Below are 138,139 nucleotides of genomic sequence, written 5' to 3'. Positions count from 1 at the left end.
TCTTCGTGTAAGCCTAAATCCACCAGTCACATGGACATTTTACTGTCCATCAACCTAATCTACAAAATCCCAGCAGAAAAATCCAAAATAATTGAACAACAAAATTAAAATAAATATACTAGCAATTGGGATTAATTATGCTGCTGCATAATTAACAACAGACAAAATAGCATCGACAAGAAAACAAACTGCTAGAACAGATTCTGCACAAGAAACATGACCCAAGTACATTTCTTAAAGGCACAGTACCATCACACTTTGCCATCTGAAAGAATAGGGCACAAAGTTGTGGCGAGGAAGTAAGAAGTGCATGCATACACCATGGGCAGTTTATAAATCGAAGAAAGTGTGGGATGCAATAGAAATATTTCAATTTTGAGGGAATCAAGCATCTTCAACGGATTCAGCTTTGCTGCTGGTCAAAGCCTCAGCAATATTCTGATACTGTCCAGCATTGTCGCTACCACAAGGGTTAGAACATGCGGGTGTGTCCCCCTCCCACCCCTGACCCCCAACCCCCACAACACACACTTCTCTGCTGATCTAACCACTTTACTGTTAACTTTCTGCAGTCTATAGCTTTCTGCCTCACCGTCAACCTCACAACCAATTTTTGTACCTTTGCCATTTTTTTTAATATGGCCTCTACATTTAAGTATAAATCGTTGCTATATCCCACATAAAGCAATGGCCAGCATTAATTGCTCATCCCTGAGGGCAAGTAAGAGTCAACCACATTGCTGTGGATCTGAAATCACGTGTAGGCCAGGCAAGTATTGGTGATAAATTTCCTTCCTTAAAGGACATTAGTGAACCAGATAAGTTTTTCCACTAATCAACAATCATTTCATGGTCATCATCAGACTTTTAACTCCAGATTTTTATTGAATTCAGATTTCACTATCAACTACAGGGGGATTTGAACCCAGGATTATTCTGAATTGCCAGTCCAGTGAATGCCTCCCCTAATTTATCTATTTTCAAACATGCTGAACCACTTAATATTTTCTTTCTATATTTATCCCATCCAATATTTCATGCTCCTCTTTCTTAACCATAATGTCAGCATCATTTCCCTCTTTGTGAAGGCAGACTCAAAGTATCCGTTAAGAACGACACCCACATAAGAACATAAGAAATAGGAGCAGGAGTAGGCCATCTAGCCCTTCGAGCCTGCCCCGCCATTCAATAAGATCATGGCTGATCTGTCGCTGCTCAGTTCCACTTTCCCGCTTTCTCCCCATAACCCTTAATCCCCTCTCTTATCAAAAACCCATCAACTCGCGTCTTAAAACTATTTAGCGAGGCAGCCTCCACCACTTCAACGGGCAGAGAATTCCAGAGATTCACCACCCTTTGAGTGAAGAAGTTCCTCCTCAACTCCGTTCTAAACCGCCCCCCTTTTATCTTGAGGCTGTGCCCCCTAGTCCTACTGTCTTTTTTGAGCGGGAAGAGTCTCTTCACCTCTATCCTATCCATCCCATTCATCATCTTATACGTCTCAATGAGATCTCCCCTCATTCTTCTAAACTCTAACGAGTACAAGCCCAGTTTATTCAGCCTCTCCTCATAGCTCAACCCCCTCAACTCCGGTATCAGCCTAGTAAACCTCCTCTGCACTCCCTCCAAGGCCAAAATATCTTTGCGCAGGTGCGGCGCCCAAAACTGCACACAGTACTCCAGCTGCGGCCTCACCAATGCCCTACACAGCTGCAGCAAGACCTCCCTACTTTTATATTCAATCCCCCTCGCTATGAAGGCCAGCATCCCATTCACCTTCCTGACCACCTGCTGCACCTGCAAGCTGGGTTTTCGCGACTCATGCACAAGGACCCCGAGGTCCCTCTGCACCGTCGCCTGCTGCAGTTTTTCGCCCCGTAAGTAATAGTCCTTCCTACCATTCTTCCTACCAAAGTGGACCACCTCACACTTGCCAACATTAAATTCCATTTGCCATTTCCTGGCCCATTCGCCCAGCCTATCTAGATCCTTCTGCAGACTCTCCACACCCTCCGCACAATTTGCCGTTCCCCCAATCTTGGTGTCATCAGCAAATTTCGACACCCTACACTCGGCTCCCTCCTCCAGATCATCTATATAAATGGTAAAAAGCTGAGGCCCCAGCACCGACCCCTGGGGCACTCCACTAGTCACCATCCGCCAATCCGAATAGCACCCGTTGACCCCCACTCTCTGCCTCCTATTTGACAACCAATCCTCTATCCACGCTAACACCCTACCCCCAACTCCATGTCCCTCGACCTTCTGCAATAACCTCTTGAGGTACTTTGTCAAACGCCTTCTGAAAATCTAGAAAGACCACATCCACTGGCTCTCCTCTATCCACCGCCCTAGACACATCCTCATAGAACTCCAGTAAATTTGTCAGACACGACTTCCCTCTAATGAAACCGTGCTGCGTCTGCTCTATCAAGCAATTCCCTTCAAGATGCCTCGCAATTTCCTCCTTAATGACAGATTCTAACATTTTACCTACCACAAACGTTAAACTAACCGGCCTATAATTCCCCGCCTTTTGCCTGGCACCCTTCTTAAACAACGGCGTAACATTAGCCGTTTTCCAATCATTCGGCACTTCCCCGGAATCCAGCGACGTCTTCCCCTTCTAAACACAGTTACCACTTAGTTTCAAAAAAAAGTCCCTAATTTTTCCTTTGTGATATTCTTGCATTTTATGTATTTATTAAGCATTTGTGCGTTTTCCTTGATTCTACTTGCCACTACATTTTCTTGCTCCTTTTTTACTTTACTGATTTCTTTTAATTTCATCTCTGCACTTTTTATTGTCCACCAGATTTCCTGCATTATTGAGCTCTTGGTAACTGACATAAGACTCCCTTTGTTTGCCTTATTTTACCCTGTTTGACACATGGGAAGGCCTAGATTTCAGATTCCCATGCTTTTCCTTAGTGGGAACATAAAATTTGTTCTGAACAGTCTCTGTCTTTTCCTGGAATGTTTCCTGCTCTGCTCTGACACTGATTTACCTTCAAGTCGCTGTTTCTAGTCCACTTTTGCCAAGTCACATCTCAGCTTAGTACAATTGGTCTTTCACCAATTGAGAACCTCTAATGTTGGGTCTTTGTCTTTTTAACAACAACTACCAAATACTCTCCTTCTACCTACCCAGCTTCATTCCCTAAACCAGAACTGCCGTTCGGTTGTTGGGCTTGCTGTATACTGTACTGGCTAAATGTTCCCCTGAATATATTTGAAGGATTCTGCACTGAAGCCATGACTGCCGTACTGCTTTTATGTTTCTGAGCAATTTGCCTATAAGTTTGCTTCTTTATCTCCCTCTGGCTATTTTGGGGTCTGTAGTACTTTGTTGTATGGCAGAGGTTTGAGGATTGTCTAGTTTTCCAAAACTCTACTACTTGAGTCTCATAATCTTTTTAAGCAAAACTTTTATTTACAGCAAGTATTTACATGTTTGGAGCTCCACAGTTCAGAATGAGCTTCTGCTGTCTTCAAGATCTGTCTTACTATTCAGTCATGTGATTTGACATCATTATTACATTAGCAACACTCATGCCTGTGATGTTAACCCTTTACACTCCATGTAGTATGTTCCTAGCAGGGCGAGTGTCCATTTTCTGTTCCTCAGTTCAACCCAAATAACATAATTTGATGATCCTTTGAACATATCATTCCTCCTCACGGTGGGCTTCTATGCTTATTTGTCTGCTCTCCACCTCATTAGTTATGCATGTGCACGTTCCACCTTAACTGTCCTGATAAGGCTGACAGAAAGTCAGGCATCCTGCCATCATATCCAGCTGTCATATTTAAATGGTACCCAGACAGTCCTTTACTGACTTGAAGAAGGAAAAGATTAATGGGAGAAGGTAAGTGATTGATCTCTTGAGCATCTCCTGGATCCTGTTTCCCCAGGAAGGGCCACAGCGGGTCATCTCAACTGACTACTGTGGCCTGGGAGGAGGTAGCCAGGGTGGTCAGCACCCATGGCATGTAGAGGAGAACTAGCCTACAATGAGAGAAAAGGGTCAACGATTTAATCCACACCACTATGGTAAGTGAACTTTCAACCCACTTTCCAACCCACCATCACAATGGTGTTTGTCTCAGAGGATCTGGGTTTCACTGGCAAGGCCTATATTTCTCTTGCCCATTTTTAAATGGCCTTGACAAGGTGGTGGGCTACTATACTATAGAGCTATTGCAGTTCTTGTGCTATTTGCAAGAGAATCACAGAGTTTTCATCCAGCCACGGTGAAGGCACAGTGGGCAATTGCAGGTGTTGCTGCAGTCATGCACCTGCTGTCCTTATTCTTCTAGCTAGTGTAGTTTGCCGGGTTGGCGGATACTGTTCAAGGAACATTGGTGATTTGCTGCAGTGCATCTTGCACCTGGTACGCATCGCTGCCACTGTGCACAGGTAGTGAAACATAGAAACTAAAAGCAGGAGTAGACCATTAGCCCTTCAAGTCTTTTTGATCATGGCTGATCATCAAATTCAATATCGTGATCCCCTCTTCTCCCCCATTTCCCTTGATCCCTTAGCCTCAAGAGCTATATCTAATTTCTTCTTGAAATTTGACAGTGTTTTGGGCTCAACTACACTTGGTGGTAGTGAATTCCACACATTCACCACCTTCTTGGTGAAGAAATTTCTTCTCACCTCAGTTCTAAAAGGTTTACCCCTAATCATCAACCTATGACCCCCAGTTCTGGACTCCCCCACTATTGGGAACATTCTTTATGGATTTTCCCTGACCCTGTTAGAATTTTGTAAGTTTCTAAGAGAACCTCCCTCACTCTTCTAAACTTCAGTGAATCTAATCCCAACCAACTTAGTCTCTCTTCATATAACACACCTGCTATCCCAGGAATCAGCCTGGTAAACCTTTGTTGTACTCCCTCTATATCTAGGACATCTTTTCTCAGATAAGGACACCAAAACTGCACACCATATTCCAGATGTGGCTTCACCAACGCCCCATACAATTGCAACAAAACATTCCTATTCTCAAATGCTCATGCTACGAAGGCCAACATACCATTTTCCTTCTTTACTACTTGATGTACCTGTGCACTTACTTTCAGCGATTGACGCACGAGGATTCTACAGTTTCATTGAGTATCCACCTCTCTCAATTTATACCCATTCAAGTAACAATCTGTCTTCCTATTATTGCTACCAAAGTGGATAACTTCACATTTATCCACATTATACTGCATCTGCTATGCACATGCCCATACGTTCAGCCTGTCCAAATCATCTCTGCATCCTCCCCATAGCTCACCCTCCCACCCAACTTTGTATCATCTCCAAATTCAGTTTTCTCTTCCAAATCATTAATATATAATGTGAACAGTTGGGGTCCTAGCACAGATCCCTGCGGAACCGTACTAATCACTGCCTGCCAATCAGAGAAAGACCCATTAATGCCAACTCTTTGCTTCCTATCTGCTAACCAGCTTTCTATCCATCTCAGGACATTACCTGCAATCCCGTGTGCTACAACTTCACACAGTGGTCTGTATGTGAGACCTTGTCAAAAGCCTTCTGAAAATCTAAATAAACCACATCCAGTGGCTCTCCTCCATCAACTCTACTAGTTACATCCTCAAAAAATTCCAGTAGATCGATTATAAGCATAAATCCGTATTGACTTTGTCTGATTATACCACTGCCTTCCAAATGCTGAGTTATGAATAATAGACTCTAGCAACTACCCCAGTACCAATGTTAGGCTCACTTGTCTATAACTACCTGTTTTCTGTCTAGCTCCCTTCTTGAATATGGGCTTACATTAGCTATCCTCCAATCTGTAGGGACTATCCCAGAGTCTGAAGAATTTTGAAAAATAACCACCAATGGATCTTCTATTTCCAGGACCACTTCCTTAAGTCCTCTTGGATGAAGATTATCAGGACCTGGAGATTTATCCACCTTTAATCCTATCAATTTCTCCAAAACCATTCTTGAGCCAATCAGGAATAAAGAACTTCTGGAGTTCACCTATTTGTCCTTTAAATGCCTGCCATTGCCTGTCCACTGTCTTTCCTTTCAGTAATGTTTCTCAGTCCGTCATAGCCAATTCATGCACTGTATCATCATAGTTACCTCTAATGAGATTCAGGGCCCTGGTCTCAGAATCAACTACATCATTACCTACCTTGACAGAAAATTCTATCATATTATGGTCACTCATCCCCAGGTGTTCTCTCACAACTAGATTGCCAACTAATCATTTCTCATTGCACGACACCCAGTCCCAGATTGCCTGCTTCCTTCTTGATTCCTCAAAGTATTGCTCCAGAAAACCATCCCATATACATTCCAGAAATTCCTTCTCTATTGTACTGTGACTAATTTGACTCTTCCAATCTAAATGCAGATGAAAGTCACCCATAATCAGAGATGTTACTTTAATGCATGTATCTTCGATTTCCTGTCTAATGCCTTTCCCAGCATAACCACTACAGTTTGCTGGTCTATATACCAATGTATTTGGTTCCTTATTGCTTCTTAACTCGACTCATACAGATTCCACATCATCTATGTCAATATCTTTCCTCAATATTGTATCAATATCTTCTTTAATCAACATTGCAACTCCACCACTTTCTCCTTTCCAACTAACCTTCCCAAACATAGAATTGCCCTCAATGTTTCGTTCCCATCTTTGCTCACCTTGAAGCTACGTCTCTATAAAGCCAACTATATCATGCTCCTTTACATCTATCTGTGCAACTAATTTATCCATTTTGTTTTGAATGCTCTGAGCATTCAGGTACAAAACTTCAAGGTGGACACTTTTAACATTTCTTTTCCCTTTCCTACTAGTTTTTACTTGGTCCTTATCTGACTTTGACCCTTGATTTCTCTGTCTATCACTTTCCTTATTCTCCAACCTGTCTTTTTCTCTTGTTCTTAATTCCCCCTGTTCTGAATCCTTGCACAGGGACTGAATGAAAAGGGTGTTGGATTGGCTGTCAATCAAGCAACTTGTTTTGTCCTGGATGGAGTCAAGGTTCCTGAATGTTTTTGGTTTGATTTATTATCATCACATGTATTAGTAAGGGGGAGCAGATTTAGGACTGAGTTGAGGGGGAACTTCTTCGCGCAAAGGGTTGTGAATCTGTGGAATTCCCTGCCCAGTGAAGCAGTTGAGGCCACCTCATTGAATGTCTTTAAGGTAAGGATAGATAAATTTTTGAAAAGTAAAGGAATTAAGGGCTATGCTAAGTGGGTGGATAAGTGAAGCTGAAACCACAAAAAGATCAGCTATGACCTTATTGAATGGGGGAGCAGGCTCGATGGGCCAGATGGCCTACTCCTCCTCCTATTTCTTATGTTCTTATGTAGTATACAGTGAAAAATATCACTTCTTGTGCTATACAGACAAAGCATAGAGAAGGAAAGGAGAGGGTGCAGAATGTGGTGTTACAATTATAACTAGGTGTGTTACAAAGTTTAAAAGAATTAGAATAGCGTTTTAAAAGCATAGAACAAGAATTAGAGAGTATACTGGGCACAGTCTGCAAGTAGTCACCATATTCCAGCACCATCTTGGGGACAGAGTTGCACTCATCCAGGCAAGTGGAGACTACTCTATCACAATTCTCATTTGTACCAAGCACATGGTGGTTGGGTTTTAGGGAGTCCCAAGGTCAGTTAGCAGCCACAGAATTAGTAGCCTGTAACCTGTTCTTAAATAGAACTAGACCATGGTTATCAGAGGAAGATCTTGGAAAAGATTACTGCACAGCTTCCAGTAACCCCATAAAAATAATGGGAAAGTTTGGGATCATTGGCTCACTTGAGGAAGAATCCAAGAACTAGAAGTCTTATGTGGAATATTTTTATTATTATACACTGGCAAGTAAGATTTCAATGGATATTGTAGCACCTGCCTTTCTTAGTCATTGGCAATAAAACTTTCAATTTACTCCTCAGTCTGTTCAGCCCGAGAAACCCAGTAGCAAAACGTACCAAGAATTAACTAAGATGCTGGAGGACCATTATACACTCAAACCCTTAGTTATAGCACAGAAGTTTAGGTTCCATGAATGAAGCCATCGCGTATGAGAGAAAATAGCTCAGTCTGTGGCAACCCTAAAGAGCCTTGCAGAACATTGTGAATTGGTGACTTTCTGGATGATACAATTAGAGACCGTTTGGTTTGTGAGTGATAAGGCTATATAGTGAAGATTGCTGAATGAAAGGAATTTAAGTCTTAAAACAGCCATAGAGATAGCCATCTAGATGAAGCCTGCTGCTAAGGAGGTTTTGCAACTCAGAAGACTCAAGAATCCATAACATGGGCACTGCGCAGAAAAAGTCTATCCAGCAATAGGTGTGTGGTCACGGTATAAAAATGGGATATTCACAGTTTAAGTACTGGTGCAGAGATAGCCACTGCAAAATTGCGGAAATATTCGTCACGTAACACAAGCTTGCTGGGAAAAATAAAAATTAGCTTTTCCGGGAAAGACTATCAAATAAAAAAAATCAGAATATACCTGAAAGGAAAAACACAATGAATTCCACTAAAAGAATTTAAAATGTGGAACAGAAAAATAATCTGGATAATTAAGACATAGCACATGAAACTAATGAGGAATTGAAGTTAAAAGTACTTTCAATTTAAGGAGCATCGTTTCAGTTCTACATAGAAGATACATAGGTGCGTAGAATCCCTACTGTATAGAAGGAAGTCATTTGGCCCATTGAGTCTGTACCAATCACAATCCCACCCAGGTCCTATTCCCATAACCCTAATTTACCTTGCTACTCCCCTTACATTAGGGTCAGTTTAATATGGCCAATTGACCTTACCCACACATTTTTAGACTGTGGGAGGAAACCAGAGACCTGGAAGAAACCCACACAGACAAGGGGAGAAAGTGCAAACTCCACTGAGGCAGTTACCTGAGGCCCAAATTGAACCTAGGTCCCTGATGCTGTGAGGCAGCAGTGCTAACCATTGTGTGAAGTATCCAGTCCTGGGTAGTTCCAAAGTTAAATAGACAGTCTATAAGATGGAGGTTGATGCAGAAGCTGCTGTTTCCCTAATTCATGAGACCACTTATAGGAAGAGATTGAATCACCTACCATTAAAGCTGGCAGAAGTCATCTTGAGGATCTGTAGTGATGAAATTGTGCCTCTAAGTCAATACATCACAGTCAAGGTAGAGTTAAGTGGGCAAACGGCAGAGCTGCCACTCCATATTGTACGGGAGGTTTCCCAGCCCTTTCCAGCCATTCCTGGCTAGAGAAGATGCTTAATTGGAGTTTTGAGACGGACCTACAGATCATTTTAGAAAAACATACAGTGTATTAGAGGACAAATTGGGGTCCATGAAAGGAATTCAGTGACACTCATGATCAGAAGCAGCAATTGAGTATGACATCTAGACTAAGTGTCCAGGCTGGTAGTAGTAAAAAGAAAAGCAGCTGGGATTCTGACTCTTAACCATGAGCCGTTGAGTCTTGCTGTAAAATGATGTGTGTAAGTGTTAGATGAGAAGATGATCATTCTTGGTTGTAATGCATGCCTATTGTCAATTAGACTGTTATTGATCAGGAAAAACTAGGCATAGGTTAACCATGTTATTCACAACTCAATAACATTTTCAAAAATATTATGTTGATACATAAGGATATACTCTGCAGCACAAAAAATGCTTTCAGAATCATGTGTCAGCACAGGTTAGTAAAAAAGAAGGGAAACTTGGAAAAATATTTTTTTTAAGTTGAGGTTTGTTGTGAGAGGTGACTACTTATGCATCTAAATCTATCACTATAAATATTGGTATTGAGCAGCGACTTGTAAATGCATAATTGATGCTAGTTGGGAACAGAACTATTCTAAGCAATCATGATCAATAATGTAATATTGGATAATCAGCTTATTTTATGTTGATGCTTGTTTATTAAGGTGTAATTATAAATTTGTCCAGTTAACTGAAAAATGCCATTAATATTGATCCAGTTTAATTACCATAGTAAATTGCTTCTGTATTATCTGCTTATTTTGTTCTGTTCCTAAGAAATTGTTTTTTGTTTCTTTTTTTTTAAGAAAACGTTTTCTTCCAATTTTAATCCCTGAAGCTGTTGAATTTCCGAAGATGTCATTCACGATGTGTCAGCCACCCTACAATACTGACTCCAACTGGACATTCTTTATATATCAGCAAGTTATTTGACCTTGGATGGGGCAGTCAGCCAATCTGAAATTGATCCTCTCCTTGCCTGACAGCCGCATATTTACATTTTGCAGTAGGCATTAATGGATTACAAGAAGGACTGGGAACCCTGTTTGACTTCCACCTCCTAGCCAAGGATGCTAATGAAATTCCTCGCATGGCTCTGGCTGAGATTAGTGAATTCAACACAAATTGAAGATCCATATAGGACTTTCTGATCCAGATGGGTCCATGCTAAATTCTTGAATTTACCTAATCCATTTCTTTAAACTCTATCATGGGACCTGGTCATCACTAGCTTGGTCAGTATTTATATAGCCCATCCCAAATTTCTCTTGAGAAAGTAAATTAAGGTAAATTTTGCAGGAATTATTTTATGTTCATAACAAAACAACATGACTGTGACAAAAGCAAACATTTTGTCAGCACCAAGTAAGGACTATTTTGTTTTAATATAAATCTGTGCAGGCAATTTGGTTTAAAAATTGAATTACATCAAAATGTGTATTTATTGTCTTTCAGAATGAACAGTAGTGGGCATCCCAGTAGAATAGTTAGGGAATAATTGCTGGGCCTGTAACAGACATAAAAGCTCTGGCTTTGATTCCTCAAAGATGTTGGTTGGTTATTAAATCTGCCCTCTACCTTAAGCACAAAAGGGAGCCCAAAATGTAACTGTAAATTCTATACATGGAAAATCTAACTATTGAATAATGTTTCATGATTGCCTCTAGAAAAAAAAATTGCATGCAGTCTGATCATTTACATCATGCCAAAGACATCCCAAAGCACATTGAAATACTTTTGAAATATTGTCACAACTTTATGATCAACAAATGCAGAGACAGTTTCACAGAATCATTGAACCATAGAATCCTGCAGTATAGAAGGAGGCCATTCAGTCCATCAATTCCACACCAACAATAATCCCACCCAGGCCCTATCCCTGTTACCCTACATATTTCCCCTGCCGATCCCCCGACGCTATGAGGCAATTTAGCATGGTCAATCAACCTAACCCGCACATCTTCCGACTGTGGGAGGAAACCAGAGCACCCGGAGCAAACCCACACAGATACGGGGAGAATGTGCAAACTCCACACAGATAGTCACCCAAGGCTGGAATTGAACCCAGGTCCCTGGCGCTGTGAGGCAATAGTGCTAACCACTGTGCCACCATGCCACCCTGCTTCGTGATTTGTAATTCCCACTGTATATCCAGACAAATGACCAGAAAAAATCCATTGTCGTGTTATTGGCTAAGCATAAACATTGGCCAATAGTATTCCGCTACACTTTTGAAAACTATATAATGAGATCTTTTACAACTGTCTCAAGTAATCATACAGTGACCTAGTCTAATATCACATTTGAAATGCAGTACCTCAGACAATACAATACTTCCTTCTTACTGTGTTGAACTATCAGTTAGATTATATACTTAAGTCTCTGGACCAGAGTTTAAGCCAACATTCTCCCACCTGAGAAACAATTACACAATCATGGAGTCAAGGGTTGATATTATCATTACAAAAGCAAAATATTACAGATGTTGAAATCTGAAATAAAAACAAAAAATGCTGGAAATACTCAGCAGGTCTGGCAGCATCTATGGAGAGAGAAACAGAGTTAATGTGCCAGATTTTTGTGGAGTCAGGACGATTATGTGGACCTTTAAAAATGGCTGCTATGACATGAACACAAATGTCCACCCCCCATTTCTGACAAATCCAGTTTTTGCTAATAGAAAAGACAGGAGATCCTGATTCACATAGAAAGGAATCCCAAACTTAGGAGGGCCATTTGATCTTAGTGATGAGTTCAAACTGACCACAATTTGACAGTGAATTGATGGCATAGACATAAATGCTCTTGAAAGATGTGTAAGGGGTGTATAACTGTTATGATCTGAAATTTTTAAATTTTCCAATCTTTAAGCATGAAAAATAAAGGCTTAAGTCAATGAGAGTTAAGGAAAAAACCTCTGCTGGAATGATTTGATTGACAGGCCATCTGGTATAGGTTAGGAAAACATTACCAGTTTCAATAGCGGACTTTGTTGGTATTTTCCCAAGGGCTGTAATGTTATTATGACTGATAGGCTAAGTTTCAAAAGCTACAATTATCTCAGCAGGGATTCAGAATTCACAGTTTGATTGACAGTTTAAAGAGGCTATCAAAGGATTAGCTTTTTTGATGTGATGCCTGAAAAGAAGTTTGTTTGTCTTTATTAGAGATAAGTCACTTGAGAAAATTCAAATCTTTGAATGCGTTCAATGATTATTTTGTATCTAAGATTGAGAGCTATATTAGATTGCTAGAAGTTTATTTCTTTTTCATAGCTCCTGTACGCCATGGTGGATGGTGGAAGTGGCATAATTGGAGCCATGAGGCAGTGTTGTATGAGGTGGCATTGAGTTAGCATGGAGGTTATGATGGACCATTGGGCTGGATGAGGGATATAAGCATTGGGTTAGCATTTAGGGTATGAGGAGGCATAGTTGGTGGGTAGGGGCATGAGTTGGCATTGAATTGTCATGAAGGGTATGAGAACTATGGGAGAGGCAGGTGAGGGAATGAGTGACATGAGAGAAGTGGGCTAGAGGATCTAACTTGGAAAAAGTCACAGAAAACTGAGGCTGGCCTTTTAACCAGACTGCCGTACACTCATCTGTCCCTGTGTTTGCCGACATTTTAATTCCTAGATCAGTGAACCTGACTCCATCCATGCCTGCCCTCCCAGAGTGAAAATTGTACAATTCTGGGTACTTTTGACTAAGATAGGTCTGAAAAATCAGAAAAAATTCCTACTCAAGGTACTCACTTTGGTACCAAAAATTCACCACGCTCCCCCCCCACCCCTGGTCTCCATTCGCATGTCTTTTCCAATCCTCCTGTGTATTTTTCCAAGCACCTGATACCCTGCACCTGAGAAGTTTTAATAGTCCTGTTTTAAAAATATACACTGACTGTAAGAAGCTACTAATACTTTGTGTTTGATAGAAAAATGATTTCTTCTTGTTGATTCTTTTCAACTCAGAGGCCGGATGACCTGGTTATACATTATACACATCACACGTCTGAACCACCTACTTCCTGGTCTCGTTGTGACTATTCTCTTATTCCTCTTACGTTTTCTTAATGTTCAATCACCTGACTCTTCCTATCTATCCTTCTTACCTACCCTAATGTCTCCACCTTCTGAAGTGCATTCCAAAATTCATTCCTTCTTGCCACTGCTGTTTGCCTTCTTATTACCCATGACCAACCACTCAACATTTTTCTTTCTTCAACGCCACTTTTTTCTGCACTTTCTGGAGAAGAGGTCATGGATGAAAAGAAGACAAAGAAATTGGATAAAAAAAGGATACAAATCCAATAGATGGAAGTCTCTTCAACCTCATAAATATAACATCTCAAAACAGATGCAAAGTTCCACAGCCATCTAGCAGCACAACAATAGGACTGAATGATAATTGCACAATCTGGGAACTAACCATCAGACTAAAATGGATTGGCACGTGCCGTGTGTTTTGAGTTTTCCGTGCACACTTTCCTGATATGTTTTTGTGCTTCCTGTGCATTGTGCAGATTCTTGTATGACTTCCTGTAATTCACTGTTGAAGCACTAGTTTTGTGAGTCTAGCCAAAATGGGGTTGGGCTAATCTATGGTATAGGATCATTCATTATAGCAATTTAGAAGATGGACTCCACTAAATTTTGTAAGGACAGTCCCAGCATTAAATTAACTAAGCTATTGGTCTTGGGAGCTTGGCCTGAAGCACACTTGGCAAGAAAGTATAGAGCATAAAAAATGGCAAGACAGCTGCTCCTAAGTGCTGCAGCTCAGAAGTTGTCACTGTGGCAACTGTTCACAACGGTACTGTGGAGATGTAGGAAAGATTGCTCTATTTAATCTAGTTGGCCTATTGCAGGAGACGTACCAAAGGGGTCAAAGGTCAACCTGCAATATAAAAAAGTATGCAAAGTGCATGGCTAGTGTTTACCAATCAGGTTGTAACAGTTATCTTAGACCTTTTCACCCAACTGTGTATGAAAGGAAATTCAATAACATCAGGAGGAAAGTAATGCTAAGCTTCTCCTCTTGCACATTTTTGTTGTAGCATCCATCAGGTATGGCACAAATCTAAGTTAGGACTTTCTGGTGCATGTGGTTCACTTCTACACAACGTCCATCACCACAAACAGCAGCTTGCATTTATATGGTGCTCTTAATGTAGAAAGATATCCCAAGGCACTGCCAGAGATGTACCAGATAAAAATGGATGGTGAGTTTAGAAAAGAGCTATTTGGAGAGGGTGTGTATGGGGTATCAGGGAGGGATAGTACCTCTGGTGGGGGAACATGTTGCATCCTTTCAGGGCGTTTTGTCCACCCTTTGTCCCCGCCTGGCACTCAGCTCTCACCTGTGGCTCCCCGTAGCTGTTTGCATGCGACAGCAGCCATACACCGGGCAACGGCTTTAACAAGCCGGCTAAACCAGGTGAGGGTAGCTGATGGGTCTCAACCTTTGGTGAGATAGGGAGATGTTCATCGCAGCATGTGAAGACAGACTCTGGCGGATTGAGCGAATGAGGCCAATGGAAGTTCCAACGGTTAAGAAGGCGGACTCTGCAAGCATCATGGAATGCAAAGAGCAGGACAAGACACAGAAGACATCCTGTCATCCACTGTGCCTAGTCTCATCTCCAGTCGTCTTGGCTCTTGTCTTGCCACTGGATCTAGTTGGGAATTGGGAAGAGAGAGTGAGGCTGATGCTGCACAACTCTCCCTCACTTTAACCCAAATCAAGCGCTAGTTTCGACACCATCATCATCATCATCTGTGTCCTGTTCAACCCTTGAAGTCCTGTGGTGATGGGTGAGCGACGAAGGTGTGGATACACTGGAAGCTGTGGTCATGGACGTGCACACAGGCAGAGCGGGTCTAATGGTCATTTTCCGCTGATCGAAGCAGCAGTGAACCTCGGCATCTACCTGGGCAACTGAGCAAGAATGCACTGCTTACCTTCGTAGAATGAGGAAGGGGCTAAAAAAGGTGCCCTAAACATTGCCTGCTTCACTACACCCTGGCCAGTTTACCGTGGCCGGCAGGGATCCCATCTTGCGGTTGAACAAACGAAATAACACACAAGGTGACACCGCTCACCATTGGCACTTGGAAAGCGCCACGCTTTTGGACAACCCTACAGCAGACAGACCAGAGAGAAGAACAGTCTTAGTTGCCAGAGAGCTTGCAAGATACAACATTGACATTGCAGCCCTGAACGAAACTCGTCTTGCCAACGTAGGTCCGTTGACTGAAACTGGAGGTGGATACTCTTTTCTCCGGAGCGGTCGCGGCAGCGATTAGCGCTGTGATGCTGGAGTTGGATTTGCCGTCAGGAGTCACCTTGCTCGGAAACTTGATAGTCTACCCAAGGGCATGAATGACTGGCTTATGACATTACAGCTTCTGCTACAGAACAGAAGTCAATCCATCCTGATCAACGTCTATGCCCCCACAATGAACAACCTGGACGAGATGAAAGACACGTTCTACGAAGAACTTGACACCCCACGATCAGCAGTGAGCAGTACCAGCAAGCTGATCTTGCTTGGCAATTTCAATGCAAGAGTAGGATGTGACTCTGCAATTTGGCAGGGAGTCATTGGGAGGCATGGAGTGGGCAAGTGTAACAGTAACGGCCCACTTTTAATGAAGACCTGTGCAGCACACGACCCCCTCATCTCCAACACGACCTTCCATCTGTCTACCCATAACAAGACCTCTTGGATGCACCACCGCTCTAAGCATTGGCATTTTATCGACTATGTCATTGTCAGGAGAAAAGATAGGCAGGATGTCAGAGTGACCAAGGCTATGTGTGGTGCTGACTGCTGGACAGATCACAGGCTCATTGTCTCCAAAATGAGACTCCGCATCAGACCCAAGAGGTGACCACAAGGCAGCAAGGTTATGAAAAGAATCAATGCGGCCAAGCTAAAGAGCCCCAGCATAGCTTCAGCACTGGCTGAAGACTTAGAAATCAAGCTTGCTGATCTACACCTCGCAGGCAGCACTGAGGACAACTGGGAACGCTTCGGGGATGCTGTCCATTCATCTGCACTAAAGATTCTCGGGCCCTCTACCCACAAGCAGCATGACTGGTTTGATGAAATGATGAGGAGATACAGGCTTTACTTGTTTAAAAGCACCATCTTCACCAGGCCTATCAGAACGACCCATCATCAGCTGCCAAGAAAAATGCTTTTACCAGTGCTCGCAGGACAATCCAGAACAAACTGTAAAATGCAGGATGCCTGGCTGTGCGCCAAGGCAGATGAAATACAGGGATATGCTGACAAAAACAACTTGGAACGGTTCTATGAAGCCCTCAACACTCTCTATGGACCTCAATCTCTCGGCAGATCCCCCCTCCTGAGTACAGATGGTACAACTCTCATTACAGAGGGGGCTCAGATCCTGCAGAGATGGGCTGAACACTTTGAAGCCATACTCAACCGACTGTCATCTATTAATGATGAGGTAATAGACAGGATTCCCAGTTTGATATCAACAGCGCCATGGATGGCCCACTGATAGTAGCCGGAGCTGTCAGCCAGCTATCCAGTGGCGGAGCCCCATGGGCAGATGCCATACCACAGAGATCTACAAAGCTGCTGGTCCTGCACTTATCGAGAAGCTCACTGAGTTGTTCCAGTCCTGTTGGAAGCAAGGATCCATTCCTCAGGAACTTAAAGATGCTTCCATCGTACACCTCTTCAAGAGGAAGGGCAATCAGCAAGTATGTGATAACCACGGAGGAATCTCGCTGTTTTCCATCACAGGAAAAACCCTCGCAAGAGTCCTGCTAAATCGTCTGGTCACCCATCTGGAGTTGGGCCTGCTTCCAGAGTCACAGTATGGCTTGTGCAAAGGTCATGGGACTATTGACATGACCTTGGCTGCACACCAACTTCAGGAGAAGTGTCAGGCACAGAATCGCGATCTCTACACAACCTTTGCTAACCTCGCGAAAGCCTTCGACGTTGTAAGCCGACAAGACCAGTGGAGGATCATGTCAAAGAGCTTTAAGCACAGGTTAAAACATGTTTTAACCTATGGATGATTTCCTTTTAACCTGTGCTTAAAGCTCCTTCCACTCACATTGTCTGTACCTTTAAGACTTGATTAGCTGTAAAGACTCACTTTCCAATCATGCATGTAAATTGAGTTTGTGTCTTTGTGTCCTGATTGTGATCAGAACTCCCACCCACCTGATGAAGGAACAGCATATTCCGAAAGCTTGTGGTGTTTGCTACAAATAAACCTGTTGGACTTTAATCTGGTGTTGTGAGGCTTCTTACTGGCTCAGAGCCAGAGATGCAAGTCAGTATGGACAAATTTTCCACAGATTGTGACAACTTTGGACTCATTACCAACATTAAAAAGATTGAAGTCAGGCACCAACCTGCTCCTCATGCACCGTACACAGAGCCCATAATCACAATCAAAGAGCAGAAACTACAGGCGGTGGACCAGTTCACTTATCTTGGCAGCACTCTCTCCCATGCAGTGATTATTGATACAGAAGTTAACTGCAGAATAGCAACGGCAAGTTCTGCTTTCGGTAGACTGTGCTCCACTGTGTGGGAATATCAAGGAATCAGCCCAGCAACAAAACTGAAGGTCTACAGTGCCATGGTACTCACTATCCTCCTGTATGCCTGTGAAAAGTGGACTGTATATCGAAGGCATGCAAGAGTGCATACTCAAGCAGCTCCTTTTTGGGGAACTCCCTGCTGGAACACACTTGCATGGAGGGCAGAAGAAACATTTCAAAGGCACACTCAAGGCCTCCCTGAAGCCACTTGACATTATCACGACCACCCGGGAAACGCTGGCACAAAACTGCCCTATCTGGCGCTGCATCATCCACAAAGGCTGTCAAGCTTATGAAGCAAGCTGTATTGCTGAAGCACAATTTAAGTGTGAGCTGCGCAAGTCCACAGCCACCAGTGCAACAACTATAGTGCCTACACAAGTCTGTTCAATGTGTGCCAGGACATTCCATGCCCAAATTGGCCTGATCAGTCATCTACAGACCCGCGGCAACCAGCCTCAAAACGACTAATGGTGTTGAGGTCCTCATTGATAACAATGGATGAACAACATTTGGAGGGGTGATCAAAAGTTTGGTCCAAGTAGGTTAGTTTTAAGGAAGACCTTAAAGGAAGAGGAGGATTTGGAGAGGTGGAGGGATTTAGGCACGTGGTGCTGAAATAGCCGATGGAACAGCCAGCAATATAAGATATATCTAAAAGATGTTATAGGGGATTGACAGGATATGCCTGGAGTGGATATTTTCCTTTGTTGGATATTCTAGAATGAGAGACCATAGTTTTATGCTAAGAGGTAGCAGATTTGAAAAGAAATCAGGAGCATTTACTAAACTCAAAGGTTCATAAATCTGTGGAATTATCTACCCTAGACTGCAATGGATACAGGAACAAACAAAGTTAAGAAAAAGATTGATTCTTAATTAGTAGCAGAATAAAGGGTTATGGGGAGTGGGTGGGAAGGTGGAGGTGGAGCCGTGATGGAAGCTGCCATGATTATACCAAATGGTGGAATTTCCTACTCCTAGTTCTTATATTCTTACTTTCAATGCAGGTGATCTAGGGAGAGGCCTGAGTTGGAGTGACAAAAAGATTGGGGTGCAAGTGGGGGAGGCTGCTGGACTTGAGAATGTTACTAGATACAAAGGGACAAAGCTATAAATGGATTTAAACATAAGGATAAGAATTTCAAATTGGGATGCAGGATGGCAGGACTTGCTATGGGTTGTACAACTGTACTTTAGATAAACTGAAGTTTATGGAGCATGGAGGATGGAAGTCAGACAAGAATGCATTGGAATAATCAAATCTGAAGGTAACAAAGGCATAGATCAGGGATTCAGCAGCAGATATGCTTAGATAGAGTGGAGCCAAGTTACATGACAGAGCTTGAAGGACATTGGGTGGGATTCTCTGGCCGTGCTTGCCCCAAACCAAAGAATCCCACCTGGGATTGGCCCCCCCACCCGCCATGATTCTTGAGGTGGGCAACTCAGGAGAATTTCTCCCCATTACCTTTGTAATGAAATAGTTAAGAAGTTGATTCAGCATGTGTTCCAATTGCATACTCTGGTTTGGTGGGATTTTCCAGGAAATTCCCACCTGAAGTCAATGGACGTTTTGCTGGTCTGGAGTAAATGAATCAATCCAACCTTCAATGATTCCCACAGTGGGCGGGACCAGGGAATGTAGGCCATTGTAACCAGACCAGCTCAACTCAAGGCAGAGGGTGGAATTATGTTGAGTAGTGGAAACAATGGCTTTGGTATTCCCAATGTTTAACTGGGAAAAATTATGGCTTATACAGGACAGAATGTCAGACAGGTAGTCTGAGGCAGGTAAATGTCATCAGGATACAGGTAATATATTTATCAAGTGATCTGTAAGGGAAGTAGATGCCTGAGTGAAATAACTAATTGATGAACTTTAAACTGTACTGCTAGCTCACTTCATATCATTGATAATGATCTTTGGGGACTGAAGAAAGACTTACATTTATATTTACTTTCATGTAGTCCCCAAGTGCTTTGCAGGCAATGAAATACTTATGAAGTGTAGTCACTGGCAGGAACTACTGTACAACCAGTGTACAGTATACAATGGCATAGCAAGTTCTCACAAACAGCAATGTGATAATGACCAGATAATCTGTTTCAGTAATATTGGTTGGGGGACTTGTACTGGCCAGGACTCCAAGAAAACTCCCTGCTCTTCTTCAAAAAATGCAGTGGGATTTTTTTTTAGGACTGCCAGATGTGGTGTCAGTTTAACATCTCATCCTAAAGACTGAATCTTCTACAGTGCAGCACTCCTTCAGTACTATTTTAAAAACCAGTGAAGGGATGCAGGCATTCCTGACAAGACTGGCATTTATTGCTCATCCCTCACTGCCCTGTACTGTATCAGAACGTCAGCCCGGATCCTGTGCTCATTATCAGGATGAAACCTAAAACTCGCTAAAACCTTCCAAGTTGGAGGTGAGTGAGTTAAGTCTCAGCCATGACTAACATTTAAGTATGTATTATCATATCTTATAGCTGACATGATAACTGATTCTTATTGATGAGATGAAAAAGTGTTTCAATCAGCAACAATTCGTACTATTAATCAATGCACTTCATGCAGATTGAATTCATTTTGCTGAGCACAGAAGCTAAATTTAAAAGTTTGTCTCCTTATTATCATTAGTAATGTTTTTATTGGCATTGATGTCTTTAGAGATTAGTGTCATGCAAACAGTGATGAAGATTTGGTGCTCAAGAGAGAAGTTTGGGTGCACAATACATACAAACGTCAATTCCTATTCAAGTGCAGTCAAGCTCCATTTAATTCTTCTTTGCACGAGATTCTGCTGGATAGAATCAAAGGAAGTTTCCAGCAGAGAAAGAAGCCACTTGACCCATCATGTCGGCGCCACCCAAAAAATGAGTCACCCTGCTTCAGCTAGTATTTGGTCCAAAGCCCTGCAGATTATGGCATTTGAAGTGCATATCCGGACACCTTTTTAATGAGTTGAGGGTTTCTGCCTCTTTCAGACAGTGGGGAGATTTTATCAGAAATCAGCAAAGGCCAATGACAAGCGGAGAAAATGACGCTGAGTACACCGATGGCAATGGTGGCTTTTCCAGATATATAACACAACACGTAGTGCCAAACATTTTCATGCATGATTTCTGTGCTGTATCACTGGTTGGAGGGCCTCTTATTTGCTTGCCCTGCCCTGCCACCACCTAAATCATCAGGGTACCACATGTAGCATGGTCAATGCTAATGCTCTGCAGAAGAGGACAGCCATCAGGGCAAGAAGAGAAGAGGATGAATGATCTCCTCCATTCTACCAGGGTAAGTCTTCTCATTACTCTCAACTCACACACTTACTGACCCATCACACATCCACAGGGATCTCACTCACCGCTAGGCTCAAGGGATGGCACCACTCACTCTCACACATACATTTTCATCTTTCCTGCACATCCTGTCCTCATCACGTCGCTCCTCCCACACACCATCCACATATGCCAGACATCCTTATCATCAGTTCTGGCATGCTTCCTTACACTCTGTTTTCATACAGAACAAGCTGGCACACAACAAGAGGGAAAGATGCCAGATGGAGGGATGTTAGAGCTGAAGGTCCTCATGGACTTCGAAGACAGAGACATTCATCTGGCTGAGGAGGACAATGACCGTTCCTGTGCTGATGGTGAGGTTGATAGCAAAAAACCAATTGAAGATTCAGCACTGCATCATCCATCAGACAACAATGCTGTGAGTCATGTCTCCTATTCCTAAATGCCCCTGTCATGGACGAATGACCTCTCCGTTCTTTTGCAGGTACATGTGGAAAGCAGCCATGGGAATCCACCAGCCAGCTCTAAAACCAGCACAGAGGAGGGATTCATGGACCCTTCATACTGAAGACCTGATACGCCTAAGTCAAAACTGGTGTATCCTGACTCAGACCCTGGTATCCCTGACTCTACCCCCAGTTACACAGAACTGCTCCATAAGTACTATTCTCACCGCTGAGCTCCTCTTGGAGAAGTGCTTACCAGGTGCATTGGCTTTGAAACCAGTTGTGATCCATGGCGTTCTGGCGTCACGCTACCCAGAATGGATTTTCTGACAGAGGTATGATTATGGTGTATGGGCCCAATAATGACATACAGATGTATTATAATAATATCTCCAACATTGAATGGCGAGGGAAAAAAAGGCCCCTATTGATGGGGAGAGGGGGTGGGGTGGGGACAATTAAAGGAAGTTTTCACACTGCAGAAGACTCAACTGTGGACTTCTCACAATATTTTCCACTCTCAACCAACCTGACACGAACAGGAGTGAAAAACCCAGGCCGGTGAGTTCCAGACCCCCACAACCCACAGGGTGAAAAACACTTTTCCTCACCTCCCCTCTAATCCTCCCACCGATCAGTTTAAACCCATGCCCCCAGTCACTGACACCTCTGCTAAAGTAAATAAGCTCTCCACATCCAAACTATTCAGCACCCCCTTGCAACTTGGTACAAAATTGGCAATCCCTCAGCCTTTTCTGTTCCAAGGACAACTCTAGCCTATCCAAGCTATTGCTGCATCATCATCAAAAGTTTCCTCAATATCATCGCTCCTGCAATTACATCATTTTTATACTGAGGCGACCAGAACTGCACACAGTAGTCAAATAAGTTGAGACCTAACTAATGTTTTAAGTAGTTCCAACATACGATCCTTGCTCTTATATTCTATGTCTTGGATAATAAAGGAAAAAAGTCCATTTGTCATGTTAACCACATGATTGACCAGTCCAGATACCTTCAGGAATCTATGGACATTCACTCCAAGACCTCTCACTTCCTCTATTCCTCTCAGTAAGTTTCAAGTTTATTTATTAGTGTCAAAACTAGGCTCACATTAATACCGCAATGAAGTTACAGTGAAAATCCCTTGGTTGCCAATATTTCTTGCCTTATTTCATCTCCCCAAATGCATCACCTCACACGTCTCTGTATTGAATTCTACTTGCCGCTTTTTTTTGCCCACCTGACCAGTCTGTTGATTTCTTCCTGAAGTCTACAGCAATCCTCTTCACTATCAGCCATGTTATTGTATGGGGTGCAATATTCTTGATCATTGCCCCTACAATTACACACAAATCATTAATATTTACCGCAAAATACACTCTGATTTCTCTTGATCCTATAAATATTTTAGTGTCACAAGTAGGCTTGCAAAAAGGCAGGGACCTAGTACTGGGACCTGTGGGATCCCACTGGAAACAGCCTTTTAGTCACAAACATCCATCAGCAATTACACTTTCTTTCCTGCCACTGAGACAAGCTTGCCCTGGACCTTCTCACTGCAAGTGTCTATCTATTCTTGTGCTCTCTCCTCCTAGATGAATCAGCCAGTTCCTCAGCACTCCACTTTTGTCTCTTACTTCACATTTCACAGTATTTTGCAGACCCCCAGGAATATCTCAATAATCTCCCAGTTTTGGAATCACTGTACTAAATAATTGAGAAGGAAAAGCTAACATTTTAGATGCAAGCAGGAGTAAATTGGAAGTTACCGTGGCTGTGCTTTAATCTCAGCACAATTCACTACCTCAGATACCATCTCTGCTCTGGACTAGGTCTGAAGGAGTCATATTAAACTCAAAACATTGGCTGGAATTTTACTGGCCCACCCACCACAGGAATCAGAGCAGGTGAGGGATGGAGCATGGGAAGGTCCCTTGACCTTGGGCAGGCCATAAACTCCCACCCATGACCTCCACTTCTCTCTCCTTGGATGCTGAAAAATCAAGTGAGTGTTTCCAGCACTTTCTGCTTTTAATTCTTGACTTAGAATCATAGAAATCCTACAGTGCAGAAAGAGGCCATTGGGCCCATCCAGGCCTGACCCCCACATCCCTACATATTTACCCACTGATCCCTCTAACTTACGCATCTCAGGACACTAAGGAGCAATTTTAGCATGACCAATCAACCTAACCCGCACATCTTTGGACTGTGGGAGGAGACCAGAGCACCCGGAGGAAACCCATGCAGACACGAGGAGAATGTGCAAACTCCACACAGACAGTGACCCGAGCCGGGAATTGAACCCAATTCCACTCTGGACTCAAGTCCATCAAGTAGTTATTTCAACCTGGCCTCAACTTCAACCTGAGTTCTAACGCCAGCCACAGTCCTTCCCCTGCCATCCTGTTCTTACACTTCCCAACACAATGTTACATGTAGGCATGTTTACTGAATATAGCATGAATGCAGCACTACATTTCTACTGCTTCACTGGTTCCCATTCTCTCATGTGGTATTGTGGTTATTATATTCTTTATGCGCTCCTTACCCCATTCCCAGTTCTTCCCTGTAACTGATTACTACCTTGTGCATTATCACATTTTACTGGCCCACCCTGACAGGCTTTCCCTCTCACATTCACTACCACTTCTGTCTTTCAGCCTTAAAACAACCTCCTCAGCTTCTGGTCAAATAACAAGGTCCCAGTTCCAACTCAGCATTGGCCCATCCCCAACTTCCACCATCTCCAATTCTTGCCAGCACAGCTGCACCCTTGATAATCTCACTTTATCTCAATTCCAGTCTATACTTAGCCTCATTTGGAATGCAAAGTTCACCCATTCTGTCTTCACTAGTTCTCTACAATATCTGGGAACTGGCAAATTGTTTCACAACACCACCTGAATCCTCAAATGAAAGACTAAAATAATAAAACACAATGGAAGAAAACTTGCAAAAAGTAAAAAACATAAGTCAACAGAAAGGAGCAACCAAAAGAGGAAATGAACCATCAGCATAAGAGCATAAGAAATGAGAACCAGAGTAGGACATATGCCTAGTCTGGCATTCAGTAAGATCATGGTTGACCCTCCCTTGGTTTCCTTTCAACTTTCCTGCCTGCACCCTATGACTCTTGATTCCCTTAAAGTTCAAAAATCTGTCCATGTCAGCCTTGAACATACTCAATGATCCAGCCTCCACAGCTCCCTGACGCGCAGAATGCTGAAGTTTTAAGGCCATCTCAGAGAAGAAATTCCTTCTCATCTCCTACATAAATGCAGGACGCTTTACTCTTAAACTATGCCCCTATTTTTTGATTTCCCCACAAGAGGAAAAAATTCTTTCATCTGCCCTTTCCAGTCTTCTCAGAATCTTATGTTTCAATAAGGTCACTTTTCATTTTTCTAAACTCCAGTAGGTATAGGTCAGGTCTTTTTAATGTTTCCTTGTAAAACAACCCTGGCAACCCAGAAATCAATCTGCGAACTTTCTCTAAATTGCCTCTAACGCAAGTATATCTTTCTTTAAATAGGGAAACTAAAACCTTAAGCAGTTCACTAGATGTGGTCTCACTAAAGTCTTGTACAGCTGTAGTTAGATTTCCCAACTTGTATACTCCATCCTCCCCACAATAAAGGCCCACATTCCCATTTGCCTTCCTAATTGCTTATTGTATCTGCATGCTACAATTTTGTGTTTTGTGTGGGGATACTCAGACCCAACTGTACTGCCACATTCTGTGATCTAGCTCCATTTCAAATTCTATTCTCCCTACCAGGGTGGATAGCTTCATATTTTCCCACATTATACTCCATCTGCCTCATTTTTGCCCATTCATTTAGTCACTACCTGTTATATATTGAATGATTTGTCTGGCTTGCTGTACTTTGCAAGCCAGTGCATTATGGGATTGCAGGATCTGTGATTTCTTTCAGTTTGTCTGCGACAGCAATAAAGGACAATATCAATCATCTCTTGTGTGTACTTGTGTGCTGGTTAAATGTGACTGGTAACTGGACCAAAAACACAACAAATTGGCAGTGGGAACAATGGACCTTTGCGTAATGTCAATTAAAAAGTGAAACTAAAGTGAGGAATCTTTAATTTTCATCTGAACTGTATATTGGATTTGTGCTGCTTGGAAGCGTGGCAATTAAATACAGGGGCCTGTGATATTTTGAACAAAAAGAAACAGGTTTTAAAACTAAAAGGAAACAGTATAGTAAAAAAAATTCAGCTGTTTGGAACGTTTAGGAAAAAAGAAGCAATCAGAAGCACTGTTGCTTTCAGTTAAGGGAAGACCCAGGACATTCAAAAAATAACAAAAGAGGCATTAGTAAGAAGACATTATGAGTGGAAATAAAAATAGCTTCTAATCAGATGACAGGCCCACCTGGATTCATAAAGCATGGAATGTATAGAGAGCGAAAGTCCCTGCCAAGTGAAAAGGGAATACAGAAGAAAGAACAGGGATCGTTATTGTCCTTAATCAGCAACAAAGAAGGTTTTTAAATGTTTTAAAACACACAGCAACTACATTGCCGGTGAGCCCACCAAAACTTGGAACGAGTAAGAACTTGCAGCTGAGAATCTGACAGCTGCAATGACAGCCCGAAGGAAACACATCTTTGAATGTAAGAACTAGGAGCAGGAGTAGGCGATTTGGCTGCTTGAGCCTGCTCCACAATTCAATAAGATTATGGCTGATCTTTTCGTGGACTCACCCGCCAACTCATCATAACGCTTAATTCCTTTACTATTCAAACATCTATCCTCGCCTTAAAAACATTTAAGCCTCAATTGCTTCACTGGACAGGGAATTCCATGGATTCACAACTCTTTGCATGAAGAAGTTCCTTCTCAACTCAGTCCTAAATCTGCTCCCCCTTATTTTGAGGCCAAGTATCCTAGTTCTAGTTTCCCCTGCTGGTGGAAACAATCTTCCTACTTTTATCTTATGTATTCTGTTCATAATCTTTTATGTTTCTATAAGATCTCCTGTCATTCTTCAGACTTCCAATGAGTATAGTCCCAGTCTACTCAGTCTCTCCTCAGAAGCCAATCCTCTCAACTCCGGAATCAACCTTGTGAATCTTCTCTGCACCCCCTCCAATGCATATCCTTTCTCAAGGAGACCAAAACTGTACATAGTACAGGTACTCCAGGTGTGGCCTCACCAGCATCTTCTCCAGCTGCAACATAACTCTCTGTTTTTAAACTCCATCCCTCTCGCAATGCAGGACAAAATTCCATTTGCCTTCTTAATTACCTGCTGCATCTGCAAACCAATTTTTTGTGATTCATGCATAAAGACATCCAGGTTCATCTGCACAGCAGCATGCTGCAATTTTTTGCCATTTAAATGATAGTCCATTTTGCTGTTATTCCTACCAAAATGGATTACCTGATATTTACCAACATTGTACTCCATCTGCCAGACTGTTTGACCAATTTCAAAGTGGCAACACATTTAACATGGCAGCAAAGCAACTGACAAAGAAGAGAAAACAAAAGGCTGAAAATGGCCACATTTACCGGACCTATGGGACATTCTGATGAGTCTATTGAACATTGGATTGAACGTTTTGAGATTTTGTTCTTGCAAATGGAATTGAAAATGATACAAAGGTGGTGATTTTTTTAAAGTGTGATGAACCTAGAAGCTTGGTGCAGCCTGATAAACCTGGCACTAAATTGTATAAGAACATTGTAAAAGTCCTGGAGATGCATTTTTCTCCTGAGCAGATGTCATAGAAGTAAGATTTAGATTTCACAAATCATCCAAGAAGAGGGAGAAACAATTGTTCAGTATGTTGTAGTACTTAAATTGCTCAATGAATATTGTGAATTCAATGAAGTACTGAACAATATCCTCCATGATAAATAGGTCTGTGACTTTTGTAATGAAGCAATCCAGAAATGTTTCCTGAGACTAACTTTATCTTGTAGAAGGCCATAGAGATTGCAGTCAACGTGGACCTGGCTGCAAAAGAAGCAGAGCAGCAGAATCCATCAACTCAGCTGCTTAATAAGCTGAGCGTACATACAAGATAGTAAGCAGCTGAAAATATTACCATTGTGGAATTCCAGATCACTATCCATATGAGTGTTCTGTACAGACCTTGAATGCCATGGAGTGTCATGACACAGTGAGATAGTTCACATGAAAGAGATCACCAAGAGATCCTTTTGATGGCCTGGCCTGGACCAAGACATTGAAACAATGCAAGATCTTATTCTTCATGTTGCAATGTAAGAAATATAACTCAATTGGCATCCCTCTATCCATGAGATTGGCCTTTTGCAGCATATCCACATTAATTTTGCTGGTTCATTTGAAGGAACAATGTTCATGGTGGCTGTGGATACTCATTCCAAGTAGCCAGAAATGTCAGTGATGTCCTACATTGCTGCTGTGAGTACAAGTCAAAGGCTAAGGGAAAAGTTCAGTCATTACGGGTTACCAGAGCAACTTGTGACTGACAATGAACCTCTGTTTGTCTTGCAGGAACTTGAGAACTCAGGATGTAACAGAATTTGTCAATTACCTCCACATTCTACCATCTATCCACCAATGGATTAGCAGAGAGATTCATTCAAACCATATAACACCCTTTAAGGTCCTTGCAAGGACATTCCTCTATTTGAAAGCATCTAGACAGATTTCCGTGGAGACACATTGACCAATTGTTGTCAAATAAGCACCATCTAAGGATAGTCCTGTTATGGAAGATCCTGATTTCACCACTTCAAGTCAGCCGACTCCAGTTTCACATCCTCAGTCTCACTTGACTTAAGTTGAAGTAATTTCACCTTCTACGGCATTAGATACAACTTCAGATTTGGCTACCAGTCCTAAATTGTCATCAGTCTACAATGAGCATTACTCTTTAGTAGCACCAGACACCCCTGTAACCCACGCTGGGAAAGAAGACCTCCTGACCATCTAAGTTATTAATGCAAACAGCACAATTTTTCTGAAGCAATCTACTCTCTTTCCCGAATTCAGGTACCAGAATCAAAAACATAACACTTAAGTGCCTTTGTTGACCCTTCCCCGTTGTGCATATCCACTTGTCATTATGCAGTCAGCAAATCTGGTATAGTACATTTGGCCCCTTCATCCAAGTCATTCCTATAGATTGTTAATAACTGAAGTCTTAGCAATGATTCTGTGGCACTTCACTCATTATAATTTAACAAACTAAAAATATTCCACTTAGCTCTCTGTTTTCTGTTAATCCTCTACCCACGTTGATATGCTAAGCCCAGCAATGTGGGTTCTTATGCAGTAAACTTTAGGTGGCAGCATTACAATCCCCATAGTGACCGATAACTTTTAGAAAAGAAATTTGAATTTCTAGTTAATAGTAGAAAGAATGGCACATCAAGGTTTTGTATTTTATCACTTAATATTGTAATAAATGACTAAAAACACCATTAAGTAAATATGATTTTTGGGCAACTTATACTTTAAACCACAGAAAGAAATGATCTTCTTTCACTCACATCATTTGCTCCACAGAATTACAGTCATTATAGCAAACAGCAGACGGTTGTTTTCAGCTTCCAGTGGGTTCATGTTTTCCTTGTTTCACAGAGTAGTAACTTCGAGGGACTGCCTTTAAGCTTTTCCTCTAGTTTTTGAAAGGTTGCCTAAATCCACCACTAGTGGGGTAGAGAGCCTGTGCCAATTATTCCTCCCATCTGGTCATGCCAGGATGAATCTCCCAGAATCCTTAGATGGTTGCAAGATGCACCCTTTAACTAGAAATTGTTTCCTTCCCACATTCGACTATGGTAGTTTGCAAAGTTATGTGGCCTCTGCTGACCACATGAAGATTGCTATTTGTGATGTTTATTGATTTGTATGGAAGCCTGTAATCTTATCGCCAAAATAACTTTTGCTACACTTTTCATCATGGCAGTGTGAATAAGGATGTGAGAACATAAGACTTAGGAGCAGAAGTAGGCAATTTGGCCCCTCAAGCCTGCTCCAAAATTCAATAAGATTATAGTTGATCTGCTTGTGGCCTTAACTCCACTTTCCTGCCTGTCCCATAATCCTTGACTCCCTTGTCAATCAAATATCTGACTAACTCAGCCTTGAATATATTCAATAGCCCCACCTCCATGCCTGTTGGAGAAGAAGACCCCACGTAACTATGACTCTTTGATGTCTTAAATGGAATATCCCTACTTTGAAACTGCGCGCTTTAACTCTCAACTCCCCCACATGGAAAGTCATAGAGTCATAGAGGTTCACAGCATGGAAGCAGGCCCTTTGGCCCAACTTGTCCATGCCACCCTTTTTTGAACCCCTAAGCTAGTACCAATTGGGAGTGTTTGGCTCATATCCCTCTATACCCATTTTGCCCATGTAACTGTCTAAATGCTTTTTAAATGATAAAATTGAACCTGTCTGTACTACCACCTCTGGAGCTTGTTCCAGACACTCACTACCGTCTGTGTGAAAAAATTTCCCCTCTGGACCCTTTTGTATCTCTTCCCTCTCACTTTAAACCTATGTCCTCTAGTTTTAGACTCGTCTACCTTTGGGAAAAGATACTGACTATCTAGTTGATCTATGCCCATCATTATTTTATAGACTTCTATAATATCAACCCAAAGCCTTCTATGCTCCAGGGAAAAAAGTCCCAGTCTATCCAGACTCTCCTCATAACTCAATCGATCAAGTCCTGGTGGTATCCTAGTAACTCTTTTCTGCACTCTTGCTAGTTTAATAATATCCTTTCTATAATGGGGTGACCAGAACTGTGCACAATATTCCAAGTTTGGCCTTACCAATATCTTGTACAACTTCAACAAGATATCCCAAATCCTGTATTCAATGTTCTGACCAATGGAACCAAGCATTCCGAATACCTTCTTCACCACGCTGCCCACCTGTAACTCTACTTTCAAGGAGCTATGAAACTGTACCCCTAGATCTCTTTGTTCCATAGCTCTTCCCAATGCCCTATCATTAACTGAGTAAGTCCTGCCTTAGTTTGATCGACCAAAATGCATTGCCTTGCACTTATCTAAATTAAGTTCCATCTGCCATTTGTCAGCTTACTGGCCCAATTGATCAAGATCCCATTGCAACCCTAGATAACCTTCTTCACTGTACACTATGCCACCAATCCTGTTGTCATTTGCAAACTTACTAACCATGCCTACTCAATTCTTATCCAAATCATTAATATAAATGGCAAATAACAATGGAGCCAGCACCAATCCCTAAGGCACACTGCTAGTCACATGCCTCCAGTTTGAAACGCAACCCTCTACAACCACCCTCTGGCTTCTGTCAAGAAGCCAATTTTGCATCCATTTGGTTACCTCACTCTGGATCCCATGAGATTTTACCTTATATAACAATCTACCATGCGGTACCTTGTCAAAGGTCTTGCTAAAATCCATGTAGACAACATCAACTGCACTGCCCTCATCTATCTTTTTGGTTACCCCTTCAAAAAAACTAAATCAAATTTATAAGACATGATTTTCCACTCACAAAACCATGCTGACTATCCCGAATCAATCCTTGCATCTCTAAATGCCTGTAGGTCCTGTCTCTCAAAGTACCTTCTAACAACTTACCCATTATACATGTGAGGTTCCCCAGCCTGTAAAACATCCTCTTAGCATCTACCCTGTAAAGCGTCCTCATAATCATATATGTTTCCCAAGATCATCTGTCATTCTTTAAAAATTCCGATGAGTATAGGTTCCAAACTCTCAACTATTCCTCATAAGACATTCTCATCCCAGGAATTAGTCTTGCATTCAGGTAGAAATACTGATTAGATATTCTCGAACCCAAGTCTCTTTCATCTTAGAAGTAAATTGACAGTTTACAGCACAATAGAAAGCATTTTTGCTTGTTGTATCATAGCTTGGTATGGCTCCTGCTCTGCCCAAAACCACAAGGAACTACAAAAGGTTGTGAATGTAGCCCAATCCATCACGCAAACCAGCTTCCCATCCATTGACTCTGTCTACACTTCCCACTGCCTTGGCAAAGCAGCCAGCAAAATTAAGGATCCCAAGTACTTTGGACATTCTGTCTTCCACCTTCTTCTGTTGGGAAAAAGATACAAAAGTCTGAGGTCACGTACCAACTGACTCAAGAACAGCTTCTTCCCTGCTGCTGTCAGAATTTTAAATGGATTTACCTTACATTAAGTTGATCTTTCTCTTCACCCTAGTTATGACTGTAATGCTACATTCTGCACTCTCTCGTTTCCTTCTCTATGAATGGTATGCTTTGTCTGTATAGCATGCAAGAAACAATACTTTTCATTGTATGTTAATACATGTGATGATAATACATCAAATCAAAAATTATTTGCATCCTAATACTGCCAACATTTTTCTGAGGCTTCAGGAGATTCAATCTCCACTGTTAATACATAGGCTGCTGCCGTAGTCTCCAACCCTGAAAACATAGCACCTTCTTCCCAGTATAACAATCTCAGCCTTCCTTTGATCTCTCACCCAGATTTAATGTCAGGCAGACTTCAGAAAAAGTTATGTAACTCTCTTCAGTTTACCCTAAATTTGAAAAAACAGTCCCAAAGCATAATCCGATAACCTAATAATTGTAACGGGTACCTTATTAAATATTCCTTTGAAATCCAAACTATATCTACTGGTTCCCCTTTATCGATCTTGCCCCTTACAAGCTCAAAGATCTCTAAATAATTTGTTAAACATGATTTCCTTTTCATATAACCCTGGTGACTCTGCTTGACTGTAATTTGATCTTTTAAATATTCTCCTGCTACTTCCTCCATTCTAGATATTTTCCCAAGTGCAGATATTAGGTGGACTGGTCTTTGGTTTTCTGTTTTCCGACTCCCTCCTTTGTTGAGCATGAATGGTTTTCCCATCTGCTACTGAAGGGCCACGTGTAGATTACAAATGTGCAATATTTATGGAATGGTGGTGAATTTAGTCGACTATTTACACAACTTTTCCATTACTCTTTACCCAAAGTTAATGGTTAAGTGGGAGAGTCCAAAGAGAAACTATTAATCCAAGTTCATTCCCTGCTACAGTGAGGTGACCATCTTCAGCTCCTCCATCAAGATGTTGAATCATGTTGGCACAGCACCTCACATCTGTGATCAACAAACTCAAGCAGGCACTCTCAGCCCCAATTCATCGATATTCAAGCACCTGTATTCTTGTCAGCAGATACCTCCAAGCATCGACTCAGCACAATCTAAGAACGTAGAAACAGGAGCAGGAGTAGGCCATCTCGCCGTTCGATCCTGCCCCGCCATTCAATAAGATCGTGGCTGATCTGAAGTGGATCAGCTCCACTTTCCCACTTTCTCCCCGTAACCCTTAATTCCCCTGTCTATCAGAAACCTATCTACCCGTGACTTAAATATATTCAGTGAGGTAGCCTCCACCACTTCAACGGGCAGAGAATTCCAGAGATTCACCACCCTTTGAGTGAAGAAGTTCCTCCTCAACTCCAATCTAAACTGCCCCCCCTCTTATCTTGAGGCTGTGCCCTCTAGTCCTGCTATCCTTTCTAAGCGGGAAGAATCTCTCTACCTCTACCCTATCTATCCCCTTCATTGTCTTATATGTCTCTATATCTATAGCCAGAATTACCACCCTTTGTATCAAGGGCTCTCACTGGCACCGAAACTTATTATGCCCAGATGGAGAAGGAACTCCTTGATCTAATCTTTGCTTGTCAGAAGTTTAATGATTTTATCCACAGCCATACTGCCAATGTAGTAGCTGATCACCAGTCACTCATAAATATTGTTAAAAAGCCTCTTCATATTGCACCACACTGCAGCACATGATGCTCAAAACACAATGCTACAATTACATAAGAACATAAGAACATAGGAGCAGGAGTAGGCCATCCAGCCCTTCGAGCCTGCCCCGCCATTCAGTAAGATCATGGCTGATCTGTCGCTGCTCAGTTCCACTTTCCCGCCCTCTCCCCATAACCCTTAATCCCCTCTCCTATCAAATACCCATCAACCCGCGTCTTAAAAATATTTAGCGAGGCAGCCTCCACCACTTCAACGGGCAGAGAATTCCAGAGATTCACCACCCTTTGAGTGAAGAAGTTCCTCCTCAACTCCGTTCTAAACCGCCCCCCTTTTATCTTGAGGCTGTGCCCCCTAGTCCTATTGTCTTTTTTGAGCGGGAAGAGTCTTTCCACCTCTATCCTATCCATCCCATTCATCATCTTATACGTCTCAATGAGATCTCCTCTCATTCTTCTAAACTCTAACGAGTACAAGCCCAGTTTATTCAGCCTCTCCTCATAGCTCAACCCCCTCAACTCCGGTATCAGCCTAGTAAACCTCCTCTGCACTCCCTCCAAGGCCAAAATATCTTTGCGCAGGTGCGGCGCCCAGAAATGCACACAGTACTCCAGTTGCGGCCTCACCAATGCCCTATACAGCTGCAGCAAGACCTCCCTACTTTTATATTCAATCCCCTTCGCTATGAAGGCCAGCATCCCATTCGCCTTCCTGACCACCTGCTGCACCTGCAAGCTGGGTTTTTGCGACTCATGCACAAGGACCCCGAGGTCCCTCTGCACCGTCGCCTGCTGCAGTTTTTCGCCTCGTAAGTAATAGTCCTTCCTACCATTCTTCCTACCAAAGTGGACCACCTCACACTTGCCAACATTAAATTCCATTTGCCATTTCCTGGCCCATTCGCCCAGCCTATCTAGATCCTTCTGCAGACTCTCCACACCCTCCGCACAATTTGCCGTTCCCCCAATCTTGGTGTCATCAGCAAATTTCGACACTCTACACTCGGTTCCCTCCTCCAGATCATCTATATAAATGGTAAAAAGCTGAGGCCCCAGCACCGACCCCTGGGGCACTCCACTAGTCACTGTCCGCCAATCCGAATAGCACCCGTTGACCCCCACTCTCTGTCTCCTATTTGACAACCAATCCTCTATCCACGCTAACACCCTACCCCCAACTCCATGTCCCTCGACCTTCTGCAATAACCTCTTGTGAGGCACTTTGTCAAACGCTTTCTGAAAATCTAGAAAGACCACATCCACCGGCTCTCCTCTATCCACCGCCCTAGACACATCCTCATAGAACTCCAGTAAATTTGTCAGACACGACTTCCCTTTAATGAAACCGTGCTGCGTCTGCTCTATCAAGCAATTCCCTTCAAGATGCCTCGCAATTTCCTCCTTAATGACAGATTCTAACATTTTACCTACCACAGACGTTAAACTAACCGGCCTATAATTCCCCGCCTTTTGCCTGGCACCCTTCTTAAACAACGGCGTAACATTAGCCGTTTTCCAATCATCCGGCACTTCCCCGGAATCCAGCGACATTTGGAAAATAACCACCAAGGCATCCACTATCACCTCCGCCATTTCTTTCAGAACCCTCGGATGCATTCCATCCGGTCCTGGGGACTTGTCCACAATCAGCCCCTCCAGTCTGTCGAGCACCGCCTTTCTAGTAACAGTAATGTCATTAAGACCCTCCAGTCCTACCACCTTTCTATCGCTAACACCCGGCAAATTATTCACGTCCTCCTCCGTGAAGACAGAAACAAAAAAGTTATTCAATACCTTAGCCATATCCCCATCCCCTACCACTAGGTCCCCTTTCTCATCCTCTAAAGGACCAACATTCACCCTAGCCAGCCTCTTCCTTTTTATGTATTTATAAAAACTCTTGCTATCCTTTTTTATATTAAGCGCTAGCCCAGCTTCATAGTTTCTCCTACCCTTCCTTATCAACTTCTTTGTCAATCTTTGTTGACATTTAAACCTCTCCCAATCCTCTTCTCGCCCACTACTCTTAGCTACTCTAAATTCCTCCGCTTTTAGTTTAACACTTTCCTTCACCTCCTTTGTTATCCACGGCTTATTACCTCTCCTCCTACTATCCTTTTTGACCATCGGAATAAATTTCCGTTGAGCACCAAGAAAGATCTCCTTAAAGATCCTCCACTGCTCCTTAACAGACCCTCCCTCCAACGCGCTCTCCCAGTCCACATTCGCCAATTCTTCTCTCATCCTACCGTATTTCCCTCTATTCAAACAAAGGACGCGTGTCCGGGAACCCACTTTCTCCTCCTCCATCTGCACCAGAAACTCCACCATACAATGATCACTCTCCCCAAGAGGATCCTTCACCACAAGGTCCCTAATTCTACCCGCTTCATTACATAGCACCAGATCCAAGATAGCTCGCTCCCTCGTCGGCTCCAACACACACTGTTCGAGGAAACTATCCCGGTAGCATTCCAAGAACTCTTCCTCGAGCCCCCCACGTCCAACATGGGTCGACCAATCAATATGCAGATTGAAATCCCCTATAACTACGGCCGTCCCATTCCTGCACGCCGCACTTATTTGCGCGTTAACAGCCCGCCCCATCTCCAGATCATTATTCGGGGGCCTATAGACGACACCCACCAGCGTCTTTTTATTACAGTGTCATTTACAAGAGAGTTAAGGAGCTATGCCTTGCTGATGCCCTTTACCAACGCAACACTGACCAAGCATGCTGACACTATAGTTAAGAAAGCTCACCAATGCCTTTACTTTCTCAGAAAACTAAGGAAATTTGGTTTGTCCACTACAACTCTCACCAACTTCTACAAATGCACCATAGAAAGCATTCTTTCAGGTTACATCACAGCTTGGTACGGCTCCTGCTCTATCCAAGACTGCAAGGAACTACAAAAGGGTCGTGAACGCTCAGTCCATCACTCAAACCAGGCTCCCATCCATTGACAGTGCCAACACTTCCCACTATTTTGAAAAAGCATACAGCATGATTAAGGGTCCCACGTACCTTGAACAAACTCTCTTCCACCTTCTTCTGTCAGAAAAAGATAAAAAAGTCTGAGGACACATACCAACCAACTCAAGAACAGCTGCAATCAAACTTTTGGATGGACCTACCCCACATTATGCTGATTTTTCTCTACACCCTAGCTATGGCTGTAATACTATATTCTGCACTGTCTCCTTTCTTTCTCTATGAATGGCATGCTTTGTCTGTATAGTGTACAAAAAAAACAATACTTTTCACTGTATACCAATACATGTGACAATAATAAATCAAATAAAATCAAAATCAAATCAGATCATCAAGAGAACATTGACATCATGCCAGGTCAAGCACTGTCAGCCTGTAGAACTGACAAACTCAAAGCTGCCTACAGGTGGATCTCACATGTAGGCAGCTCCATGATGTTATTATGAAAGGCAGTGTTGTCAAAGGATCTTCCTCAGGAGCTCTGCACTGGAGTTAACCATGCAAGACATCTGATACTTCATTGCCAGAAACTCATCATTCTCATCACTCTGCAGAGGTGCTGAGGGGAATATTATCCATACTATCATGAAAGAAAATAGTAGCCACATTACTAAGTGTCCAGTGAAAGGGTTAAAAGAGACAAACCAAGTAGAAAAAAGCTGCACATAGCTTAACTGCAAGGACAAGCTTGTGTATTCCTGAATTTTGTACTCTGACTGGCCTTAATGAGCTTTCAGAGCCCTATAGCTATAGAATAAACCATCCTGAACCCACTCTGTGACTTTGTTTGGCTACTTCAAGGAAATAAAAGTATTAACTACACTAACAGGTGGAACATCGACAAAGCCCCGCAACAGGTGCCGTACCCAACAACTCCATCAAGGGCATCCTGGGATGGAAGCAATAAAGTGTAGGGCAAATGAATCCTTATATTGGCCTTCCTTTCATGTAGGCATAAAGAGAGAAGTGACCCGATGTGTACCATGCTGCACGCACATGAAGTCCCAGATCTCCCATGGTCACTCATGGTGGTAGACATATTCAAATGCAACAGAAAACAGCATTTGGTACTGGTTGACTCATACTCTGGTTGGTATGAAATCAACCACCTAGGCTGCAGTGGTTAGGAAAGTGAGAAGAACTTTCAACAATCTCCTGCAATTACAGTTAGGATGGATGGGGGGGTGGGGAACAAAAATGGTTTCCTTCTTTTTCATTTTATGTTATTAAACCAAAATAATGTTCAGCATTACCAACACAGCTGTTATTTGGTAGAGAATTTATGTAGATCATTAGTGATTAAGTAGATTGATCCTGCTAAATTGCACCTTAGTGTCCAAACATGTGTAGGTTAAATGGATTAATGTGAAATGTATGGGGTTACAGTGCTAGGACAGGGGAAAGGGCCTGTCAGAAAGTTGGTGCAGACTCAATGGGCCAAATGGCCTTTTCTGCAGTGTAGAGATTCTGAGATTCTATTAACTATAAGCCCGATCTGAAAAGCAGCACAGTTATTGGTAAGCTGAAGAAACACTTCATCAACCGTGGCATCCCCCATGACGGAAAATGCTTGGCAGTTTATATCAATGAGTTCAAGGACTTCGCACAAAAATGGGACTTTGCGCACATCACAAGTAGCCCCTTTAGTACAATTGACATTTCCTGAATCCTTGGTGTCCAGGATATTTATAATGCATACTGTATGCCATTTTCTGATTATGATATTTATTGAATCCTTGATGTGCAGTACATTTATAACATATTGTATGACATTTGCTGATTCCTTCTGTGCTGTATATTTATGTGGACTATATAATATTTGCAATTCTTGCTGCGCAGTGCATTTATAATGTGTACTATATTAGATTTGCTGATTCTTATTGTGCAGCATACTTATGTGTAGTGTGAAATTTGCTGATTCCTTGTTGTGCAGTATATTTACATGTACTATATATTTGTTGAATCCTTGTTGTGTAGCATATTTATAATGTGTAGTTGATGACATTTACTGATTCATTGTTGAGCAGTACATTTTTAATGTATAGTGTATGATATCTGTAGTCTTGCAATTGCACAATATATTTATATTGTGGATATATATTTGCTGGTCCTTTGTTGTGCAGTGTACTTACAAACACTTGGTGAGTACAGGATTGGACTCAGTGATGTACAGAATTGTTTATTTATAGTCTTTATATTTATAGTCTTACAATTTTGCAGTATATTTATAATACGTATTGTATGACATTTGCTGATTCCTTGTTGAACAGTATATTTATATTGTGTACTACATTATATTTGCTAAATCCTTATTGTGCAGTAAATTAATGTATACTACAGAGTATTTACTGAATCCTTGATGTGCAGTATATTTATAATGTGCATTACATAGTATTTGCTAAATCCTTATTGTGCAGTATATGTGTCACATTCAGCACTTGCTGAATCCTTAATGTGCAATACATTTATAATTTGTACCATATGACATTTGCAAAATCCTTAATACTATATGTATAATGCGTACCATATGACATTCGCAAATCCTTGTTGCGCATTATATTTATTATATGAAAGATATGATATCCACAGTCTTGCAATAGTGCAGAGTATCTGTTCCTTTTCCAACTTTTCACGTGACGCGCGGCCGCCGGCGTCCCTGTGCCACGCATGCGCAGCCCCCCTCCCGGATGTTCGGCGGCGCCATCTTGGGGAAGGAGCGGGCAACCGGAAGCGGCGCTGCTGGAGTGTCCCCTGTGAAAATGAATAATATTCATACCGTGCCTCCGAATGGAAATTGCGCAGTGATGGTATGTACAAGTCTACACTCACCAGGCGAGGTTTGCGGTCGTCACGAGTGTCTTTTGCCTGGTTTCGTTTGACTCGGGTGTTTGCTGTTGTTTCTGCTCAGTTTTGTTGCATGATTGACAAGTGAAGCAAAAGACAAAACTACACCGGATATTGACTCAAAGCCAGGGCCTTATAGGCCACCATAACCTAGCACTATCTCACATGCCAATTGGCCTTTTAAAAAAAATGTGGACTCGTGATACAGAACTTCCATCACTTTTCAACTACGGTAAAGTAAATGCTGAACCAGACGTTGGTTAGACTACACTTCTGGTACGATGCAGACACTTCGTAATGGTGTACTGTTTAAAAACATAACCCTGCTTGAGAAAGTTCCCAACGCTAGGCAGCTCGTTTTGCCGCAACAGCCGTTTATTTGTGAGATAGTAGTGTCACGTCGTTGGGCTGGCCCATTCTCCAGAGTCAAAGAAAATCCCGTACCTTGTCTTTTTAATTTTGAACGAACAATTAAATATCTTTAAATAGCACATTAAGCCCCAAAGTGCCAACAACTCTACCCCAATATGGTTCCTTTGTAAACCTCTTTTTCTCCAGGAACAATTAACAATCTTCCACAAATCGTAGCCTCTGTGATTTCTAATGATTCATTTAAGGAAATAATACTGCTCCCAGTTTCAGGCCAGGAGGCGAACGTGATAACTATAGTGGAATGTTTGCTGTCATTGGCAGAACACATCACTGGTGCCGAACCAGAAGGTGCTGATTCATTTAAAAGAAAATCTGTTAAAATTTTAGATTAATGTAACCATTCACTGCTCTCATTGTAGACCTACTGTGAAAATTACCTGGTAAAAGACTACAGAGGGAATCCGTACCAAGTGCTGATTTAACTTTTTTTGTTGCTGAATACAAATAGCATCACTGATAATTTTGGATTCCTGCAAGTGGCTGTGTCAAACTGCCCAGAAAGTAAAGGCACCAAAAAATGTTTAACACTAATCTTCTATATCAGTAGCCTTGGAGCCATTTTAGAATACTGTAATCAATGAGATAACACATCTCTTGTTAAAATGACAGTATGCTGAAATTAATTGTAAGGGACCAGGGTAAGGAGAGTGATGCAATTGCAGTTCAAATTTTGATATTTTCTTGACCGTTGTATCCCAGATGCCTCTTTGATGTACCTCATTAAACGAGAAAGCACAGCTGAGAATTCTCCTAAAGCCTGGTTATTTTCCATCAGTCTGACTTTGTTAACATTTTATTCCCATATCAATTCCTTTTACATTTGCTTTTGAAGCGGTATTATCTTCGGAAAATGTAATGTCTTGGAATCAAGAGCGTAACATGCTCTGAAAATCAATTAATCCTATTAATTTTTAAAGTGAACATTTTTTGAGGTATTATTCAACTGCAGCTTGCATTTATATGTACCTTTAACTGAGTAATTGTCATAGTTACTGAGGGAATATTGAGTTAATCTGTGGATCAACTGATTTCACCAAAATAATTGCCTTCCTGTGCATCATATCAAGCTCAATTTGTAGCTTTTTCATAGAAGGCTTATTCAAATATATATCACCTGACTCTCTATGAGTACTTTTAAAATAACTTACTCCAACTATTTCACATGGAATTATAAATCTTTGAGTGACCTCAAGGTGCTGTTATTACCAAACCTAAAGCAAATAGTACTTTAATGACCCTCAACCTGCATTAATCATCACAAATCAATGAAGCAAGATAACATGATAATCATACCATTGAAGTACAGGAACTATTAAATAGTACACAATTAAAAGGAATTTACAAAAAATACATTCATCACAAGATTAACACTCCTTGTGACTGATATAACCATGTTCAGATTCATCATCGTAGAGTCATAGAGTTTTATGGTACAAAAAGTGGCTCTTCGACCTAGTGTGTCTCACCAGCTATCAAACACCTATCTATTCTAATCCCATTTTCCAACACCCGGTCTGTAGCTTTGTATGCTATCGCATTTCAAGTGCTTATCCAAATGCTCCTCAAATGCTGTGAGGGTTCCCGCTTCTATCATTCTTTCCAATGGTGAGTTCCAGATTCCCACTATCCCGAAAAACTTTTTCCTGAAATCCCCTCTAAGTTTCCTGACCCTTTCTTTAAATCTATGCACACTAGTTACTGACCTCCCTGCTAAGGGGAAAAGTTCCTTCCTATCCACCCTATCTATGCCCCACATAATTTTGTACACCTTGATCAGGTCCTCCTTGGTCTTTTCTGTTCTAACAAAAACAATTCCAGTCTAACCATCCTTCCTTTACATACCTGTAGAAACGTTTACAGTCAGTTTTTATGTTCCCCGCTAGCTTACTCTATTTTCCTCTTCTTAATCAATCCCTTGCTCGACCTTTGAATTTTAAACTGCTCCCAATTCTCAGGTCTATTGCTTTTTCTTTCCAATTTGTATGCTTCTTCTTTGAATCAAATACTATCTCTAATTATCTTTGTAATCCATGAGTTGGCCACAATTCCCTTACCACTCTTGCACCAAACAACTTCTGGAGTTCACCTATTTGTTCCTTAAATGCCTGCCATTGCCTGTCCACTGTCCTTCCTTTCAATAATGTTTCCTAGTCCATTAAAGACAATTTATGTCTCATACCATCATAGTTACCTTTATTGAGATTCTGGACCCTGGCCTCAGAATCAACTACATCATGATCCACTATCATATTATGGTCACTAATCCCCAAGGGTTCCCTCGCAGCTAGATTGCCAACTAATCCTTTATCATTGCTCAATACCCAGTCTAGGATGACCTGTTCCTTTGTTGGTTCCTCAACCTATTAGTCCTGAAAACCATCCCATATACACTCCAGAAATTCCTCCTCTATTGTACTGTGATTAATTTGTCTCTCCCAATCTATATGCAGATTAAAGTCGCCCATAATTACAGATGTTCCTTTAACACATGCATCTCTAATGCTTTTTCCCAACATTATCTCTACACTCTTGGCTTTATCTTTATTCTTTTCCTCATTTCATTTCAAACACCCACATGTTCATTCTGAGCAATTCACTACATCGTGATAATTAGAGTCACATTTCAAGCACCTATTCGTGTTTCCTTGGGCATTCCTAGGATTCATTAAGCTATTATTACTGTTCCAGTTTCATTTTCTGCTATTATAACCAGATTTGCTGTACATAATTTCATAACATCATTTTGACTGCTTTCAGCCCTTCAGTTGTTTTAGCCAATCTAATAGAAACTTTCCCAAATTGCGGGAGTTTTGGAAAATTAATACCAATGCATTAACTATTTCACCAGCCATTTCAACATTAATTATTTCGCTAGCCATTTCATACTCCTGTTCTTATTTCCTCTGTTCCTATGATTAATTATACAGCAAGACATGACCCTAAATATAAGTTTTGTGTCCTTTTTGTTAGGATTTTTGTCTATACCAATTAAATGTCACTAACCTTTGATTTCACTAACATAAATGTCAGAATAAAACTAGTATATCTTTAAGTTGGAGTTTTAAATGTTAGAGAATAGTTAATATGTTAAAAATAAAGTAAATGTTAGGATAAAATAATTGGAATAAGGAAAGAAATATATGAACAAAATTTTCAAAATATTTTGTCTGCATCTAAAATTGTATTTTTAAAGCATCCTCTTAATTGTCTATAGTTAATATTAAAGTAATGGAGGCATATTTGGATGGCATTATTTCTAATTCTGGCCTCTTGAGCATCCTAATTTAAATTGCTCCAACATTGGGTGACCATGTCTTCAGTTGCCCAGGGCCTAAGCTCTGGAATTATCTCTTTGTTCCACACTGCCTCATTTCTCTCCTTTAAGACTTTCCTACTTACTTCTTTGACCAAACTTTTGGTCATCAGATCCAATATCTCCATGTGTGCCACAGTATCATATTTTGTTTTATAATGCTCCTGTGAAGTGCCTTGAGATATTTTATTGTATTTAAGATGCTATATAAATATGAGCTGTTGTAAAAATTTTTGTCATTGCCATGTTTTTGAACTGAAACTATTTAAGCAAAATGGCTTATTTTTGGGATTGTTCTTTTTGTGAGTGGGTGGGTGTGGGGAGCTAGTGAGTAGAGGGTTTACTTATGCTGTTAGCTCAGTTTCACATTGGACGGTGCATTTACTCAGAGCAATGTTTGTTTCTTGAATTGGTAGATTAGAAGGTTACAAAACCAATACTTTACTGTTTCATCTCTCAGTGAGTTCTCGGCCTTGCGTTTGAAGTCTGCTCCGTTTTGGAACAAAGCAAAGTGTATTACATCAACCCAAGGGAAGCTGGAATGGCAACATCTGCTAAAAGCTGAAAATGGAAGATAGCGAACCTGATGAAGTGGATAAACTGAAGGCAAAGTTTATGTCAGCATGGCATAATATGAAGTACAGTAGGTGCTGCTCGTACACTTTGACTGAAGAGAGTAAGGGTACACATCGGGTTAATGAAAACCTGTTAAATTTCAAAGCAATGTCGGTGTTAAAATCTAATGATTCGTACAAGCCATATGCATGGAACAGCACTACATTTGATTCCTGATCTGAGTTTGCTGTTCTCAGCTAGCGCAGCTGTCAGGTAGTATGGTCATCCTCAGCAGTATTACCACTTTCCCACATCCCGCCCCTGACTTGGAAAAGAATCATTGGCCAGAATTCCTCTTCTTGATCTTACTTCAGTGACTGCTAACGGAAGTCACATGTGAATGTCATACGACGGTGACTATGATGGTCCCTATGATTGAATAAGCTATCGGCACTCTTTACTCTGGCCTCTCAGGTAAAGAGTCATTTGCAACACGGAAGAGGGCCTTCAAGTCCATGGCTGTTCCACATAGAGCAATCTGTTCCACGCCATTGCTAAGTCCCTGTAATTTGTTTCCTTGAAGCATCCATCTTATTTTCTTTCAAAATTGTTGATTGTTTCTGCATTCATTACTGGACAGCAAGTTCCAGGTCATTACCACTTGCTGCATGAAAACATTCTTTCTCACATTTCCCCTGCATCTGTTTCCAAAAGTCTTAAATCTGTGGTCTCCAGTGCTTATACAATCAGCTAATTGGTAGAGCTTTTGCATGCCTACCTTATCAAACCTTGTCATAATCTTGTACAGATCTATCAGACCTTCCCCCCAAACCTATGTCCCGAGGAGAACATCCCTAGCCTTTTCAACCTTCCTGTCTTGTTTTAAAAAAAACCCGCCCCCACCACCCAACCCTAGAACCATACTGGTAAATTTCTTCTGCACTGTTTCAGAAACCTTCACATTTTTCCCTAAATATGGTGACCAGAGCTGGATGCTATACTGTAGTTGAGGCCGAAGCAGAACTTAATATAGGTTCAATATAACTCCCCTGCTTTTGTACTCAATGGCTTTATTTATGAAGCTCAAGATCCCTTATGCTTTGCTCGCCACTTTCTCAGTAAGTTCTGCCACCTTCAAAGATCATTGCGCATGGAGCCCCAGGTCCATCTGTTCCTGCATACTCTTTATAATTGTGTCATTAAGTCTATGTTGCTTCTCCCAACCCTTCTGTCAATATGTATCATCTCACGCCATTCATCACGACTGGCTGCTTTCTGTCCTTAAGCCATTTTTTAATCCAATTACACACTGGCCTGCCTATTCAATAAGCTTCAGTTTTTTAAACGAGTTTCTCATATGGTTCCTTGTCTTAAAATTTGTATAGGCAACACTCACCACATTCCTTTTATCAACTATTACTTCATCAAAAGAATTCAATTAGCCTGGAATGATTTGTCTTTTACAAATGATATGTTGGCAGTGGAAATGGAATGGAACTGGATCCCAGCACAGACCTAATAGGCCAAAGGGCCTCTTTCTGTGCTGTAAAGCTCTGTGATAAACCAGCACTTTCAGGAGTGGAGCTAAACAAGTGTGAGGCGACAAAATAAATAAAGGCTGCAATAGTTGAGACCATCTGTGTGACTGAAGAATTTTGCTTCTGGGCTGAAGCCTGTAGACTTAAGCCCCTCTTCAGGACTTAAGAGTATCTGTCTACCTGGACTTCTCAGTTCTATACTGAGGGAGTGAAATATTATTGAATGTGCTCTCTTTCAGATGGAACATTAAATTAAAGTTAAGATGGGTATAGAGGGATATGGGCCAAATGTGGGCAATTGGGACTAGTTCAGGAGTTTAAAAAAAGGGCAGCATGGACAAGTTGGGCCGAAGGGCCTGTTTCCATGCTGTTAACCTTTATGACTTTATGAAACCATGGCAGCTCATTTGAATGGATCTAAGAAGTTCCCATGGAATTGTTCAAAAAAGAGAAAAATAGTTCTCTCAGGGTTCCAACTAACATTCTTCAGCCAATATATACCAAAAAATAAATCAATTAATCATTTGTTTCATTGCTGTTTGTGAAATTGCCTGCCATATTGCATTCAAGACATACAATGGACATGAAAAGACAGAGGGATAAACTTGGCAACGACAGGCTGGTCAGTCTAAAGTCCATGGTCGGGAAACTTTTAAACACATTAATTTAGAACAAGATTGGGGCTTGGAAAAATATGGGTTAATATATAAAATAGGTAAATATGTACTATCCTTTGATGTAGTAATGGAGAGAGTTTAATGAAGTTAGTGCACTCAATGTTGTGTTGTGCAGGCCTTTAAAAGGTGCTTGATGAAGTAATCAATTTGTTAGCAAATTGAAGTCCATGGGATTAAAGAAGTTGTTCTGTTGATACAAAATTGACTGAGAGATAGAAAGCAGAGAGTAGTGGTAAACAGTTGTTGTTCAGTTTGGAATGGTGTCTGCCAGGGACCAATGTGGGGCCAGTGCTCCTATTAATGAGCTGGACTTGAATATGCAGGGGATAATTGTAAAGTTTGCAAATAACACAAAACTCAGAAATATAGTAAACTGGGAGGAGGGTAGGAGGACGTTGAGAGACTAGTTAGAAAGGAAGAATATCCGGGGTGAAAGCTAATGCAGAGAAGTGTGAAGTGATTTTATTTTGGTAGGAAGAATGAGGAGATGTGATATAAATTGTACAATTTTAAGGTGGTGTAGGTGCAGAGTTACATCTGGGGATATATGTTTGCTAGGGGTACAGTACATTATGGTTATGTTATGAACTAGAATTCCAGAGACCTAGTCTAATGATCATAAGAACATAAGAAATAGGAGCAGGAGTAGGCCATCTAGCCCTTCGAGCCTGCCCCGCCATTCAATAAGATCATGGCTGATCTGTCGTGGCTCAGTTCCACATTCCCGCCCTCTTCCCATAACCTTTAATCCCCTCGCTTATCAAAAACCCATCAACCCGCGTCTTAAAAATATTTAGCGAGGCAGCCTCCATCACTTCAATGGGCAGGGAATTCCAGAGATTCACCACCCTTTGAGTGAAGAAGTTCCTCCTCAACTCCGTTCTAAACCGCACCCCCCCTTTATCTTGAGGCTGTGCCCCCTAGTCCTACTGTCCTTTCTGAGTGGGAAGAGTCTCTCCACCTCTATCCTATCCATCCCATTCATCATTTTATATGTCTCAATGAGATCTCCCCTCATTCTTCTAAACTCTAACAAGTACAAGCCTAGTTTATTCAGCCTCTCCTCATAGCTCAACCCCCTCAACTCCGGTATCAGCCTAGTAAACCTCCTCTGCACTCCCTCCAAGGCCAAAATATCCTTGCGTAAGTGCAGCGACCAAAACTGCGCACAGTACTCCAGCTGCGGCCTCACCAATGCCCTATACAGCTGCAGCAAGACCTCCCTACTTTTATATTCAATCCCCCTCGCTATGAAGGCCAGCATCCCACTAGCCTTCCTGACCACCTGCTGCACCTGCAGGCTGGGTTTTTGCGACTCATGCACAAGGACCCCGAGGTCCCTCTGCACCGTCACCTGCTGCAGTTTTTCGCCCCGTAAGTAATAGTCCTTCCTACCATTAGAGATCCAGAGACATGAATTCAGTTCCCACCATGGCAGCTGAGGAATTTGAATTCACTTGATAAAATAAATTCTAGAATAAAAAGCTAGTGTTAGCAATGGTGATCATAAAATTACTAGTTTGCAATTTAAAAATAAATATGGCTCACTAATATTCTTAAGGGAAGGAAATCTGCCAATCCTTTTTACTTTCAAAAATGTGCCTGCCCTCTGAACTGGCATAACAAAGCCACTCAGAAGAATCATTAGGGATGGGCAACAATTGCTGATTTTGTCAGCACTGCCCACAACAGTTTCCAGTGGATGAAAGGTTGGTAACCAGAGGATGTAGATTTAAGGATTAAAAGATTAAAGAAGCAGAGGTGACTATGAAGAAAAAATTGCTGTTGCACAGTTGGTTATTATGATCTGGAATGCACTGTCTGAAAGGTGGTGGAAACAGATTCTATCGTACATTTCAAAAGGAAATTGGATAAATATTTGAAGGGGAAACATTTGCAAGGCAATGGGGAAAGAGCAGAGCAGGAAGACTAATTGGATAGCTCTTTCAAATGTCTATCAAAGGCACAATGACCCCCTCTGTACTGTATCATTCTTTGATATAAATGCAAGTATACTTTTTTACACTGCTGCTCTGGAACAAAGTGAAGTTGGTTTTCTCTAAATTTCAGATTATTGTGTATTTTGGAATCAAATAAAATGCTCGAGCTGCTAAATTTGTTCTGTAACCTTTCTTGACAAAAGATCTTATTCATCACGATAGAGGTTTATAAAATGTGTGGTATTTCAAATTTGGGTGTGAAATATGCTTAAAAAAACATGATTTTAAATGTTAGCATAGATCTTTTTTAAATGTCAGCTCATGTAAACTATATTTCAATCTTTAAAATCATGAAGTACACTTTGTCATTTTCTAACTGGCATTCCCAATAAAATAAAATGTCAGTAAACATCTGCAGATATTTGACTTGAGGTAAGTTTCATAGCCAAGTGTGATCTTGTTCTTACCAGACTTCCAGATATGCATGCTTTCCAGCAGGAATCTTGGGTAGCAACCAGTGGTGGGAGCTTTATTTAAATTTCCTTTCTCTGACCCAGGCTCTGAAACCAAATGTAGTGCTCCTACCGTTACTCTGACTGCATCAATTAACTTTACACAAACCAGGGATAGAAACTGGCCGATGTGATCCAATCTTTGTTAAATAATGAAATTATTAACTGACCCTTCAGAGACAATGGGCAAAAATTCACTTGACAATTGCGTGTTTCAATATGTAATTCAGCTCAATGTCCAGTTCACTTTTAAGTATTTTTGAGAATGTTTGTGGTGCCAACATGATAAATGACGTCTTCGTCTTCTTCCATTTCGACAGCAAAGCCAATTCTTGTGTTGCTTCCACCCCCCACCACCCCCAACACCAACCATACCCCACCCCATTTGAATGCTTTAATGAAATTTAATTTCTTTAGATGCCAACTGTACAGCCTTTTGCCAATGGCAATTTTTTTAAAAGAAAGTTAAAACAATGGACTTCTGTATTCTGCTTGTTAGTGAAGTTTTTTTGGGTCACTCTGGAAATAATTGGAAATGTCCCATGTAGTGCTTTGTTGTGTTGCTAGCTAATAATACTCCTCTGTCTTTTCTCCCTTCAGGCTGGGTTGTGAGAACCAAAACAAATTTTAGCAGAAACTCGCCTGTCTTTTTGCTGGGAAAATGCTATCATTTCAAGACAGAGGGTAAGTACAAATACTTGCTTTTGATTTTCTTAAATGCTTTACTGTTTTCAGTTTATTATTTGGGGTGGGGGAGGTTGTGTGGGTTTTCACATTGTTATTTCACTTCTGTGATTAAATTTGAATATGTTGAGTTGAAATAAAATGGACAATGCGATACACAGCATGTTGATCAGCCTCCAAAAGGAAAGATTGTATGACAGCCATAGATCTCTCTGAGAACCAGACTCCACCTGAAACATTGGCCTGCCTTTTCTCTTTTCGATGTTAACCAATGTTGGGATCAATGTCAGATTGCTCCAATGGATATTAAGGTTGAATGTGAAATGAATTTGGGAGCAGCAATCAATTTCTAAAAATATGCTTACTTGTAGAACAAAATAGGCCAAGCACCATTTAATTCTAAAGTGTAAGTCTCTCTAAGAGAGGCTGCAGAAATGAGAAAGAAAGTGACACAATAGTACAGTTGATGTCAAGGAGCACAGTTAAGATGGTGTTATAGAAGCACTACTTTGCACCTTATGTGATTGTTTCCTTAACAGGAAATACTTAATTATTTAATTTCTATTAATCAAATGGATCGGATAGTTCACTTTGGATCATGTTACAGAGATGAAGTTGTCATGATGCTTAACTCTGAAAATGGTAAGATTCAGATTGTTGCTCGCTTTAGTGAAGGTAATTCCATTTTGTACAAAGTTGCTGTAAGACATTGAACTACAACTACAATCTTTTGTGTTAAGGAGAGCTTAATAATTCACTTCTGTTAATTATAGCTGGGACAGCAGAAGGGAATACCTTCCAATCAACTTTGTAGTCACTTTTTAAATAGAGAAATTTGTTGGTTTCTTCCAACTTCTAGCAGAGCCTAGGAAGAGACCCACATTAAATAAAGTTGCACCTTTATAGTAGACTAATAATGAGTAATATATGGTACAACATTTCTGTTGTACAACAGTTCCAAATTTAACTCAGGAAAAACAACACAGGAGACATGATATTGAAACATATGACAACATCTTAGTATTAAAATTCCAAGATGCTTCCCAAAAACATTATCAAACAAAATCTGACACAACAACATGAGATATTGCAGCCGATGACGAAAAGCTTAACCACTGAGGTACTTTAAGGAGCATCTGAAAGGAGAAAAGAGGCTGAAATTTTAGCAAGGCAGTGTCACAACAGGGCACCTTGGTAGCCGAAGGGCGCAGCTGCCGAAGGTGGAGCTATCAGGGATTCTCAAGAAGTCCAGAATGGAGGAGTGCAAAGATTGTGGAGGGCTTTAAGACTGGAGGAGATTACAGAGATATGGAAGGAGAAGGCCAGGAAAATTCCCACCCTTGAAAACAAGATGGGAATTTTAAAATTGAGGCATTGCTTCACTGGGAGCCATTGTAGATCAATGAGCACAGAAGTGATGAATGAATGAGACTTGGTGCAAGTTAAGACAGGCAGCAAAGTTTGCATGACTTCATGTTTATGGAGGATAGAATATGGTAAGCTGACCAGGAGTGCGTTGGAATAATCAAGTCTAGAGTAATAAATACATGGATGAGGCTTTCTGCAGCACCTGAGCTGAGGGAGAGGAATGAGGTTGAGTAAGTTATGGAAGTGGAAATGGGTGGCCTTAGTAATGGTGCAGATATGAGGTTGGAAACCCATCTGTGTCAAGTGTGACACCATGGCTACAAATAGGCTGGTTCAGTCTCATTGCCAGGGAGAGCGATGGAGTTGATGACGTGAGAGTAAGTTTTGTGGTGGGACCGAAGACAATGATGTGTATTTATATAATTAATCACACGTCCCAAACCTCTTATTAGAATTTATCCTATGTCCTAAACCTCCTGAAGCACTTGACTGTATAATGATACTTTGAATTACAATTGCCCTGTCGACAAAGTAAGATTCTAAAATGAACAACCAAGTGAATGATCAGTTAATCTGTTTTTAAGTATAAATATTGACTTGAAACTGGGATAACTCTTACATCATTAAGTTCTTTAAAAACCACTAAAGCAGAATCAGGTTCTTACCTGAAATTCAAAGTGTTAAAGTTTCTGAAACTTTAAATAAAGAAACTTTAAAACTTTGAATCATAGCATCTCCAACAATACAGCATTTCTTCAGAACTGCATTGTTGACAAAAATTGTATTTAGTTGCTGGATGAGGATTTGATTTCACAACCTCTTGATTCAGAAGTTAGTGTATTACCAATTGAGCCATGCTTAAATGAAATGATTTATATCAAAAGAGAAAGTAGAGGTAATGATCCAGTGTTGAAAGCAAAATACTGCTGGAAATCAAAACAAAAACAGAAAATGTTGGAAAATCTCAGTAGATGTGGAGAGGGAGTAGAACCAATGTTTAGATACTGTCAGACCTGCTGAGATTTTCCAGCATTTTCTGTTTTTGTTAATGATCCAGTGGTTCAGATCAAAACTTCCAAATGCTGTTCAGGGAAACCAAGAACTGTTATTGATTTATTTTGCTTTTACACTTGAAACTACCTAGGAGTAGACACTTTGTGTAATATAATCAAATTTAACCTTGTTCTCTATAATCTCACAATGCTTAAAATGCTTTGAAAAGTTGTAACTCACTTATACAAGTTTTGTCCATTTGAGTTGTACAGTGTTGCTCAGAGAATAATCACTCATTCCAAGTACTGTTTGATAATGTATTACTTCTTCAGAAGATCATTATTATAGCTGAGTTGGATGAAGCTATTTGAAGAGTATTTTGGTGTCATTTGTTCATAATGGCTTTTTTTTAATAGTGCAATGTCTTATTCTTATCACTTGATGTCACTGCAACCAACATTTTGCGTAAGTTACATTATTGTGGTACCTGATACTCACCACTGAGTGGCATTGCAGGAAATTAAGTTGGATGCAGCAGTGCTTTACAGCAATACCCAACGCTGGTCCTCAATATCACATTATAGAATCAGAGAATTCCTACAATGCAGAAGGAGGCCATTTGGCCCATTCAACTGGCACTGACAACAATCCAGGCCTTATCCCCACATCCAGGACCTATTCCTGTATCCTGACACATTTATCCTGCTAGTCCCCCTGACACTAGGGGGCAATTGAGCATAGCCAATCCACCTATCCCGCACATCTTTGGACTGTGGGAGGATACTGGAGCACCCGGAGGAAACTCACGCAGACACCGGGAGAATGTACAAACTCCACACAGTCACCTGAGGCCAGAATTGAACTTGGGTCCCTGGCGCTGTGAAGTAGCAGCGCCAACCGCTGTGCTACCGTGGTGCTATGACATTTAATATCCAGAATGAGAATGCGGCATTACGTGCATCAGGAATTTTCAAAAGGAAATAATATTTGTGAATGCGGAGAATTTTAAATTGTGTGTTTTGAGGAAAAAATAATGATTTGCTAAACTCTGGGAGAGGGGAATACATGAAAGATAAGGATTCAGAAGATTTCAGAATAAATTGGATGGGTGCTTGAGAGAAATGAACCTGCAAGGCAATAATGTTACTGTAGAGCAGTGGGACTGATTGAATTGCTCTGGCATTGACTTAATGGGTCTGATGGCCCCTTTCTGTGTCATCCTAACAATATCAATGACTGTGAATTTCAGCCATTGAAGTAAGGCACAAAAGATGGTGACTAAGAAAATTTGAGGGAATTGTATTTTCGTTCATGGGATGCAAGATCAGCATTTATTGCCCAATTCTTCTCGTAAACCACCTTCTTGAACCATTGCAAAGTATGTGGTGCTGGTGTACCATCAGTGCTATTAGGAATGGAGTTCCGTGGCTCTTTGATTTGATTTATTATTATTACATATGTTAGTATACAGTGAAAAGTATTGTTTCTTGCGTGCTACACAAAGCATACCATTCATAGAGAAGGAAACAAAAGCGTGCAGAATGTAGCGCTACAGTCATAGCTAGGATGTAGAGAAAGATCAATTTTAATGCAAGGTAAGTCCATTCAGAAATCTGACAGCAGCAGGGAAGGAGCTGCTCTTGAGTCATTTGGTACATGACCTCAGACTTTTGTAACATTCTCCCGACGGAAGAAGGTGGAAAAGAGAATGTCCGGGGTGCATGGGGTCCTTTATTATGCTGGCTGGTTTGCCGAGGCAGCAGTAAGTGTAGACAGAGTCAATGGATGGGAGGCTGGTTTGTGTGTGATGGACTGGGCTACACTCATGACCACTTATAGTTTCTTGCTGTCTCGGGCAGAGGAGGAGCCATACCAAGCTGTGATACAACCAGAAAGAATGCTTTTTATGTTGCATCTGTAAAAGTTGATGAGAGTCATAGCTGACATGCCAAATTTCCTTAATCTTGTGAGAAATTAGAGGCATTGATGGGCTTTCTTAACTACAGTGTCGGCATGGGGGGATGAGGACAGGTTGTTGCTGACCTAGACACCTAAAAACTTGAAGCTTTCAACCATTTCTTTGATCCAATGATGATGAAGTAATGGCAATATATTTCTGGATGTGTATGACTTGGAATATGCAGATGCTGATACTCTCAGGTGCCAGCTGTCTTGTTCTTCTACACCACACTTGGCAGAATGTTTTTTGTCGGGGCCATGTTTCAATGCTTTTTCTCACTTAAGGGACTAATGAGCAAATTTTGGAAAGATAAGGTTTGGCGCAATATTAGACATGAATTAAAAGAAAAAAATGCTGAGGTATGAAAAGAAACAATATGTTGAGCAAAAAAAAAGCCAAAATAATAAATTGATAATTCTTAAAAAAGAGTAATAAATGAAGATGGCTGTTAGAGTGTGTACATACAGTTCACTCCAGTCTTAGGGCACTCATCCACTGTGATTAAGGGTAAGAGTGTGCGTATTGGGTGAATGGGAACCGTGAGACTGGGAGTGAACCACACACACTCACTCACCCGCACTACCCCTCCTTCCCCCGTCTCCACACATTCACACTCTCCCCTCTCTCTCACATTTTAAGTACCATGTGTCTTAAACATGCTCCACACCCCTTCACGCCCCCGGCACCCCCTGCCCGCCCCTGACATGCCCCCCGCCCCTTCACGCCCCCGACAGCCCCCCGTCCCTTCACGCCCTTGACACCCCCCCCCCCCGCCCCTTCACGCCCCTGACAACCCCGCCCCTGCCACCCTCCCACCCCTTCACACACACACTCCGGTAGGTCCCACTCTCATTTCAGATCTCTAGGACCCTGATCTCACTCAGGGCCTTCCCTGGGGCCGTTCTTGCCTCAGGTCCTCCTGGGTCCTGCAGTTGCATTGAGCCCTCTCAAGCCTTGCTCTAGTGTCGGACCTTCCCCAGCCCTGCATACAGTGAACCTATCAGCAGCACCTGCAGTGATAAAACAGCCTGTGATTGGACACACAACAGCATTTTTCAAATCTGAGTCTATTCAGTAGACTATTTCTTTAGACAGGGTGGCACGGTAGTGCAGTGGTTAGCACTGCTGCTTCACAGCTCCAGGGACCTGGGTTCGATTCCCGGCTTGGGTCACTGTCTGTTGGAGTTCACCCATTCTCCTCGTGTCTGCATGGGTTTCTTCCGGGTGCTCCAGTTTCCTCCCACAGTCCAAAGATGTGTGGGTTAGGTTGATTGGCCATGCTAAAAGGACTGGGGTATGAGGAAAGATTGAAGAAATTGGGGCTCTTTTCCCTTGAAAGACACCGACTGAGGGGGGATCTAATAGAGGTATATAAGATTATGAAGCGTATAGATAGAGTAAATAAAGGTAAGCTATTTCCTATAATAGAGACACATGGGACAAGGGGCCATGGACTTAAGGTGAGGGGGGAGAGGTACAACACAGACATTAGAGGGAGGTTTTTCACACAGAGGGTAGTGGGGGTATGGAATGCTCTGCCAAGTAAGGTGGTGGAGGCAAACACACTAAAGTCCTTTAAGAGTAACTTAGACAGGCACATGACTGAGTTGGAGATGGGTGGATATAGGAGATCCTTTTAAATAAGGGTCATTAGCATTGGGGCGTCCCTGGTAATGTAAATGGGTATAGTATGATAATGTTTTTTCTCTTTTCATTCACAGGTTTTAGTTGGTCCACCTGTGTCCAACGAGGGGCATACACGCGATGGGTCATACTGGGGCTGTTCTTGGTTGTTCGAGATTGGCCTAGTGCTTCATGTCGTTAGTATGTGCCTAAACTGGACAAGATACTGGGCAAGACAACAGCTCAGTGACTATCGCTGATTGCTGTGCAGACACATGGATTTGGGCTGGTGTCTGTGGGAGTTTGCGCATTCTCCCCGTGCTTGCGTGGGTTTTCTCCGGGTGCTCCGGTTTCCTCTCACACCCCAAAGATGTGCTGTTAGGCTGATTGGCAGGAATAAACAAATTGTCCCTAAATCAGTTTCCCTCAATCTGGATGGCCATAAAACATTAGACAGGGGTCGTGGGTAGAGAGGTGGACTGGTGGTGTTGAGATGGCAGTGCGGGCTCGTTGGGCCGAAGGGCCTGTTTCCTGGGCTGATTTTTGTTGTTCTTCTTCTTCTTCTAAAATTGCCCCTTAGTGTCCTGAGACGTGTAGGTTAGAGGGATTAGTGGGTAAGATATGTAGGGATATTGGGGGGATTGTGGTCGGTGCACACTCAATGGGCCGAATGGCCTCTTTCTGCATTGTAGGGTTTTTATGACTATTTTATGTTCAACAATGCTCAGCAGGCCAACCCCAGAAGGGTTGCGGAGCACATTATGGCCTGTAGGTTATCAGTTAGACAAGCCTGTTTTACTTCATAGAGTTGCAGATTTGAAAGATGCAGTCAATGGAATTTTAGCAAGTTACTGTTTAGATGCTACTGTTTAGACCTACAGTGTAGATACTGCTGCTACTATGAATCAGTGGTGGTTAGGGTGAAAGTTTAAGGTGATGGATAGGGTGTCAAATCAAGCAGGCTGCTTTGTCCTGGATGGTGTCGAGTTTCATGAGTATTGTTGGAGCTACATTCATTTAGGCAAGTGGTGAGTATTCCATTACACTCTGCCTTGTACTTGATATAGATAGATTAGGTGATTGGATGAAAATGGAGTTCAATATGAGGAAGTGTGAGGTCATACACTTTGGTAGGACGAATCAACATAAGAACATAAGAAATAGGAGCAGGAGTAGGCCATCTAGCCCTTCGAGCCTGCCCCGCCATTCACTAAGATCACGGCTGATCTGACGTGGCTCAGTTCCACTTTCCCGTCTTCTCCCCATAACCCTTAATCCCCTTGCCTATCAAAAACCTATCTACCTGCGTCTTAAATATATTTAGTGAGGCAGCCTCCACCACTTCAACGGGCAGAGAATTCCAGAGTGAAGAAGTTCCTCCTCAACTCTGTTGAATCAAAAGGTAGATTATCACCTAAACTGAGAGAGACTGCAGAGGGATCTAGGTGTTCTTGTTCATGTATCACAAAAATCTAACAAGCTGTCCAACAAGTAATTACGATAACAAATGACATTTTGGTCTTTTGCAAAGGAGTTGGAGTTAAAAAATAGAGAGATTTTGTTGCAATTATATAGGGTGTTGGTAAGGCCTCACCTGAAATACTTTGTACGGTTTTGGTCCCCTTACCTGTGAAGAAGATTCATCAGGCTAATTGATGAGAAACACTAAATAGTTTGGGTCTGTATTCCTTGGAGTTTAGAAGAATGGGGAGTGACGTTATTCAAACATATATCTTGAGGGTGCTTGATAGGATAGATGGTGAGATATTTTCACTAGTGGGAGAGTCTTACACAAAGGGACATAGCTACAAGATAAAGGGCAGGTCAGGTAGGGGTGGCACGGCAGCACAGTGTTTAGCACTGCTGCCTCACAGCACCCCTGGGACCTGGGTTCAATTCCGGCCTTTGGTCACTGTCTGGGTAGAGTTTGCAAGTTCTCCCCTTGTCTGTGTGGGTTTCCTCCAGATGCTGTGGCTTCCTCCCACAGTCCAAAAATGTGCTGGTTAGGTTGATTGACCATGCTAAATTGAACCTAGTTTTGGGGGAATTGGCAGGGTAAATAGGTGCGGTTAAGGGAATAGGGCCTGGGTGGGATTGTGGTCAGTGCAGACTCAATGGGCCAAGTGGCCTCCTTCTGCACTGTAGGGATTCTATAATTCTATTTAAAACTGAGGTGCATAGAAATTTCTTCTTGGAGAGGGTGGTGACTCTCTAGAATTCTCTATTCCAAAGGGTGCCGGAGGCTGGATCGTTAGAAGTATTTAAAGTGGAAATGTATAAATATTTGATGGATTAAGGAATAGAGGACTATAGGGAAATGGTATAGAAAAGGTGTTGAGGCTGGCATAAATTAGCCATGATTGTATTGAATGACAGGCAGGTTTGAAGGGCCTCTTGCTCTTGCTTCTACTCCTTGTGTTCTTGTAGCCACAGTATTTATTTGCTATTTAGATCTTGTTGCATCGGGAGAGAGTTGGGTGAAAGAAAAATTATCAGGGAGAAGGAGGTTCCGAGGGACACTGGTGGGTTGAACTGTGTCTGTTTCAATGCGAGGAGTGTGACAGGAAAAACGGATGAGCTTAGGGCCTTGATGTTTGTGAGGAAGTTAGATGTGGTGGCAGTAACGGAGACGTGGTTACATGAAGGGCAGGAGTGGCAGCTGAATGTTCCTGGGTATAAGTGTTTTAGGTGTGACAGAGGAGGGTTAAAGAGAGGTGGAGGGGTGGCACTGTTAGTAAAGGAGAACATCACAGTAGTTCAGAGGGAGGACAATATGGAGGAGTTAGGGCTTGAGTCGCTGTGGGTGGAGTTGAGGAATAAGAAGGGAGAGATTACGATGCTAGGGGTATACTATAGGTCACCCAACAGCCCGAGGTCAGTGGAGGAAGGCATTTGCAGGGGCATTTTGGATAGGTGCAGAAAGAATAGGGTGGTGGTAGTGGGTGACTTTAATCTTCCTGGAGTGGATTGGAGGGGGCCTAGAGCTGGGGGTACGGAGGGAGAGGAGTTTGTAAAATGTGATTTGGAAGGGTCCCTAGAGCAGTATGTAACTAGCCCGACTAGGGAAGGGGCTATACTGGATTTAGTGTTGGGTAATGAGCCGGGGCAGGTGGTTGAGGTTGAGGTAGGCGAACATGTGGCTAACAGTGACCACAAGTCCGTCTACTTTAGGATAAAAATGGAAAGGGATGAGTGCTGGCCAAATGGGAGGGTGCTGAACTGGGGGAAGGCACGCTATAGCCAGGTTAGGAGGGAACTGAAGGACACATTGGGAGGGACTGTTAGCTGGCAAGTCCATGGTTGGCAAGTGGGAGGCTTTTAAGGGCAAACTGAAAATGTTGCAGGAAAGGCATGTGCCGGTTAAGCGGAAGGATGGGAAAGGTAGGATTAGAGAGCCGTGGATTACAGGGAGTATTGAAGGCTTGGTTAGGAAGAAGAGGGAGGCGTATGTTAGGTCGAAACAACTGGGTACGGAGAGTGCACTGGAGGAATATAGAGAGAGTAGGAGGGAGCTAAAAAGGGGAGTTAGAAGGGCAAAGAGAGGGCACGAAATGGCTTTGGCTGATAGGATTAAGGAAAATCCAAAGGCATTTTATTCCTATATTAGGAGCAAGAGAGTAGTTAGAGGGAAAATTGGTCCTCTTAGGGACAAAGGTGGGGAGTTATGTATTGAGTCGGAGGGAATGGGGGAGATCCTGAATGAATACTTTGCGTCGGTATTCACGAAGGAGAGAGGTTCGGTGTCATGCAGTGTCTTGGAGGGAGCTGTAGATCAGTGGCAGGAAATATCTGTTACGAGGGAGGAAGTGCTAAGGCTTTTAGGTAGCGTGAGGACGGATAAAGCTCCAGGGCCTGATGGTATTTATCCCAGGCTGCTTAGGGAGGTGAAAGATGAAATTGCTGGGCCTCTGGCGCAAATCTTTGTCTCTCCTTTGGACACAGGTGAGGTCCCAGAAGACTGGAGGGTAGCTAATGTGGTACCGCTGTTTAAAAAAGGTAGTAGGGATAACCCTGGAAATTGTAGACCGGTGTGTTTGACATCGGTGGTAGGGAAATTAATGGAAAAATACTTAGGGGTAGGATGTATGAGCATTTGGAGCGTTGCGATCTGATTAGGGATACGCAACATGGCTTTGTTAGGGGGAAGTCTTGCCTTACGAATCTGGTAGAATTCTTTGAGGAGGTGACAAAAACGGTTGACGATGGGAGAGCCGTTGATGTCATTTATATGGATTTCAGTAAGGCGTTTGACAAAGTCCCTCATGGTAGGCTGGTAGAAAAGGTTAAGGCACATGGGATACAAGGACAGGTAGCTAGGTGGATTGAGAACTGGCTGGGCAATAGGAGACAGAGGGTAGTTGTTGAGGGGACCTTTTCGGGCTGGAGGCCAGTGACCAGTGGTGTGCCGCAGGGCTCAGTACTGGGACCTCTCCTCTTTGTAGCATACATAAACGACTTGGAAGAGAGCGTACGTGGTGTGATCAGCAAGTTTGCGGATGACACCAAGATGGCAGGATTGGCGGATACTGAGGTGGAATGTCAGGTGATACAGCAGGATATAGATAAGTTGGTACATTGGGTAGATAGGTGGCAGATGGAATTTAATCCTGACAAATGCGAGGTGATGCATTTTGGAAGGAATAATGCAGAGAGGAGCTACGTGATAAAAGGTAGACCGATTAGGAGTGTAGAAATACAGAGGGACCTGGGAGTGCAGGTTCACAAGTCTATGAAGGTTGCAACAGAAGTGGAGAAGGTTGTGAGGAAAGCTTATGGAATGCTAGCCTTTATAGGAAGGGGTATAGAGTATAGGAGCTGCTGTCTAATGCTTCAGTTGTACAGAACGTTGGTTAGACCGCATTTGGAGTACTGCGTCCAGTTCTGGTCACCTTACTACCGGAAGGACGTGGAGACTCTGGAAGAGGGTGCAGAGGAGGTTTACCAGGATGTTGCCTGGCATGGAAGGACTGAGTTAGGAGGAAAGGTTGGAGAAACTGGGACTTTTCTCCTTGGAAAGACGGAGATTAAGGGGAGACATGATAGAGGCATATAAGATACTGAAGGGAATAGATAGAGTCAATAGTGATAGGCTGCTCCCTAGATTGGGTACAATTACGAGAGGTCATGATCTAAGGGTGAGGGGGGAGAAGTATAATTTGGATGTGAGAGGAAGGTTCTTCACGCAGAGGGGTATGGAACGCGCTACCGAGTAGGGTGGTGGAGGCAGGCACGTTGGACTTGTTTAAGGTTTACTTAGATAGACACATGAGCGAAACAAGGATGGAGGGTTATAGTAGGGGGTATTAAATAGGGTCAGAGCCTCGGGAGACACCGGAAATGCAGACTTATATGTTAACTTTTTTGTCTTTTTATTCCGCAGGTGGCGGTCCACCTTGTTGTCAAACGAGGGGCATGCACACAGTGGGTCGTGCGTGGGCTGCTCTTGGAGGTTCCGGGAGTGGCCTAGTACTTCGTGTCAGTGTGTGTGCTTGATCCTGGACCAGTAGATGGGCGCCGCAACAGCTCAGTGACTAGCACTGCTAGCTGTGCAGATACATGGATTTGGGCCTGTGTCTGTGGGAGTTTGCGCATTCTCCCTGTGGTTGCGTGGGTTTCCTCCGGGCGCTCCGGTTTCCTCCCACACCCCAAAGATGTGCTCTTAGGCTGATTGGTATACCAAATTGACACTATTCTCCCCTGAATCTGGCTAGGTTAGGGTTTCCACTCGCATACACGCAGGGCAGGGTAGGTGTAGAAGGATGCGGCGGCGCGGGCTCGTTGGGCCGAAGGGCCTGTTTCGTGTGCTGGGTTGTTCTTTGTTCTTTGTTTTGTTTGGCACACACCTCTTCGTTATTTGAGGTGCTGCGAATGGAACTGAACACGACAGCCATCTGTAAAAATCCACAATTCTGACCCTATGATGAATGGAAGGAGATTAGTAAAGCAACTAGAGATGTTTGGGTCTTGAGCACAACCCTGAAGCACTCTTGTTTCAATCTCCTAGAGCTGAGATTTTTGTTCTCCAACAGCTACAACCAACCTTTATTGAGCTAAGTGTGATTCTTGCAACTGGAGGATTTTCTGCCTGATCCTCAATAATTTCAGTTTTGCCAGTGCTACTTGGTACGACACCGGGTTAAATGCTGTTTTAATATCAAGGGTAGCACTCTCACATCACCTCTTCCATTTAGCCCTTTTTCCCAAATTTGGACTAAGACATTTTTAAAAATTCTTTCACAGGATGTGGGTGTCACTAGCTGGTCAGCATTTATTGCCTGTCACTAAATGCCCTTGAGAAGGTGGTAGTGAGCTGCCTTTCTGAACCGCTGGAGTCCATGTAAGTGCACTTACACCCACAGTGCTGTGAGGGAGGGAGTTCCAGGATTTCGACTCAGCAACAACAAAGGAACGACAATATATTTACAAGTTAGAATAATGTGTGGCTCGGAGAGGAACTTGTAGGTCGTGGTGTACCCATTAATTTCCTGCCATTGTCCTGCCAGATGGTGGAGGTCCTGGGTTTGGAAGATATTGTTGAAGGAAATAAAGATGGCCATTAGACATCTGAAATTGTGTAGTCTTGGCAAAACTAACTGAAATTAGAGAGCACGTTATTGTTATCTAAGTGTCATTTGATACCACTGTCCTTCCATAATTTTACTTATGATTGAGAGTAGACTGATTGGGGGCTGCAATTGGCCGGATTGGATTTGTTCTATTTTCTGTAGACACGATATACCTGGTAAATTTTTCACATTGTCATGTAAATTCCACTTTGTAGTTGTACTGGGAAGGTGTGACTAGTTTTGGAGAATAAATCTCCAATATAGCTGGAATGTTTTTAGGGTCTGTAGCTTTTGCTCTATCTAAAGTGCTTTGTTGTTTATTGATATCATGTGGCGTGAGTTGAATTGAATTGGCTGAAGACACACATCTATAATAATGGGGAACTCAGGAAGAAGCAGAGATGGGTCTACCACTTGGCACCAAAAGAGAAATGCTGGAAAATCTCAGCAGGCCTGATAGCGTCTGTTAGGAGAGAAAAGAGCTGAAGTTTCGAGTCCAGAAGACCCTTTGTCAAAGCCCACTTTGGGCACTGGCTGAAGTTGTTGGTAAATACGTGAGCTATGTTCTGTGCACTCACATGCAGAAGAGAATAGCATGGAGAGGCAGTATGAATGCACATTGAGAGAAACAACATGGAGAGTCAGTATTAATCTAAATATTTGTAGTTTATTGGGTGATGCATAAGGCCACAGGGCAAATAGAGTGTCAGCTTCATAAAGTGCGATACCAGGCTTTGTAAATAGGAACATTGAATTCAAAAACAAGGAAGTGATGCTAAATCTTTACAAATCTCTTGTTAGATGTTTATTTGTTGACATATTGCATATATTTTTAGGCAACACACTTTAGGAAGAAAGTCAAGGCTTGGGAAAGGCTTTGGGATGAAACCAGGGATAAAGGTCTTCAGTTATGTGGACAGATTGGAGAAGCTAGGATTATTCTGCTTTGAGTCGAGAGACTGAGAGGATACCTTTTTAAATTATTCAAAATTGAGGAATTTTAAAAGAGCAAGTAGGGAGAATCCATTCACTTTGGAACATTTTACTTTGGTAAGTGGATTGGCTAGAGGTCATTGATTAAAAATAATTGTCAAAACAAATAGAGGGTTGTTAAAATCTGGAACACAATGCTTGAAAGGGTGATGGAATCAGATTCCACAGAATATCCAATTCAAGAGGTGGTACTCTCTGAAAAGATATATTTCCTAGTAGTTAATCTGATTTTATTTTCAGTTGCGTCCTAGTGATGCCCTGTTTATCTAGTTCAAGTGACTTATCCGTTTGAATGGAACCTAATCCAATATTTATTTTAGAAACAACAATCATACTTTTCTGCGTAGAAAGCCCTAGTTCTCCAGACCTGTCTCGATAAATGCCCTTGAACTAGAAATCAAGTGCCCTTTTTCTGAACTTTTGTAAGGCTTCTCTAAAATCTATCATGTAAAGAAACCCAATCTGAACACTGTTTGTGAGTGGCCTTTTACAAGCTAGTAATTGCACTCCTAGTTTCATTTTAATGACAATCTCAATTTTTTAATGAATTAGAACACCCACACCACCTCATGTTCAGCAGTGTTGAGTCTGCAACGTTGCTTGGTGTCTGTGTCTCAAATTGTCTCTGCCTATTTGCAGCATATTATAAACCAGAAAGCCAGGATATAACTGGAACCAATCTTGCACACTTTTATAAGCATTGTTTCTATTTATAGGGGTAGAAGTAAATGCATTAATGCCCACCACCTGTATACGGTTAAACTGTCAATATATCATTAACATAGCGTGTTGTGTTCGTCTCTATTGAAAAAATGTTACAAATACTGTCCCCATGTGACTAAATCTGCTGATATGTTTTTTTCTCATCTTGGGTATTCACTCCATATATCTTTGTCACTCACTTTCAAGAACAGCCAGGAATTGTGAGCAGGATGTCACAAGATCAGGAGACTCATAGTTCATTATCACTGAATTAGTGTTCAGTACAATTTTTAAATTTGCTCTAATTATGTTTTGTAATATATTGCTCATCAATAATAATTCAAATATTAAGGAATTAATTTTTGACTTAATAACAAAGAGAAGCTTGCATTAAATGCAGTTTCTTGGGATACCTCCAATTAAGATAAGGACATTTTGGAGTTGTGTACAAGGAGTCAGATTAATGTCTCCACATAGAATTTGACATGATGGCTGGAATTTTACCACCCCGCCTGCCATGGGAATTGGAGTGGACGAGGGGTGGACCATGGGAAGGTTCATTGACCTCGGGCAGGATTTTACAGTTTCAGAATGAGCTAGACTGTAAAATCCCACTCTGTGTTTTTCCTATTTGCACCCAAATGATTTGTGTTTCCAAATTATGTCCTGCGCTGTTAATTATTTCTTATTTGATAGTGACGGCCCCTGTATTAATGCAGAATTAATCTCTCCCTTCTCCTCATCCCATGGAGATATCGAGTGCCGCTTGTTGAAAATAATCTTTGAGAAGATATGTTCTGCTGAAGTCCCATCTGCCAGAAACAGATGAACTGGTCATTTATCAAATTGCTGTTTGTGGCAGTTTGCTGAGCACAAATTAGTTACCACATTTCCCTAAACTATAGCATTAACTAGTCTTCAAAAGTAATTCTTTGGCCTTGAAGCACTTTGACGACTTGTTCTCTCATATGGTACTGAATAGATGCAAGGTGCATTCTTTCTGTTGTTAATATATTATAGTAGATCAGTCAACTACAGGGGAAGGAAAGTTTAGAGGATTTTTTTGTCTTAAAGTATGTTTTCAATATTTGTGTTTTTAAAAAAGCAAATTTTTTAAAGTTACATTTCTGCCTAAGTAAGGGAGAGAAAAACTGTTTGCTTGCGAGTTGTTTCATTGGTGCTAGAGATAGACAGCAGTCATCTATTTCATAAAGCCAGTCTGTTAATTGCAACAATAGATATATCCAGGGATGACTACCCCTCCTGCCTGACAATAGGAGGGCACTAATCTTCAAATGTACAAGAGCATCCAGTGAATCGGGTTTATCATTGAATTGCATTGGTGCTGCTAGACTTGTAGATAAATTTGAATTTGTGGTATCTTGCTGAAAAGTGTAACTTCTGCAGGATGCTGCATGCTAATGGAATTGCTGCAGCAACTTGGATATTGTACTACGAAGATGTGGCCACTTGCGAACCTGTATCTCAGATTGAATCAAATCCTTTAGCATAGGTGATATGAGAGAGAAACCAGAGAGGAAATTTGATCGAAAGACAAGGAAATAGTTTGCCATGGCATTCCCAGATAATGTTGGTTTTGTTATATACAATACGCAACATCTACAGTGAAACTTTTTTTTGTTTTACCAACCAAGTACTTTTCAGTCAATAGTAATTCAAATATAAGAAAATGTAATTTGGCACATCAGTCTCATTCTTTTCACATACCAGGTACACTACACCCTGTCATAGCCTGTATCCAATCTATTTAGTCTATTGAAGGAAGTTTCTGCATAAATAGTCCCTGATCCCCAAAGATAATCAAGCAAGTCTCAAATGTTCATCCATCCTCATTCTCCACCATTCAACTCTTGCTTGCATCCCTCTACAGACAGAATAAAACACCTTGTCTGTGTCTGTCAGTTTATTATAACTAAGCGCTTCAGGGACTTTTATTTAATGTTTTGCTGTTTGAACTTTCCAGGAACGGCTGAGAGTGCATCAGGCTGCACAGATACAGCTGCAAGCACTGAAGCAGTTTTGTCTAATGTGAATCAATTCCGTAAGGACTTCATCACTAGAATCTGGCTGACGTACCGCCGTGAGTTCCCACAGTTAAAAGGATGCACACTTACAACAGACTGTGGCTGGGGCTGCACACTGAGATCTGGTCAAATGTTGTTGGCCCAAAGTCTTCTGCTCCATTTTCTTGGGCGAGGTGAGCTTTCTACTGATGGAAACCTATTGTAGATTTTACAATGCTAGCTCAGTGGCTGAATTCAACAAACCCTACATGTCAGAATGAACCCTGGCTTGATCACTGTTCTGTGCTGTGTTAGCTGCCCTGTATAGGAGTGATAATGGCATTCTAACATTTGGCCAAATGAAAATAACTATGTGGTATCCCAAATTTGAAATGCATGTGCTTAGTACATGCATTTGAGTGCAGTGCAAGCCACTATGAGTACACAAAACCTATAATGTTTCCTATATTTCTGCACTGCCCCCATATATTCCTTGGCTGAGAGGCCAGGTAGATGATCTGATCCAGTACCTCTCCCAGTGCTCATCCCACTCTTGTATTTAAAAAGAATCATTGTGCAGATGTGAGAACTGAGGAACCCAGGCAGAATTCCCTCTATTATACTAGGAACACTGAAACAAATTGAGATGCCCCATAATGCAGTGTTGGATAAAATTGACTACTCAGGGCATGATGATCAGGCGGCACCTGTGTTCTGATCCACTGCTACATCAATAAAGCGTTTATCTTCTTCGCCAGTAGAAGAATATCTGTGAATACTTGTTTTATTTCAAAGTTTAATTGATGGGTCATATTCCCTTGCAGATTGGTTCTGGCCGGATGCACTCCAATTGGTTACCTTAGACTCTGAGCTGTTCAAAGCCAAGCCATCAACAATGTCTGAGAGTGATGCAGGTTTTGCCTTCCTGCCACCTTTAGAAAAACCGCTACAGAATATGGGTGAACAGCTGGGCTCCTCAAGTAGTAAGAAACAAACTCCAAAGTTAGATCCTGCCAATACAGCAAGCGAAGATGAAAAGTTGCATCGGAAGATAATATCCTGGTTAGCAGATACCCCAACAGCCATATTTGGAATGCACAAACTGATAGAGCTGGGAGAAAACTCTGGCAAGCGAGCAGGGGATTGGTATGGGCCAGCTGTAGTTGCCCACATTTTAAGGTGAGCAGACATTACAGGTTTTATTTTGATAAACTTAGTGCAGGACACTACCGAAGCTTAAAAATGTAGACAAAGCAAGATAAACCAACTAGAAGAACGACGAGAGGAATTTAAGAGATTTTGGTTGCCAGGCATTCAAGTAACAGTTTTTAATGTTCCTTGGTTATTGTATCGTGAGATTTTAAGGAGGAAGGAGGGAGCCTATAACAGCTTTGAATAAATGAGAAAAAATGTTTCAATTAACTATTGTATCAATAAAACAGAGGGAGAGATAAGGAATGTTGGAGACTAAAGAGGGATCAAAATTTGACCAACTTTTCCTTTATATTCAGTATTTTGAATAAATGTTCTCTCTTGCTTTGTCCTCCAAGTCATATCACTGCAGCCAAAAGAGCCTTAGCCTCCGAAAGTGGCTGAATGTGGAACAGGGTTCAAATGTACGTTTATTTCCATGCTGTGGTACTATACCCAGTTTAGTATTGCTTTTTTATTTCTTTGAACTTCTCTGTAATGTAGCAACTTGAGAACCTTGCAGTAATAATCGTAGATGTTTTGTTTCAATTTGTTATGGGATGGGGGTGATGCTAGCAAGGCTGCCCATATTGCTTGAGCTTGTAGCCTTGAGAAGGTGATGGTAGACCTTCTCCTTGGTCCTTGTACTATTGTGTGGATTTATGGAATATTGCTTTAGTGACTATGAAGGAACAGCACTTATATATGTTCAGAACAAGATAATGAGCAATTGGGAGTGGAGCTTGAAGGTAATCATATTTCCATAGCATTGCGTTTTGTACTTTTTGGTAGAGGTCAAAGGGAGGAATCTGCTGTCACAGTGCCCTTGGTGAGTTGCTTCAGTCAATCCTTTGAATAGTACATGCTGCAGCCACAGTGCAACAGTGTTGGAGGGAATGGATATTGAGTCCATCTTCAGGAGTACTGATCAGGTGGATTGCTCTGACAGGGTAACATTGAGTTGCTTGAGTGTTGCAATTTCACCCTCCAGGAGAGTGGTGAGTGTTCCATCATGCTCCTGGGTTGAGACTTGTAGATGCCGCACAGGCTTTGAGGGTTCACTCATTGCACATTACCAATCCTCTGCCCCGTTCTTGTAAGCACGTTATTGTTATGACTGTGTCAGTTAAGCTTCTGGTCACTCCTGTGATGTTAATGATGGAGGTGCTTCGAGATGGTGATGCCATTGAGGCTCAGGAGAAATGTTTGGACTTTCTCTTGTTTGAGATAGTAACAGAAATGTGCCACTTATCATCTGCAGCCTGGATGTTGTCCCGGTCCTGCTGTCAGCTGGCATGGGCGGTTCTATTATCAAAGGAGTTGTGAATGGAGCTGAGCACTGGAATTGTGAGTGAAAAACCACATTTTTGGCATTACAATGGTGGGAACGCCATTGATGAAGCAATTGCTTTGATGAATGTCCTCTGACAACTACAAATAGTCCACTTTTGTGTCATGTATGACACAAAATGCTGGAGAGTTTTTCATTCAACCTGTTGACTTCATTTTCACTAGGCTTTGGTTGAATGCAACTTTGGTCTTAATGGCAGCTGTTCCACTTCTCTGGCATTCAGCTGTTACAAAGATGTCTGGATGAAACCTTTGAGGTCTGAAATGAGGTTAAGCCTGAATCCAAAGTGAGCATCAGCCAGTATTGGTGATGAGGTTTTGCTTAATGACATCGGCTCCTTCTATTACATTGATTAGGAGGAGTCTTATAATTGGATAGGTTAGAATTATCATGGGTTTTTAGCAGGTAAGGCATGTCTGGGCAACTTTCTAGATTGTTGTATTGTAACATCTTGGTTGGGGTGAGGGGATGGTTAGTTCTGATGTGCAGGTCTCCAGCATCACAAGCAAGCTGTTGTCAGAGCCTTACAGCCTTTGCCATGAAAATGGCTCATCGTAATTGTGATTAATTGACAAGATAAGTGACCAATAGACTGCTTGATAGTGAAATTCTTTTGCATTTCAGGCTCCCTATTTTAGGATCTTTTCCTTCCCCTTGCACATTGTGTATTCTCTCTCCAACAGACACATATCTTTTTCCCCATTTGACAACAGTCCTTTTCAGTCATATTACCTCCCCATCTGCCCAACCTTAAAAAGGTTCGTTCCAAATTTTGCTTCCATCCTGTCCCTGAAATAATTTCTCACAGGCTCCTTACAAGCCATCAGATTGAGACTGGTTTCAAACCTAAACAGCGGCTCAAGGTATGACAATTTATCTTTCTTTATCTTTTCCCTTTCTCCTTATATCTCTGAACTGAGGAATTCTGTTTCTGTTTCTATTTCTTGAACACTTGCATTAGTATTGTAAAGATTGGGGGAAAAAAAAACTGGTCCACCAGTTTTAAGTTCAAAGCAGAACTGAGAGTTGGTAAATTGCTGAGCATTAGGACAGCTCACACAGTACCTCCCTCCCTAATTCCCAAAAAAACTCCTTTAATGTGATCTAAATGCACCCTTCAAGTATGATCTAAACACATTACAATTTTACAAAATGTAAACTTATTGCTGTGCGCAGCTTGAGCACAATAGGTGCTTTGAATAGGTCTGGATTTCCTAAGGTTCTGGCCCCACTTACAGAATTGGAGGAAAATGCATCTCTATTGGACAAGATTGATGATTTTTAAGAGAAGTAATGGCATTTGTTGATTTTCGTTCTGAACATCGACAACTAGACAGCACAGAAAATAAATTTACTACACTTCTATTCCGATGTCCATCATGATGTTAACAGTTGAAAAAGTTTTTCTATGGGAACTGCTTGATAATTATCCAGTGGGGAGACTGAGTGGTGACATAAATTGTCATACCTTGAGCCACTGTTTATGTTTGAAACCAGTCTCAATCTGATGGCTTGTAAGGAGCCTGTGAGAAATTATTTTGGAGTGATCTTATTACAGATGCCAATTTAGTATTAGTATTGGTAAGCTAATTCAGAAAATCCATAAAATGAGGAAAATAAAAATATAGTGATCTAGCAGGGTGGGGAGGGATGCTTGTTTGATATGTTGGTTGAGGCACATTTTGGGGCAGAGCAAAACTTTTTAACTATACATCTAATGAAACTATAATTCTAAAGTACTTGATGTTGAAATAGGGTTCCTGAAATGGGCATTTCATTTTCTGGTGCTAATGCTTTGTGTGCAAAATAATGTACTTTAAGTAAAAAAAGTTGCTTAAAGTAATGCTGTATTGCTGCACAATATTGATGCATTGTACTTTGACCTCAAATCTTTTCCTTACAGTAAAAATTCAGCTGTTTTGAGTTTTATAAAATAAAATCAGTCCAATTCAATTAGCACTGATTCCAAGGTGACTGTCTAAACCTATTTAAATCCATTGCTTAGGAGAGCAGTGGAAGATGCAGTGGAGCCCGAGCTGCAAGGAATAACAGTTTACGTTGCTCAGGACTGTACGGGTGAGTGACACGGTATGGTAATGAGAAAAACTGACTGGGCACCTTGCCCAGTTCTGCCAGTCATCTGAAATTGATGATGCCAGGCAGTGCTTAACATTATTGAACATAACTCATGTCTGATGTGTTAAGCCAGTGCTTCTGTGTTCTACATGAGGGTAATTTTAATCCTTTTTTAATGTTTTCACTTCAAAATGAAGATCAAGGTGGTCATGGCTGTACATTTACTCTAGTATAAACAATGTCATTATTTTAGTAAACTACAACACCCATTTTCATTTAGTATACAAACCAAAAAGGCTTCAACTTTATAGCAGGCCAATCAACATTTTGAAATAGGAAAAAAAAAGACACGATAACAATTAGTTGGAATCTTACAACAGGAGAGTTTCTTTATGATTGATTGAAACAAAGAGGGAAGCATAAAATGTCTAGGCTAAGATGTGGTGATGCATTTTAATTATTTGTAAATGAATAAATTCATATACAGTATTCACACCTCAGGAACCTGGCACAAAGGGCTGTTTGCTTAAAAATGTTAACTCAAATGGGCATGCAAAAGACATGAGAAAAACAACAGCCTTGGTTTTGATCTAATCCACCTGATAAATACATTTGGCTCAGATCCCCAATTTACACCCAACTTGAATATGTTGACTCCAGTGAAGTATGAAGTCAGTTGGGGTGTGAATTGGGCATCCAACCTAAACCTCCTTGTTAGTTAGGATAAAATCAGTGCTTGAAAAGTTAATACATTCTATTTCTGTTCCAAATTTCTATTTATGATCTTTTCTCTCTATTTTAACTGGCTGTTTAATTCTAATTGGCCTTTTCATATTTTTTAAAATGTATTTTTGTTCATTGAAGTGTGTCTACTACTTCTTGGTCCTCTAGAATAATTGCAAGTTGGACGAAAATATGTTACTATTTAATATTTTCTAATTATACAATGCAAATTCTGTAATATATTTGAATAGTGGTGGTAGTGACTTATTTTATGTTATAAATTATCTGAAGCATTACTGATGTTGTTAATGCACAAACCTATCCAGAAGAGAGAGAAGTCAACCCCAGTTAGCTATCCTACATGAAAAAGAATTGGTGAAGTCTCAATCTAAGCTCTTAGTTTTTACTTGGTACTGGTTGACACAAAACTTGACAAACACTCTCAGAAGCTACAAGATGATTGATGTGGTAAAAGTTAAAATATCTCTCAAATTTTGAAGAAAGGTTGAAATGCATTGGGGTAGACCATCCGACACTTTCTTTTAAACTTAATTGTCTAGAATTGGTGGCAGAGTGGTAACACTGCTACCTCACAGCACCAACTTTGGGTGACTGGAGTTTGCACATTCTCCCTGGGTCTGTGTGGGTTCCTTTCAGGTGCTCCAGTTTCCTCCCACTGTCCAAAAATGTGAAAAAGTTAGGTAGATCGGCTATGCTAAAATGATATCAGATTTTTATGATGTAATGATGGTGTCCAAAGATGTTTAGGTTGGGGGATTAGTGGGGTAAATGCAGTGGGGTTGCAGGGATAGGGTGGGGAGATAGCCCTGGGTGAGATGATCTGTTAGAGAGTTAGTGCAGAACTGTTGGTTGAATGGCCTCCTTCTGCACTGTAGGGATTCTATATGCTATTTATATTTACATTATTTTCAAAAAGATAATAGAATAATTTTTACATCATAAAAATCTGATATCATTTTAATTGTGAAGAACAAAACTGTGTCCAAAATCAGTAACTAAGTAAGTTATTTTTACTTATGAAAAACTGAAATAAAAGGCCAAGAACCATTGTAAGGACATCATTGTAAGGTTGAAAAGGGTGAAAGAAGCTATGAAATAGGTGTAGACGCTAAGCTTGGGTTTCTAAAGCCAGAAGTACTTCAGATTAAAAGTGTTGATACAATTTCAATGTTCTGGAAGATTCTAAATTGGAATAGTAGATGATACCATAAATTTTGGATTCATTACACTAGATGCAGGGGAAAGGAAGATGATGTAGGAAAGTACATTTGGAGTTTTGGAAGAGCAAAACTATTATTAAACTGTTACTATCTTTTTCAGTTTATATTGCTGATGTAATAGAAAAACATTTGCAAGCTGTTGGATCTGGAATACCAAAGTCATCAGACAGGAGAGCTGTTGTTATCTTAATACCAGTGAGACTTGGAGGGGAGAAGGTCAACCCTGAGTACAAAGAGATTGTAAAGGTAATGCTGATGGAACCTCTTACTTTAGGATCTGTCATTCTATGACGTTTTATAAATCCTCTTCTCATCCTAATTTCAAATTCTTCCATTTTCCAAAAGGGATTAAGTTATATCTCCAATGATGAGGATTTCCTGGGGCATGTTCATTTAAAATCTTTTCTGTGCTGCTTAATGTTGGTCTGAGATGGAGCAGCATTGGGACACTGCAATAAGCCTTGGTATCTCTGGCCAAGGATGGATAGAAAAGTTAACCAACTTCCTGTGGTTGACTATTCTCCAGTGGCTTCTGCTGAGTAGTGTATGTGTATACATCTATTGAAAATAGAATTCATCTTGGTTGTTGCACCATCCATCCACGGCTACCTAGCTTATGACACAGTGTTGAAGCTCTCATAAATAACTCCCATTTGAGTAAGATACTGGCGAATGGTTGGCACTGAAGCGGGAACGCATCAGCCTTATCAAGTAGTGGGGAATGGATAGGGTGAAAGGCAAATAAACTACCAGAGTATTGCTGTTTAAAAGTATACACATTAGTGAGAGTCAGTTGTTGTAAGGCCAATAAATCTAAGCATACCATCTTGACCTCCAATTTCTGCACTCCAATTTCTGAACTCAGTCAGTTGAAAGGCCTTTAGTCTAATCACTTTTCAACATGATATTGTGTAATTTCACTGAAGCTACTGTATTCTGACCAAGGGATTGTGGAATATATAATTGCTCACCTGAATAAATATGTGCTGTAACAACCAGATTGGTATCCAGGTGTTGGAGGAGCTGCTGAATTTACTTATTGTCAGTAAACACTTTATGGTTTTTATTCAATTTTCATGTCATAGATTGATCTGGGTTTCTTACTAGTTTAAAACCAGTCATTAATGTCAGTTTTCAGGCAGTGGCATTTTCTTTAGGGCTGCCTGTGGCAAGACAAGTGCCCTGAGATACAACAACGTTAAATGGGTGTGCTGCTTATTGTGACTAACAGATACTGACAGTTTATCTAAATAATCTAAACAAGGCCCAAAGCTCGTATTCCAGCTGACCTCTAACCTCACTGTTGGAACACATGCTGTCTGCACCCCATTGAGGTGAAAATCATAATCTATTCCAAGGATATTGATTCCTTTTTGGGCTGCAGTTCCGTAGCAGAAGCTGACTTCAGCACCTTGGCCAAATGGCTGTTGTTTAATTGTGCCTGTAGTTTGAATGCAAGTTGAGTCACAATAATTCTGTCCTCTGTGTCGATGCATCCATATTTCCAACAGAGATTATTGATAGAATTGAGAAAGCGAGAAGGGGAAACTCCTCAGTTTACTAGTTCTGAAACAATTTATAACACATCATTCCAGCTGAGTTTAATCAATTTAGCACAGGCTAGGAATTGAATCTAGGACATTTCTTTGTTTGGCCCAGCTACTTAATTACTCAGCTGAGTTATCTGAGGCAGTGGGTACATGCTTATTTTGTATTTTCACTCAAATTAGTTGCAACATTTTCTAAACCATTAAGGCATCATTGAATGGTCCAATAAGAATATTGTCGTCTTCTATGTTAAAAGCCTTTAGAGCCACGCAGTAAATTACCCTTCCCTGTGGCCTTGAATTTATTCACATGATAAGCTTTTATTGCACTTCACTTAACATATGAAAAGTATGCTAACTAAGCATGCTTAACTGGGCAGGTAATAAATACCTTGAATGTTTCCAGGGTCAAGGCTGCTTCGTCATTTAAAAAGTACACTGTTTTTATGTTCATTGTAGAGAACTGTCTATAAATGAGTCAAGGCCAACAGCTGATTAATATTTGTGTTCCTGTGATCAGTGAAGACATTCAGTTTGAATATTTATAAACCCCCTTCAATTCCAAAAATGAATTGGTGTTATTACGTAGAATTGAAGCTTCCTGATGGCTCAATGGATAATTGACATTGCCAATATATTAGTGACACTGTCAGATCAGCAGAGTCCAAGATTCCTAAATTAGCTGGTATCTGTCAGGACATTGGTGTTGCCCCCTGTTAAGAGGGGCAGTTAGTGAGGGTATCTATTCCTGATGTATTCCAGTTCCCATCACTGGAAATTCTGTGCTTATTTGGACATCAAATTATGGTAGAATTGGAAAACAAAATACATTTCCCCCTGCTCCCCCCACCCCTGCCACTGGCAGGACCAAACAATCCCACTGGCAGGAATGGATGGAAAATCCCACCCAGAGTTGATGGTGGTGTCTCTGTAAAACATGCCAAGGAGTCCAGGAACAAGCATAACAAATTTGTTTGATTGATATTGGATGAAATACAGTACTCATGAAACTCATCAGTATAAGTCCAAATGTAACACTATTGTTCAAGAAAGGAGAGAGAAAATAGGGAACTACAGTTAGCCTTACAATCATTGTGAGAATGCTGAAATCTGTTAAAGTCCTAACAATGCATTTAGAAAAGTATAGTATGATGAGAACAAATCAACATGATTTTATGAAAGGGAAATTGTGTGACAAATTTATTTGAGTATTTTGAGGATGTAACTACTGTAGGTGTGGCATATAAAGTGACCCCACTTTCTGATATCAAAAATCATGTTTTTGCATATATTCAGCGTATAATTTGATTCCTCTTTCAGCTGTGAAATGGTATACTTACCTCAGTAGTCAACCTCAATTTTTCACCCCAGAAATGCATGTTTTACTTAGCTCATACTGATTGTCAGAGAGGATCAAATAGGCAACATGGGCTGTGCTGTGAAGATGATGTGCGGGACTTTGAGATATGCCCACAGAGGGAAAATCATACATGTCATGGCTAACAGAATTGGGTCTGCTTACAAACAAAACATATAATGCTTTTTTCGGGCTAAAAGTTCAAACATTCATTAACTCATCAAATAACTGCTGCAGCAAGCAGGAAGGGAATTTGGTTTTAGTGACAAACTGGTATGAGACTGGAAGAGGTATTGATCTGCCCTGAAGAAAATACCCAGTTCAAATGTACTCTAGAGCAGGAACCAGCCATTGGCTTGATCTTGAGAAGCATTTATCAAAATGGGCCCTCGAAAGCTATCAGAATGGTTACATCATCAGCAGAAATACTATGTGTACATGTACACTTAATTGGGTCAAATCAAACCTTTGAGTCCAGCAAGGATTTCAGAACAACAGCTAATTGGTGCAGCTGCTTTATAGAACAAAACATTCTGGTTTAGTGGCAAAAGACCAAGATTGCTCAGAGAATACCTTGATGTCAAAATTCATCTATTCTGCATAGGCCAAAACAGGAGTACCCATTTTATCACATTGGCAACATGGATGAAAATCCAATGAATTTTGATATGTCCAGCAGCTAAACTGTGGAGTGGAAAGATTTAAGAACAATTCTCTAGTGAAAATAATAGGATATGAGAAGACTGGTTTTGTGGTGGCACTAGCCAATGATGCCACAGCCAAAGTGACACAAAGTAGTTTCACATCTTCCATTTCCATCAAAAGCAATGGAAATAAAAATCAGGAGAGTTGTGAAGCAGGTTTTGGATTCGATGCCGAAGACAATAAATTTGACAGTTTTAAAATGCTTTCGTTGTAGTTAAAGGTATCTTCGTATAATTAGTGAATTCAACAAACCATACCACAGTATGAATTACTGTTTTTTTTTCATATTTAAAAATGTCAACCACCTACACCAGCACCAGTAGTGCACATTTTATGCTCAGTGAATAAGTTAACCCTGTTTTTGGGAAGACTTTTAAAGACTTCTAAGGTTGACTTTTACAGCATAATCTGTGGTAGTGGGGTAGGTAAAGGCGTTTGATAATATGCCACACAAAAGGTTAAGGCGAGGGTTCATGGAGTTGGGGAATGTATATTAGCATTCCTTAGAGCATTGGTTACAAGACTGAGAGTGAGGATCAATATGTCATTTTCAAGTTAGCAGGCGGTAGGATCAATGCTATAGGCCTCAACTATTATAATTTATATTAATGACTTGGATGAAGAGTCAAAGAATAATGTATTTGCTGATGATACAAAACTAGGTGGAATATAAGCTGTGAGGAGGACAGAAAGAATCTGCAGAAGGATTTTGAGAGATTAAGTGTGTGGGCAGCAAGGTGACAGATGAATATAATGTGGGGAATGTAAGGCTTTTCGGTTTGGTTGTAAGAATAGAAAAGCAGAATATTTTGTAAAAGACATGAAAACTTGTAAATGTTTATGTTCAGAGAAACCTGGGTGTGCTCGTACAAGAAACACAAAAAATATGCAGATATATTGAGCAATTAGGAGGGAAACGGCATGGAGTACAAGAATAAAGAAGTATCACTATAGTTTTCCAGAGCTTTGGTGTGACCACATCTAGAATACTGTTTGCAGTCTTGGTCTTCATAGTTAAGAAAGATACATATTTGCATTGGATGTAGTACAGCAAAGGTTCACTGGATTGGTCCCTTGGATAAGAGAACTGTCCTATGTTGAGAAGCTAAGTAAATCAGTACTGTATTCTCTGGAATTTAAAAGAATGAGAGGTGATCTCATTGAAACATTCAAGATTATGACAAGATTTGACCAAGTAGATACAAGGGGTTGTTTCTCTGGTTGGGGAATCCAGAAAAAGGCGGCACAGTCTCAGGACAAGGGGCTGATCGTTTGGGACTGAGATGAGGAGAAATTTCTTCACTCAAAGGCTTGTCAATCTTTGGAATTTTCTGTGATTGGTGTTGCCCTTTCTGTGGAGAGTAGTCTGGTCTGTTGGTTCCTTCTTATAATATGTAGCTGAGAAAGTCTTCAAAGATTGTCGAGGTAATTTGACTGTAATAGTGTAAGATGTATAGCAGCAAACTGACAGCCCACTTCACATCTCCTGAGTCCATAGTAGGCAATGGAAATAAAAGTAAGGAGAGGTGTGAAAAAGGCTGTTGATTTGTCATTATCTGTTTTGCATCTTCTCAGTTAATATTACCCAATCTTCATGTTCTATCTTACTGACTGAAAGGTAGTATTTTTTCAGTTAGAAGTGTCTGGTTGAGGGATGGGGGTTGGGTGGAAGAAAGCAGTGTCTTTCATCTTTGATTTAAAAAAATAGCTCTGTTTGGTGTATTTGGCATGAGTTGAAAAAAGCAGAACCTACCCTCACATGCTTTCACTTTTTTTTGGAAAAGGGGATGTTGAGTCTTGAGTTCTGCGTTGGAATTATTGGTGGAAAACCAAAACAGTCTTTCTTCTTTGTGGGATTTCAAGGTTTGTGTGTTTTACTTGTGATATTTTTATGTAAATACTCAGCTGTATAATTATAGACTTTGTCCTATGACTGTACTTTTGGATTGTCTAACATTAGGATGTTGTCAGTAGTGGAATTATGATTAGATGAGGCTATCATATTAAATTTATATTAACTGTTTATGTACTATTATGTACGTAGTTTATGTACTATTTTCCCAACAGAGTATGGGTTTTAATGTACTAAATAAACGTAGTGACAACATTGAGACTATTCACTTCTTAAAACAGTAAAATATACCTTAATAGTTTGCTTTTATTTCAGTGCTGCGAACTGAAAATATGCTATCTTGTGTTCTGCAGGAATAAGAGGATAGAATATCTAAATATCATTTCCGACATAATGATATCATGCAAAAAATGTCAACTTTTTCCTAATATATGATGTTTTGGTGTCAATTTTACAATAATAATATGTACATAATTTTGAAATGTTATGCTAAATTATGCACAATGATAAATAACTTTTACAGATTTAATGCAACCAAAAAAGACTAATGTTGGTACTAAGATAGGCTGAAAATGAGTTTATTCACATAGTCTACCCTTCCTTCAGAGCTCACCGACAGCCATACTTATAAAATAGCAGTAGCCTTCTGTTTAGGATTGAGGAATATGTTAAATATTAACTATCCACAACCATGTTAATCCTGAATTTTTAAAAATTATTTGAAAAGTGCCTTTTGAATCAATTGAGAATATTTTTCTAATTTGATCTTCCTTCCAAAACACAAAAGGAAAACAAATATATTAAGCAGGAACAAAGTGAAATTAAAGATTTTTTTAAATTGGAAAATCTAAAGAGTAAGAAAAAAGGGTATATATGTTATTTTAATCTTGAAAATTTTTGGAGTTAATTTTAGTATGGTTTAGCATTAATATTGTAAATAAACTATTCCACGTTTGGCCTGCAGGCACTGGCTATCTGGCTCAAGAATCTAAAGCAATTTGTATTTGCCTTTATATTTCTTACTCCCAGTTTTGTCCTATTTGAACTTTTAGGTTTGTAACAAGTTCTTTCTAGTATTGTTGCTTCATTAATAGGTAAATCATGACACTGAGGTCTGACACTGACAGCACTTGAGATTTCCACAGATGAATGGAAAGTTGTGTGTGCCTTCGTGTCTGAACCAAAATGGCCCACAAGATAAATACCTTGGGCACTCCTGCTGTAATAGGTCTCCCAATGGCTTAACAAGTTTATCCAGTCAGTAACTGAGCCACACACACCAGGAATATTCCTGGTCTGATCCCTGGGTTGTGTTAAATTAACTAGTGCAAGGATGCTAAATTGGCCTCTGTGCTTCTGGATTAAGGAGTAGAAATGATTCAAGTCACTGATTAAAGCTCTGATTCTTAGAAATTGGAATATTTAGGCATAGTATGAAGGGAGGATATAGATTGCTTTTGTTTTCCTTGTCATCAAATTGCCTGCTGAATTCGTTCTCATTACACATGAATAATATCTATATAAGTAAATCACTGGAAGTTACCAACATCTCTGGAATTCCCAGCAGGGAGGCAAGGACGATAGAAAAGCTGACTAAAAATTGCAGGAAAGTCATTTTAAAAATTGTAGAAAAAGAACCATTTTTGGCATTTAAAGTTGGATTACTGAAATATTAGCACTCAATTCCAAGTTTTAATAACATAAGAATTTTGAGTTCATAAATACGGTAGTCTGTAGGCTTGTAGTAGAGAAAATGGCCATTGAAACTGTCCATTGCAAAAATCCATTGGTTCATTAATGCGTGTAATAGGAGAAAACTTGGTTGCGCTACCCAGTCTTATCTTGACTTGACTCCTATCTCTCAATATGTGGCTGAATCATAATGCCAGCTAAAGTGATCCAACATGAAGTTCAGTTTTGAACAATCACTATAGAACACAACGATAAGAGAAATGTTAGATGCGCTTATCAGCAATCGTTAGGACAAGACTCCAATAATCCCAACCCTAGTCAACCCTGTGAATACTTATGGTGCCTCTGTTAGGAGATCTGTCAAGTCAGACAATCAGCTGAGCATCATACTCAAAATCATCTATCAGCAAATGCACCGAACTGCTCCATCACTATCCCTGGGTGTGTCCTGTTTCATCAAGCAAGATAGACCTACTGGGAGCATACAGTTGGATTGGCTCACTAAATACATATGAAGCTTACCATTTAAAAGCCTCTACATCTCCTAACCTCACCCACCCATCCAATTGGTAGTGCTATATATTGTACCCAAAGTTATGGCTGTCTGACCAACACTGCATCAGGTGCTGAAGGAACTTAGTTTACTTTAACCTCACCAGTCTGTCCACACTAGTACTGGTAGAGATGACCACCTCACAATCCTTATTCTTGTAAAGACAAAAGTCTGATCTTCTCATTGAGGACACTCACCACTGTGTAGTGCAACACCACTGTGTGTTAAGTGGTGTAGACTAAAGACGCACGTAGCAGTCCAAAATTGGACATCCATGAGGTATGGTGATCAATAAACAGGAGCAAAATTGTGATCACAGTCTGCAACATCCTGGCCGATCACATCTCTCAGTCCTCCCATTAACTCCTCATTTGGAGACCAACCCTTGTTCGCTCAGAAGTGTATAAGGATATATCAGGAGCTCTATCATTCTATGGATTCCAAAAATGTGTGCTTGTCCCATGATCTCTATCATCAAGAAAGACAAGAACAGGAATGTAATGTGAGCACCAGCTTCTCCAGATTCCATTCCAAATCAGATAGCCGTGTCTTGACCAGATATAGTCATCCCTTCATTATTGCTGGGTCAATAACTCTGAATTTCTGACAACACTATCAGCAGGACTGTAGTGATTCAAAGAGCAACCTCTTTTTTATGGTAGACAGAAACTGGTAAAAAGCAACCTTACTTAAATATCAAATATATTACTGTAACAATGTATTATGCTCCATCAATATTTTAAACAAGATGCAATTTGAAAGACATGAATGGCCAGCTCAATTTACAAAAAAAGTATTTTTTTGAGGAATTAATTAAAATAGTCAACAGGGGAATGTCTTGATGTGAACTCCCAGAAGATATTTGATATGGTTTCATGTTCAGACACTTCTTAAAAATTTGTTCACGAGACCTGGGCATTGCTGGTTGGGCCAGCATTTATTGCCCAAGAGAAGGTAGGAGTGTGCTGCCTTCTTGAATTTCTGCAGTACACGGGTGGGATTCTCCCAAAAGAATTCGAAGTGTCAAATTCTCGTAAAAACTAGAGTAAATCCCGCTGTTATTTTTCAGCAGGATTTTCAAAATGAATCACCCACACTCCAAGCACCAGGGAGTGCATTAGCGTGAATCTCATTAAAAATCAGAGGGTGGTGCCTTTTCCTGCTGAAGAAGCTGGCAGTATAGTGCTGAGCAGGCCCAATGCGCGTGTACTGATCTGTCAGAGCGGAGAGCGCCACGTGCACGCCGCACTGCCAGCCTCCCGATTGCTGACTAGCCCAACAACTGTGGATCACTGGCTTGCAGAGCCGTTCACTCTCCGATTGCTGGGCCCCCGGTCATGTCTGGCCCTACCCTGATGGTCCCTCCCTCCCAGCCCCTGGGCTGCTAGCAGACAACTGTTCTAAATCTCCGCTGGAGTGAAACGCTCTTGGCAGGGGCAGAGGGGCTAGTGGGCTTGGAAACTTCAGAACCGGGCCCACTAATGGGATGGTAATTCTAATTTAAATAATTTATTCAGCTCCATGCCGATTTCTGGCACGGAGCTGGCAGCGCCAGAAAACTGGCGGCTGGAGAGTCGCGGAGACTGTGGCACCCAGTGGGGTGCCCGCTACATGACCTTCACTTGAGTCTCCCAGCCTGTTGCACCGCTAGAGCAGTACAGCGGGTTGGGAGAATCACCATTCCATGTATTGTAAGACCATCCAGAGTGGTGTTAGGAAGGGATTTCAGGATTTTGACCCAACAATAGTGAAGGAATGGTGATTTAGTTCCAAGTTAGGGTGGTATGTTGAGCATTGCTATTTGTTTCCATATCAAAAGCTTTGGAAATACGCAGCAGGTCTGGCAGCATTTATGGAAAGAACTAACATTTCAGGTCTATGACCTTTTATTAGAATGAAATGTTAACTATGTTTCTCTCTCCACAGAGTATTTCTTGTATTTTCTGTTTTGTATTTCAGATTTCCTGTATTCACAATATTTTGGATCAAACTTTTACTTTTCTAACTAGTCTGCCATTTGGAGCTTTGTCTGACACCTTCTGAAATCTGGACTGCATCAAATGCTTTAGCCTTATCAACCTTCCTTCTTACCTCCTCAAAATATTCAACCAAGTTAGTCACATAGGACCTTCTCTTAATAAGTTCACCATGATTTAAGAACATAAGAACATAAGAAATAGGAGCAGGAGTAGGCCAACTAGCCCTTCGAGCCTGCCCCGCCATTCAATAAGATCATGGCTGATCTGTCGTGGGTCAGTTCCACATTCCCGCCCTCTCCCCATAACCCTTAATCCCCTCTCTCATCAAAAACCCATCAACCCGCGTCTTAAAAATATTTAGCGAGGCAGCCTCCACCACTTCAACGGGCAGAGAATTCCAGAGATTCACCACCCTTTGAGTGAAGAAGTTCCTCCTCAACTCCGTTCTAAACCGCCCCCCCTTTATCTTGAGGCTATGCCCCCTAGTCCTACTGTCCTTTCTGAGTGGGAAGAGTCTCTCCACCTCTATCCTATCCATCCCATTGATCATCTTATACGTCTCAATGAGATCTCCCCTCATTCTTCTAAACTCCAACGAGTACAAGCCCAATCTATTCAGCCTCTCCTCATAGCTCAACCCCCTCAACTCCGGCATCAGCCTAGTAAACCTCCTCTGCACTCCCTCCAAGGCTAAAATATCCTTGCGTAAGTACGGCGCCCAAAACTGCACACAGTACTCCAGCTGCGGCCTCACCAATGCCCTATACAGCCGCAGCAAGACTTCCCTACTTTTATATTCAATCCCCCTCGCGATGAAGGCCAGCATCCCATTCGCCTTCCTGACCACCTGCAAGCTGGGTTTTTGCGACTCATGCACAAGGACCCCGAGGTCCCTCTGCACCGTCGCCTGCTGCAGTTTTTCTCCACGTAAGTAATAATCCTTCCTACCATTATTCCTACCAAAGTGGACCACCTTGCACTTACCAACATTAAATTCCATTTGCCATTTCCTGGCCCATTCGCCCAGCCTATCTAGATCCTTCTGTAGACTCTCCCCACCCTCCGCACAATTTGCCTTTCCACCAATTTTGGTGTCATCAGCAAATTTCGACACCCTACACTCGGTTCCCTCCTCCAGATCATCTATATAAATGGTAAATAGCTGAGGCCCCAGCACCGACCCCTGGGGCACTCCACTAGTCACCATCCGCCAATCCGAATAGCACCCATTGACCCCCACTCTCTGCCTCCTATTTGACAACCAGTCCTCTATCCACGCTAACACCCTACCCCCAACTCCATGTCCCCTGACCTTCTGTAATAACCTCTTGTGAGGTACCTTGTCAAACGCCTTCTGAAAATCCAGGAAGACCACATCCACCGGCTCTCCTCTATCCACCGCCCTAGACACATCCTCAAAGAACTCCAGTAAATTTGTCAGATGCGACTTCCCTTTAAGGAAACCGTGCTGTGTCTGCTCTATCAAGCAATTCCCCTCAAGATGCCTCGCTATTTCCTCCTTGATGACGGATTCTAACATTTTACCTACAACAGACGTTAAACTAACAGGCCTATAATTCCCCGCCTTTTGTCTGGCACCCTTCTTAAACAACGGTGTAACATTAGCCGTTTTCCAATCTTCCGGCACTTCCCCGGAATCCAGCGACGTCTGGAAAATAACCACCAAGGCATCCACTATCACCTCCGCCATTTCTTTCAGGACCCTCGGATGCATTCCATCCGGTCCCGGGGACTTGTCCACAATCAGCCCCTCCAGTCTGTCGAGCACCACCTCTCTAGTAACAGTAATGTCATTGAGACGCTCCAATCCTACCACCTTTCCATCTCTAACATCCGGCAAATTATTCACGTCCTCCTCCGTGAAGACCGAAACAAAAAAGTTATTCAAGACCTCAGCCATATCCCCATCCCCTACCACTAAGTCCCCCCTCTCATCCTCTAAGGGACCAACGTTGACCCTAGCCAGCCTCTTCCTTTTTATATATTTATAAAAACTCTTGCTATCCTTTTTTATATTAAGCGCTAGCCCAGCTTCATAGTTTCTCCTACCCTTCTTTATCAACTTCTTTGTCAATCTTTGTTGACATTTAAACCTCTCCCAATCCTCTTCTCGCCCACTACTCTTAGCTACTCTAAACGCCTCCGCTTTTAATTTAACACTTTCCTTCACCTCCTTCGTTATCCACGGCTTATTACCTCTCCTCCTACGGTCCTTTTTGACCATCGGAATAAATTTCCGCTGAGCACCAAGAAAGATCTCCTTAAAGATCCTCCACTGCTCCTCAGCAGACCTACCTACCAAAGCTTGCAGGTGCAGCAGGTGGTCAGGAAGGCAAATGGGATGCTGGCCTTCATAGCGAGGGGGATTGAATATAAAAATAGGGAGGTCTTGCTGCAGCTGTATAGGGCATTGGTGAGGCCGCAGCTGGAGTACTGTGTGCAGTTTTGGGCGCCGCACCTGCGCAAAGATATTTTGGCCTTGGAGGGAGTGCAGAGGAGGTTTACTAGGCTGATACCGGAGTTGAGGGGGTTGAGCTATGAGGAGAGGCTGAATAAACTAGGCTTGTACTTGTTGGAGTTTAGAAGAATGAGGGGAGATCTCATTGAGACATATAAGATGATGAATGGGATGGATAGGATAGAGGTGGAGAGACTCTTCCTGCTCAAAAAAGACAGTAGGACTAGGGGGCACAGCCTCAAGATAAAGGTGAGGCGGTTTAGAACGGAGTTGAGGAGGAACTTCTCCACTCAAAGGGTGGTGAATCTCTGGAATTCTCTGCCCGCTGAAGTGGTGGAGGCTGCCTCGCTAAATATTTTTAAGACGCGGGTTGATGGGTTTTTGATAAGAGAGGGGATTAAGGGTTATGGGGAGAGGGCGGGAAAGTGGAACTGAGCCACGACAGATCAGCCATGATCTTATTGAATGGCGGGGCAGGCTCGAAGGGCTAGATGGCCTACTCCTGCTCCTATTTCTTATGTTCTTATGCGCTCCCCCAGTCCACACTCGCCAATTCTTCTCTCTTCCTACCGTACTCCCCTCTATTCAAACAAAGGACGCGCGTCCGGGAACCCACTTTCTCCTCCTCCATCTGCACCAGAAACTCCACCATACAATGATCACTCTCCCCAAGAGGATCCTTCACCGCAAGTTCCCTAATTCTACCCGCCTCATTACATAGCACCAGATCCAAGATAGCTCGCTCCCTCGTCGGCTCCAACACACACTGTTCGAGGAAACTATCCCGGCAGCATTCCAAGAACTCCTCCTCGAGCCCACCGCTTCCAACATGGGTCGACCAATCAATATGCGGATTGAAATCCCCCATAACTACGGCCGTCCCATTCCTGCACGCCGCACTTATTTGTGCGTTAACAGCCCGCCCCACCTCCAGATCATTATTGGGGGGCCTATAGACGACACCCACCAGCGTCTTCCTCCCTTTGCTGTTCCTAATCTCTACCCACAACGATTCCACCTTCTGCTCCATGGCTCCAGTGTCATCCCTCGCTACCACCCTGATGCTATCCTTAATCAGCAGAGCTACGCCCCCTCCTTTTCCCTCCTGCCTATCCTTCCTAAACACTTGATAGCCCTGGACATTCAGCTCCCAGTCCCTGTCACCTTGCAGCCACGTCTCTGTAATGGCCATCAGACCATATCCATTTGTGTCGATCTGCGCCACCAACTCATCCACTTTATTCCTAATGCTTCGCGCATTCAGATAAAGCACCTTCATCCCAGCCTTCACCTGGACCTTATTTGCCGGAACGCCACCAACCATACTCACGCCCCTTACTCCCTCTATTATTGGGACATCCTCGGCCTCTATCCTTACCTGTACCGTCTCCTTAACTTTAGACCCCGTAATGTCACCTACCCTCACACCCTCTCTCTCTCTCTCTCTCTTCTCCCCCCCCCCCCCCCCCCCCCCCCCAATTAGTTTAAAGCCCTGTCTACAGTCCTCTTTACACGATTAGCCAGCACTCAGATCCCAGCACAGTTCAGGCCAACCCCATCCCACCTGAACAGGTCCCACCTACCCCAGTACTGGTGCCAGTGCCCCATAAATTCAAACCCATTCCTCCCACACCGATCCCTGAGCCACCCATTCACTTCCTTAATCCTATCAACCCTACGCCCGTCTGCACTCGGTTCAGGAAGTAGCCCAGAGATGACCACCTTGTCGGTTCTACTTTTTAATTCCATTCCCAGCTTTTCATACTCCCTCCCCAGATCCTCAGTTTGCATTTTGCCTACGTCGTTGGCACCCACATGAATAACTACGACCGGATTCTCACCCATTCCAGGTTCCTCTGCAGCTCAGATGTGACATCCCGGACCCGAGCACCAGGCAAACAACACACCCTTCTGTGCACTTTGTCATTGTGACAAAGGACAGTGTCTATACCCTTCACCCCACTATCCCCAATTACAACTACGTTCCTTTTCCCCTTCTCTTTGCCTATGTCCTGCTGCATCACTGTACCGTGTGCAGTCTGCTCACCGACCTCACCTCCCTCGTTCTCGTCCAGACTGGAAGCAAGAACCTCAAACCTGTTATGCAGCTTGAGAGGCTGAGGCCTCCTCTCCCCACCCTCCTTCCTCCTCTCAGCAGCCCCCTCTTGTTCCTGACCCTTAGAGTTAGCCAGTCTAAGGGGGGGAGGATGTTACTTGCACCCCATTGACAATGGCACCCTTTCTCCCCCTGATGAGAACATAAGAACATAAGAAATAGGAGCAGGAGTAGGCCATCTAGCCCTTCGAGCCTGCCCCGCCATTCAATAAGATCATGGCTGATCTGTTGTGGCTCAGTTCCACTTTCCCGCCCTCTCCCCATAACCCTTAATCCCCTCTCTTATCAAGAACCCATCAACCCGCTTCTTAAAAATATTTAGCGAGGCAGCCTCCACCACTTCAACGGGCAGAGAATTCCAGAGATTCACCACCCTTTGAGTGAAGAAGTTCCTCCTCAACTCCGTTCTAAACCGCCTCCCCTTTATCTTGAGGCTGTGCCCCCTAGTCCTACTGTCTTTTTTGAGCGGGAAGAGTCTCTCCACCTCTATCCTATCCATCCCATTCATCATCTTATACGTCTCAATGAGATCTCCCCTCATTCTTCTAAACTCTAACGAGTACAAGCCGAGTTTATTCAGCCTCTCCTCATAGCTCAATCCCCTCAACTCCGGTATCAGCCTAGTAAACCTCCTCTGCACTCCCTCCAGGGCCAAAATATCCTTGCGCAGGTGCGGCGCCCAAAACTGCACACAGTACTCCAGCTGCGGCCTCACCAATGCCCTATACAGCTGCAGCAAGACCTCCCTACTTTTATATTCAATCCCCCTCGCTATGAAGGCCAGCATCCCATTCGCCTTCCTGACCACCTGCTGCACCTGCAAGCTGGGTTTTTGCGACTCATGCACAAGGACCCCGAGGTCCCTCTGCACCGTCGCCTGCTGCAGTTTTTCGCCACGTAAGTAATAGTCCTTCCTACCATTCTTCCTACCAAAGTGGACCACCTCACACTTGCCAACATTAAATTCCATTTGCCATTTCCTGGCCCATTCGCCCAGCCTATCTAGATCCTTCTGCAGACTCTCCACACCCTCCGCACAATTTGCCTTTCCCCCAATCTTGGTGTCATCAGCAAATTTCGACACCCTGCACTCGGTTCCCTCCTCCAGATCATCTATATAAATGGTAAATAGCTGAGGCCCCAGCACCGACCCCTGGGGCACCCCACTAGTCACCAACCGCCAATCCGAATAGCACCCATTGACCCCCACTCTCTGCCTCCTATTTGACAACCAATCCTCTATCCACGCTAACACCCTACCCCCAACTCCATGTCCCCTGACCTTCTGCAATAACCTCTTGTGAGGTACCTTGTCAAACGCCTTCTGAAAATCCAGAAAGACCACATCCACCGGCTCTCCTCTATCCACTGCCCTAGACACATCCTCATAGAACTCCAGTAAATTTGTCAGACACGACTTCCCTTTAATGAAACCGTGTTGCGTCCGCCCTATCAAGCAATTCCCTTCAAGATGCCTCGCAATTTCCTCTTTAATGACGGATTCTAACATTTTACCTACCACAGACGTTAAACTAACCGGCCTATAATTCCCCGCCTTTTGCCTGGCACCCTTCTTAAACAACGGCGTAACATTAGCCGTTTTCCAATCTTCCGGCACTTCCCCGGAATCCAGCGATGTCTGGAAAATAACCACCAAGGCATCCACTATAACCTCCGCCATTTCTTTCAGAACCCTCGGATGCATTCCATCCGGTCCTGGGGACTTGTCCACAATCAGCCCCTCCAGTCTGTCGAGCACCACCTCTCTAGTAACAGTAATGTCATTAAGACCCTCCATTCCTACCACCTTTCCATCGCTAACACCCGGCAAATTATTCACGTCCTCCTCCGTGAAGACAGAAACAAAAAAGTTATTCAAGACCTTAGCCATATCCCCATCCCCTACCACTAGCTCCCCTTTCTCATCCTCTAAAGGACCAACGTTGACCCTAGCCAGCCTCTTCCTTTTTATATATTTATAAAAACTCTTGCTATCCTTTTTTATATTAAGTGCTAGCCCAGCCTCATAGCTTCTCCTACCCTCCTTTATCAACTTCTTTGTCAATCTTTGTTGACATTTAAACCTTTCCCAATCCTCTTCTCGCCCACTGCTCTTAGCTACTCTAAATTCCTCCGCTTTTAATTTAACACTTTCCTTCACCTCCTTCGTTATCCACGGCTTATTACCTTATGAGCCTCAGCGTCCGTAGCTCAGAGGCCAGCTCATCTACCTTGAGCTGGAGCTCCTCCAGCAACCTGCACTTACTGCAGACATGGTCACTGGGGAGGACCCTGGGGTCCACCAGTTCCCACATCATACAGAAACCACACATCACATGCCCCTCCATTATTCACTGTAGTAATGTTGAAAATTTCCACACGAACTCACCTGGCCCTTTTTCTCCCCAGCCCTTTTGATATTAAGCCCTAATTGCTCACTCTGCTTCCCTCTCACTCCGCTGCCCACTGTCTGCACCAGGCCTCCTTTTAAACCTGGCGCTGATTTAAAGCTGGCTGGCCCACAACTCCTTCTAACCACTCCCTCAGAATTCTTAAAGCAGTAAATACAATAAAATAAATGCTTTAAACAGTTCTGCAAAGAACAAAGTGCTTTAAACTTATTTAAACAGGTTTTTAACAGGTAAAATCTTATCTCTCTCTGCTCCTTCACTCGTCTGCTCCAGCAAACAATTTGTTCAATAATTTGCCCATCACTGGAGTTAGGCTCACTGGCCTGCAGTTACTTGATCTATCCCTTTCCTTTTAAATAACATCGACAGCTCTCCAGTCCTTTGTCATCTGTAACCAAAGAGGATTGGAAAATGTTGGTCAGAGCCTCTACTATTTCTTCCTTTGCTTCTCTTTGACAGCTTGGAATACATTTCATCTAAACCTAATATTTCCTATCTTTCAGTTTTTATGAGCTCCAATGTTACACACCACTCCTGCTTAAATACAATGTCTGTATCTTACTCATCTTTCATGAAGACAGACTCAATGGCCTATAACATCTAAGCTTTGGGGCCATCATGTCCAGTGTGGGGACCCCAAAAAGCACTGGTGACTCCCCAAGGAAGTCCCCAAGTAAAGATTGCACAGCAGTTGCCCAGTAAGTTCAAACTTCCATTGGAAGTCTGTCTTACGGCAGTAGTTCCCAGGATAACCTAGAAGAACTAAAACCACTTTCAATTCTGTCTGTGTGGTGTTTGCACATTCTTCCATGTCTGCGTGGGTTTCCTCCGGATGCTCCAGATTTCTCCCATAATCCAAGGATATGCAGATTAGGTGATTGGCCATGCTAAATTATCCTTTAATGTCAGGGGATTAGTAGGGTAAATAAGTGGGGATAGAGCTTGGGTGAGATTGTGGTTGGTGTAGATTCAATGGGCCAAATGGCCTCTTTCTGCACTGTAGAGATTCTATGATTTTATGATCCGAACACCTGGGTAGCTACTATTGACTAGCCTGAAATGCACAGGACTTCCCCCAGCCCTCCACAAAACCCGCCTTACTGCCCTTTCAGCCCCCCCAGCTCCCTCTTCCACACCCCCTGACTGCTCTCCCAATTCTCAAACTACCTGTCCTCCTTCAACTCCTCAACATCCAAGGGATTCTAGATTTAAGAGTCACGTCCTTTTTCTCTGTAGGAACAGAACGCCTTTTTATCTTCTTATTGAATGCCTCCCATTGGTCTATCACTGAATTACGTTTAAGTTGATGTTTCTATGTCCATTCTTTTACTCCAGGTCTATTTTTGTCCTTTGGTTAGGCTAAATCGAACCAAATTATGATTAATGTTACTAAAATGCACTCCCACTGATCGTCCTCCTATCTCCTCAGCTTCATTCCCTGAAACTAATCCCCTTCTCTTGCTTTGTACTAGCGAAGAAATGAATTTTCAAAATGCATCGTTCATGCATTTTGAAAATTTGGGACTCTCTATACCGTTTACATAATTCCATTCCAGTTAACATTAAGGTGGTTGAAACCTCCAACAATCACTGCGCTATTGTTGTAATTCTCAGAATATTGCCTATATATTTGCTCTTCTGTTTAGCTCTGATTGCTTTGGGGTCCATAGTAGATTTCAAGCAGGTTCCTGCTAACTGTTGATCCAGGATATGTAAAGCTGTTATCAACATAGAAGGTGGAGTCTCTACATTCTAGCTTATAGCTTTTGTCTTTCTGATGCTGATTGTCAAGTCGAGCTCCTTACAGGCCCTGGAGAACTGATCTACAAGCTTTGCAAGTAAAGGGATGTCAGGCCGCAACTGTCGAAGTTGAAATGTTAACTGCGGGCCAACCGCAAACTAACCAAAAGTAAAGCTCCATGTGTATTCAGCTTGTATTCTCAGCAGCTTCCTTTATAGTAACAAGGCATGGACAACTTACACAAGCCAGAAAAGGCGATTGAATAGCTTCCACTTCTGCTGCTTCAGATAGGTATTGGATATCTTCTGGCAAGATATATTGCTGAATATGAAAATACACCAACATGCAGGGTTCCCTTGCATGTCTGAACTCTTGAGTCAGTGGCGACTTCATTATCTGTGTCATGTGAGCCAAATGGATTATGGCTGCGTCCCCGAAAGCATGATCTATGCTGAGCTTGCTATTGGCCCATGACCAGCTGGCCACTCGTGCCTGCAACGCAAGGACATCTGCAGGCAAAACTTGAAGTTGATCAGAGTCAGAGCAATTGCGTGGAAAGTCCTCATTGTTGACTGGAGGCCCTAGATGCAAATAGTCAAGAAGGAGTGGAAAAAGCAGAGGGCAAAAGAAATGACTAGATAGTGGAAAAGAGAGCCCGTTAGAAGAGAAAAAGAAACACCAGTTGACCTTGAACCTATACTATTCATCAGTGCCAGCTGCAGAAAGGCATTGGCCTCTACACCAAAACTGACTATTACAAAATCCTGTAACCAGGAATGTTGAGCTGCCATACGCTCTCTTTTAAGCCATGTTTCAGTAAAAGCTCCGATATTCTCCCAAGTGCCAAAATGTGCCCTTAGTTAATCTGCTTTTTTCACTAGACTCCCTGCATTGAAGTATATACCATTTGGCATTGTCCGATTCCTTGTCTATATTCTAGCCTTTGTTTTCTTTGCCTGCTACACTGACAAGTTTTTTGTCTTGCATTCCAGCTTCGTTTTTCTCTCTTCTGAATTTCCGCTCAGATTCTCATTCCCCTGTCAGTCTGGTTTGAGCTCCCTCCTTCCCTCCAGCCAACAGTGCAGGAAACTTCCAGACTGTGAAATAAAAACAGAAAATGCTGGAAAAGCTCAGCAGGTCTGACAGTATCCATGGAAAGAGAAACAGAGTTAACATTTCAAATCCAAATGGCTCTTCTTCAGATCTTTTGCTTTTACTCCAGACAATGATATTGGTCCTGGTCCAAATGCAGTCATTCCAGCTTATACATTTCCTACCTCCCGCACAGTCCACCCCAATATTCCAGGAATCTAATGTCCTATCTCCTAATCACCTCTCCAGCCATATATCTGCATGATCCTCCTACTTCTGTATTCAGGTGACACTGAGACTAATCTGGAGAGTTCCTGTTTATTAATTTCTTTTCTAGCTCCCTAAAATCTGCCGGCAGGATCTTATCTGACTTCCTACACATAACCCCTGCATACAAACATATGAAACAGGAGCAGATGTAGGCCACCTACCACCTCAAATGTTCTGCAGTTGCACTGTAACATCCTTGACCCTGGCACCAGGGAGGCAACGTACCATCCTGGCATCAAGTCTGTGGCTGCAGACAAGCCCCTCTGTTTCCCTAACTTATAATTCCCTCATCCTATTGCTTTAATGTACTATAGAAGGTTAAAGACAAATTTCAGTTAATCATTTTTTAGGACTTTGAAAGGATTTGATAAAGAAGACAGAGGGGATTTTGTTCCCATTGGTGAGGGAAGTCTAGGATAAGGGGACATAATTTTAACACCAAAACCAGGGCATTTGGCAGAAGAATCACGTGGCACAATGGTTAGCACTGCTGCCTCACAGTGCCAGGGACCTGAGTTCAGTTCTCACTTTTGGTGACTATCTGTGAAGAGTCTGCATATTCCCCTCATGTCTGAGTGGGTTTCCTCCAGGTGCTCTGGTTTCCTCCCGCAGTTCAAACATGTGCAGGTTAGGTGGATTGGCCATGCTAAATTGTCCTTTAGTGTCAGGTGGATTAGCAGGGTAAATATGTGGGGTTAGGGGGATAGGGCCTGGATGGGATTATTGTTGGCGTAGGCTTGATGGGCCAAATGGCCGCCTCCTACACTGTGGGGATTTTATGACATGAAGAGTGGTAGAAGTATTGAATTCTTTCTTGCAGAAAGCAGTGGGTGCTAGCTTAATTAATTTTAAACCTGAGAAATTTTCACCAGATAAGATCATAAGAATAACGATCCAAGGCAGGTGGATGGAGACAAGATATGGTTTTGGGGACGCAGCCATAATCCATTTGGCTGACATGACCCAGACAATGCAGTTGCCACTAACTCAAGAGTTCAAACATGTAAGGGAACCCTGCATATTGGTGTATTTTCATGTTCAATAATATGTCTTGCCAGAAAATGTTCAGTATCTGTCTGAAGCAACAGAGGTGGAAGCTGTTCAGCCGCTTTTGTTGGCTTGTGTAAGTTGTCCATGCCTTGTTACTGTAAAGGAGACTGCTGAGAACACAAGCTGAGTACACATGGAGCTTTTTTTGGTTAGTTTGTGGTTGGCCCACAGTTGATATTTCAACTTCAACATAACAGCTGTAACCTGACATCCCTTCATTTGCAAGCTTGTAGATCAATTCTCCAGGGCCACCATTATGAATTCCCCCATTTCTGACTGTAAGGGCTCGGCATTCAGTTTTTCTCAATCTTTTTTTCTTTATATACTTACAGAAACTTTTACAGTCTGTTTTTATGCTCCCCACTAGATTACTTTCTCTATTTTCCCCTTCTTAATCAATCTGTTGGTCCACCTTTGTTGAATTTTAAATTGCTCTCAATCCTGACGTCTATTGCTTTTTATTGTATTTGTATGCTTTTTTGAGTGTAACACTATCTCTAATTTCCCTCGTAAGCCATGGTTTGGCCACAATTCCCTTACCGCTCTTGTGCCAAACAGGAATAAACAACTTCTGGAGTTCACCCATTTGTTCCTTGAATGCCTGCCATTGCCTGTCCACTATCCTTCCTTTCAATAATATTTCCCAGTCTTTCATAGCCAACTCATGCCTCATACCAACATAGTTACCTTTATTGAGATTCAGGACCCTGGCCTCAGAATCAACTACCTCACTTGATCCACCTTAATAAAGAATTCTATCGTATTATGGTCACTCATCCCCAAGGGTTCTCACAATTAATCCTTTCTCATTGCACAATATCCAGTGCAAGGTTGACTCCTCAACATTTTGATCCAAAACCATCCCATACGCACTCCAGAAATTCCTCCTCTATTGTACTGAGACTTATTTGACTCACCCAATCTATATGCAGATTCTTTATCACATGCATCTCTGATTTCCTGTCTAATGTTATTCCCAAGATTACCATAACAGTTTGGTAGACTGTTTACTACCCCCTTAAACATTTTTTGCCCAAGGACATCCGTCCTGGTCCTGCCCAGGTGCAACCCGTCCACTTTGTACAAGTCCCACCTCTTCCAGAACTGGTCCCGATGTCCCGGGAATTTGAAATCCTCCCCCTCACACCATCTCTTCAGCCACAAATTCATACTATATGTCCTGCTGTTTTTTGCTCTGACCAGCACATAATGCTGATAATAAATCTGAGATAATTACCTTTGATGTCCTGCTTTCAGCTTACTTCCTAACCCCCTATATTCTGCTTTTAGAACCTCAATCCTTTTTTAAACCTCTGTCATTTATACCAATGTGTACCATGACAACTAGCGGTTCAGCCTTCCCCTTCAGATTGTCCTGCATCCACTCTGAAACATCCTTGACCCTAGCACCAGGGAGACTACATACCATCCTGGAATCTCTTTTGCGGCCACTACTGCTAATTCTAACAAAAATGTTTTAATTCACATGGAATACAATGTCAGTCAATATGCCTTTTTTTGCACATTCAGTCATGTTATTCTTGAAATCTTCTTTGGTCCTCAATTATTATACTATGCTTCTTATTTATAATTTTCTGTAAATTTGGATTCCTTAAACTAAATGCCTAGGGTGTTTAGCATCATCAGACCCAAGAGAATGCCTAGAGCAGGATTCTAAACTTGAAATGTGCTGTTGCCTCCAACGTCTTAAGTGAGTCAACATTCTCTACATGTTAGTCAGCTGAAACAGACCCTGTTCTTTCTTGACATCTCTGAATGCAACCTTTTCACCATGAGTCATTGGATGGTGGCTGATTTCCTTCCTCTTCCATTGTATAGAGAGCATTGAGACTAATTGCCAGTAGGTCAAGCTGCCGCTCAGCAATGTACAGTTTGTTTACTGACCTTTTTTTTAATATAAAACAATTTTTGGAAAATTTTAAATAAGATTGGAATTGCTATGTAAAATATTTGCTTGAACAGCACAATTTTGCAATACAGAATGCAGTTTTATCTGAAAATAAGTTTTAAACAGCAAACAGTGTTGAAAGGATGATATGTGGGCATTATTTGACTCATTATACAAACTGGAGGGATGAGATTGGAAGAAAATGTCTCATTCGGTAGTTTTGAATTTTTTATCTTCTGTTTTGTCCTTCAAGATGACAGTTTGATTTACATGGATCCTCATTATTGCCAATCATTTGTGGATATCACAACAAAGGATTTCCCACTTGAGGTGAAGTTTTGGATATTGTTGACTTTATTTTTCTCCTTTTTAATTGTATTAAAATGATTTAATTTTATGCTAAAGTATACTTTATTTCTAATTTCAACACAGTTCCATTTTAGTAAAAATTACAGCTGGGAATTTACCAGCAGGGTAAATCCCAATATTGGTACCACATGTGGGTTCTAAGCCCACCCAAGCGGACCAAAGTGACAATCTTCCTGGTGGCAGTCTTTTAATTGTCCGTCGCGAGGTCCACAGTCCAAGTTGCTCCACGCTACTGGCCTAGTCTGAAGGCCATGGTAGCATTACTGAGAGAAATAGCCACTGCTGAGGCTGCAGGAAGAATGAGAGCATGTCTCCATTTTGCAGCAGCCTTGCAAGTGAGAAAGTCAGTTCATGTTTCTACCAGGGCCAGACTAGCATGCCCCAGTGCTCAGAAAGTCAACTCTTCACTGAGCATTGCTGTTGGAGCCTCTCCCAAAAGCCCCTGGAAGGCTTGGAAAAATGGCTATCAATTGGGCCTCCAATTATTCACATGGTCTGTCTTGCTTCCAGATAGCAATGGGACAAGCACGCAGGGGCTGGTAAAATTTTGCCTTACTTGCCAATAATGAATGAGTTGGTGTAGCTTTCAAGCTTGGGATTTTCCATTAATTTTGGTTTTTTGCAAACTTGTGAGGAATATTCTTGATACATTCTATTCTATCATAATTGTATTTAAATTTCTGCCTCTTCGTGTGGGATATAGCGCAAGTCAAATGATGATTAAAACTTCCTCTGCAGACTGTATCCACGAACATATCTAATCCATCAGTGTAACATTTTTATTTACCATTATAGCCATTGTGGGCTTCAAAGTTCTAAACTCCCCAGCATCAGATTGGGGGCTACCCCAAAGATGAGCTGGAGAATCCCCCTTGGAACTTCACAGATAAGGGATTGCATGGCAAGTGCCCGCATGTGCTAACGTCCTCTGGGAAATTGCGCTTCGCCCGGAACCATTTGAAAACGTGATTTAAATCGGACACTTCGGATGGTTTCATCAGGGTTATACCAATAGTTATGTCAGAAAAAGTTAGAAAGTTAAAAACCTCTTCTAAATTCTGGGTAACTATTGTAAAGACCCAGACCAACTCTCCACCATGGGATGCTCCTGACTCCCATTACCCCGACCCCAAGGATTCTCCCAAGCCACTAACTCCACCCATGGACCCAATCCCCATCTCATCTCCCCAACATCCAACTCATTACACTCAACTTACTTTTCCATTAATAACACTGCATTACTTAAGATTACTTGTGTTGTATTCAACAGTGAGTCAGTAATTAGTGGATGAAGTGAATTTTCTCTTGAAAAATGTATGTTAAGAAAAGAAAGTTGATGTTGCATACATGGTGTAGATTAATCTAACTTAGTGTGGATGTGTCTTTGGAAGTTTTGATTATGTTAAAGGTGCTATATAAATACAAGTTGTTTGTTATTCTAGCAGAACTTTTGCTGATGAGCTAATTTTGCTACTTTGTCTTTTCAGTCATATCACTGTCCTTCTCCGAAAAAGATGTCATTTAGTAAAATGGATCCCAGCTGCACAATAGGGTTTTACTCGCACAGTGAAGATGATTTTGGAAAAATAATTGATGAGATAACAAAGGTGTGTAGTAAGAATTGTTGATGGAATAAACTGAGAGGAACTACTAAGCTAAGTGGTTTTCTGTTGTTTCTCTAGCAATATATAAAAACTGTTAATTACACTTGAAGAATCCCCCGAGTGACTTAATGGAAAAATGCAAACATGGTGTGGTATTGAGCCAAACAGACCTGCAAAAATCACTGATTTTATGGACTTGGCTCCTCTCAGCTGGTAAGGAGCAATGGTGTGGACCATTTACAGTGAATTTGGGTGTTCTTTTGGTCGAGAGTGGAAAAATAATGTCTGTTTCCCATCTCAATGCTAGAATATGTTTTTCACTTTAGGCATTTACTGCTACTGTTTTACAGCTCTAGGTCAAGTGTAATATGGTTATATGCAGATTAAAGCTCTCTGTATGATGGGGTTAATTGAATGTCAGACTCTGGGAACTCATGTTTGAATCCGACCACGGCAGGTGGTGAAATTTGAATTCAGTAAAAGAAAATCTGGAATTAAAAGTTTACCAATGACCATGAAACCATTGTCGATTGTCATAATAACCTTTTGCACTAGTGTCCTTTAGGGAAGTAAAACTTCCATCCTTACCTGGTCTGTCCTAAATGTGACTTCAGATCCACAGCAATTTGGTTGACTCTTAAATGCTTTCTGATTTGGCCTAGCAAGCCATTCAGTTGGCTAAGGTGCAAATTAGATCAAGCCTTGGAGGAGGAGCTACATCTACTCCAATCAGCTTAGATCATGTAGATCAAGCCCAAGACAGGAGGTGAGAGCTTTGTCTTGTCAGCTTGGATCGGGAATGTCCCAACTTGTTGGGACTCTGAATTGGCTTTAATTTGACTTGATTGGATTGGAATAAAGTAAACAACAAAAAAAGTAATAATGGCCTGGTTAGCAATGCCCACATCCCAAGAATGGAAAAAAAAAGTTATGTTTGTTGGACCTGTACTCATTAGCTTACTTAGGAATTTTATTGTCACCAGGTGATTCATTTTGGTAGGACAAACTTGAACACTGATTACAGGGTCAACGGCAGGGTTCTGAGGAATGTGGAGAAACAGAGAGATCTTGGGGTTCATATCCACAGATCTCTGAAGGTTGCCACTCAAGTGGATAGAGCTCTGAAGAAAGCTTATAGTGTGTTAACCTTTATTAACGGGGGGTTTGAGTTTAAGAGTCGTGGGGTTATGGTGCAACTATACAGGACCTTGGTGAGACTACATTTGAAATATTGTGTACAGTTCTGGCCACCTCACTATAAGAAGGATGTGGAAGCATTGGAGAGAGTGCAGAGGAGAATTACCAGGATGCTGCCTGGTTTGGAGGGTAGGGAGCTGGGGCTTTTCTCTTTAGAGCGGAGGAGGATGAGAGGCGACCTAATAGAGGTTTATAAGAGTGGATGTGCAGAGACTATTTCCTCTGTTGGAGCTGTTATTTGGGGGCATGACTATAAGGTTCATGGTGGGAGATATAGGAGGGATGGCTGTGGTAGGTTCTTTACTCAGAGAGTGGTTGGGGTGTGGAATGCACTGCCTGCTGTGATAGTGGAGTCAGACACTTTAGGAACTTTCAAGTGGTTATTGGATAGGCACATGGAGCACACCAGAATGATAGGGAGTGGGATAGCTTGATCTTGGGTTTGGACATAGCTCGGCACAACATCGAGGGCCAAAGGGCCAGTAATGCACTGTTCTATGTTCTATGTAGGCTGAGGAACCTTCATCACTCAATAGGACCTGAATTTTAACCTGTTTTAAAAATAAGTGCGCTAACTTATTGTGCTGCACGCTACTACGTTTTTAACACATTTTGCCTCAGTTTTGGTATCTTAATTAATAGAATCAAATACTGGATACCAACTTGTAGCTAACTGCACATTAGCTAAACTATGGTTAGTTGGTGAGCTTCACACTTTTTTTGGGTATCGGAGGAGAGATATAGGGAGAATCAAGCAATTCATAAGAGTGTATTTTTTAAGTGCATCTCTTTGTTTGTAGATTAGTACAGGCAGTATATTAAGACATTGTCAGGTTATTCTCTCAGTCAAAAAGGTTTTGAGGTGGGATGTGGTCATATTTCATTTTTGTGAGAACATAAGAATTCTTAAGAAAAGAAGATCAAGAGGCTAACAAGTCTGTTCTCTTTTGAATGACCTCTCCAGCTTCTTACTATGCCCCCTAGTCTTTCCCTCTGTAGAAACTTACATAATTGCTTCTTGAAGGCATTTATATTATCTGCTTCAGGAGACTTTTCTGATTTATTCTACATCTCTATAACCTTTTCGGTGAAAAAGTTCTGCCTCATTTCCTTTTTTCATAAGCTACCAGTTTGTAACTTGTACCCCCTGGTGTTTGAATCCTTGAGCACAATGAGCAATTTGACTGGGCCACCTTCAGCAAGTCAGTTTATGATCTTAAACTTCTGTTAGCCCATTCCTTCAAGTTCAGTTATTCTTGGGTCTTATGGTAATTGCTTTTCTTTCCAACATATTCATGTTTTAGTGAAGGAAATATGTTGATAACGGTCTGCAAATTCTAAAACACATCTCTGTCGATGATTAGTCTAGGATTGTATTCACCATTTTTATTAACGCCGTTCTTTTGGCCTTGCAGCATTTTCCAAATAGCTGTCCAGTATTGTCACCAGCAGGTGGCAATATTGAAAGTAAAATAAATTCAAGCTGAGCAAATCTCCTACATTAGCGCTGGGAATTAAATGAAGCTTTATACTGTGTAGTTCTGATAAAATATTTCATTTGTGACACAAATTAAAGCTAGTTTGAATTGGAAAAAAATGATTTCCTTAATGAATGCGAAAATGTGCTTAACTATACGGAAATTTAATTTATCTTAAAGTTCCTATTCTGCATAAAAATTATAATGAGCAATTTTAAATGTAAAAACTATTGATTTAGCAGATACATACCTAACTGTGGTTCAGATATGGTAAGAATATTAGCAAACTGTTGCTCAGATGTTGGCTGGAAAGTATCCTATGTAATTCTTTGTGCTTTTCTGCTTGTGTTTTCCTCTTGCTACCTACAAACAAATCAGTCGCATTTTTTCCACCCCATCTTGTATTTCAATAAAGAGCAATCATTGGCAGGATCTAAAATTGGCATTCCAGTCTATTACATTGGTTTTTTTACCCAGTGAGTTAAGTTAAAATTACAACCAATCTACCTTTCAAAACTAATTGTAAAGCCCTCCTTAAAAAGCCAACTTGGTTCATTTAGTCACACCAATTATTGCCTCGTCTTTAAACATGTTTTTATGTCTAAGATCCATAAATGTCTCATTGCTTCCTTTTGAATTCATCTCATAACTTGAGAACACTACTTTTTAGTGTCAGATATTGCTAGTACCTGACAGTATTTGAAGTTTCTTTTCATTTTTTTAGTCCTGGTTTGATGTATTTTCACAGTGCACAGTTATTTTGTTTCAGTTATAGTGCTACTTCGCAATACAAAAATGCGGCATAACACTCAATTTACAGTTTGCAGTCAATAGGGTGATAACCTGAAATGGGTGCTGTTCCACAATTAGTGAGTACATCATTGTACTCAGCCCTGTTGTTTTGGAATTGAAATTTTAAAACAGCCTTCAAATATATGACATTGAATAGGAGTGGATGCTGCCATCAGCTTTATTCGATCGTTTGTAGTTTCATCAGATATCAGTGAGCAATATTGTGCATTTGAATACACATTTATGAAATTTTAACTTGCGCCAATCAGGAGTGAGGTGAGCAGATTTAACCTGTATACTTGCAGTATTGTTAAAATGTAATCACTGGCTTTTCAGTGGCTCAGTTGGTGGTGATACTCCTTGCTATGATGGAGCTGTACAGACCAGGAATTTCCCATGTTTATGCTAAATTGACTAATTTCGGCTTGGCCAGTGGTAGGGTTTTACAATTAACCTTTGCAGTTAGGGAACTATAAACCAGCTCTAGATCTTTACATAAGGGCTGCTCCTCTTAAATTACAATCTCTGAATTGTGGAAAAATGCATGGGTAGACGTTGGGGCCAGAATTTTATTGAAAACCAGATTATCCCACTGCAGGACCAAAAACAGAACCCAAGCCCATCGGGACAGATAGTGAGACCCTGGGCAGCACTTCATTGCCAGGGGCCAGTTAAGAAGCTGCTGCTAGGACTGCTGCGTAGTTGATGATGGTTGACTGCCTCCTAGAGCTTCCAATCCAATAAGAGGGACAACAGCTTGGCAGACTCTGCAGCGCCACTGATAGTGGCTACTTAGGCTGCAGGAAAGAGTACGCCTCTGTGGGACCCTCTATATGATGTGCTTTCATTAAAAGGCTTCATTTTAAGGTTTTTTTTCTATGTAACTAATTATGCTATGCTTTAAAGCTAGCTTAAACTAATTTGGCCACATTTTAAAAGAGATTGGAATTCTGGGTTTAGCGTAGTAATTGGTTACATTCTTTGAAAGTACAATGTAAGGTAAATAGGCTTTCTCGTAAGGTAAACAGCAGTATTTCATGGTCACAGTTGCCAATTATTTATGTGTAGAATACTGCTTGTACCCAGCTCTTTAATAACATAGATAAGTATTCAGTTATATTGTAGACAGAGATTGATGTTTAGTCAGTTCGATCCAGATTATGTTTTGAGTTCTTTGGCCAACACGGTACTGGCTTCTGCTGCTTTGTCCATTTCTTTCTTTCTTTCTCTCTCTCTCTCTCTCTCTCTCTCTCTTTCTTAAGTAATCATTATTTCACTTTTTGTAAATGCTAAATTCTAAAGGATGCTTAGTAAAGAAGTTTTCTACTTCGGACTAGTTGTGTCTTTGTTCTAAAAGAATGAATGGATCCTACAGCCTCCAATGTTGAAGGCCAAGAAAATACTTTAATGTGCTGGGGCTAGGAGAGTGAATTCCTCCCTCCCAAAGTTGACTGATAACTCTACCAAGGCTGTCGCTGTTCAGCAATGTTCCTAACTACGCATGTCAGCAGGCCACAATGGCCAAATCTAGTATTTTATACATCCTAGTTTGAATTTTACCAGCCCTCTGAAGACTGGCAGGGTAGGCGGTGGCAGGTACCCCTCCCCCGACTCCACAGAAACCCGCTGGAAGGCAGCTAGAATTTACTGAGTGACCTCCTCCCATGCATTGGGGGGTGGGGGGCACCCTGACCCCAGTAAAATGGATATGGCGGCAGGACGAAGCCCTTAATTAGTTTAATTGGCTAAAGGCCTCTGGTCAGCATGCAGCTTTTTGCTGCCATTCAGAATATCCTTCCAAAGTGTCCCGCTGCTATTTTACACCTCCAACCTGTCTTCAGAGAAGTGATGCAATCCAGCTCAGATTGTGCAAAGAATCAGGTTTGGCTATTATAACCTCCTAATGCTCACTCGGTCAAATCCTGTATGAAGAATGACAGTTTTGTTAGAGGTATCAAAAGCTTGGGCTTGGAGGGAAATGGAACTGAATATCACCGTTAAAAGTAAAACATTAATTTTCCACTTACACAAAAAAATGTGATTTGCAAAATATGAAAATAAATTGAGAAGTTTTCTTTTTGTATTTAAACTTTAGGTTCTGAAATCACCGTCGTCCAAGGAGAAATATCCACTGTTTACTTTTTCAAAAGGACACGCTAGAGATTATGATATTGATAAACTTTGCACGCCAAAAGCTGATTCAGCTGTACACCTCTCAGAGACTCGAAGGAGGAAAGCAGAGAGATTGAGTAATGAGGAGTTTGTCTTGCTGTAACGGAGTTTCACAACAAATGCAGTGGGACTACCCTGTCAGTGCTGGCATCTATTGTGGGTATCCATTAGTACTGATGTACAATGAATCTGTAATTATATAGCTTAATGCTGCTGATTTCAAAATACTTTGCTATGGTACAAAGTAGATATTTTATTGTATATAAAAAATGTAATCTTCCCTGATATAGTTTCTGACTATGTATAGTTATGAAAATAAACTTTTTTAAAATTGACCATGAATAAAATTATGCAAATATTGGGTTTATTTTCTCATTGGACCATTTTTTTTGCCTGCAGTTTCCTTTGTCCATCTTTTGCTTTTCCATGTTCTCTAAGTTAAATCATAGCCACTGGAGACCAGAGGAAATATTAATCAGGGGTCATCACAATAAGACTGATAACTGAACAGAATTGTGCACCAGCCAAAAGATTTCCCTGCCAGCCTATATGACCCTTACCCATAAATTCCCCACCCGTAGCCCTTTGACCTTACTATCTCATTGTAGCCTCTGCATCCAAAGTTTTGAATGCTGCATTTTCCTCATCATCGTTCCTTTGGGATAAAATCTTTCCTCACTCCAACAGTAGAATTAATCTAAAATGTAGCCATCTGTATTCTGTTCTGCAATAGGTGATACTTGTCCTTCATCTGGCCTTATTGACCTGTACTTGTTCCTTGTCCCTAATTTAGGGGGAGGCTGGGGAGTGGTATTGTCACAAGACAAGTAATCCAGAGGCCTAGGATAATATATATGTAGCAACGTTTAGAAAGAAATAACATTCCCTCCACACAGCCTTTTTAAGTGTTAAGTGAGGTATAGCATTGCTTAGATGCAGGATAAAGTTTCCTTTTTGCTGCCCCAATAAGCACTTTCAGCTTAGGTGCCGAAATATTTCTTGCTTGCAGTTCTCCCTAGAATTTTCTTCTCTTAATTCTCTCCTTGCAGAGCACTACTTTATAATATAAAAATAGAAAATTTACTGCAAATATGTAGTAAGTCAAGCAGCAGCCGTGGAGAGAAAAATATTATTTTTTCTCTCCACAGATGCTGCTTGGTATTTTATGTTTTTTATTTCAGATTTCTAGCATGCACGGTACTTTGCTTTTGCAAAGCACTAGTTTATGTTGGCTGTAGTGCTGATGCAATATCTACCTTGAATATCTCATTAATGTGAGCCTGGACTATTTGGCCAGGAATTGAGGGGGTGTGAGGTGTGTGGGGGTAAGGAGTGAGATGTGGAGTTCATAATCTAATCCCATGTTCATCCAATCATCTACAGTCCAGACCCACATATATTTCACCAGGGATTCTGGGGTTGCAATCAGCAATTTTCTCTTCAAAGAACAAGGGGCCTAAGACTGATTATAGCTTTGCCACTGGCTGATCCTATCTAACTTAAGTAGACCAAGGATTGAACCAGTAACCTTCAAGATCTATGTATCCGAGCAAGCAAAATGCCTATGGTTAATCATGAACATTAGTTTTTTCTTGAACAGATTTGTAAAACATGTTAAAAGAGAACAGGCGCAAACATCAAACCTGAGAAATATGAAAAAATTATCTAGTTATTTCAACTTATAGTTGCACACTGAGAACTTAAACCACGGGAAACAGCACACATGTAAAATCTGTTTTTATGACTTCTATTGGCAATGTAAGCAATAGTTTGTTGTCATGCTAAATACAAATTCTTGTAGTTATGGGTTGTTCCTGGCTTTTTTCATCCGTTATTTGAGAACCCATTGAATTGATGGTAAACAAGGGAACAGAAGGAGAATTCATTGTGGGCCTCTTGGTTACAGATTAAAAATGGTTGGTATGAAGCAATGAAAGAATAATTTTTAATTTAATTGTGTGACCATGAACATTTTGTAATCGGTCAGAGGGGTTCACTTATGTCCTTTTTGGAAATGGCAGTGGAGAATTGCACACATTATAAATTCAAAAACATGACCACATGTTCTGAGGATTTTTTTGTTGCAGTTTTTACATGAAAGGGTGCTTGTACTGGGATGCTTTTCTCTAAGGGGATACACTGTTCAGTGTGTATTTACAGAGAGGTATGAATATTTGATTAAATGAGTCATGGTCTCTGGAGAAATTTAATAACTGTGGCATACACAGCACGCTCCTTTCACTGTTAACACAGCTGCCAATAATGTCAGTGACATTCAGACCTTCCAAATCTAATATATTCTGTGGAGTAAATTCCTGGTTACAAAGAGATCTATAAAGTGACACTATTCAGATATCAGTTTTGAACTATTATCAGACCAATTTACTGTGTCTAATTTGTAAAGATTTTTTTTCCTGCGGAAATGAGCAGCCATGGGAAAGAGACAGAAGCTTACACACTGAGCACATGACACTTGGGGCCACATAACTTTGGTAATTTTCTTAAAGGAAATTAATGGTAGAAAAATAACAATGTTCAAACAATGTTCTGTGAACCATTTTTAAGTTTAAGTTTCAATGCAAGTTTTTTAAAAAAATCAATTTTGCTCCCCTGTTCAGTTTTGCTGTTGAGTCGGCCCTAGGCTACTTTATCCACAGTGACCTCATGCGTGAATCGAGACAATGACTGCTAGACAGTTATTCCCTCATTGGGAAGGGAGAATCACAGTCAAACCTGACCCTTTCTGCACCTTGCATCCACACACATGTACTTTCCAGCAGGAATCACCACTGGAAGGTTGAGATTAAATTGGAATCTATAAAGTGGTTTACTCAGCTTACTTAAACTTTAACCCCAAACATTTTGAATAGCTTTCTTTTTTCCCCCAGTAACATCAAATTATTTATTAAATAATGGAAGTTTTTAAAGCTCAGAAAAGAAAGTAAGAAAATTAGACATTTGAGTCAGCGAAAAGGGCTGAATTGTAAGTTACATCTATTTTACAAAGTTAAAGAAATACCAGTGGAATTATTTTCTGCACAGATCTGGAAGCTTTGTGGAAGATGGTCAAATTCTCAAAATTACTGTTAATGTGCCTGTGTGATACCAGTCCTACTAAATATAAATAATAGCACTTTGGATTAAGAGTCATGACTGAGACATTCCGGAAAGGAAAGAGAATAGCAGGAACTGGGATGATAGAAATTTTGCCTTAGAAGTGTACTTAGGTCACTCTCTTGCAGAAATCTGGCAGCAGGGACTAGATGAAAACTCAACATTAGTAAGTCCATAACAATGATGTGAATAAAAATAGCATTGGTAGCTTGAGGTGGGAAAATGATAGTATGTAATGGCCAGGGAATTAGCAGCTTTGAGGACTTCAGCAAGTGGCAAACTCAGTTGATCTGGCCACCTTTAACGACAGCAAGAAACAATCAGGGGAGTGAAACCCGTAGAATATGTCTTCTCTATTGCACAGGACATTGAGATGATTTGTAATAACATTGTTGCCACACCAGCTGAGATTCAGGTAACATAGCAAGACTGGGTATAAATGTGTGACCTTTCTGATCTGTATAGTTCAGCAGTGTTCTGGGCTGTGCTTTAACTAGATGGGAGGGTATATTGCTGCATGTTAGAGCAAAAATGGACAACATGCAAGAAATAATAACTTCCATATATTTAATACCCACTTAACATATACACTTAATATCCATATCCTGTTATCCATTGTAGCTACAGCAATACAACAAAAATATAGCAATATAAAACTTTCTATCATGAAAATATTCCTTTCAAGATAACAAAATTAGTGAAGGCAATCATGGGGTTTAAGGTCCATTAGCAAAAACTCCTCTGAATTGTTTGCATCACAATTTATTTGGGATGTTTGGAAGAATATGTCAATTCTTTCAAATCCTATTTGCAAATACAAGTTAAATGCTTGGTACACAGACGTACAGATTTTTCAAAAATATGTTGAATAGGTACACTGACTACACTTGCCTTTTGTTGTCCATGGGCTAAAGGCAAGGTAGTACTGAGCAAAGCAATAAAGCAGAATGGCTCAGTCTTCAGCAGTAGCATAGGCTGTCCTATGCAAATGTTCAAGCCTTGTGGTAGTTATTGCAATAGCCTAGAAATCAAACACAACCAAATAGGCCAATTTTACATGCACAATGTGGCCTGAAGCTGAAGTGCTTTTCCCAGTACTGCCTCTGCGCAAGGGTAAATGGGACTCCAGTTCAGGAAGCCAGGTGAGGGAGCTAAATAATGAGGGCAAAGAAAGCTGAGGTGCATGTTTACTGACAGATGGGAGATGTTCAGAAAAGGAGCCACTCAATCTGCCCATTATAGTTGATCTCCCCATTTTGGAGGTGACTATACTGTATGCAGTGATATATGAGATTGATGACACATCAGAAATTAATTCCTGTTAAAGAAAATAATTTGCTTTGAAGGATGTTTTGTGGTGCAGTGATACCAACCCTACTTCTGGGTTAGAAGCTTTGGGTTCAAGTTCCACATCAGGATTTGATGACCATGGAAGATGTGTTCATAATGTGGTCAATCAGGTAAATCCTTCCAATGTGCCTGATGGCAGAATGGGAAAGTTTCCTGATCAGCCATACTGCAGCAGGCAATGCCAAACAATTGCACTACTTTGTTAGGCATAATCATGGACTAATCCAATGGCCCATGGTCACTAATGTCCTCTTTGGGCCTGGTACTTGGAAGAGGAGATTGCTTTGAATTTCATGATTTGAGTTCAGTATAGTAAGAAGGTAATAAATTTATGTAGCATAAAAAAATGTAGGTGAAGTGAAATAAAAGCACAGCCAGTCAATCAGCATCTATAAGAGAGACAAAACTTGCTATTCTGACCAAGACTCTTTTTAGAAATGATACATTATGATGTATAAAAAACATACAAACGCTTTAACGGTTTAATAATACTCTTTTGGTAGTGTACATGTAAAGATTCATCACCACAATTCCAGATGTGCCGTAGGAAAACTGGAAGATTTTTTCTTACCTCAGTCCACTTTTAAGACACAATTAATAGTTTGTTACAGGGTTGCAATAAACATTGTGCTAACTCAACGGCAGTCAGCTGTAATTGTGATCATGAATCAGATCAATTGATAATCACAGTGAGCAAAGCATCAGCAACTTAATGTTTTAATCCAATCTTTTGTCGAGCATGAAATGTTTACATTAAAAACAAAAGGGTAATACTTCATGGGTAGTGATATAAACATTACCAATTATATCTTTTTAAAATGTTCAAACATCTTTTTTCAAGGAAATCATTTTCTTTTTAGTGAGTTGAGGGTAAAATTTTCATGATAGATGTAAATGATCACAATTTATAACCCAGAAAGGAACATATTTAAGTAAGAAGAAAATAGAAATGCTCTCTAAATTAGGAGGGTCAAAAGATACAGTATGACTGGAGGATGCTGGTGGGGAGCAAATGGGTTTAATTAAGTTAATTAAATGTTAACGTTTTAGAAATATAAAAATAATTTATGTATAGTGTATATAAATGAGTATTAAACTTACGGAGTAATTACCTCTCTAAATACACATCAGGCTACAATACCAGTGAGAGGCATTTAATATGATTTGTTTACCAGTAACCTCTTCTTACCTGAAGGCATTGGGAATGAAAATGGCCGACAACAATAGCAACTTGACAGCCCATTTTACACCTGCTTGATTTTGTTTTCTGTTGAAGTTAATGGAGAAGGTCAGGCAGTGTGCAGAAGGGGCTACTGATTGTCACTTGTTTTGGCACTTCCACTGAAGATGGATTTCACTCCCGTTGACTCCTGCTGGTGTACAATTCCACAAGTGCTGACAACCTCTAGTACCTCATCCAAATAGCTATTTGGTTTGTGTGACCCAAGGCAGTGAGTGCTGTCTAGCTTTTGGGCTTTGGGGTGCAGCATTATTGAACTGGACCTTGTCCTTGCCAAATATACACTTTAGTGTACACATGCTGGCACACCCAAAAGTTCCTAGATAGCACTCAGAAGTAAGAACACTTATTTTTTCACTTTACATGCCCAGGATATTGAGAACAAAGTTAATGATTCAGTTGAAATCAGTAACTCAGGCATACACTGGGGTCAATGCCTTAACCTGAGTAACACAAACAGAGAATGTTGAAAGCTCTCAGCAGTTTGGAAGTGAAAAAAAGTTAATATTTTTGGTTGATAAATATACATCATTTCTGTGGGGGAAATATGTGTAGTAGGGGTGTGACAATTAATCTTAGCATTTTTGGAAAGGAAGGGATAATAAACCATTGTTCTCCTCCCTGGTTGTTATCCCACAGAACAAACAACAATTAGCAAAACTTTAGATGGGGAAGGCAGCCTAAACTAAATATTGTAAATCCTCTGTGGGTGTCCAGAAGATATTTGACATAGTTCCATGTCATATTGTTAATTAAGCTCAATTCTGGAAATTCAGGACAAAATGTAGGTATGGATGAGAAATTGATTGAAGGACTGGATAGAAAACAGTGGGTATTAATTAGAGAGCTAATATCAGAATGGGTGAGGTGGGGGCAGAATATTGACAAAAGTGCCTTATTGCTGTTTTTTCTCATGTGCAACTAATTAATACCAATAGCTTGGATTCAGAAACTCAACATCAATGAAGTATGCAAAATACACCAAGTTCAGAAGAGCAGTGGACTTGAACCTGCAGAATGAGTTTCATTCTGAAATTAAGATAAAGAGGAAAAAATGTGCTTATGATAGGTGTCAGATGAACAATTTAAGGGTAAGGCCAACTAGGAACCTAAAAGGGAACTTACACATGGAGGCAGGGTGCATGGGAGAGATGGTAAATGAATACTTTACATCTGTCTTTACCAAGGTGGTAGATGCTGCCCAGGCCATTGTGACAGAGGAGGAAACTTTCTTTACAAGGATTCAAAATTGATGAGGAGAAAGTATTGGATAGACTGTCAGTAACTAAAGTTGACAAGGCACCCGGACCGGATGAGAGACCTCTAAGTATATTGAAGGAAGTGAGAATGGAAATTGCAGGGATACTGGGTATCCTCGTCCATGAGTCACAGAGGACTGGTATGCAGGTACAGCAGGTAATAAGGAAAGCAAATGGAATTTTGGCATTAATGGCTAAGGGAATTGAGTGTAAAAGTAAGGAGGTTTTGCTGCAGCTATACAAGGCACTGGTGAGACCGCACCTGGACTACTGTGTACAGTTTTGGTCCCCTTATTTGAAGAAGGATGTAGTGGCATTAGATGCAGTTCAGAGGAGGGTTATTTGATTGATTCCAGAGATGAGGAGTTTGTCTTATGAAAAGAGATTGAATAGATTAGGCCTGTACTCTCTAGAGTTTAGAATAATACAAGGAGATTTAATTGGCACATGGAAGTTGAATAAAAGGTATTGACAAAGTAGATGTAGAATGAATGCTTCCTCTTGTGGGGCAATCTAGAACAAGAGGTCAAAATTTTAGGATAAGGGGTAGCAGATGTAAAACAGAAATGAGGAGAAACTACTTCTCTCAAAGGTCATTAATCTGTGGAATTCACCATTCAGACAGTGATGGTTGCTGGTACATTAAATAAATTTAAGGAGGAGATAGACAAATTTTTAATTAGTTATGGATTGAAGGGCTATGGAGAAGGGACAGGAAAGTGGAGTTGAGGCTGAGACGAGATCAGTCATGATTGTATTGAATGGCGGTGCAGGCTTAAGGGCTGAATTGTCCCCTTTGTCTCATTGTTCTTATGTTATGTGCTTATGTTAACTTAAGTGGTGGGGAAGCTTCTAGAAACAATTATTTTGGATAGAATTAGTAGTCACATGAAAGATGTGGATTGATTAGGAAACTGTGCTTAACTAACTTGCTGGAGATTTTTGAAGAAGTAACAAAGGGTCAATGAAGGTAATGCTGTTGATGTGGGGTACATGGGCTTTCAATAGGCATTCGATACAGTGTCACACAACAGAATTGTCAGAAATGTTATAGCTGATAGAATAAAAAGGAACAATAGTAACATGGACACAAAACTAACTGAGTAATAGGAAATTATCAATAGATATTTTTCAGGCTGGTGGAGGTTTGTAATGAATAGATCATTGACAGTAGCAGGACAGGTGGAGAGCGCAGTTAATAAAGAATACAGTACCATAGGTTTTATTAAAAGGGGCAAGTGCTACAGCAAGAAGACTAAGCTGAACTTTTAAACAAGACACTAGTTAGACCTTAGTTGCAGTATTGTGTAGAGTTCTGGGTGCCAGACCACAGGAAGGATGTGACTGCATTTGTGAAAATGCAGATGAGATTAATAAGAATGGTTCCAAGGATGAGAAACTTCAGTTATGAAGATAGATTGGAGAGGTTGAGACTGTTCGCCTTGGAGAAAAGAAAGCTAAGAAGAGATTTCATAGAGATGGTCAAAATCATGAGGTAGCTGGACAGAGTAGATAGGGAGAAACTGCTTGCACTCATTAAAGGATTGAGAACAAAAGGGCACAACTTTAAAACTAATTTTCAAAGAAGCGTATGTGATTTAAGAAAACTATTTTTCACACAGTGAGTGGTTCTATCTGGAATGCACTGCCTGGAAGTACGGTGGAGGCAGGTTCAATCGAGTCGTTCAATAAAGCAATAGAGAATTTGGATTGAGGTGCCCTTAGGCCCCACACCACTTTGAACCAGTGCAAAACTTACCCTCCCTCCCAATGAAATGACTAAGTGTGGGAAAATTGTGATTAGATTCACTTCAGACATGCAAATTGCACTGGTTTTCTCAAATGAAATATTACGTATTCATTTTTTGGAAAATTCTGCTCAATGTTAGTAGAACAACAGGATGGAAGTTCAAACTTCTAAAATGTAACTTGATGACTGATATCAAGGGGTTCTTTCCCCTGAACAATCAAGCAATGGAATGGACTTCCAAACATAATGCTGTATGAAAATTCTGAGCTCATTAAGAGAAGAAATATAAACTGCTTGGGGCTGGCAAAGATTGCATTGTTGGAGGAGATTATGATCTGACTGGATGACTCCTTTGTCAGACTCCTATTTATTGACTACAGCTCAGCCTTCAATGCTATTATTCCCATAAAACTCATCTCCAAACTCCGTGGCTTGGGCCTTGGCACCTCCCTCTGCAACTGGATCCTGAACTTCTTAACTCACAACCACAATCAGTAAGGACAGGCAACAACACCTCCTCCATAGTAATCCTCAACACTGGTGCTCCACAAGGCAGTGTGCTCAGCCCACTACTATACTCCTTGTACACCGATGACTGTGAGGCCAAATTCCCCTCCAATTCGATTTTCATGTTTGCTAACGACACCACTGTAATGGATCTCAAACAATGATGAGACAGTGTACAGGAATGAGATAGAGAACCTGGTGAAGTAATGTGGCAACAATAATCTCTCCCTCAATGTCAACAAAACGAAAGAGATTGTCATCAACTTCAAGAAGTGCAAAGGAGAACATGCTCCTGTCTATATTAAGGGGGATGAAGTAGAAATGGTCAAGAGTTTCAAGTTTTTAGGTTCCAGATCACCAACAACCTGTCCTGGACCTCCCCGCCCCCCCCCCCCCCACCCCCCCACCCCCCACCCCCCCACCCCCCACCCCCCCACCCCCCACCCCACACCCCACCCCACCTCCCCATGCCAAAACTATAGCTCACCAATGCCTCTACTTTCTCAGAAGACTTAGGAAATTTGGCATGTCAGCTATGACTCTCAACAACTTTTACAGATGCACCATAGAAACCATTCTTTCTAGTTGTATCACAGCTTGGTGTGGCTGCTGCTCTGCCCAAGACTGCAAGAAATTACAAAAAGTTGTGAATGTAGCCCAATCCATCACACAAACCAGCCTCCCATCCATTGACTCTGTCTACACTTCCCACTACTTCGGCAAAACAGCCAGCATATTAAGGATCCCACGCTCCCTGGACATTCTGTCTTCCACCTTCTTCCTTCGGGAAAAAGATATAAAAGTCTAAGGTCACATACCAACCGACTCAAGAACGGCTTCTTCCCTGCTGCTGTCAGACTTTTGAATGGACTTACCTTGCGTTACATTGATGTTTCTTTACACCCTGGCTATGAATGTAACACTACATTCTGCATTCTCTTGTTTCCTTCTCTATGAACAGTATGTTTTGTCTGTATAACGTGCAACAAACAATACTTTTCACTGTATGTTAATACATGCGACAATAATAAACCAAATCAAAATCAAAATGAATTAAGATTGTCCAAAATGAACTTCTTCATTCAAAAAGTATCTTGTTACTTTGTGATTCCTGATTGAAGTAGGTATGAAGATGTTGGGTGAAGACTTGGCTGTGGTTTCTTTCCATAGTATATTAGCCGGCTTGCATTCACTATTTACAGTCACCTGTAACACTTGAGGGGAACCAAAGTTAGGGCTTGACAGGATAAGCAAACATACACAAAACTGATGCCTACATTCACCTTTCTAATAGTGACTTCCTATGTAAAATTTGCAATCAAATCTGCAAATCAAGATTTGGTTTAACATTACATATGAGACCACACAAACTAGAGAGAGAATTATTGGTTTAGTTGTTCTCATCTGTTATGGAAAAATCTATCAAAGGAAAGGCTAGTTGAGCTAGGAGAGGATATATGATATCCACGGCAAACTGCAACTCATTGTGGGGCAGTTCTCGTGGCATGAAAAGGGCAAAAATTTTAAATTTTATAACATAGGCCAGGGTAGTGGAAACTGAAGATGAAACATAACTCCCAATTTTATGCCTGCTTGTTCGCTGTTGTAATTTACTGAGTGAAAAGAATTCACTGCGATGCTGCTGAAAACAGGAATAACCTCAAAAGAAAGATATCTTTCTCTTAACTAGATGGGAACATTTAATTTACACCAAGATCAAATTACAAAAAAAACATATTGATCAATTCAACCTCTCATTTCTAGGACTGAGTTGACTAAAGCCCTTCACTGAATTTGTCTAATTTCTTGCACCTGTTTAAATTTTTATAACAGGGAATGAATGAATCCCACAGTAACATTTTATAGAGCTTATTTCTGTATTACGCACCAATGCCCTGCAGCAATTTACTTTGTTTTCTAGGCCCTGTCCTGGGTAAGGCTGTTCAACTTGTGTACAGATGGGTCTCTGACAGGCCTACAGCTGTTTCCTAATTGTCCATTAAGTGTTCTATTGATTGTATGATTCAAACTACATGTGTCTTTCAGCGAAGAGCTCTCATGTAAAGTGGCAGGAACATTCCGGGCAGAATGACAGAGTCAGTCCAAAGCTAAAATGTGAGCTGCCAGTTTCAATAGAGGAGAGGCTACAGTGAACAGTGAAGCCCACAGTAAAAAGGAGCTTTGTAAGATTGGTTAGGCTTTTATTTTTCCAAACTTTTAAGGACAATCAATTAAGCCCACGAAACAAAGCGATTTTTCATTTTGCGTTTTTTTAAATTAATCCTTGTAGATCCAGCTGACATTCTTTTTTAGGGGCTTCTTTGTGAATTATGCTCTTATCAAAGTGAGGGATGTTAGTTCTAGAGAATCAAATATTCTTTTCACTTCATGTCCCCCACTGTTAGTTAGCATCCTGCACTGTCGGGTTTGGTATAGCCTAACAATGGCTGGAACTTTGTGGCTGTTCTGGTCTCGCTGACAGTATACCCTGCTGCAGGTTTCCCAGCGGTCTGGAGTGGAATCTGTAGGAGATCCCATTGACCATGAAGCAGGACCAGAACATCCGACTGCTGGCCAATGGCACACTGCCTCTTGCTGCGAGAAAAATGCCACAGGAAGGCCAGAGAATCCTGCCTTAAATTTCCAACAAATTATTTACTAAATTATCCTCAAACTAATCTGAGTAGATTACCAACTGGTAGATACTAGAGGCAATATGGGCTAGATTTGTGCTGGGTTTCACAACCAAATTGGAGTGAAGCTGTCCTAACTTATTATTTTATCATGGAGCATGGACGCCGCTGGGGAGGCTGTTGCCTATCCTTAATTACCCTTGAAAAGTGGTGGTGAGCCACCCCTACCCCCTCAATTTCCTTCCCTCCTCTCCTGCAGGCACTGTTTCATCTGGGGCAAACCTCCACAGCACCAACAGCCCCTCGTTACCCATCAACTGGACATACTTCGCCCTGAATTTGATCAGTAAGCTATTTGACCAGCTGAGCTGGCCTGTGTTCCGATCTGAACCAGCAGAGGCAACAGGATTGCAATACAGAATGGGATTCCTGTCTCAAGCGGCCTCTCCATAATTCAGGAATATTCACTCAGCCAAAAGCTCAGGGTGTGGATGGAATGGGGACATATGATTCAGTACCACATCACGCATTGCAGCTCTTTTCAGTAAAAGGAAAGATCATCTAGTGGTTCAGTGTTATATCTGTCAGAATGCACATTTTTAATCCTTTTCTTTTAAGCTGAAAGCAGTAAAGTGCTGTGAATGTAAAGATATTTAAATAGGACAGCGGTCACAAATCTTTGAGAAATAAGCTGAACTCATTTAGATCCCCATAAACAGAACAATATACATCGCTTTAACATTTTAACACAAAGAATTCTGTCTTCTAATGTTCACTGCTGTTTATAGCATTCTGCCTTAATTATAGTCTCTTTGAGTTGACATTTTCAGATTACAATGTGATTATTGAAAATTATTTTCCTTACAGAATAAAGAGAAAGCAATTATAGTTCCAAAGAATTTTTGGTTAGAACTACATTGCACAAAGAAAACTAACCAAAGGAGTAAAAAGTGTATTCAAGCTCTGGTGCACGAGAGGGAGGTGGAATGGTTGGGAGCCCAGCTGGCAGGGCCATAGATCTGGCCTCAACGCTCATGTCCCAGTGAGGGGAACAATCCAACTCCGGTTCTGACTCCTGCTCACAAACTGGTGAGAAGTGCTTATGTGTAGACGTGGGATGAGCACCAGATAAGATTTAACACTTGATTCTTTATAGTTGAATAATTTTATTTTTTACTTTCAGAGCCTCAGTTCACGGAGGAAAAGCTGCCACATGAGCGAAGTACCAGAAAGTTGGAAAAGGGGGGTTAAATTGTTAAAATAAAATCCAAGAAACTAGGTAGCCTAGCGGCTAAAGTGACTCTTGATGGCCAGATTGTGATTTGAATAGCTGTATCAATCACTCAAAATCATTTAACTTAGTTGAGGCGTGGTGGTCAGTTAACTTTGTTGAGAGATTGCAGACAGAAGGATGGAGGGTATGAACCAATATATTGGGGGCAATTTTCCCACTCTGCTGCGCTTGGCACAGACCACATCAATCTTGGAAAGTAGCGTGCAGGCCTAAAAATCGTTGGTGCGAAACAGTTTGCCATCGTCCCAGTCCCTTTCTAATGGCATGAACCAGTTCGCACCCAGGAAGGGTGCAAGGCCCATTAGTATAAAATTGATTAGATTTCAATCTCATTAGCAGATTTGACATGCGATGGTCTCCCCTTCCAGAATGTTTCCGCCTCTCCAGCAGCAGGTCACACCCATACAAATCACTACTGGCCTCCACTAGTGATGGTTATGCCAGGATGTTCAGAGGCCGTTGAAGCCCCCAGGGAGTTGGGGGCATGGCCAGGCAGTATCCATCAGATAGTGCCCACCTGGCGGTGCCCACCTGGCACCCAGCAGTGGCCAAGTGCCCGAGCTGTGCCAAATGGGCAGTGTCAGGGTGGGTGTTGGTGATGGGGGCCACAATGGGTCTGCCTGTTGGGCTTCATAATGGGGGATCTATCTGGAGGGCCCTGATGCCTGTGAACCGTGTTGGGGTGGGTGGGGGGAGAGGTGGGGTACATGTGCTGATGAGGGGTGGGGGTTTAGATGTCCGTTGGGGGGAGAAAGGGGTTCTCCCAGTGCACTGAGAGATCAGGGCACCCTTGTGAATCAGTGTCTGAACACTCTAAAACCGGGCTCAATGGCATATTTAGGCTATGTTCCCCCCCATATAAGGGATGCTGGCCTTCATAGCGAGGGGGATTGAATATAAAAGTAGGGAGGTCTTGCTGCAGCTGTATAGGGCATTGGTGAGGCCGCAGCTGGAGTACTGTGTGCAGTTTTGGGCGCCGCACCTGCGCAAAGATATTTTGACCTTGGAGGGAGTGCAGAGGAGGTTTACTAGGCTGATACCGGAGTTGAGGGGGTTGAGCTATGAGGAGAGGCGGAATGAACTGGGCTTGTACTCGTTGGAGTTTAGAAGAATAAGGGGAGATCTCATTGAGACGTATAAGATGATGAATGGGATGGATAGGATAGAGGTGGAAAGACTCTTCCCGCTCAAAAAAGACAGTAGGACTAGGGGGCACAGCCTCAAGATAAAGGGGGGGCGGTTTAGAACGGAGTTGAGGAGGAACTTCTTCACTCAAAGGGTGGTGAATCTCTGGAATTCTCTGCCCGTTGAAGTGGTGGAGGCTGCCTCGCTAAATATATTTAAGAAGCGGGTTGATGGGTTTTTGATAAGAGAGGGGATTAAGGGTTATGGGGAGAGGGCGGGAATGTGGAACTGAGCAGCGACAGATCAGCCATGATCTTATTGAATGGCGGGGCAGGCTCGAAGGGCTAGATGGCCTACTCCTGCTCCTATTTCTTATGTTCTTATGTTCTTATGTTCCACCCCTCCAAGCACCAGCACACACCAGATCGCGCTCCAAAAAGTGACTGTGTGTGGGATGATTGCAGTGCGGAGTGTGCCTGGGAGACAGCATGAATTGCTCCGATATCCTATTATGACATTTAGCTTTTTTTTGGGAAAATTCCACCCATTGTGCAATGTAGTTCTAACCAAAAATCCTTTGTAACTATAATGGCTTTTCCTTTACTTGGTAATGAATATAACTTTTAAAAATCACATTGTAATTAGAAAATGTCACCTCAAAGAGACTATAATTAAGACACAATGCCATAAACAGTGAATGCCCATTGAACAGTGACTCCACCACAAAGATTAGGGAAGGGAGATAAAAATAATCTCTAAAGTATCTGGTATATTTTAAATCCAAGAAGTGTACAAGATGTGCAGTACAAATGGTATTATAGGGTAAAAATAGATATTAAGATATTAAATACTGATCTTAAGAGCAGCAATCTTAATTCTAGATAGACAAATATGAATTCTGAAAAAAAAAGGCTGTTTGATTTAAGGTTAGGTAAGAGTGAATTTTTGGTGCATTTTAAAAGATAAAAGGATTGCAGGAGAATTAAGCACATGTGGAGAGTCAGGTACTGAGCTGATAGAGCTCCAGTCGGCTTTTAACGCTGTGGGTAAGATGTTTATTGCAGATGATGGTTGCAGTAACAGTGTTTTGTCAGTGTCACCATTTCGCTGCTATGCTTTGTGTAATAATATGTAGTTTGGCACTGCTCCCTGATGTTTCAAATTATCATTTGGAGATATGCTAAGTACATGTGGTATTAAAATGGAATTATTTAGTGAGATTACAGTGTGGTTGTCTGCATACGACAGGGGAGGAGGGTGGAGAGAGGAGTCTCCCTGCGGTGCAAGGGGATTGGTAATACTTGCGATCTTCTGACCACACTCCTGATTCATGGCAGAATGATTGATGAAGGTTCAGAACCAAAATTGAGTAAGCTAACATTATTACTGTCTAGCATTTCAAGCTATTTTCTATTACAAGAAATGTGTGACATGACTGAAAATTATACAAGGGTCATCATGATGAGCACCTTACAGCTTGACACCTGGGAATTTTTTTAGGATCACTGCTCCCTCTTAAAGAGGCACTGCCTTCATAAGATAGACATTGGAGGGGTGGATGCAGGGGAATCTTATTCCAAGTTAATTTTATCTAAACATCATTCGCAAGTGATCTGGTGATACATTTCAATGTATTACCATGCTGCCTTCTTGTACAGATTGTGAAATAGTTTGTTTTGGTTAAATGAGTGATATGATACTGGGTCAATTGCAGTCAGTTATTTGAGCAAATGCAACTGGCCTCACTATCAGATTAATGAAGGAAAAATTCAACCGGAGTATCTGGTCGTGACAGGTACTAATGATTCGTACATGGAAATTGAGTGGTTGAGTGATTGTGTCTGGGGGAATTGGGCTAGTCAGGAAGATTTCTAAAGTTGTAATAAAAACAAAAAAATTCTGGATAAACTCAGCAGGTCTGGCAGCATCTGTGGAGAGAGAAACAGTTACCATTTTGAGTGTGTATGACTCTTCTTCAGTCTGTCAACGGGCACTGTGTAGTCTCACACACATTGGATGATCAATTGGGCAAAGTGCTGCAAATGCTCCAAGACCTAGCGTGGGTCAAAATCTTTAGAAGCAGGGAGAAAATGGGAACAAAATAATGAAGTAACTCTTTAAAGGCACTATTCCTCATATTATTGTATAGGGTTCCTAGTTAAACAATCTGACTACTTTTTATTTTCTCTCATTTGTGAGTAGAACTTAGGCTTTAAAGGACACTCTGTCTCTAAACAAAAAGTTTTTTAAAAAGAGATAAGAGATCATTTTTATCATGATGACCTCAATGATTGTTACATTTTTATAAAAGCAAAAATGCTTCATTTATCATAAAGAGGAATGATTATGATCTAGGAGTGAGTGATATAACTTCAATTCAAAATCCTTTGAAGAGTTTATTTTTGCTGAAAGATTATAATTTTGACCTTGCATTATACAGGAATGCACTATGTGCAAAGGAATACAATACTTAATCACGCTCAGATTGATAATTCTCTATTTGACAGTTTCATTGCTTTCAAAGAATGAATGCTTCAGTATTTTATTAGATTGCTTCTCCCACCTTCTACTGTTGTGGGCGCTCTGAGAGAGATTGACAATTAGTGCCAAATGAGATGCAGTTCTGTGTTCTGGGCTTCTTCTCACTGGGAACTGATCACTGTCCAGGCTGTTCCTTCTTAGGCTAAGTTAACTTTGAACATGCATCACAAGGTGAAAGCTTGGTGTGCTATTTTCAATACCATTAAAGTCAGATGTATTTACTGTTTATATTTTATGTCAGATTATTGATAGATTAGGTTGAGAATTATTAATCCATACAAGCAGTAAAAATCAGTGAAGGTAAATTAGGTGCAAAGTAACGTTTCCTCTGCTTACTTTAAAAATATCTCTAAATTTCCATCTCAGATGGACAACTCTTATAGTAAGAACTCTTTCAGTTCTGATGAAAAGAACATTGGGCACAATATAATACATTCCTCCAGGCAAGTTTGGAAATGGGGAAGGGCATTTATTCGGGCAGGAGAGTTCCAGATGGAGACCTTGCTGCCTTTCTGACTGAACAGCGAGTCTGAGACTCATGGAAGGCTTCCTCAACCCACTGTCAATTTAAACCTTTAAGTGAGTATTCAGTTCGCCAAAGAGTAGATCCTGCCATGTTAGTCCAAAGAGTAAATCCTGCCATGTTAGTTTTCAGAATTGCAGAGGAAGTGTCTCTCATTCAAGGACACTTAGCGCCTGATTGAGAAACTGAGATTAGGAAGGGGCGGATTGCCAACACCTCTCCCACAACCCCCACGCACCATGACTCCCATCTATCCAAACACCAATGGGCTGGGTCCCTCAGCAACCCAGGCTTCTCCCTGAGTTTACTACAGGCAGCAACCAGACAGTGCTGCACTGCACAGCTGTCACCATCCCCCCCTCCCCCCCCACCCCGCCCCGCAGTCCTGAAGATAGCCTACATCTGGCCTCATAAGTGTTAGGAAGGCACTTAATTCTGGTGGGCCTTCGTCAAAGGAAGAACTTCATCACCTGCATTAAATGCTGCCCACTAACTCTGTTTTTATCTCTACAGATACTGCCAGATCTGCTGAGCAGGTGTTTTTGTTTTGTTGGAGGCACTGTCTTGCAGATGAAACCTTTACCTGCCTGTTCAGGTAGATGAAAAAGATCCAGTGGAACTACTGAAAAAGTAGCAGGGCAATCACTGATGTGTTCTGGTCAACATTTTCTCCTCAAGCAACAAAAAACATGAACTGGCCACTTATCTTCTTTACTGCACTTTTGTAAGATTTGTTATGCGTAAGTTACCTGCTGCATTTTGTCTACATGACAACAGTGATTGGACTGTTAAACAAGTTGTGTCCTAACACTATCTCACCACCAGGGGCACTATTCTAGCCTTGTGAAGCAGGACATTGTCATACCACAGAGGGCAGGATCTTGAACCCACTCTCGCCACCTGTAGGAATGGCAGCCGGGGGTCAAGATCCAGCAAAAACCAGAAACCACAAAACTCACTGATGAGATTGCAGTCACCCCTCATAATGGGCTTGAACCTGATGTCAATACATTTCAATATTATTAACCGCTCGCCAGATATTAACCTCTCACCGTAACTTCAAACATCACGATGGTGAGGTTTACAACAGTTGTGAACGTGTCATGGCATGTCCCCCAAGAGCATAAAGATGAGAATAGCCCCTCGGAGAAGAAGGTGATGGTCAGGCAGTGGCCTGGCAATGCCCCTGGTACAGATTGACATTGCCAGGTTGACACCAAGCCTATTTCAACCTGACAGTGCCAACTTGTGCCAGGGAGCAGACTCAAGTGAGAGCCTCATAGGGGAGGGGAGGTATTCATTTATTAGTGGTGGTGCAGATGTGGGAGCTGGTAATGCTGATGATGGCTGTTTGGATGGAGGGTTGGGAGGGAAGGGGTCCGATGTCGGCTATGTTCGGGACGGGGGAAGGTTAGGGTGCCAGCATTATCTGTTTGGAGGTTGGGGAGTGGGCTATTTGGAAGGATGTGTGTGTGGGCGGTTTACAGTGACTGTGGCTCAGATCATGGGAGGGGGGAGGTGGTGATGAACTGGTGAATGCCGCTCTGATCGGGCAGGGGTGGGTATGGGGTGAGGCGGTGGTGAATGCTGGCTCTGATTGCGGGGGTGGGGCACAATGTTGAATGTCACTGCTTCAAAATTTATAACATCATCTTTAATTTATTCCTGTCAAGGTTCATGCCATTGTAACCCCTCATCTTCCTTTCTTTCCATGAAAATGCAGGCATGGCATGATTTATTTTAAATTTTCTCTAAATTTTCAACCTTGGTGACTCCTTCAGCTTTGATACTCCACCACAGCTCCTCAGATTTGTGTTTTATTGTTCATTTATGGGATATGGGTTTCACTGACTCGGCCAGCATTTATTCCCCGTCTTTAATTGCTCTTGAGACAGTGGTGGTTGAGCTGCCTTCTTGGACTACTGCAGTCCATGTGGTGTAGGTGTGCACACTGTGCTATTAGGGAGGGTATTCCAGGATTTTACCCCAGAGGCAGTGAAGAAATAGTGACATATTTCCAAGTCGAGAGGATGGGAGGCTTGAAGGGAACTTCCAGGTGATGGTGTTGCCAGATCTTTGCTGCTCTTGTCTCTCTTGATGTAGTGGTTGTGGGTTTGGAAGGTGCTGCCTAAGGAACCCCTGTGAATTTCTGCTGTGCCTCTTGTAGATGGTACACACAGCTGTCACTGTTTGTCAGTGTTGGAGGGAGTGAAAGTTTGTGGATGGGGTGGCAATCAAACGGGCTGTTTTGTCTCCTGTGGCAGCACCTTCCAAACCATGCCGTCCATCACTTAGAAAATAATGGCAGCAGGTTCATGGGAACACCAACACCTGCAAGTTCATCTCCAGGTCATATGCTATCCTGATTTGGAACTAAATCACCATATATTCACTGCTGCTGGGTCAAGATCCTGGAACACCTACAGATTTGTGGACGTACCTACATAATACTGATTCAAGAAGGCAAATCACCAACATCCTCTCAGTCTCAATTGCAGATGAACAATAAATGCTGGCATTGCTAGTGACAGCCACACCGCATGAATTTTTTTTTAAAAGGGGGATCTCAAGCAAATTGTATTAAACATATTAATGCACTGATTTTTATTTGATAATTCCTAATATTCTCCTAATTTAAGGGGAATACTCACTGACAGTGATGCAAGTAGTTATGGCAGAAATGAGAGTTTCTCAATTTTAGTGTACATATTATACTAAAACAGCATTAGACTATTTATCAACCTGTTGCTACTTGGACAGAGAAGGAAAGTTGAAAATGATTCAACTTCCTGTTTGAAGCCAGCCCAGACTGATGGAATGAAAGTCATGCCATCAGTCATGGGCCTGCATGAATTAAGCTTTGACAGTCTGAATCCAGTTTCGACTGAGTGGGGAACTCGAAACTACCATTAATTCAGTGCTAATAGAAGAAAGATGGCTGGTGTGGAAAACTGAACTATCTCGCTGCAATTGAGATAATTATTTTGCACTTGGGGTGAAATCGCATTATTAAGATGAAGTTTTGCTCTCCTTCTAAGCTGTTGCATACGTAACCAGGAGTGATGCTGATACACAGAAAATACAATATACAAAATACAACAGTGCATTCAACCACTGTCAGGTTGCATGCACTATTATAAATGCATAATAATAGTGCATTTATTATGCGCTAATAAATGCATAATACCATGTTTAGATGAGTCTAACAGTAATACAGGCATCAATATATAGACTGTACTAATATTGATACACACCCTAAACAGTACTTAGCATTGCTGAACAAAAGACAAATAGCAAAGTGGTTGTAATACACCATTTAGCTTCAGTGACGGTAAACACCAGGCAAAAAAAGCCATTCCTGTAATGGAACATTTTAAAATAAATTACTTTCTTCTGCATTAAAAAAATCTACATTAGAGACCAACATTTCAAAAGAATTGTAAATAGATTTCCCAGTCAAAAGCATGATAAGTGTTGGCTGACTGGTCATCCATAGAATCCTCACATAACTACAAGTGATAATAACATAAAACTTGTCACATGGTTTCAAATAAGAAAAGCTAGACAGCAATGTTTCAAAATTGTACACTGTAAAACTCCCTTAATAGTTCAGTGGGTAGAACGACCATCCAGCATATTACAATCCATACAGATAAGAATATTGAATCTCATCCGTGTTGAGTTAGCTCATCTCAGCAAACACAGATGTTGGAAGGCTGCAATTATCCTGGGTACCCCTGGAATAGGCAGAAGGAAAACAGCTAAAATTCTTCCCCTTACTTGCTATTTTGTGACTCCTGCTGGAGAGCTGGAGATGGGTTCAGACAGGACAAGACTCAACAGCCACCCCTTTATTGTTGACATTTGTTATTAAGGCTGATGCACAAATTATGGGCATTTAAATGAAGCTTGTCTAGTGAATTATTCTGCCTCTGCAGGAAAGTGAATAGTATGAAGGTGGGAACAGGAACTGGCTCGGCTATGAGACGACGTGGAATAGCCTCTACACATATAGAACTGCTGCTTGGATGAGGTACAGGAGGCTGCACAACATTTGTAGAACAATATCCCAGCGTGTATCAGCACACTGAGGGGAGGAAAGCAGAATACTAGGACAGCACAAATTATATTTTACAAAGTATTGAAGGTCACACAAATATTGATTGCACCTGCACTATCACAGCTTAACTACTTAAAGGGGAGCGAGCCCTCAGCTTTATGATCATATTCCTGTCAGATCAGTGAAGGATTCAAACCCTGCTCCAGGCAATCTCAAGCCAGGTGAAACCAGGAATCTGGGGTTGATATTTGCTTCCCAGGGTGTAGATGTCAAACTTCCTCTTCATCTTTGTATGGATAATGGAGAACCCATTAAGTCCTCTTGCTATTTAGGACTAGCCCACCATACTGCTGGTATAAATTAGTAACAACCATAGAAAGAGAATCCTTTTGACAAATCATAGGTGGTTCTGCGATGCCTTATTCAGTGACCATTCTTCACAAGTGACTCTGTTGAGTGAGCCACAGAAGCTTTCACCAATAGGCAGCATTGATCTTGATCATGCTCTTGGTTGAGTGATTAAACATGCACTCCATCCAGTGGAATTCAATGAGTTGCAACCAGGAACAGGTATTCTGGATAATTTATCCTTTCTCTGATATTATCCCCATCATGCCCTTGACTGAGATAGACTCATTCTGAAATAAAAACAAAGTGCTGGAAAAACTCAGCAGGTCTGGCAGCATATGTGGAGAGTGAAGTAGAGTTAACGTTCTGAGCTAAATGACTTCTTCAGAGTCTACTAATTTAGTACTGACCAGCATAGAACTTGAAGCAACCTGATTTAGGTAATTCAATATCATATCATGTGATGTGATACCTAAAATACACATTACATCAGGATTTGTATTTGTATTGTACCTTATCCCAGCATTTGTATATATTCCAAGACACTTCATAGGTAGTGAATTCATTTGGAGGGCAGTGTGATTGTGTAGGTGAATGTGGTAGCCACTTTGTCCACAGTGAGATGAATAACTTGTTGTGTCCCTGGACGGAGTGATATTGGTCAGGATGCTGGGAGAATGCCTGACCTTTTTTGAATAGCAGCGGGGGATATGTGACCATCACCTGAGCTGGCAGACAGGGCCTCGATTTAATATCTCATCCAAAAGTCTCATATCATTATTTTAGTCTTTAAAAAAATCAGTATTTACCATCACTTTGCAGACAAGAGAAAGTTCAGGGTGAAAGCATTCCAATATTCTATTTTTAGCTTTTTTTTTCATTTAGTTAGCCAATGCATTAAAATACCATTTCAGAAAAAAAGTATATTAAAAAAAGCTTTGTAAAAAAAAACGCAGGCAAGATTCATAGCTGGTGCTAGTAATAAAGATCTACCTCTAAGCACACGTAGCATAATAAAAACTATGGGGTCACCGTAAAGTTTGGGTTTATTGACAAGAACAAATAACTTTAACATTTGGCAGAGGCACTGAACCCTGAGCAGCGATTGTATTTGACACATCAGCAGCCAACTAGCCGTGACTGTTCCTCCACTTGTGCTCATCTCCTACTACAATGATTCACGCTCTGGGCATGGCAGGTGTCCATTTATAGAGTCATTCGCTTGGAAATTGTAGCATGTTCTGGGGTTTGAAGCCCTAGATAATTGTCAGTGCACAGATGTCACCCCCAACCCTACCCAACCCCCCTTCCGACCCTTACCCCTCATTTGTACCTATTGTGTGAGCAGCAGTGTGTCAGTTTCCTACACCCTCCTCCCCCAGTGAAATCAGCCGACATAAAATGAATAATATTTTTAAACAATGGGATTAGATTCAAATATATTACATTATTGAAACAATTAAGCTACTGGGGAGGAAAAAAAATCAGAGTCCAAAAATCTAACAGCCACATCATGGGGCTCTTGTGGATTTACCCGGACACAGCTGCTTTTGCCAAATTGCCTGTATTTGTCAGCATTCACATCAGTGTAATTTTTTTTATATATATGCCAGGCACTGACTGTTGTAACGGAGTGGGTTGATGGTCTGGACTCATAACTGTTGGTAAAATGTTATGCTAATTTCTCCACGTGGTAACGGAGCTGGGTACCCAAGGGACTGCTTGACAGAAGAGCCGTGATGATTATCATAATTAACACCAGCTTTGAAACAGGCGTGGATCCAAGAGTTTCCTGCAACCCTTCCTTGTCTACTAAATGTTTCCCCTATTATTCTAAAACAATAGCTGGTGCTAATATAGAAAAACCTGGGGCCAGATGTACAATGCTATTCTCGGGGATTGCAACAACTCTCTGGTGACAATAAAAAAAAGAAACTTTACTTTAAACAAAAAAAAGTTCCACCATATTTGCTCAGACTAACTATGATGAAAGGCAATGAAGGCAAAAAGGCTTCTCGTGTAAGTATCAATATAAATATTACTGCAAGGTCAATTAATATGTAAATTAACTCCTACATTTAATTAGCTATTTAACTATTTTCTGAAGCATGGACATATTAAATCATGCTTAAAGACCCCTCTAACTAGCCTCATGACAATAGTGCTGGGGAGTCGCAGGCTCATAAAACACCGACTTGACCTATAAAGGGCTTTGAGTCTGCTAATTCCATCTCAGCCTAATTTTATTACTTGCATAAAATAACCATAGTGTAGCTTTGTGGCTGTAAAACTGATAAGGATAATAAAACATACCCGGGAAAGCATCTGAAATCTCCTCTTTTTTCCAGTGTCCTCATTTATTATTCTATTATTCTTTGCAAGATACCAAACTCATGCAAAAGACAAATGACCTTATTATATTAAATAATTTGTGAGGATATTAACCGTTAATCACACATAAACAGCATTTAAAGGGTATTGATTTTCCGCACTCTCAACAGCTTGTAAAATTTATGTCCAATAACAAGATTATAGATAATCCGGTGAATTATACGAGTCAGAAAGGGACAAAGAGAGATGAGGTCAAGACGCAGGGTCAAACTTACACATGAGCAGTGTTATGGTATGGCCTTTGGGAAAACAGTTTGTGCTGACCACTTCCAATAATTTCGAACAACATGGAGGGTTTTTTTTTAAATCGGGAATTAAAAACAGAAAATGCATAGCTGGTCAATCAGCAGCTGAATGGGAAAAGTGAGTCAACGCTTTGGACACAACCTTTAATGGTACACTTGAATCGCTAGCTGAGCTAACCCTTGTCCTTTCAGTAATGCTGTATCTCTACCCTCCTAATCTGACTCCTGCCAGGACCTAGTACCTTGCTGAAATGACCATTCTTCTTGTGTGACCCCCTAACAGTGAGCACCGGCAGACTGTCGGTGGAAAGGCAGTATTAGCTAAGGCCGACTGTGTCCTCACCTGATGTCCACGTACGTGCACTTTCCAGCAGGTGTCACTGGCTAGCAAACACAAGCAGAAACACTGGCTCATGTTCCCTTCGCCAACCCATGGCTACTGAAGTAATTACACTAACTTCTCCCCAGCAGAGAAATCAGCTAACTAAGCACAGACCAAGAACTAATTCTAGGTCTTCCTGTACTGCAGTGCCACATTAGGCAGTGCACAAGTCTACTGAGGTGGTTAGAGCTTTTTTTTTAAACTAACAGTAATGGATACTTAGTATTTTTCCAGTATTTACTTCAAAATTGAGAAAATGAATGTAGTGATTTTTGTGCTAACGTGCTATCTAATTTTCTTGGACAGAATTAACATAGGAGCTGTTCTCAGTTGTCATGGCCTCCCTCTTCTGATTCTGCAATACTGGTGCTCCTGTCTCTTACAATCTGATGATCAGGATGGCAAAACACGGCTCTCAGCATTCAGTGTCTATAACTCCAACAGCATTGCTTTTTGCCCAGAATCAATTCCTTTCTGTTTACAGACCATTTCACAGCCCTTTACCTGCACCGGCACTTGTGTCATTCATATAAACACTTTCAGATATAACGCTTGAATTAGCATAATGGTAAATGCATGGTGCTCAGAAAATGCAAGGCAAAAAAAGCAAGTGTCAACATGGTTCTTTCAGTGAGGCAATTAGAGCCCATTACACTGCTTCACTGGAAATATCATCAAGGTTAAACCCTATTCCAACAACCCCTCCAACCTTTTTATACCTAGTCTATTAAATGAAGCATAGAAACTGATACGTTAGTAAACAGTTTTGCTTTCCAGCCTTTTTGACTTCAGAGTTAATCAGCTCACTTATTTCCTGGATGTAGCCGATAATGAGTTCTCAGCTCTTATGGTTTCTGGGGTGTTCCTTTATCAGACCACATCTTCAGAAAAGCGCAATTCCGCAAGTGCCGTGATCCTTCTCAGCCAGGGAGATAACCCACTTGTGTGACTGAAGGATGAATGAGTGTATAATTTGAGTGCGGGAGGTATGAACTCTAGAAACGCGCTTTCCAGTCGGGATAACCAGATAGCAATCAGGAAAAACAAACCTGAATGGTCTACCGATTACTCCGACTGGAAAACGTGTTTCTGGAGTTCATGCCTCCCGCAGTCAAATAGTAGACTCATTCATTCTTCAGTTTGTAGTAGACCAGGAGTACTGAGACCAATTGTACAATGAAATGTGCTATTCTTGTACTCTGTCTCAGTTTAGATAGACTAATTCAGTATGTTCCACTGATTGAACTGAATTCTGTTACATTGGTACAGCTCGGTAATACACGGGGAACTGGCTTTAACATCTGGCCATCGAGGTCCATTTAATTTTTAGGAAACATTGTATTTTAACCATAAGACGTAGGAACAAAATAAGGCCATTTGGCCCATCGAATTTGCTCCACCATTCAATGCAATCATGACTGATATAATCCTATACTCCATATTCATTTCTACCCTTGGAGAAAATAATTTTTTCCTCATCTCTATCTTAAGTGGGCAACCTCTTACTCTGAGATTATGTGTTTTGGTCTTAGAATCTTCCATAAGAACCTCTGGGCATTTACCCGATCAAACCACCTGAGAATCCTGTATGTCTCAATAAGGTCACCTCTCATTCTTCTAAACTCCAATGAGTACTGGTCCAACCTACTCAACCTCTCATCATAAGAAAAATCTCTCCATGCTGGGATCAACCTATTGAACCGTCTCTGGACCATCTCCAATGCCAATATTGCTTGGATAAGGGAGCAAACTAGTTCGCCGTATTCCAAGTGTGGTCTGACTAGTGTCTTGTGTAGTTTTAGCAAGGCTTCCCTATTTTATAAGAAAATAAGAACATAAGAACTAAGAGCAAGAGTAGGCCATCTGGTCCCTCGAGCCTGCTCCACCATTCAATAAGATAATGGCTGATCTTGTTGTGGACTCAGCTCCACTTATGTGCCAGTCACCATATACTCCATTCCCTTTGAAATAAAGGCCAACATTCCATTTGTCTTTCCAATGATCTACTGAACTTGCATGCTAGCTTTTTGTGAATTATGCACAGGGACCACAAAGCATCTCTGTGCAGCAGCTTTCTGCAGTCTTTCTCCATTCAACACTGTTATTCTTCCTACTAAAATGCATAACTTTGCATTTTCCTATGCCAAATTTTCCATCTGCCAAATTTTCGCCCACTCACCTAACCTGTCTATATCCCTTTGTAAACATTTGTCTGATCTACACCTCTTGCCTTCCCACCTATTTTTGTTTCATCTGCAGACTTGGTAGTAGCACATTCACTTCTATCTTCCAAGTCATTTATATATAGTAAATAATTTTGGCCCCCAGCACCGATCCCTGTGGCACTGGTTACATATTTCCATCCTGAAAATGCCCCTCTTAGCCCAACCCCCTGTCATGTATCCACTGTATTTGGATGTGTTTAATTGTTATTTATTTTCTTTGTATTGTCCTAGCATGTAGAGATGGGACAGAGTAGATAAGAAGAAACTATTCCCACTGGCAGATGGGTTGAGAAACTCTGAATACTGATTTAAGATACATGGCAAAGTCTTGTAGATACCCAGCTTAACATAACAATGCTTACATTCTCAGGTACCCTCTGATCAACTCAACTCCCCTGACTCCCAGTCTTGATCAACCTCACATAAGGAGGGACACTGCAACAAGAAAGTTCCTGGAGAAAGTTTACATTAACCCAAACCTGCCACTATAAAAGGACCTTACCAATTCACCTGCTGCTTGCCTCCTGTCATGCCAACGTGTATGGCCAAGACCACCATGCCAAGGAACAACAGGCCCAATGGCAACAGGAATAGAACCAACATGCCATCATTTAAAGACTACTTCTGCATCACAGACCACACAGCCCACTTACCCGGCCTTAACCTGCCAAGCCAACATTGGGCACTCTTCAACTATTTCCACACTGGTCAAGGCCTTTGTGCAGCAAATCAGCTCATGTGGGGTCTTGCAGACAGCCCAAACTGCAGCTGTGGTGTACCCCAATCAATGACTCATCACTGAAGACTGCCTCCTGACAAAATTCAGTTGAGGACTCACAGAGCTCCATTTAGTCACTGCAGAAGCTATTGCCTGGTTTGGTGATTACTGCACATGCTGAAACAAAATTAAGAGAGAGTGGTGGAGGCAGACATTCATTATGGTCTTCAAAATGGAAATGGATCATTATCTGAAGAGAAAATCATTTGCACTGGGGAATGGCGGAGAGTGGCATTAGTTTAGTTGCTCTTGCAGAAAGCTGAATGGGCAGATTGACCTCTTTCAATGCAGTAACTATTGTATGATTGTACGATATGTTCATTTTCTATATGATTCTACTTTGGCTGAGATGAAGAGTAGACAACTGGGGATATTACCATAACCATTGTCAGCCAACAATGAAGTGATATAACCCACACTGAGCCAAAATCATGCACTCTGCCCCTTTCTTGTCAGTTACATTGAAAAACATCCTGGCGCTTCCACTCAGTAATACAATGTATGCTGACAGTTAACTGATTTTGATTTCAATTCCAAGCAATTCTTCACAGAATAGAGATTCCTTTTGTTATTTTATTTTACTACACCTCTTTCTTATATTCCCTCTGGCACCTCACCAAAATGGGTACACTTAATGTGGAAGTCTGACTAATCAATATTGGAGGATACCACAGCCATTCCAACATGGCTTGGCATCCACCGATTTTGTGGCAAGGGTCTTGGAAAGCAATTAGTAACGTGAATCCTTGCTGTTTATGCTGAGGTCAGTTGTGTTCTTGCTATTGCTTAGCAGAGAAGCAAACTGAGGATGGAACTTGGATTTTTATAATTTTAATGGCATATTACCACACTGGATGATACACTTACCACTGAGACACCGAGAGAGCTGAATAAAAAGAATGGAGAAAACCTTTACAATAAGCTGGTATGTTCATGACCTGTGAGTTATGGCTCCCTCACGCTGATAAAAGACCGGCTGTAACACACATCACTGGTACAATGTATATTAAGCCCCAATTTTGCCTTTTAAAAAAAAATCCATTAAATAGGATCATCCATATTACTGTAATTTTTGATTGCAAAATCTGTATTATTGAATTGGAGACAGGTTAATAATAACAGCAAGAATTAAACTAAATAAACTCTGGAATTCAACACTAACACTGCCTGCGTGTCTCTTCTGAAATTACTTGCAAAAATTTTCCTTTCAGGGTGGTCATTAATTTTTTGCTGGCATTTGAAAATTGCAATTTTTGCTACCTGGCTCACTTAAATTCTGTTAACCTGATGGGATGGTTTCTGATATTTTGACTGCTAATATGTTTGAAATGAAAATTATTTATACATATATTTTGCGGCTGACCAGCTTGTATTTGATCACTGCTGTTGGAAATGAAAGCAGAACACCACGAAATTTACATGTCAACTCCTGATGTATTTCCAGATTACAAGATGATCAGAAACACGTAAAATAATTTGCATCAAACTATGGCTATCGTGAGGCTCCTGACAAGTCTTCTTGATATCCCCCCTCTGTTTTTGATGCATTTCATGGAATTTCAATCTATTGACAAGACCAGCTATTAAACATACTCAGTGGAGACAGCAAGAAGAATTTCTAAAGGTTATTTTTCCTTCACTCACCGTTGCACACATACACTGTGTAGGATCAGGAGTGAATCATATTTAGAATCTGCATGCATTATGATACGCTACATGGCATTCATCAACCCTGTTTAGTTATGGTTAGGCTGAGAGGTAAAGGATGCAATCTAGACTCTGCATGGGGTCTGAAATAGAGATGTGTGGAGCCACAATAAATTATTCACGTCTTACAAGGAAGGAGAAAAATTTCTTTTCAGCTGCATAAAATGACAATTTGCCATTGAAGGTGGAAGGAATGCTATCATTTTTTGTTCAATTACAAAGGCAAATATTTATTATTTATAAGTACTAATCTTGTAGGGGCTTAATGTTATTTATAAACCTGTTGCACGGTGATTTTCAATGTAACTCATTATTTTTAGCCTAAGGGTGTTGTAAAAGAGCAGGGATATATTTAATGACACCAGGCTAGTCAGCGCAATTACAGTGTAATCATTATGTAAAATGTGCTATTAATTAAACCAAATTCTTGCTGGTACGTGGTTGTCTGTGGAGACTTTAATCTTGATCTCCTGCAATCTTTCTTACTGTTTTTCACCTGTTACTTTTTGTTGTTAGTTAGCAAATGAAATTTTTTTTTGGAGGGGGTGTTGCAGAGGGGGAGGGGTGAATTATTCGCTATCTGGTTTCTGTTGCTTAAGCACTTATATACTGTTAACCAGTTGTTGGATTTCTTTTCGTTGGAAAATTAGATGGAAAAATCATTGAGAGGGTAAAAGTCAAATGGCTCCCCTCCCAGCTCCCAGATTATGTAAAAAAAACTGGTGAAATCTAGATGCAGACTCGAGGTTTGCAGCAAAGATCAGCACCAGAGGTGGAGGAAAGTTATTGAAAGGAATAGGAAATTAAAAGAAGTGATGGTTAAATTGAAGTCAACTTAAATTTTCAAAACTTGTAGATTGTAACAAGGAAATGATTTAGAAAATTTGAAAGGGGATCTGTAGTTTTAAGGAAAGAATGGAGTAAAGTAGAAGTAGTAGGTAGTAACAATCTTAATTTCAATACAAGTGGAGATGCAGGAATATGAGTACGTGGGAAGAAAATGGAAAATCAAAGGAACAAGGGATCATGTAGTATCAGATCTAGTTTTTTTTAATGTTTATTTATTAGTATCACAAGTTGGCTTACATTAACACTGCGATAAAATTACTGTGAAAATCCCTAGTTGCCACACTCCAGTGCCTGTTTAGGTAAATTAAGGGAGAATTTAGCCAATGCACATAACCAGCATGTCTTTTGGACTATGGGGGGAAACTGGAGCATGTGGAGGAAACCCATGCGGACACAGGGAGAATGTGTAGACTCCACACAGACAGTGACCCAGGCCGAAAATCAAACCCAGATTCCTGGTGCTGTGAGGCAGCAGTGTTAAACATTGTGCTGCCCCTATACACTAGAGATCTATACACTGGAACTTTGAAAACTTTATTACAGGTGCAAAAATGTACACAGAATCAGTGAGTGTCACTGAAATGCTGAATAATCTTAGTGGGTTAAATTAATCAAACAAAAGAGTCCACAGATTTGGGTTGTTATTTACTTGGCATTGTCCCAGTGATTGTTATGTAACTTGTAACCTACTAGGCAGAAAGGTAAAGGAAAGGATGAAGCAGAAATGGCTGGGTCACTCCAGTTGTTTAGACACTGTCTTTCCACCTCTGGCTTTGGGCTTCACCTTACTGATGGGATTAAAGCCTTTTCTCGGTATTGGCTATGAAAGTCCAATATGAAATATTCTAGTCATCATGGGCCTACGGCACTAAGATAGCGCACTTCTGCTTTTGATGTCAGTAATCTCTCCCAGAGAGAATGCAAGAGGTCAGATGTTGAGATACAGGGAAATGTCATACCCTTGGAGGAGTTTTCCTACCACTGGCATATTATTGTGGTACAGAAATGGAAATTTTACTTCACATCTAACAGTGCCATACCTGCTCTAGCAATGTATTTCATTATATAACATTGAAACTCTCAGTCATATGAGCAATGGAATACACTGAAATAAAAGAATATCTAGAATGGGAAAAGGCTATTCAGCCTCTCAAGCCACTTCTTTCTGCCAAGTTACCATGTACCATTTATCCTCCTGGGGGTAAGTATTCCTGTAAGTATTCCAAATCTCATACATTAATTGAATAAATTTGTTAAATATTAATTCTTTCTCATACTTTGGGAAATCAAACCTGGTTTGCTGCCTTCCACTGACAATGACTCATTCTCCACCCCCATTGTGTCCTGTGGAGTGTTTATTCATGTATCCCCATACTTACCCATGGCACACTCATCTAATTCCCAAAGGATATGTATGCAACTCATTTCTATAAGGAGTTAATCAGTACTGTAAGGTAATGCTGAACAATGGTTAACAGCTTCAGAAGAAGACAATGGATGAGAGGCAATTAGGTAAAAAGTGTGAATAGAAAGGAATTATTTTTTGTTGTTGTGATATGGCAGAAAATAATTTTTCCTGCAACAAATTGTAAAGTGACTTTTATTTGGTGTCTGAACAGGAATTTTCTGACAAAAATCTTATATAAAAAATTGATCAGGTGAAAAGGATTTTAATGTCTTTGTTTTTCATCCAAGTTATTTTTGGGACACAAACATGTACAGGCCTTTCTCCTCTAGGAAATTAAATAAATTGGGACAGTCCCTGACTGTATAAGTTTGACTTGATCCATGAAAGGAGACAACTTATTATCACTGAATGTTCTTTCCATGGTAACAAGTTTCATGCTTTTAAAAAAATATACTAAGTAGACCTAACACAAAATCCAACACACACCATTATCTCATAAGACCATAAGACATAGGAGCAGAATTAGGCCACTCAGCCCATCGAGTCTGCTCCGCCATTCACTCATGGCTGATATTTTTCTCATCCCCATTTCCTGTCTTTTCCTCATAACCCCTAATCCCCTTACTAATCAAGAACCTGTCTATCTCTGTCTTAAAGACACTCAATGACCTGACCTTCACAGCCTTCTGCAGCAAAGTGTTCCATAGATTTACCACGCTCTGGCTGAAGAAATTCCTCCTCATCTTTGATTTAAAGCATCATCCATTCAGCCTGAGGTTGTGCCCTCTGGTTCTAGTTTTTCCTACTAGTGGAAACATCCTCTCCACGTCCACTCTATCTAGGCCTCGCAGTATCCTATGTTTCAATAAGATCCCCCCTCATCCTTCTAAAATCCAATGAGTATAGACTCAGAATCCTCAACTGTTCCTTGTATGATAAAGTCTTCATTCCAGGGATAGTTTTTGTGAACCTCCTCTGGACTCTTTCCAAGGCCAGCACATCCTTCCTTAGATACGGGGCCCAAACTGTTCACAATACTCCAAATGGGTCTGACCAGAGCTTTATACAGCCTCAGAAATACATCCCTGTTCTTGTATTCTAGCCCTCTCGACATGAATGTTAACATTGCATTTGCCTTTCTAACTGCCAACTGAACCTGCACATTAATCTCAAGAGAATCTTGAACAATAACTCCCAAGTCCTTTTGTGTTTCTGTTTTCTTAAGCATTTTCCCATTTAGAAAATAGTCTATGCACCCATTCCTCCATTCATAGTGCATAATCTCACACTTTACCACATTATATTCCATCTGCCGCTTCTTTGCCCACTCAGCCTTTCTGCTTCCTCAATACTATCTGTCCCTCTACATATCTTTGTCTCACTAGACTTTGTTTCTTGTTGGGAGCAAAAGCAGATTTGGAGAAATTATACTGGACATCAAAAGGCAACTCTCAAGGTCCCAATATTTAATGTTTACTACAAAACTCTACTTTTACCCTACTGTGGCGGCATGGTGGCACAGTGGTTAGCACTAGTGTCAGGGACCCAGGTTCAATTCCTGGCTTGGGTCACTGACTGTGTGGAGGTTGCTTGTTCTCCCTGTGTCAGCATGGGTTTCCTCCGGGTGTTCTGGTTTCTTCCCACAGTCCAAAGATGTGTGGGTTAGGTGGATTGGCCATGCTGAATTGCCCCTTAATGTCAGGGTAAATACGGAGATTTATGGGGATGGAACCTGGGTGGGATTGTGGTCGGTGCAGATTCATGACCAAATGGCCTCCTTCTGCAGTGTAGGATTCTATGAAAGTTGTTCCGTGGTGATTGCTCCTCTGAATGTCCCCTCGATTGTCATAAGCTCCAAATGTATATTGTGCATGCTCTTCTTCTCATGTGTCCCTACTTCAATATATTTTGTTTAGGACATCAAAATTGGGGAACTCTACTTTTCTTGGCCTTCCCTATCTGATACAGGCTTTCAAGACTTAAATTCTATGAAAAGGTCACTACAATAGATATTGCATGCACAATAACATATGTATCTCTTGGAGGTAATTATTTTAACAGATGGCATTGAGTTTGCTAGGATAGTAGTGAGGCATTATTTCTGCCCTCAACATTCATGGCCTGGTGAAGCGGAAAATCAATCAGGATTCTCACCACTGATTGCTGCCCAGCATTTCTTCTTGAGTCAAAGCATGAGAGTGAAGGCACAATGTGATGCCACTCATGTTTGAAAATCTCATCAACACTCACTGTATAGACTCACATATGAGGGAAGAATACTTAGGCAAGGTATCAGAGAGTGAATGAAATCTATAGAACTTTTCCTCAGAATATATTAATTCCTATGAGTGAGGAACAGAGAATATTGAAGGGATAAAAAGGAATAAAGCAATTTTTATAGGATCGGCATATCAAATGTTTTTCCAAACTTGTCCAGAGAAGGGAATGGATTTAGCCAACAATGCCCTCTTAATGTGATTCAGGTTGTTATGCTTTGAAGCTTTTAAAATACTTCCCCTATCTTTTACATGTTTCTCCATTCTTCTCCCAAACGTGATGCCTTGTGCTGGAAAATGGGGCTGGATTATATGACTTCCCTGCCCCTCCCAACTGGGTGTGTTTTTGGGAGGGTGGATAATGGAGGGCCGGGGAGTGGGTGGGAAAGGGAAGGGGGGAGGGGGTGGTACATACATATTTTACATAAAATATATCAGGTGATCAGTCCACTTTCTTCCTGCCCACCCCGAACTGTTCCCCTGCAGATATGGGGTGGGTAAGTTGATCATTTGGCTGTCTGCCCATCCTTAGGCCTAATTGACAATTAGGGTCCCGATCTGCCATAAAGCTCTGCATATTTGCAGGTGGGCTAAAGTGTAAGATTGTTTTTGAAAAGACTTCTTTGAAAGGATGGAGGGGGGGTACCTCAGTCCAGGGCAACACACCCACCCCACCCCCCCAAACCCCCAGACCCACCAAGATGTTACTGCACGTTCATTTCAGATTGTTTACCCTCCAAAACCCATACCTGCTCCTGCACCTTCCTCTCCCAAGACTCCCAATCCCTCTCCAACCTAAAAGCCTCAGGTCTTAGCTGAGTCCAATCACCATTTCTCTTCTTTGAGTGTCTCTCTGCAGTTTCAGCAGTGATCCTTACTGCATTCTGGTGTTGATGTGACTTCTAAAGCTGCTGGTAAGCTCTCAAGGAGAATCTATAGAATCCTTACAGTGCAGACGGAAGCCGCTCGGCCCATCGTGTCTGCACCAACCACAATCCCACCCTATTCCCACAACCCCACATATTTACCCTATTAATCCCCCTGACACCAGGGCCAATATATCATGGCCAATCAACTGCATGTCTTTGGACTGTGGAAGGAAACTGGAGCAGCCAGAAGAAATCCATGCAGGCATTGGGAGAATGCGCAAACTCCACACAGACAGCGACCCAAGATTGGAATTGAACCTGGGTTCCTGGCACTGTGTGACAGCAGTGCTAACCACTGTGCCATCGTGCCACCCAGGAGGGAGACTTCCAGTCCACCGAGGGGTAGAAGTTTAAACTTGAGCTTTTATAACCTGCTTCCACAGTGCTATTGCTGCTTTTTAAAAGGTCAGTCCATATGGAATAGACGTTCCTGCTGCAGGGGTGCGAGCTGTCCGCCCACACAACTCTCACACCCAAGTGGTCAACAGGCTCATACTTTCTAACAGATAGCAATCGGGAATAGGAATCTTGACTGATTCCCTTTCTCCTCCCTCATCCCAAAATGTTGAGTCTAATTGTGAAGCCTCACTGAGCATTGATAACATGATTTTGAAGGATTGAATCTTCTGATTTCGAATGGCTCAGTGTGCAATGTGTCAAATGAGCTCACTGGACAATGCCTTTAACTGATAGTCAGTCATACAATTTTTTACATCACTATTAGTTCCTGCTAAGCACTTAGAAAAAGTATTAATGTTTGTGTTTGTTGATGAACCAGAGTATTTTGAGAAAATTCTGGTCAATGACTCTAATTTTGGGAATCCTGATGCAACGCTATAGTGACAACTTATGCAGAATGCAGTTATGTTAATATTCTGAAGACTAGTTCATGTTTTGCGACTCACCTTATGTGCAAGATGGATGTGTTATAAAAATTTTTATGGCACTGTGTGCACTGGGTAATATATCGACACCTTCAGAAAAGTAACATTAAGACAGAGACGTACTGTATTTGATGAAACATAAATCACACCCTGCTTTTGGTTTTAGCACTTGGTTTTTGTGAACTCGTATAAGTCACATCAGAGTATAAGCTGCACTTGATATA

The 138,139-nt window shown here is 41.4% G+C and overlaps 1 protein-coding gene across 3 annotated transcripts; it reads left to right on the top strand.

Annotated features, from left to right (window-relative positions):
• Positions 1 to 39,066: 39,066 nt before the first annotated feature.
• Positions 39,067 to 102,460, top strand: atg4c (autophagy related 4C, cysteine peptidase). 3 transcript variants are annotated; one of them, XM_080195635.1, is made up of 11 exons: positions 39,067 to 39,233; positions 43,476 to 43,691; positions 48,838 to 48,921; positions 65,111 to 65,344; positions 65,975 to 66,329; positions 69,698 to 69,768; positions 71,833 to 71,978; positions 77,126 to 77,204; positions 94,739 to 94,815; positions 96,342 to 96,461; positions 102,021 to 102,460. In XM_080195635.1, the coding sequence occupies exons 2-11, from the start codon at positions 43,583 to 43,585 to the stop codon at positions 102,198 to 102,200; spliced, it is 1,455 nt and encodes a 484-aa protein (XP_080051761.1). In that variant the 5' UTR covers positions 39,067 to 39,233; positions 43,476 to 43,582; the 3' UTR covers positions 102,201 to 102,460. The 3 variants fall into 3 exon arrangements, with proteins under 3 accessions (XP_080051761.1, XP_080051763.1, XP_080051762.1); XM_080195637.1 differs by having other exon boundaries at positions 39,068 to 39,233; positions 43,476 to 43,658; XM_080195636.1 differs by lacking the exon at positions 39,067 to 39,233 and adding an exon at positions 39,507 to 39,546.
• The last annotated feature ends 35,679 nt before the right edge of the window (positions 102,461 to 138,139 follow it).

This window comes from Carcharhinus amblyrhynchos, chromosome 9, assembly GCF_965287045.1.
Source record: "Carcharhinus amblyrhynchos chromosome 9, sCarAmb.v2.hapA, whole genome shotgun sequence".
NCBI lineage: Eukaryota > Metazoa > Chordata > Chondrichthyes > Carcharhiniformes > Carcharhinidae > Carcharhinus > Carcharhinus amblyrhynchos.
This window is presented reverse-complemented; position numbering and strand designations above follow the sequence as displayed.

Excerpts from the sequence above, each read along its gene's own strand:
- atg4c (XM_080195635.1), top strand. The coding sequence starts at position 43,583 with ATGGAAGATAGCGAACCTGATGAAGTGGATAAACTGAAGGCAAAGTTT. Across the intron at positions 66,330-69,697 it reads GTAGTTGCCCACATTTTAAG|GAGAGCAGTGGAAGATGCAG; the intron begins GTGAGCAGACAT and ends TCCATTGCTTAG. Across the intron at positions 96,462-102,020 it reads TAATTGATGAGATAACAAAG|GTTCTGAAATCACCGTCGTC; the intron begins GTGTGTAGTAAG and ends TTTAAACTTTAG.